This window comes from Tiliqua scincoides, chromosome 2 (assembly GCF_035046505.1).
Source record: "Tiliqua scincoides isolate rTilSci1 chromosome 2, rTilSci1.hap2, whole genome shotgun sequence".
Classification (NCBI taxonomy): domain Eukaryota; kingdom Metazoa; phylum Chordata; class Lepidosauria; order Squamata; family Scincidae; genus Tiliqua; species Tiliqua scincoides.
The window spans coordinates 203,031,099-203,175,277 of record NC_089822.1 but is presented as its reverse complement, the minus strand read 5'-3'; the positions used below and the strand labels follow the sequence as shown (position 1 = coordinate 203,175,277).

General features: G+C 45.4%; 1 protein-coding gene across 1 annotated transcript; it reads left to right on the top strand.

The window, feature by feature from the left end:
* The first annotated feature begins 94,814 nt into the window (after window positions 1-94,814).
* On the top strand, window positions 94,815-96,014 carry LOC136638923 (actin, cytoplasmic-like). The gene has a single exon (XM_066612951.1). The coding sequence runs from the start codon at window positions 94,815-94,817 to the stop codon at window positions 96,012-96,014; it is 1,200 nt and encodes a 399-aa protein (XP_066469048.1).
* Window positions 96,015-144,179: the final 48,165 nt, after the last annotated feature.

The following is a 144,179-nucleotide window of genomic DNA, read 5'->3' as shown; positions in this document are numbered from 1 at the left end:
CTGTACACTTAGATCAATTAACAGGGACTAATGAGATCTCACTGGGGGGGGGGGGCGCTGAGGCATGCATGCATTTAAAAGGCTCAGAAGGCACATGAAGCAAGACTGCAGAAGGATGAAAGTTTAGCTGAGAGATCCCCTTGTGCCTCAGGCCTTTGGGATCTGGTTCCTTTGAGGCCACTTGCTTCTGTGCCTTCCGCACCTGGATTCATGCTCTTGATCAGAAATTTTCAGCTTGTAGCTGTTATACGGCGGGTGCTGCTTTTGCTCCAGGAACAATCCTTCTGAGCCTGCCACAGGCATCAGAGTAGGCTGATGTCCTGAGACAAGGATGACCTTTCTTTCACAGCCCTATATGAATGCCAGAACAAGAGGCAGAGAGCGAGCCTGACACACCACCCCTGGGGTTGCAAGATTCCTTGACAGTTGCACACTAGGGGGTACTGCCAAGTCACTTGGGAGGGGAAAGGGGCTCAGACATTCCTAAGCATCCCCTGCAGGGGCCATCCTTGTCAGGAATAATCACTGAGCTGGCATGGAGAAAGGATGCTGCTGGACTGAAATGGTTGCTGACCTGTGGAAGCATCAGCAGCCAGGATGGCAATCAGGGTGGCAGAGAAGCACTCGGATTCGGTCTCTGAACAGTTCTTGCAACTAACTGTGCTTGAGAGGCACAGAGAATTGGATTTTGTGCTTCATTCACTCAGGGGCAAGGGGGCTGTCTGCAGATAAGGGATCCATGCAGCTTGGTTTGGATGCAAATAGCAGGCCTTAGGGTTTTCAGAGCTCTTTGGGCTGATCCCATGACACTGCTTAAGGAGAATGTGGAAACGGTTGTATTAAATGGACACAGGGCAGAGGCTGATTCCCCACACAGCACAAATCTTGCACGGTCAGCACAGCCACAAGCTTGACCGCCCAGTGTGTCAGTTTGCCATTGTCAATGTTGCTGCTTCTTTGGTGACCAGTTACTCAAGCAGGGGGAGACAAAAGCTCAGAGCATAGCCCAGTCAGTGTGCCATAGTGTGCATTTGGGGATGCAGGCATCTTATAGAGATCGGCCCCCACCATGTGGCCTGACCAGACAGCACTAACCATTCCTGGTGGCAGGCGGCTTGCATCAATGTGGAGGCAAACCATGTGATGGAAGTCCATCCACTTTTATGAGTTGATACACACATTGCCACGCAGAATCTGGTTAGGCCTTCACAAAGAGGCCAGATCAGGCGAAGCAGGTTTGGAAACCAAGTTCAGAACTGCTCTTTATCCGGGTGTGGCTCTCAAGGGAAGAGACTAGCCCAGTGGTTCCAAAACTTTTTTGACTTGTGGCTCCCTTGTCCTGCTGGGCCATTGGCTGTGGCTCCCCATTAGGATTACAATCGTACACAGGTTTTCACAAGGATTCTGCGGCTCCCCTGGCTGGCTGATTTCCATGGCTTCCTGGCTCACACTTTGGGAACCATTGGGCTAGCCCATTCAGATAAAAGGAAAAGAAAGCAGTTCAATGGACAAAAAGGTGGGGCATGGTTACAGGGCAGGGGGAGATGTCATTATGAGCTCCTGCACATTAAAATTTGCATCTAAATCTCTGTTTGCCACTAAAAAGTCTACCTGGTTTCTCTGGGTTTTTCCCCCTGATCTCTGCCTTAGGAGGAACCTGCAAGTTTTGATGAAAAGCCATTTCTGCCCAATGTTGCATAAACACAACAGGGATCAAATGTGTACACCTGTGGGCTGTGCAAAAATGGGTTAAGCACTGGGGACTGGACTGAGTAGCTTCCAGATTTTACTTTTTTCAAAATATGTGGATAAAGCCATCCTTTGATTCCTTTGTCCCAGGTGCTCTTGGTTTGTATCAAAACCATCTCAGACCTTTCAGAAGGCCCAAATCTGCTCAAAACATTAGATTTAGATTCTACAAACTGCAGAGTGTTGGGGTGAACCCAATGTTCCCTCTTTCCCCTTTTTTTTCTGCTTACCAACTTAATTATAATTCCAGTATTTAAAATAAAGGTGAAAATACATGGAGGTGAGACGAGAGAAAGTTCTTCTTGGGTGCATGATGGGGAGTAGCAAGGGAGCAGAGAGAGTGAATGAAACCAGCATGGAGTAACTGAAAGTTGTGAAAAGAGAAGCCACCTGCAGTGAGGATGGCAAAGACGGGATGCTGCTATGAATGGAAGTAAAACCTCTGAATCTGAAGGAGGCTGCAGGAGGCTGAGTAACAGGAAGAACAGACGAGACAAGGATGGGATAGAGTGAAAGACTCATCCTATACGCATAGGAATTATGCAGAACAGCTGAGCAGCTATCAACAACAAATGCAGTCTAGATAACTGGGGGAATAGCAATGGCATGATAATGGAGGCAGGCACACCGAGCAGGGTGGGAAGCCAGAAAGATGAGCCATGGCATAGGGTAGGTGGACAGCAGCAGCCTAGTAGGTACTGTACATGGTTGGGTGGAGTTTGTGGTGGGTTGGAAGAATGAAGAGGAAGAACTGAAAGAAAATAGGTTTATTTTCTCTGTGGTTATGCTGTTAAAATCTTAACAGTATGAATGGGGCAGACCCATTGCTAGTCCCCTAATTACCTGTATACCAAATATATACCACTTATTGTAAGTCACAGATAAGGAATCTGTCCTAAAGTTCTTCAAAAGCCAGCTTCTTTCCTGAATTGGCGGTTCTGCTTCAGACTCACTTAGAAAGAACATCATAGAACAGCCAACCCACTTGAAGTGCTCTGTGTGTGTTGTGTGTGAATGATCACGAATTCAGAACTGTCAAACTTTTGAACAATAAAAGTTCACATTGTGCACGGAAACCTGTCAATATTAGCCTTAATTTTAAAGAATGGCAGCCTCAGATGGAGTAGGTTGGTATTTTAATGTTTAATGCTTTTTAATTAGGTCATGCAGAATGGATATAAATGAGAAGCTCATGTTCATTATTTTCCTGGTTGTTCATCCATAATACCTAGAAATATTTTTGGCAGCACATTGACAAGGGAAAATAGCAATTCTCTCCCACCCCCCAATTCATAATAATATATCCTGTACTGAAGTCCCCTTGAAAACCTTTACAAATTTCATTTCAACACCAAACACTTGAGTGCATATAAAAGACTCACCTCTCTCCTGGCTGTCACCTGACCCTTGTAGAAAGTTATATTAACATACCCACTCTCCAAATGGGAACAGTAAATGGAAGCAGAACTGAATGCCTAGAACAACACTTAGAATTTAGATGTCTAGTCCAAATGTAGAGAATTTGGGCACATTCATAAAGAAGGATCAGGTACACAGGATCCCTATATCTGTTAACACCTGTGTAAAAGTAACAATTTATTTTCTGTTGATTGATTCTAAGAATTTTTACCCCACTTTCCAATTGACAACACTCCCAGGACAGTTTACATGAATTCAAATAAGTCACAGATAATTAAAACAATAAAAGGTGTGCAGGAGGAATTTCTTCATCTTCCTCAGGCCCAAAACACACTTGCAAAAACTCACATCAGCATTTCCCACATACATAGCACTCATCTGGATGCAAAGCCCACATGGATTTCTGCATCTGTGAATGATCAGTGAGTTTTTCTCTATGGCAGTGTTTCTCAAAGTGTGGGCTGGGACCCACTAGGTGGGCAAGCCAATTTCAGGTGGGTCCCCATTCATTTCAATATTTGTTTTTAGTATATTAAACTTGATGCTACCATGGCATGTGCCTGCATTTGGGGAAATGTTACAGATCTGTTCTTTTAACAGACTATTATGTGTATGCCTTTAACAATTATAGTAAATGGGACTTACTCCTGGGTAAGTGTGGATAGGATTGTAGCCTAGGATTCTTAAAAATTTTCCTACTTGATGATGTCACTTCTGGTCATGACATCACTTCTGGTGGGACCCAACTGATTCCCATTCTAAAAAGTGGGTCTGGGTGCTGAAATTTTGAGAACCACTGCTCTATGTAATAAACCAAATACTCTTTTCACTTCTTAATCTGTGAGTTCTGAGTTTTTCATGTTTTGTTTTGAATATATGGTTGGAAAACTCAAGTATTTGATATTCACAAGTTTTGAATCCTCTAAGAAGGAGAGAATGCCCTAGACTGTCCTCATGGGGATTCCTTTTTCATAGAGCTTGTCCTCTCTTTGTTTTTGGCTTTAAAGAGCATCTATCTCAGACACTGTCACTTGTGGTGAGTAGGAGAGAAAGGCACAAAAGCTTGAATTTTAGCTGAATTTTTGATTGACTCATGATGGAGGAAACTGCTCCAGCTACTCTTCTCAGCAGCAAGGGGCTTCCTTGCCATCCAAGGAATGCTTCGTGAAATGAGTTGAGCTCCTTCATTGACATTGGGTGGGAAGAGGCTGTCCAGGTGGCTCTTGCCAAACATTATTAAAGTGTAGAGCTGTTCCACTCATTCTGGAAAAGCTCAAGGACATGGGTGACTGGAAGTACCTTGATGGATACAGGAGCAGAGCCAGGGAACTTCAGAGGAACTACATGGAGCACAATAACCATTCTGAGCGCTCCAAGACAAGCATGTCTTTCTTCAACACCCATCGGTTCCTTTGTGGGGACCATGGAATGGTAGTAGCCTGCATGAATGCACAGGGATGGTACAGCAGAGGAGATGCACCACCACACTGAGGGATGCAGGGGAAGACATGGATAGTAAAGAAGTGGCCTTGAGCCTGGTTCCCATCAGTCCCAAAGAATCTTGATCCCTGAAGCCAGGAAGTTCAAAATTGGATGAGTCATTCAAGCCAAGGGTGATACAGAGATCCTGCTGCTTGAAACATTACAGTAGACATAAATGACTTGCTCTCCATTCCCTGTGGGGCATATTTTGGAAAGCTGCCAAGCTGGCTGGTTATACGGAGCAGGGAGAGCTGGAAGGGGGGGGTAGTCAGATGTCTTTCCCATCTTTGGCACTGACTATGATAAGGATTGGACCAGGGACTGCTGTGCAGGACTGGCAGGTGAGGCAGAAACCACCCCATCGTAGTCATGGAAAAGTACTGCAGCTGCCCTGCCTGCTTGCACCTGAAGAGACTCTCCTTACATGTGAGAAAGCTGGCATAAGGAGAGCTTCCTCAGATGTAAGCAGGCACGGCAGCTGTGGTGCTTTTCCATGGACAATGGCGGGGTGGTTCTTCCTCAAGTGTTGCCCCGTTTCACCTGTCCCTGGATTGGACAAGTACTGTACTATTTAAAACTGGAATTTCTGTTGCAGAAATCAAGCAACGAAGACCTCAGATGAGCAGCACAGAGAGAATGCAGCATCTGAGGAAGCAGCATCTTCTCAAGTTCTCCATGCAGCTGTGGCAAGCAAACTGGGAAATGAACAGCAAGCTCACAAGGATCCTCGGTTGCCTTCAAGACCAAGAGCTCACTGCATGGGAAGCTTGCTTGGGGAGGGTAGCTGCCACCAATGAGTGAGCCTTAGAGACCAGGCTCAAGGCCTTGGCAGAGTGGAGGTCACAGGATATGCTGGGGCTGTGGAAGGCACTCACTCACTTATGAGTTGCTTCATAGAGAGACAAACTGCTCTAACAGGGTATTACATTTCCAGGCCTGAACCAACACAATCTGGGGGGGGGGGAACCAGGAAGTCATGTCATTGGGGGCCCCCTGCTTTGAATCTTGTCACATATCTACCAACCCATTTGCTGGCCTTTGCTCTTGTGTGCATTAGCAATGAGCTGTGGTTACATTGGAATGCCGTTGCCACAAACCAAACCATCTGAGATTCATGTAGCAATGCTTATTAATAAGTAATACGACGGTAAACTGATGGAAAACTAAATCCTTGTTTGTTTCACAAAACCATCTGTTTACTTGAACTATGTATTACTTCAGTCCCTTACCGCTGAAGCAATGGCAGGGAGCATCTCTGATCTTTCCTGCAGCCTCCTCCGGTGCTTTGACCCTCCGAAGAGTTCTTTTCAGCAGACTCCTCCACCATCCCTTGGACTGGCCAAAGTCTCTCTTTGCCCTGCTCTGGAATTTCATGTTTTGCCAGCAGAATGGGTAGTGCAGCTTTCAGCAGGCAAGCCATGCTGGGGTCACTGCAAAGGTCCTGCACTTGGGGAGGGTGAACAAAAGGTATGCAAATTCAGCAGTGCCATCTTCCCACTATGGCACTTGCTGGACTTAAGAAGTGTTCTACCCTCCGAAAGAGCAAATCCTCCAGCTGCACATCAGCACACCCCCACTTCCGTATGTAGATGCTCTGTGCCCCAGGGTTCTGCGGTTTGTTTTTCCAAAAACAACCGTACAAAATCAATACCACTTTGTGAAGTACTTTCATTTTATCCAGCACACTCCCCCCCCCCAATAAAGACAAAGGCAAGGGCATATGGTACAAAAGGCCACTTTATTAACTATTTAAATTACCATAAATTGCAACAGGGCCTAACAACTAAGTCGTGCGGGTTCTACATGGGGGAAACAGAGCTGCCTGTCTATTTCCCCCATAGCAATTTTGGGTGAGCACACCCGACTCTGGGCTGCATCAGTACAAGCCTGCTGCCCCCTTCATTGTCACCCTGTACGGTCAGGGTGGCAGGCTAGCTCAGGCCACCCAAGCAAACCCACGATGCACATTTGCCACCGGGATGAGGTTCATCCAGCCTGCCTCACCCAGCTGGGAATACCAGCATGAGCAAGTGTGGAGTCCACCCGGCCCTTGCCACCCTGCGGTGTACACCAAGATGATGTTACTTACCCAAAACACGCATGACACCTGCCTAAAGTGACCAACAAGATCCATTAACACCCACCTCTGCCTCTAACTCCGCAGTCTGGGGTAGGCGAAAAAACCACTAACCAGTGTGCCAATTAGGCTGATGCCAAAAGATTCCTAACCAGACCAAGCAGGCGATCAGCTAGCCTCAGACTGCCAGAGGGTGGGCAGATGGGAGATCGCTGCCTGGTCTCAACTGGGCGGGCTCCCCCCCGGGCAGCACACATGTGGCCCTGATCCAATTAGCCCCCAGCCAATAGGATGCAGTAGCTGGCCCCTCCTGTGCCTCGTGTGGGGGCAGGGCAAACGCTGGTGGCGTGTTAATTCACGTGCCACTGGAATTAATTGAAAAGTGCTCTCTCTCTCTCTCTCTCTCTCTCTGTTTTCTTATTAATAATACAACTTGTTGAAGGAACAGTAGCATCACAAACTGCCAATGGCAACTGTTGGAAAAGGTATTGCGGAGTGGACTGGACAGGTGCCAGAGATAGAAGTGATGGATGCCTCTAACATCTGGAGGCAAGCAGGTGTTAAAACCCATCTTAAAATTTAGTTTAGGACCACACCTTTCTCCTCTTCCCCCACCATAACTAAGCTTAAGTATACATAACTGAGCAGTTGTATATGTTCTCATGTTTGCCCCTGCTAACATCCAAGATCCTTCTTCCATCATCTCCCATGTGTCAATATCTAGATCAGGAGTGTCCAAACTTTTTGGCAGGAGGGCCACATCATCCCTCTGACAGTGTGTTGGGGGCCAGGGAAAAAAAGAATTTATATTTAAAAAATTGAATAAATTTACATACATGAATATATTAGAGAGGGAACTTATATGAATGAATGAAGGTCTCGCGACTGCTGCTTCACAGATGTGAAACAGAAAGCAGTGGAGGGAGCCCTTGGTCCACTGCTTGCGCGAGAGGTTGAACAGTCGGCCATCGCACTGAGAGCAGTTGTGTCCGGCCAGCACAAACTCCATCAAGTCTCCAGCAGGCTAGAGGCCCATTGGAGACTGGGGGCTTCCCATGGGCTGGATTGGGGGTCCCTGAGGGCCACAAATGGCCTCCAGGTCAGAGTTTGGGCATCCCTGATCTAGATCAAGGGTGTCAAACTCATTTCAGACAGCAGATTGAATGGCACTCACGACACCTGCTGAGGCCCAGAGACAATGCCATTAAGCAGGAAATGACATCATTAAGCAAGTGGTGACCAGAAGTAAGCACTTTTTTCTCACTTAGGAATTTATTAGCTGCAAATGACAGGAGAGAAAATATGCAAATCTTGATCATACTTTCAAGATACAGGAGAGCTGTGTCAGCATTCCTCTGACTTACCTGGGAGCAAAGCCACCTGGGAGCCAGCCCCCAGGCTGGAGGACAACAGCAGCAGGGGGAGGGAGCCTGCCTTAGCCCCTGTGGCTTGCAGGGGAAATGGAGCGGGGGGGGGGGCTGCCACAGGTGGACTCTTACACCTGCTGGGAGAGCAATAGCAAGGTTGGAGGGGACTGGCCCGCAGAATCCTGGGAGCAGGCTTCAGTAAGCCACAGTTGGGCACTCTGTGGCAAACCTGGCCCTTTCCCAAGCCAGATGTTGGAGTCACGGGGGACCAAACCAGTTCCTGACTGGCTCGGTGAGCCTCCAGCAAACAGCCCGGAGCTTGCCATTGCTCCCTTGCCTGCCAGTCTGCGGGGCAGCACTGCTCACAAGCCCAGCTCACTCCAGAGGTGAGAGTGTGGGTGGCAGTCCCTACAACCCAGCTGGCAAGCAGAGCAGGAGAGACAGGCACAGATGAAAAGAAAGAGGGAGGGCTTAGCTGGCCAGCATTATAACCCTCACAGGGAGGAAGGGGCGGAGCCTAAGGGGGCTGGTCCCAAGAATAAAGCCCAGCCTAGCCAGGGATGAGGGCATAACTGGCTAGGCTACTGGTTGGAGCAGATGCTTGCTAGTCCATGAGCCGCAGCAGCCTGGGGCTGTGAGAGTCCCAGATGGTGGGAAGAAGGACCTGGGTGATGCAACCCCCTTCCCCCACAACCATGCTGAGGTCACTTGGGCCAGGTGGACATCACAGAGGCTAGACCCTGAGGTGCCCTGCTGCTGCCTCCTGTGACCCAGTAGGCCCCCTGTGTCCTGGGCCCCACAAGCTGAATGATCATGATTTCATCAGTGCCGCTTCTGTTGAGGCATCAGTTCACAGCTTAGCAGCTGAGAGGTGCTCTACAAAGTCATTCCTCTTGGTCTGCCTCCATACCATTCTGAGTCCTCCTTCTGTATCTCCCTCTCAGTGCCTGAGTAGAAACAGCGCTGCTGAAAGGGCGGTGGTGGGAGAGCCCAGCTGTCCCACGCCACGGGCTGCTCTTTCAGCAGTACTACTTCTGCCAATGCGCCACTTTGCAGCTCAGTAGCTCACAGCAGCTGATGATGATGCTGGGACAGCCCAATAATCATGGGGGGGGGCAGATAAAGAGCTTCCATGGGCCATATACAGTCTGTGGGATGTATGTTTGACAGCCCTGTTCCAGATTGTAAACATCTCAAGGCAGGGACCTGTCTTTTCAGTCTTTGTAAAGCTCCATGTACATTGATAGTGTCATAATAAATAAATGATAATCCCGTAGCAGCAGCAATTCTTAACAAGAAAGCTTACAATTATACTTTAACATACAAAATGAACATGAAATTGCAATCAAGGAAATAAAAAGCAAAACATTGTTTCAAAGCATAATACCTGACCTAGATGGCATATGCTGGCATTTACCGATTACGTAATTACTGGCAGTCTGCAACAAAGCGCAGTCAGGAGTGCAAGTCCTGTTCTGCCCCTTGGCAAAAGATGCAGCAGTGTGCTTAGCTTTCAGTAGTTCCAGCCTGAAGATGCTTCAGAACAACCTTGGCTGTCTCCTTACAAGAAAGTTTGCCTAGGAACTCTCCTGAAGGTACGAGGTGATGCAGGAAGACAGAATGATGATCAGGGAGCTGAGTTTACTGAAGATTTCCTCATATATAGGATCCAAAACAATGGGAAGGAACAGCTCACCTCAAAGCAGAGCAGTTTTCAAAGGTTGACTCTTGTCCACCTCATACAGAACTTCAAGTGAAATGAATACACACATTTCCAATGATATACCTGCGGTGGTTATGGGCATGTCATAGCCCATGTCAGTGGTGGCTTGAAAGGGGATTTTCTAGAGGCTCCCAGTGTCTACACCGGAAGATCACTATAGGAGTGGGGAAAGTACCCAGCAAAGGTATTGGGGGTGGTATTTGGGCATATGTAGCTGTGTGGTTGCTGTGTGGTTCACGGGTATGACGACCGTGATCCACCCTAGGTACTGATAGGCATGGGGGGCTGGGGGCTGTGGAGTGGCTACCGCTCCATGTTTTGCACGCAGAAGTTCCAATCTCTGTCATACAATCAGGTTCGGCCTTAGGAGCTGCAGGGCCCCATTGCAAATATTTTTGGCAAGGCCCAGGTTCACAGTCAAGGTCTGTAGAATCCTAGAGATAAAAAATTTATTATAGATTTTATAGCTCTACAGTAGAAGAGAAAGCAATCAAAATGCGCGCTTAAGAAGTGCATGTGAGTCAACGGACCAAATTGATCTAAGCACATTTTAATATAAAATTGCATGCAAGACCAGATTACCCTAGCGTGGGGGGGGGGGGCCAATTGGGAGCAATTGGTTCAATTGGCTTAAAGCTGGCCCTGCATACAGTGGCGCTCATTGACGAACACTGGTTGCCTGCAGTGAACTGTCTCACAAGCCAACACTCCAGCAATTTGGAGGAAATCCTTACTTAATGACTGACCCCTTAATGGAGGCACTCTGGCCCAGGCAGGGACAAACTTAACAGAAGATGGAGAAAAAAACAAAAACAGAAACCCTCTCAAACAATTTAATTCCACACATTGGCGCAACATAACATTCACAGATCTCCAGACTGCTCTTGTAAGGTTGATAGCCCTGGAAACCTGCCCCTAGCGCTTGTTGCCATTCTGGAAAGTGGGTCTAAAAAACAATAATCCCTATGAGGTGTTGCAGCAAAACTCTTCCCTTTGAGTGTGGGCTGTTGTGGTGCCCTTTCAGTTGAGGGGCTAACAGCACAAGCCTGTGCACATCAGAAGCAAGTCCCTTTGTGTTCAGTGGGGGGTACTCCCAGGAAAATATATACAGTATAGGATTGCACAGGGCCTCTGAGAGGAATTCTATCAAGGGGTACAAGTTTCTTTTTGGCTCATTCCCAAAGAGGGAGGAGGTGAAACAGAGTGGGGGGTGGCAATGGGGGTGGGCAGAATGGGGGTGAAACAGAGTGGGGGGTGGCAATGGGGGTGGGCAGAATGGGGGTAAAACAGGTGGGGGAAAATGGCAACAGCCGGAATAGTCTTTGGAGCCCAGATCTACCAGTCTTTCCAATGCAGAGCCCAGGTCTACCTGCCTGTGCAGTGTCAGCCACTAGATACAGTAATATGGGAAACCAAACACACTCCTAAGTCTCTCTAAAATCTTTCAAATATAGAAAATCATTGCAGAGATTAGTATTTAGGCTCACACTAGGATGGAAAGTGTCCTGCTTGCACTAAAACCCACTTCTGCGGCAGCTGTAGCCCCACAGCTGCGTCCCTGAGCTCCTCTACATTCCTGCATGGGAAGCAAATCCACAAGCCAAAGAGCGACTGTAGCAGGTCAGTTTCTTCCCAGATATGACACTGTTAAGTGGCATATGCATTCCTGGGCCTGGTTTGTATAGCTTGTGGAAGTAGTTGCCACAATGTGCCCATGGTAATGCCTGTAGCATCCCGTGTGGGCAGTGAGTCTGGGAGAAATGGGAAAATATGAGATCCCTGGAAATTTCTGGGCCCCCTCCTTTGGTTCCTGGGTCCCCTTTCTGACCCTGGATCCAGGTACAAATTATCCCCCTTACCCCTCTCTCCTAGGCCCTGGGATTGCAACCCAAATATTTCACAGAGGAGGAATTGTGATAAAGCCTTGTAAGAGGATGGCTGGGCTAGATAAAATTCCTGCCTAACTTCAGGAAGGCATTCTGAATGGATGTTTCCGGAGACTTTTATTTTTTTATGAGTATGGCTGGATTTTTCTATCTTGACTCCTGGAGTTCTTCTTTAGTCACTGCAAATTGATCCCTTGCATTGCTGACCACTCACCTGACAGCTCAGACAGTCTTCAGACAGCGGGTTGGATTCCCTGCCAAAAGGAAGGAGAGCTCCACGCTTGTTGCCTGAAGTGTTGGGATGGTGGAAGGGGCATGAAAGCAAAGTACGCTGAGTGTATGGGGTGTGTGTGAGAGGAATTGAAAATCAAGCAGCAAAACCCTAAATGCAAGAATGTTAAGGGCGCAATCCTAACTAATTTTCCAGTACTGAGATAAGGGCAATGTAACTCCAAGGTAAGGGAACAAATATTGCCTTACCTTGAGGAGACCTCCGTGACCACCCCCCACTTGCAGAATGTAGCACATGCCCCACTGGCACAGGTATGCCAGTGCTGGAAAATTGGTTAGGATTTTCCCCTAAGAAAGTTAAAGTTTCTTGATACCTTGAATAACATTTGATTTTAATAAACTGTTAGTGCGAACGCTGAGCAGTTATCCCAGTGCCATTTGCAGCCATTGGTCCAAACATTGAACATTAGGAGCAGGTTTATTTCTTAAAGGGCAGTTGGGTAGAATGCAGCCTGATACTGTAGTTTCCTTTAAGCCTCTTCAAAAAAGGAGGGGGGTATTTCATAAACACCGAAAAAGCAAGGAAGAAGCCAAGGACGTGTATGAGGGGGCCAAACCCACCTGTGGCCAAGCCCTAAATTGCTGTTCCACACCACTATTAGCCAGCTAATTGTATGATAAAGTATTTGCCAAAAACATTTTCTTCTGATATATGTATTCATTAAACTATTTATATTGTGCCTCTCCCAAGGGGTGATGCTCAGGTTTATGGGAAAGGGGAAAGATGCTGGATACTAGGGGTGGCTAGTCTTCCTTGTCAGGCCAGACCACTACATAGGTTTGTGAACACTCAAGAATTCTCTGACAAAAAAAGACTACAGGTATCAGTGTGCAGGCTCTTTATTAACCAGTCTCTGCAAATGTTCCGCCAAAGAAATCCATATGCCAAATATATTATGTGAATGAAGAGAAATAAGTTCTTCTTCAGACTGGCCCTTATTTTAGGGGGAGGGGAGATTCAAAGTTAAATTTGGCTGGGGCTGGAATGTGGGAGGCATGAACATGTTGGGAAAAGTGGTGCTGGGCTGGTCCCTGTGGGAGGGACAGATCCCTGGGAAGGCAGAGGAAATGATTCATAAACTGCTGGTCCCGACCCACTCTCAGGGACTGCCAGTCATGGCTGTCAAATCATGTTCTGATATCATTTGGCCCCCCTTTTTTTCCTTCTGCTTCTTTTTTCAGGATGTCTACAATAAATGCCAAAGAGAAGCAGAGGCAGGAGAAGATAATGGGCCCTGATGCTGGTTGTCAGTGTGGGCTCTGCTCCTTGGATTTAAATTAAGACGTTACATAGATTTAGCATGTTAGTTCTGCTGTTCAGCAATCTTGTAACATTTATAAAAATGTTACCATCTGTGAGGCACTATACAACACATAACAAAGCTTTTTAAAAAAATAATAATCTACAAATCTAATTTTGCCTGTCTCCTGTGCAACAGGCTTTGTCAATGATACACTTTACTGCTTTGCGTTTTTAGGAACTCTTCTTTCCGTTCTTTCTTCTCCCACAAAACTCTCCTCAGGCGTGCCTTTCGAAGTCTGCAGTGCAAAAATGAGAACGTGCTCATGACAAATGGTATGAATAAATACTGTGTATTGTTTGATCATTGTGACAGTGTTGTAGTAAAGCCACTGACAACATCATCTTCACTCAGCTGCCACGTATTGTTACTGATTTCAATGGCATCAGAGTTGGGTACGCTAACATTCCCAGTCTGAGACATTGGGGCTTATGGTTCCATCTACAACACTGGCCTCATTCATCTATACCAACTGACTACTTGAGGGAGGGGAAAGATCTCACATAATTCGCCCTACCAGTGTGGTTCCAGTATTCTCATGTGTTGGATAGCAGCATGGGCTCTGCCATATCATTGGAGGTATGTGGGAACAAGGCCCACATGGTCAGCCCATTGATGATGGGAACAATGACATTCTCATTGGGTGGCAGATTGAGGAGAGCAGCAAACAGATGTCCACCATCTCTCTCCAGTCCGTTGCCAACAGAGGGGACCCCCTTACCTCATTCCCTCCTCTGCATGGGTGCTTTAAACAAAGCAGGAAATACAGATCAAGCAGCACTGTGGTGCTTCCACCACTCCTCAGGGAGACCATGGCACACAGTTGTAATTACAGTTAAAGAGGCCATTGCTCTAGCTTGGTTGCCTTCCCATCTCCCAAAGCATTTATGTTACATAAAAGGAGGGATGAACACAAGGGTGGGGGAGAGCATATGATGTCCTCCATGGCCCAACATAATTTGGCTTTCAGATGCTTAAAATGAACTCCACCACTCATTGGGCACAGATACCATACCAGCACACCAAAGACATGCCTTCTATTAAGATAGCCACGCAATGCAGGACCTGTCTAGGGCAACCATTGGAACCCAAAGAGGGTGGTGGGCTGGGCCTAGAATAGCATGGCATATCTGCTATATATACCATAATTTTGGACTTCATGCTTACTCATCACAGAGAAATGCTGATGGCTGCTTTCCTGAAGTACATCCCTGCTGATGGGTGTAATTAAATAATGTCTAAGCCTATCCCAGGGGTCAGAATTAGGGAACATCTTCCAAAACGTGTTAGCATATATTGCGTAATAGGGTGGGAATATTGATGGAGATGACCCCGTCCACTTCTAAGCTTTTAAATACTTACATATCTTTAAATGTAATGTCCTGAGCATGCATTTTGCATAAGGGGCTTGGTGCATTATTCATTGCAACAATGACAAGAGGAGGTTAATGAGTTTTGTAGGATAATTATTTTACAGGCTCCTGAGCTTCCCAAAACATGACAACCAATGCTTAGTATGAGGAGTGCTGAAGTGGTACCCTTTTCCCTAGATGCTCACCTTTTTCCCCTGCTGCATCCAGATATTTGTGGATTACTTTCAACCACTCAGTGGGGGGGCAGGAAGGGACTTTCTTCTTCACTATACTATGAAGGGGCAGCTTTATACCCACCCAACATTTCTCACAGATGAAAAAGGTATGCACTTGTTTCATCCCAATTGCCAAAACAAACATTAGTATCTGAAGGTCATCCACATTATTGGTTAAACATATACCAGAAAAACATTCAGAAGAGCAGCTCCCTTGTAGCAGCAAAAGCAATGATAAGTTTTGTGGCATCTTAAAGATGAACACATTTCTTGTAGTATAAGCTGTGGACTACTGTTCACTTCATTCAGTGTGTGTTCAAATCCTCAGTATGCAGGTGCAGGGACTGCAATGGGGATCTGAGAGCCCATGGCATTTGACACAGTCCTTCAGCAAAGGCTCCTGAGAAAACTCAAGAGTCAGGGAATAAGAGGGCAGGTTCTCTTGTGGATTAGGAACTGGCTGAACAACAGGAAACAAACAGCAGGTATAAATAGGAAGTTTTCACAATGGAGAAAAATGAAAAATGGTGTGCCCTAAGGATTGGTCCTGGGACCACCACTCTTCAGCTTGTTCATAAATGACCTGGAGTTGGGGACAAGTAGCAAGGTGGTGAAGTTTGCAGATGACACTACACTCTCCTGAGTGGTGAAGTCCAGAAAGGATTGTGAAGAGCTCCAAAAGGATCTCTCTTAACTGGGGGAATGCCGGCAGCAAAATAGTAAATGCACTTTACTATTTGTAAAGTAAATGGATAGCATTTCAGTGTAAGTAAGTGTAAAGTAATGCACACTGGGGCAAGAAATCAAAACTTCACATATACGCTAATGGGTCCTGAGTTGCCCGTGACAGATCAGGAGATCTTGGGGTGCTGGTGGACAGCTCAACGAAAATGTCAGCCAACTGTGCGGCAACAGCTGTGAAGAAGGCAAATTCCATTCTCAGGATCATTAAAAAAGGGATTGAGAATAACACGGCCAATATTATTATGGCACTGTACAAATCAATGGTAAGGCCACATTTGGAGTATTGTGTTCAATTCTGTTTATCGTATCTCAAAAAGGATATAGCAGAACAGGAACAGGTGCAGAAGACAACAACCAAAGTGATTACTGGGCTGAGACACTTCCTTACAAGGAAAGGTTACAAAGTCTGTGGCTGTTCAATCTAGAAAGAAGGTACCTAAGGGGACGACGACAAGATTGAGGTATGTAAAATTATGCATGGGTGGATAGAATGAGTGAGAAGGAAGTTATTTTCCCTCTCACACAACGCCAGAAACAGGGGACATCCACCAGTCAATTTTGACGGGTGGGATAGTCGGAGCAGACAAAAGGCAATATTTCTTTACACAGTGTGTGATTAATCTGTGGAACTCCTTGCCACAGGATGTTTCTGCCAAATTGCATTCTGGCAATGAGGCACTGCAGAATCTTGCACTTTTAACTCAGAGCAGCTGCCTCACATTTTGAAGAGGCCTGTAACATGCAGCTTAGGGGAGACAAACTCTAAAATCAACATAAAATGCTAATGATTTTCTACCTATGCAGTTCCTTATCTGGTCTTACTGAGGTGATGGAACCATCTCTTTACACTCGCATCCAGTGACCTCTCCTCCTGGGGCTGTTAGAATTAAGAAGCATTGACTTCTGTCTTCTTGCAAGTTTTTTCATTTGGCTGTAATAATGTCAATGGTCCCTCTGACTGGAGGAGTGCTAGCTGCCTGACCTCTCTTGCCCCATCTCCTAGAGATGGGATGAACCAGCCTGGCCAGTCTTAGCTGCTCTGAATCAAATTTGCATTTCCCCCACTCCTGTCTGGCAGCTTCCTGTAAACTTGAACAGAAACACAGCAGTGGGAGGGGTGACAATGCTCCAAACCATGAGGCTCACACAGAATTACACAGAACCAAAAATATATAGAAAAAAATAGGAACACACTCAAAATACAAGTGTTTTATGACAGCTCAGTTGTGGTTGCCTACAAAAATAATTAAATATTCATTTACACTAAGAAGGTTGAGGCCATGTGCCTACCACAGGGTGGAACGCTTCATGGTAACAATGCCTAAAGAGGAAACCAACAGTTCCCAGAAAAAAATCAATGCATTCTGCAAAGCTATACTGTACTTTCTGCTGCTTCCCTCTGCCCTTTGAAATATCCTGAAAGAGGGCTTCTGTCTATCTGCTGGTCTTGCTAGATGATGACTCAGATGGAGGAAGGGGGAGTCTAGAGCTTTCACTGAAAAAGGGAAGGAGCTTCTTAGGGTATTTTAACACATTACCTCTGCAAAGGTGTGTTCTCAAAAACCCACAATTGTAACATGAATACAGGGGCAAAGGGGTATTTGTAGGGGAGAACTGCTCTCCCCTACAAATAGAATCCCCTACAAATATAGAAGGAAAGGTATGCTAACTCTTTTCATGCCTGATGACTCATCTGCTGCAAATCCCCCCCCCCCAATTTTTTTTTTACCCCAGCTGGGCTTTTTTCTGGACTCAGAGCCTGGTTGGAAAGGGAATCAGGCAAAAACAGGGTTGGGAGAAGCATTTCCAAAGGAGCACAGGACTAACACTGATTCTTTCCTGCAAATGTGCTCCAAACCCCTCATATGAGCAGTAAGAGACAACACAGAATTGGAAATCTGATGTTTACCTCACACCCATATATTTTCTTTCTACATCAGACCAAAGTGCTGTCACCTTTCAAAGCCCTGGGAGCAGGTGACCTCAAGGTCCATTTTTGCTCAGATGAGTCTGCTGGAGCTCACAATTAGCATCTCAGTCCCTGGTGGCTCTGAGGGCAACAGAATGAAGCAGCCATTCCTGGAGCCAGGTTACTGGGGGCCCTTGCAAAATCCTAAACTAGACTCCAAGTGGCATCCTTGCCCACTACTGGCCAGCACACTGGGTCCTATCATTGCCACTAATACTGAGGAGTTGGCTTGGCTGACTGGGCCCTCTGATGGGAATTGGCCCTTTGCCAGTGTCTGAGCAACCACTGCTAGAAGGAACTTCCCATAGAAGGCAGTAGTGCAGCTCAATGTTATTCCTCTCACAGCACACTACGGTCTTCTCTATGGCCTTCATCTCTTGTAATGTTGCTTCTGGCTTCTGGGAGGTCCTTCTGGGTTCTGTAGCTCTGTTTTTTAGGGCAACTGTCTGTAGTAATGAATAGTCTGTCCCTCTTCCTCTGCCAGCAGAGGGGCAGACAATTCCTTACTACAGACAGTCGCCCCTGAAAATAGAGCCACAGAACCCAGAAGTGTTTTTTTTTCAGCTATTTTCAACCTCTGTGCTCCAAACTTCCATGGCATACCTGCAGACCTTTTGTGGCACACAAATGTGCTGCCCTAGTGCAACATAGCTTTTCCTAGGTACATCCTTACACTTCAAGAACTGTATTGCTTAAAACACAGACAGAACATCTTCATATAGTTAGTGCAATAAAGAATTACCTCCATTCCTCTGCCTCTTGATGGATACACCACAGCTGTTTGAATCAATCTCAACAGCCCTTGGGAGAATGTGTGGCAGCCACTGTGTTTCCTGAGGGGCAAGTAATTTCAGGTGGCACACAGCACAGTTCAGCTCCAAGTCCATTACAAGGCTAGTTAACTCTGGTATGATGGCAAAATCACTTCTGGAAGAGACAGCAGTCAATTTGAGACAAAAGGAAACATACCTGGAGGAGACAGATGTGATTAGAGAATCTCTTCTTTGGAAAGGCTTCCACCCACTCACCCAAGTAAGGTTAAGCATGTGGTCTCAAAGCCAGTCTCAAAGGTCATTTTGAAAAATGAACCGAACATGAGTTGCCAGAGTGATGTAGCTGCAAAAAAGATTAATATGATGCTTAACAAGGTATGTTCCTATCAGTGAGAACTGCAGCATACTGTCTCCAGTTGACTGGCCTGAGTTTGTAAAGGGCACTGGAAGAATACAAAGGATGCAATAAAAATGATAAGAATGTTGTGAAGGTTTAAGAACAAGTGCTAAGCTTCAGCTCCATCACAGTCTAGAGAAGGCACTTGTATTCAGGTATTGAATCACATACAATTCACCAGTGACATTTGCCACCCTTCCATTGCTTTGGGAATTAAGTATAGGAATGCACCATGTAATGCAGTGGTGTCACTGGGGTGGGTGCGCCCATACCAGATGACACGCATAGGGGGAGTGATGGGGAGGCTGTGAGAAGGGGAGGCTGCTTGACTTCCCACAGCAATGGCTCATACTGAGCCCACTCTTGCCAGTTCTGAGTGCTTTTCCTTGAGCATCATTGCAACCCTGAGATCCTTTCAACTGGATATACCAGGAATCAGACTTGGGACCCTTTGTGCCAATAAGGTTTTCTGTCCCTGAGCTCTGCCCCCTCTCCACCCTCTTTGCCACCCTGGAGCAAAACAGGTTCGTTATTCGTCTTGTTCATTGCGCCTTGAGGAAAGCAAAAGCCTGGATGTCAGTGAAGCATCGCAGCACGTCTGTTCCCATTTTGAACCAAACTTTGATTTCAAGAACAGTTTCTCTTATCAGATGCAGCAGATCTCCTAAATTAGCCCCGCTGCAATGGAGAACTATGGCAGGCAGATGAAACATGGGGAAGCGAGGGCCAGAGATAACAATGTTTGATGCCTTGTTTAAAAAGCACAGCAGCAGGATGCCGCTTGTTAGAATCTGGTTTCCACCTGTGCCATCTGAATGTGAACATCAGGTGGATGCTGGAACTCAGGAGGGGGCACTCTGCCTGAAACATGAGCAGGCTGGAATTAGCAAAAACACTGGGGAGAGGAGGGAGATGCAGAAAGACAACTACAATTCTGCCTGAGAAGCTACATCTGTGTTAACCCAGTAGCTGAGCAAACCCAGCCATGCCAAAGCTACTGCAGTAACGCAGGAGTTGCTTTTCTGTTGACTTGCAGGAACATCAGAAGTTGGAACCATGCAGATGGGGCAAGGTTGGAGAGTCTTCCCAGCCAAGTAATTATTAACAGTATTAACAGTATTTATAATCCTGACTTTCAAGTATTACTGCAGTGACATGGGATGCAACCAGGGGACAGTAATGTAGAAAGAGAGAGAGAGAGAGAGAGAGAGAGAGAGAGAGAGAGAGAGAGAGAGTGTTTCCAGGACAAGTTCTTGCAATTAGGAGTTTGAATTTTTACAAAATAAATCTTGCTATTATATTTCACTGTGTCCAAAATTCCTGAAAAGAGTTCAGGGTGCTGGGATTATATGAAACTGTGATCAAGAATGTTGAACTTCTAGAAGGGAGAGAACCACCTCTATCTTGTGTTCTTGAACTGAAAAGGATAGCATACAGCAAGGTTACACTTTAACTACACTTCAGGTTAATCACACTATGCTTGTTTTTTCTTGTTTAATTAAGAGCCAAGTGAAGGCAATCTTGAGGAGGGAGAGGAGTTAACTATTTGCCCCCACCATGGTCCTGATTCAGATCACTTCAGAAGTTGCTATTTGCCTTAGGAAGGGAGCTCCCATTGGCACCAATGATTACTCTACAGTTTTTTAAAGTATTGATTTCATTCAGTTAACCTGATGCAGGTCAAGCCTTAGAGTAGATCAAGTGTATTAGAAAGAGTATATCATAGAGTATAAGCGATACGTACAGCCCTGAAGGAATCAGTGAAATCTACATGAATGAAACTATGCTGATTGGCATAGTGACAACCCAATCCTATGGGCCATTCATGCTGCCAGAACGACAATGCCAGTGAGCACAACCTGGCCACGACTGCAAGTACCAAGTGGCTGGGTCCAGGAAATGACAGACAGCAGGTGCCCGCTGCAGCCAGTAAGATCACACTGGGGTCAGGAGGGGGTGAAACGGGGCAGGGGTGGGCAAAAAGGGGAGGTGACATGGGAAAGGAGTAGGGTGGATTAGGCCTAGGAAGGGGGCAGATTTGGTGGCAGCTACACCCACCAAATCCTAAACCCTTCCTGGATCCAATCCACCTTCACCAGTCAATCCCGATTTGCATCCAAGCTGACCCGTGGCTCCAGCAGGGGCTTGCTCTGGACTGGGGAAGGGAACAAATGTTCCCTTCCCCCCCCCCCCAGGAGGCCTCAACTTGCCAACCACGTTGCTGCCTCTGCATCATCACATGTGCAGCTAGGTAGGGCTGGGATGTGAGAATGCCTAATGTGGAACATTTGAAGTCTTAAATTGTTTTAAGTAAAAGCCTTTGGAGAGGGAGTCTTCTAATTTATTCACTTACATAAAGATTTTAAAACATTCGCTATAGTGCTCACATGAATGTCATAATCTGCCAACCTCAAATCAGCAAGCCTATCCATGCAGCCTGGGTTAGTTTTGTCCTGCATGAAAAGGAACTACAAGGATACCAAGTTTTCTGATACTAAGTCAGGCCAACGCCACATGGATCATGACTGGCAATCGATTTCTTTTCTAAACCTGCCATCAAACAGTTTCTATTATGTGCACTTCTGGCCCATCCATGAAGACACAGGATTACTTGTGTCAAGTGATGGGTGGGCGAGCAGTGAGCTTGAGGCACCCTTCACCCTGAGCCTGCTGCTACTTCCCTCCAGCCCAATGCAGACAAAGCAGTCTTGGTCTGCTTTCCTATCCATTCACTGAGTGAGGAAGGAAAGAGGTAAAGAGACAGGGAAGAGGGTTACCACTGCTCATGCTTGAAAAAAACTGCACAGAAGGTGGCAATTAGCTTCATATCTATTCACCTTTCTCCTTCCACACACAGTCCTTTTAAAGAAAACTGGAATTCAGAACATACAGGGAGCTCCCAGTATGCCCTGAACACTCTGATTTGTTGAAAAGGAAGGTGGTAAGGAAGGCAACCTTAAGTAAGTGTGGGAAGCTGGACTGTCATTTTCTGCCTGGGGTTTGGAGAAGGCATACAGTAGTGGGCCAGGACAGCATCAGAGGGCCAATCGCATTGGGCCATCTGATCATGAGAATGGTGCATCTCAACTCCTCCACCTGCCTGTTCTCCAAGTGTTGAAAATCAGGCAACACTGAAAGATGTCAGCAGATGAGTCCTTACAAAGCCTATGACAGGGACAGACTAGGAAGGTTTAGTATGAGAAACTTACAAACAAACCCAAACATTAAATGATTCTGGCATACAGTGGATACGGAGACAGGAGGGGGGCAGAAGGGACCCAAGTGGTCCGCTGCTACCTTCTAAATCTCCTGCTTCCCTTGTTCTTCCAACATGACAGGCAAGAGACAAGTATGTGGGCTAAAACTCAAAAAGCTGCAACGGTTCGCATAGTCGGTTTACACAGCAGGTCTTGGGAGATTTTTGTTAAGATCACTTCAGGGATCATAAAGAAAAGGAAATACTGTACTTTACTGTATTGATGAGAACACCTCACTTTGATTTGGGGGATGGGTGAAAGAAAGATAGATCCCACATTCTTGCTGACTAGCCGAAAAAGGAATTCTGTGAAGAAGGATAGCCTGAGATCAGCAATCTGCACACCAAAGAAAGCTTTACTGGAAAGGGAGAGGGGAAACCTTACAACTTATCCGGCAGATTTACTAGCTAAAAGTAGGCACTCCAGAGCGGCAAAATAACCAGTATCAATGTTGTCAGCAGGATCTTCAGCTAGTTAAAATAACTTGGGAGAAGAACAAACCTCCCGCGTTGCCACTAAGGCTAAAATTGATAAGAGCTCCAGCAGCCGAGATTCTGCTAGACGGCAGCCATCTTTTGCATACATCCAGTGATGTACTTTTCTCCACTTCCAATGGCAACATCATCTCTGTCTCCCAAGGACTGTGTCCTGATTGGCTCTTTGCTCTTCATTGGGGATGTCCTTTTGTTACAAAAAGTGTGACTGCCCTGCTTACTATGCCTCTGTGGGAAAAGAGGGGAACGGTTGCCCTGCTTCAGGTGAATTACCTGGTGAAATCTCATAAAATACATCTAACGCAAATCATACAGAAGGAACAAATGTTTTTCTCCCCATCATACATTCTGACTCCCCACTGATTCAGTTCCATGCACTGAGCCAGCCTGTTGATGCTGCAATACTTTGCTGATGTCTCGAGTATGTTGCAGGTGCTCTACCGACAAGTCATGTGCAGAGCTTGTCATATCTTTCAGGAAGCCCATCCTGCAACTTATCCAGGACTCAACCACCAGGGAACTGGGAGCACCAGGCTCCTGTTTAAGCTCCCAGCCTGAATTTCAGTAACTGCTTAACTTGGATGTAATTAATCTTCGGTGTTTCATAGTTGAAAACAGTGCCTGTTGTTGATCAGCCTCCTAGGACTGTTAGGGAACTGAGAGCAATAAACAGAATCAACCAGGGGAAAAGGAAGCCTAAAACAATCAATTCTGAAAACTTCCCATTTCTGGAGCTCTCCCATGTCTTTCCTCTTTTCCCCTCCCTCTCTTCACAACCAGCCCTGGCTAAATAAGTCCCTCTGAACTGGTTAGTGTGCTGCAGTTACAGCTGTGGCAGGCACCCAGGAGCCCGCAGAAGGTAGGAGCTGCAATGCATCAATTATTGAGGCAGTGAGCCAGGCTCTCTGACAGCAAAGCCATCTATAATACATGAAGGCAGTGAAGGGGGAGAGGGAGAGATGGGGGGTCCTGACTTCATGTGCAGTGGGCACTCGGCAGAGAACTTAGGCAGCTTGCCTCGCGGGGTTTGGCTGCTTAGAAAAGAGGTGAAAACGAAGGGAGCAGGAGAAAAGGATAGGCACAAAACATCCTTGCATGAAAGAGACTGCAAGGGACATTTGCTTTAATGCAACAGATAGGGGAGGGAGATAGGATGTAAGCAGAGGCAAAGCACAGCTGATTTTGTTGGCTCAGCACAAGAGGCTTCTTTGATTGCCGTTCAAGTCTGTGATTTATTTAGAGAAAAAAGCTCCAGTCAATCCTTTGTTCAATATTTAGTAACTTTCCTGTCTAGGTAAGAGTAGCCGCAGACTTCAAGGTAAAGGTCAGACAAGGAGCTGTCCACATTCCAAGCAGGCCTGAAGCAGCCCAAGAGTGTCACCTTGCCCCCTTCCTCAACAAACAATTATAAAAAGAACTTTGACCCAATTTTCCCCAGATGAATTAGAAGGTGAAGGGGGGCAAAGCCTCCTTCCTCTTTGTGGGTCCTGTTACAAAAGAACAGGAAAAGTGGAGCATGGTGGGAGTGCTTCCAGCATGCTCCATCCTTTCTGTTTATTTGAAACAGGACCCATGTGGAGGAAGGAGGCAGCATGGGAAGGGAAGGGGGCATTGCCTCTCCCCCTGCATCTCGTGGTCCACATGCCTGTTTGGACAAGGGAAGTAAAGAGGCTGCCACAACAGGGTCCCCCTTGCCTTACCCAGGGGAAGGGGACAAAAGGGGACAGAAGAGCTACCAGTGGCTGCCTTGTTGCACGCAGGATGCAAATCCCCCTGCATCTCTTGGTGCAACAGGTAGCTCAGGAGTGGGCTGTAAATTTGCCTCACTTGTCCATATTTATTTAATTATTTAGCTATGTGAACCACTTTGTGAACTAATTTTTGTTGAAAGATTGTATATAAATATTCTTAATAACATTATTACATTTTTATCAAAGAAGTGGCAACAAGTTGCTGTATCTTGTTGTCTTGTGTACTCCCAAAGACATCTGGTGGGCCACTGCGCGATACAGGAAGTTGTGTTAGATGGGCCCTTGGCCTAATCCAGCAGGGCTCTTCTTGCGTTCTTAATAATAATATTTAGGTGTTCAGTGAAAATAGTTTAAATTTGTATAAATGTTTCGCATGTAAACATTCATAATTCAAGTTATCTTGCAAATCTTCTCATTTATATTCTCCTAATATGAATTCCCCCCTCTTCCAAAATTGCAAACTGTGAATACTGTTATAATTAGATTTTTTAAAGGCGTACAATTATCAAATTTTCAAACTGAACAACGTTAGCTAATTTATGTATCAAATTCCTGCTCTGCTTAGATTCCTAGGTCCCAAGATTGGTCTCCCCTCTGGAGACATGTGAAATCTATTGAAATTCACAATATGTTGTGGAATATCCAGGGATGGGAATTTGAGTCCATGGCAGCAAAAGCAGCAAAAATGCACTTTTTTCAGTGACTTGCTGAGTTTCGCACATGGAAGACTCTGAAAAACAATCATTAGGGACCCCCTGACTCTGCACTCTACTCCATGCATGCAGATTCGAGTTTGCCTATGTCCGGGTGTGCTTGCTTACTGTTTTTGCAGCATATAAAACCTAGTGGGGTCAGCATTTAGACTGGGCAAGCAACAGGGAGGTTCCAGCCACAAGGCAGAGAAGGGTTAATCATCTGAGCAGGAGGGGAGAGGTGGGAGAAAGCTCTTTTGCCCATCTCCCATAGGAAGGAACCAGTGATCATTGGGCAAACGATGGGTGTTCTGATACTTCCTTTGACTGAGGAAGAGCAGGAGGAGGAGCCTAAGGGGGTTCTTGCCTTAAGATTGGCAGCAGAAGCCCAGGGAGGGGAAGGGGGGAGGCAGTTCATAATGATCACACTTTCCACTGCATGGCTGGTGGGGAGGAAGAAGCATCACTGAGTGTCCGGCTGCATTGGGATTACTGGGTAGAGCTGCCAAGGATCAGGTCATCCTGGTAAACCTCACAGGTGCTGCACGTGACCCTCCTCTCTCTTGCAGCTTCTGTGCCTGCTCTCACACAGTCCCTCCTACCCTCTCCCACCCTGTTTACAGATGGGCAGGGACAGCAGGGATTGTTCAAAGAGAACTCCGACACACACACACACACACACACACACACACACACACACGTACGTTTACACACATTCCCCTCAGCAGCAGCCCCATTTTTTCCATGGCTGACTTTTTAAAGAGGGCGGGGCAATTCGAGTCCTTTAGAGCAGTGTTTCTCAAACTGTGGGTCGGGACTCACTAGGTGGGTCGTGAGCCAATTTCAGATGGGTTCCCATTCATTTCAATATTTTATTTTTAAGACTTGATGTTACCATGGTATGTGACTGCATTTGGGGAACTGTTACAGACCTGTACTTTTAACAAGCTACTTGCTTTTAACAATGATAGTCAATGGAACTTACTCCTGAGTAAGTGTGGGTAGGACTGCAGCCTAGAATTGCTACAAATGCTCCTGCTTGATGATGTCACTTCCAGTCATGACATCACATCCAGTGGGTCCTGACAGATTCTCATTCTAAAAAGTGGGCCCTGGTGCTACTCGTGTGAGAACCACTGGAATAAGATCTGTTTTTGGACAGATGGTGTCATATTTAAACTTGGTTGGAAAACAGCTGAGTTTATGTTTGGAGAGCAATTAATCTGGAATATATTATGTGCCAATGACTATGCTCTGATAGCTCACCCCTTGCTGATATTTAGAGAACTCTTGTTCAGAACTGTAGAGCATATTGGTCTATCTCTGCATTTACATAAGACAGAGGTTCTTATCCAGCTGAATCCAAGCCCTAGTTACATTTTTTCTCAAAATGCCTTCACTGATCATTCATTTGTGCATGCTGAAAAGTTGGTCTTTTGCCTTGGCACAGTCTTCTTCAAGAATGCTACTAATAAGGATCAAATTGGTTGTAGAATTTCCAAAGCATCTGCTGTTTTTGGAACACCATGAACCCAAGATCTCTAAAGTAGGTAAAAATCTGACTGCAAGATAATTTCCCATTATCAAAGGCTACCATTTGCCATTATTATTATCAAGCTGTGAATTACAAGTACCTTTGGCCAATTCACATTGACCCCCTTGGGATCTTGGCATCAACAAAACGAAACAACACATACCCCAGATACTTGGATTGAAATCATCAGACGTGGGTCCCCAAATACAATTTTTCGGTGTGTGAAAACATAGCAAGGGAAAATAAATTTTGAGCTGTAAAATGACAGCAGGAAAAAGTGTTAAGCATCTCTCCCCCAACTCTTCTACTCACACAGCATGCCCCAGAGTGTGTTGGGATTAAAAAAACAAAACAGAGGAAAGAATCACTAAAATTTTCAATGTGTGATTTGAACCGACAACATAGGAGATCCATGTTTTAATAGAATTTGCACCAGGATGGAAAGATGGAAGAAAAGGAGTTAAAGAAGCCATTATTCAAAATCTTTGTCATCTCTCTCTCTCTCTCTCTCTCTCTCTCTCTCTCTCTCTCTCAGATAGGACAAAGATTTTGAATAATGGTTTCTTTAACTCCTTTCCTTCCAGAGAGAGAGAGAGAGAGAGAGAGAGAGAGAGAGAGAGAGAGTCCCCAGCAAACAAAGTAGTGTGCATTTTGTTTCAGAGGTCCATCTTTTCAACTCCTTTTATTTCCCCAGTCTTAAAACAGGGATTGCATGGCTGCACCACTGGTTTGTTGATAAGTCCAAATATTTATAAAATCTTAAGTAAAACTATTGGCATTAAAAATGCTGAAATTGAGGCCAATACCTGACATGAAAAGATAAAACATGTCTTGGAATCAAAGTCTTTTCCTTCCTCCTAAAAGGCACACATCTGTATTCATGTGAACAATGTGTTCAGATATTCGCTACTGAAGAACAAAGAGAGCCAAAGGTACACCCTTTTTATGAAAAAAGAACTCTCAGAAGTTTGGAATAGAATGGCATTAGTTGAAGATATCTACAAGAGGTTTCAGTGTGTCTCAAATACCTGTAGAATTAACAGCTGAAATGTATGTAATGAATATAGCTGCATACAAGTATATCGTTCTTGTGAGCTGAACCTGTGGTGGCCTACACTACTTAACTACTACACTACTTAACCCTTTCAAGAATTACAAAGCTATCTTCCCCCAGCTGGCTGAACCAAGGGCAGATTAGATGGCCGTTGGGACAATCACACAGCCACTTTCCTCCTCCATCAACCCAAGTGAGTTTTCAACTTACAGGGAAAAGATTGGCTTAAAAAAGATTGGCTTTAATGAATGCTGCTCATCCCCCAAGAAACTGGGGGGGGGGTGTTTTGCCCCTTCCTCCTTACCTGAGGCAAGGAGGGAAAATGCAGCCACATCATTGGTGGGTGAAGCAAAAGGGGGTGAAGACATAACAGGCTTTAGTTTATTATGAGTATGCTTTTGACTACCAAATGACCCTTCCACCCACTCAGAAGAACAGTCTGGATTAGCTGGTAGCCTTTGAGGGCCCAAGTAGGAACATTTGCTACTTACCTGAATGGTTTGTGGTTGAGGGTGTGTGTGTGTGTGTGTGTGTTTTACTACTGCTCCTTGTTTGAGAGGATGTGAGGTTGCTTTAGCCAGTTTGGTCACAGGTATGGTGTGAGAAAAGGTTTAAAATTAAAGTTGAGTTGACTGGGAAACTTTTGGCCAGGATTGCAAAGTCAACCTCAAAGCCGGCTCAGTTAGAGAGAGGGCAGTTCAATCCACAGTTTCCCTTAATCCCCTTTCTAGGGATTGACACTGATAAGCATAGATTGTCTCTGACCCTCTACTTGGAATCAGAGTGGGAATGCTTGAACAGGGGACTACAGAGGGCAGCCTGCACTAGAAGGGATGGAGTATCAGAAGTGCCAGGAGCTGCTACAAAATATATGTATTAATTGAATAACTTGTGGTGGCCCATTTATAATCCAAATCACTTGTCTCATGTATGAGGGCAATAAACACTTAACTTAATAAACATGCAGGCACCTGCATGTTTGCCTGAAGTATGTCAGAAGGATAAAAATGTGGATTGGCGTTCAAGCCAGATGTGTGTGGCAGCAGTGGTGGGTGGGGAGTGAAGCAGAGCTGGTTCTGCAGCAGGAAGACCTGCCCCTGCTCCTAGAGGGAAGTGCATCAGTATGCAGCCCGAAGTTAGCCCAGACTGAATCTAGAACTGAAGCAGGGCTTCTGTTCCTATATGCGCATATTGTTCAGTTCTCTGGCCACACACCTCTCTGTATTGGTTTTCACCTGGAATACTAGAATTAACCTGAAAGATTCAGAAGGCTCTCTGCAGTGTGATGCATGGTAGGAATATTTTTTTTTTTTTTGGCACATGATCATGTGCGTGGGGGGGGGGGAGAGGGATAAAGAAAGAAGCAGGCAGAAGCAGCTCCATCCTAGCATGTTTTTCCCTCGGTAACTTTCCCTCAATGTGCTGCTAATCAGTCCCTGCAGTCCAGGCCTACAGAAGGGTGCAGAAAGGATGTGCATCTGTGTATGCCCACTTCCTGAAGATGAACTCTGAACAAGCTACCGTATCTTTAAATAACAGACCCAAATGGCCAGCCTGCATAGATTCTACTTTCCCAGAGCATTACACCTGGGGCTTGTCCAACCAGATGAGCCTTTTGCATGGCGAGTTTCAGGATGTTGCCACTGCTAGCACATCAGACAACTGCAGAACAGTCTTTTCATATATTCCTCATGTATTGCATGTATCTTCTCAGTGTACATGTATTCACTGCTTCAGCCATACTTATTCATACATGCCACAAGCAGAACTTGAAACAGAATCCACCCCCCCCCCAATGTTTCTGTATGCAACTCTGGCCTGGAAGGGAATGTTTTTGCACATCTAAAGAAAAAAGCTAGGTGCAAAAAGCTGCTTTAGGAGTTATGGGTGTTAGAAGTTGTGTGGCATTGCCTGTGGAATGGTTGTCACCATGAGTCGCAAAACTTCCACCTATGTGAGAAACACCAGTGCCATTGCTTTATTTGCCCATCAGTAGTCGCAGATGGAAGCACAGTGGGCTATTTTTACCAGGCTCAGCTATAAAAGCTTTTAAGCTCTCGCTTGCCTGAGAGGAATACAAGTGGGGTTTTTTCCCCCACTTGTACTTGTTAGTTTTGTGGACATTGAAGTGTCTGTTTACAGTATAGCAGGTGTTGGGAGCAAGCAGAGAGCTTATTCTCCTCCCTGAGGGTTATGGCTGAGAGGGCAACCTCAGGCAGCAGAAACTTTAGTGGCAGGTACCAGCTCTTTGAATCCCTTTGGCACTCCTTTTTTTTTTTTTTTAAACATTGAGCAGCCCCATTCTGCAGATCCATTTCTTCATGTGAACACCCATGTTAAGTGGAGGGGGCTCTTAGGGAGCAATGAGTTGGGAACTGCTTAGTCTTTAGCCCTTAGTGAGAACACATTAACTTTCCTGTAGCTGTAGCAACATACCTCAAGGGGGAAAAAATTCAGTCTCATTTAATTTGTTAGCCTTCAGTAGCATCTCCAGAAGAGAGCAGGGAATCTGTGTCAGAAACACTTAAGACAAAGAAAGATAGAGGAGACCCTCTCCTCCAGAACATTTAAAAATAAACTGGACAAACATCTTTAGAGTTGTTTTTGATGTAATTAAGAGCATTTTCGCACATGGGTGTAAGGGTGCGTTTGAGTCTCTTTTGTACTTGTGTGAAGTTGTTAATGTAGAATAGAGAGTGGAAAGAGCTGCTTTTTTAATGGCATGTGTACATTCTCGTCAATGTAAATTTAAGCACATACATAGGAAAAAATGCAAAAGATGCTTTTTCTGTGAAAACCTCAATGACCTATTCAAAAGAAGATGGTACTCTGGGGGATTGAAACAGGCCTCAAACTGGACTATTATTTGAAGGGCACTTTCAGACATGCTCCTTGCAAAACCAGTGAGTCATTGCTTTCCCACCTGAAACTGCAACATTCATTTCACATAGGAGTAGATATGCAGCATTTTGGGGACACAATGGATGGAACCTCTCCCCTTCACTCTTTTTGTCTCTCTTGTCTGTTGAATCTGGACATGCACCTCTAAAAAAAGATGGAACAGTTGCATTAACAAGCATCTGTATCTGTGGTTACTGCAGTGCTGGTGTCAGGCAAATGCCAGGAGTCTACAGTCTCCCCAGAGGCCCTGTCTATCTGCCCCATGGCAGCCCTGGGACAGGTGTCTCTCGATTTAAGAAGTAGACCTTTTGGCTATTGCAGGTGCTGTGGCAATCTGGTGGGGTTCTCGAGGACAAGCTAGAAGGAGAGACTGCATTCTTGCTCCTCCCCTTAGCATCCCAGCCAGCTGCTAACAGTCCTCATGCCCTCAGTGAAAGGATGGAGCAAAACTACTCCCATTAGCACAACCAGTTTGGAGGAAGGACAATTAATCTCTATGCCTACACCAGTGATGTGCAAAGGTCATTTGGCACCCGGGGCCCATAAATTTTTGGCACCCTCCCCATGACAAAATTATTTTCAGTAATAAGTCATGATATGAAACGAATAACCAGAGAAGAAGTGCAGACAGTGAACATTTTCTTTTGTTGGATTTACATATAATAGATTTCACATCTGTACTGAACATTAGAGAGCATAACCCAAAACAAAACAGGGAAGGAATGCCTATCAAGATAATATGCAGTGGGCTTGTGGTCTATCATAAATACAAAAGCAGTTTTGTTGTAATATAAAAGAAAGGCAAAACATACATATATTTATGAAGAATACATTAGGTTTTCTGAAATGCTTGCAACAAGCTATTTATTCCCAGAGATAATCCCAATGTAATCCACTCTTTGTTACAGTGTACACCTTTTGTTACAGGATTCCCAGTGCAATCCACTATTTGTTACATAAGGCAGTTGTATTAGCCTTTTCTGGGGGTTTTCAGCAATAACATTTGATAGAATAGAGATATTTGAATGCAGTTTATTTCATTGCATTCTGCATGAAATTATGCTTCAAATGACATGTAAAATGATGGTATTATTAAAAAAATAACCAAGTTTTAAAAATTAGTAGGCAGCCTCTGTCACCCCCCTGCAGCTTGGCATGCAGGGCCCACTGCCTCCCAGCCCCCCATTTGTACACCGCTGACCTGCACAGGGAGTTTACAGCAGATAATTGAACCCAGATTGTTTGACAAAGGGTCCAGCTGTGTGGCCCAGACTTCCCCCTCTTAACTGTGCATCAAGTCCATGGGGCTGGATTCTATTGCCAAGGTTCTCCTAAACCATCCTAAGTGATTTAGCCTCTTGACACAAATTGGTTGGATTCAGCATTAGCAATGACCTGCTGTGTAGCGCCTCTGACCTCCCTTTGCTGCTTTCAAGCCTTGTAACCTGGATTCAGTCAGCACCAGGGCTTCACCTTCTCATTTTTCCTTTGAGTTATCGAGCTCATTACCAGTGAGGCAGCGTATAGGATGTAAACAGGTAATGTTTATTGATCAAAGTAATTGCCCAGGAGGGACAGCAAAGTGGTCATTCACAAATATTACAGGAAGAGAAAGGGCAAAGGAATGGAGACAGAAACATTTATGGCCCATAATTATATCTGGTGAATTCAGAAGAGGATTCTGGCCTCACCATTGCACAAGATCTCACAGGAATGCAGTTGCAGGAAGGTCCTGGCAGTTGTTCCCTCTCAGAGTGAACAAGGCGCATTAGTTGGGCTGAAAGTATATCTGTTGAAACTACTTTTGCTTCAGCTCCAAGCCATTCACAACAATTTTGTCAGCCCAGATGAGGACCTGGCAGAAGAGGGCAACAGAGAGCTATCTGTGCAAGGGTTTAAGCATGCACACACACACCCAGCTAGGTTTGCCGTGGCTGCCTCTAGTGGTGCATCCTGCATGTCTTTTGCTCTCCTGTGGAAAATGCCTTACAAAGGCCTCAGTCCTATACCCCAAACCCAGCGCTGATGCAGCCATGCCAAAAAGGTTTGCACTGCATTCTATCATGGGGAGGCAACCTCAGGGAACTGGGATGTTTGCAAGCTGCAAATATTATTTTACTTACCTCCACATAAGCCCTGGGGTCATCTATGGGTCTCCTTGAACATAAGCCACCTGTTTTGCTGCAGGGAGAGAGGGGCAGAGAGAGATTTAAAATCCGACATGCGCCATTGCTGGCAGATACACCTTCTCCAGCATCCTCCCCACCCTTGGTTCCTCCTGGCCCAGTTTCATCTCCAATCCTCCCACTCTGTCCCCCTTCCCACCCACAGCCTACCTCCACCACCAATTTGCCATGGTTGCTGGGAGCAGCAGTGGGCCATCCTCTTTTACCCTGGCGCCATTTTACAAAACCCAGATGTTCTACTCCCTATGTTGCATTAAGGACTGGGGCTCCTGGGAATTGTAAAATGGCACTGTGGGAGAAAGTGGATGATCTGCTGCCACAGTTTCTCCTCACCATCACACAGATGGGCAAGAATTGTCCTCCTCTGCCTCAGCTGTACATGAAGGTAATGACATGGAGGAAGATAAGTGTTAATTTGCTGCTTGGTCCCCATACATCATGGGGTGGGGATTGCTGGAATGCACACCACTTTCGAAAACATGGGGAAAGCATACAACTGGGGGCCCTCACAGGGCTTTTGCCCCAAAAGCTGGAGCCGACAGAGAATGTGTGACATTGACCCTGCACACATTCCTATCGAGGCCCAGAAGGTCAAGATGGGCTGAGGTCCAGTTTTAGCAGAAGCAGATGACAAGAAAGGGGCCAAAGGTGGAAGATATGGTCAAAAATGGGCTAATAGTGGTAAGGTATGGGATTACAGTAGGAGGCAAGAAACGTGGTCAAAAATGGGGCAAGACAAGGTAAGCATGTTAATCGGTCTAGCTGTGTTTGTCTGTAGCAGCAAAACAACAAACAGTCCTGTGACTGAGGGTACAATCCTAACCCCTTATGCCAGTGCTTTCCAGCACTGACATGAGAGCAGTGCAGCTCTGAGGTAAGGGAACAAGCATTCCCTTACTTTGAGGAGGCCTCCATGAGTGACACCCAACTGCAGGATGCAGCACACATCCCATTGGCACCACTATGCCAGTGCTGGGAAGCACTGACATAAGGGGTTAGGATTGTGCCCTTAGAGTCTACGTCCTAGAGACTAATCAACTTTCAGCACCAGCTTTCATGAATTTATGCTGAAACAAATGTGGCAAGGTACCACAGGACTCTTTCTTTTCAAACTGACAAGTTGCACAGACTAAGAGCCAAAGCTTGGAGCCACAATGACAGGGACCCAGCCAGCCACCTACTGGTTCTTCAAGCCACCTGATCTGACTGGGCTGGACAGCAGCAGTTCTAGATCTGGCTCTGTGGGTGGCCTTTCAGCAAAGCAGAGACCAGGCTGAACCTTCTTTCACCCTGACAGCTGTATTGGTGGCGGGGATAAGGCCCCTGAGCCCTGCTGCCAGAGCCCCTCATTGGAGACCCCCCCCCAATGCCTTCCAAGCATTGGTATATTTAAGGTATATTTAAGCAACATGGGGAAAACGTTTCGAGCCCAGTGCCGTGCAGAGTCAGGCATGCCTGAGCCCTTTCATTTCAATGGTGCACTCAGTGAGACTAAATAGGATGAGTGCATATGCCTGGATGGATAGTGAAGCATATGCCTGGATTTCCTGGAAAAGCAGGTGCCTCACCACTTCAGGCCTGCTGAGAGGGAACAGGGCACTTCACTTAGTGACAGTTTTCCCCCTTAAGACAACAACTTAATGATGCCAAAGAACCCCATTACGGCCTCCTGAGGGAGTGACTGAAAGCTTCAGAACACGTCCTGTGTTCTCTGAAAGCCAGTCAGCAGCTTACCTACTACCAGAGAGATTCAAAATCACAGCCGTTGCCGGGGGAAGAGGAGGTTGGAGAAATGTACAGCAAGGCAAATAAGCCAACCATGAGAAGGAAGTTGCTGCTGTATTTTCTGCATTAGAAGTGTATGTGAACCAGACTCTTGCTTCTGATTTTCCGCAGAGGCAAATTCAGTTGGCGCTTATTGGCTACATCCAAACAGCAGCACCTGGCAAAAGTTCTCTAATAACTCAGTTTCTTATTGGTAGCAGTTCACTGGAAAAGCCCAGTAAGTCATAATTAACTTGATGCTGAAAAAGTAAGCACTGCACTGGCCTGAAGATTCTAGTTTCTCTAGACCAGTGGTTCTCACTCCTTTAGCATTGGGACCCACTTTTTAGAATGAGAATCTGTCAGGACCCACCAGAAGTGATGTCATGACCGAAAGTGACATCATCAAGCAGGAAAATTTTTAACAATTCTAAAAAAAAATGGTTGGCAACCTTCAGTCTTGAAAGACTATGGTATAAGCCTACAGCACCCAGTAGTCCCAGGCAGGCTCCCATCCAAGTACTAACCAGGCCTGACCCTGCTTAGCTTCTGAGATCAGACGAGATCGGGCATGTGCAAGGTAACACTAGGCTGCAATCCTACCCATGCTTACCCAGGAGTAAGTCCCATTGACTATCATTGTTAAAAGCATCTTCTTAGTAGCAGATCTGTGACATTTTCCCAAATGCAATCACTTACCAGGGTAGCACCAAGTCTAATATATTAAAAATAAAATACTGAAATGAATGGGGACCCACCTGAAATTGACTCGCAACCCACAGTTTGAGAAACACTGCTCTAGACCAGTTAGGATTATAATTTTAAGGAGTTAATACAGATCCAGCCATCCACACAATTGCAAAAGTGAAATTGTCCATTCTCCCTCCCCCCCCCCCCCAGTTCACTTACACAGTCTTCTTGTCCTGAGGCCTCAAGCACTTGGGCCTTAAAGAGACAGTGTACAACAATGCTTCTCTTTAAATTGACCACATGACAGTGTTGTTGGTATAGCCACCAAACTGAAACTATGTTGTGGATTCTCCAGCTAAACTATAGTGAGAAAAGGTGCAGCTGTCTGCAGGTTCAGCTTCTTGCCTTGTGTCCTTGTTATGGATCAATCTTTTATCATAAGAACATAAGAACAGCCCCACTGGATCAGGCCATAGGCCCATCTAGTCCAGCTTCCTGTATCTCACAGCGGCCCACCAAATGCCCCAGGGAGCACACCAGATAACAAGAGACCTCATCCTGGTGCCCTCCCTTGCATCTGGCATTCTGACATAACCCATTTCTAAAATCAGGAGGTTGCGCATACACATCATGGCTTGTACCCCATAATGGATTTTTCCTCCAGAAACTTGTCCAATCCCCTTTTAAAGGCGTCTAGGCTAGATGCCATCACCACATCCTGTGGCAAGGAGTTCCACAGACCAACCACACGCTGAGTAAAGAAATATTTTCTTTTGTCTGTCCTAACCCGCCCAACACTCAATTTTAGTGGATGTCCCCTGGTTCTGGTGTTATGTGAGAGTGTAAAGAGCATCTCCCTATCCACTCTGTCCATCCCCTGCATAATTTTGTATGTCTCAATCATGTCCCCCCTCAGGCGTCTCTTTTCTAGGCTGAAGAGGCCCAAACGCCGTAGCCTTTCCTCATAAGGAAGGTGCCCCAGCCCCGTAATCATCTTAGTCGCTCTCTTTTGCACCTTTTCCATTTCCACTATGTCTTTTTTGAGATGTGGAGACCAGAACTGGACACAATACTCCAGGTGTGGCCTTACCATTGATTTGTACAACGGCATTATAATACTAGCCGTTTTGTTCTCAATACCCTTCCTAATGATCCCAAGCATAGAATTGGCCTTTTCACTGCCGCCGCACATTGGGTCGACACTTTCATCGACCTGTCTACCACCACCCCAAGATCTTTCCTGATCTGTCACAGACAGCTCAGAACCCATCAGCCTATATCTAAAGTTTAGATATCATTTATCATTCATTCTTTTTAATTGATGTCCATGTCATGCTGTCATCCCAAACTTATTTAGTCACCAAGGGCACAATCCTAACCAGGTCTACTCAGAAGTAAGTCCTATTGTGTTCAATGGAACTTACTCCCAGGAAAGTGAGGTTAGGATTGCAGCCCAAGTCACACATCTGCACACTAAAATAGGGTCCTCCAGACCCCATTCTTCCTTCCTGATAGCATAGTTAATTAGCTGACCCCCCCCAGAGCAGCATATAGCAGCAATTCTAAACCTCCTTAAATATAGAAAGATCTTGAACAACAAGCTGTGACTCTTCCTGTAGGCAATCATCCATCGTGTGCATCTGCAACTGGTTAGGGCAGCAATTTTCAACCAGTGTGCTATGGTTTTCTGTGAATGGGGTGTACTATAAATGGTCTGCAGCAAGTATGCTGCAGGAATTTCAGGAGGGTCATTTATTTGAAGGGTTTGGGGGGATCTGAGCTCCCCACCAGCAGCATGGTGTGCCTTGTCAATTGTAAAAAAAAAATCTGATGGTGCCCCTTGACCATTTTAGCACCTTGCTATGAGATGAAAAAGGTTGAAAATAGCTGGGCTAGAGTCTTCATGCTGCTCAGAACCTGTAGATGCAAGGCAACTACAACTTACCCTTCAGGTAGCTACATTGCACCTGGAAATCTTTTACTTTTCCTCTTTGCTCCCCCCCTTTCCCCTCTCTTTGTCTCTAGTGGCTAGCAGCTGGGATCCCAGTAGAGCTGTGAATTAATTCCTTTAAAACCACCTCCATTAGTAACATCCTAGAAAAGCATTTCCTCTCCTTTTTTACCCAAGAATGGCCCTAGTTCTGCCTTGCAGTCCTGCTGGACCCCCACCTCCAGGGTAGCTCACCTGTTCAACCTGCACTCCTTCTCCAACCCACACCCCCTTCCTGCCTCAGGTGCTCCTTATATCCCTGAGGGCCCTATTGCCTTCAAGTGGCTGCAGCTGTGCAGCACTCTCTGCTGGATGCCCAGGCCTTACCCTTAAAAGGGCCACTGCTGATACCACATCTACCTCCTCGCCAGATCTTCTGTGATTCCAATACACCCTTCAGGTACAGTCCAAACACAACTGATAACACCAAATCAGAAGGAAACTGTTCAATTTTAAATATTGGTTGAAAACTCCTGACTTACATGAATGGTTACCTTCCACTCTCCATGCATTTCACCCCCAGCTAGTTAGGAGTACAGTACTTGGAATGAACAAATAGGAGTCACTTGAAGAACTTGGATGCTCTCTGCTTGACTTCAGTATCACTACTCCAGAGGGCCAGAGCGTGGTATTACACCTGCCAGCTCAGGAGGTGCAGGCCTCTGGCCTAGCTGCTTAGCTTGAGCAAATGATTTGGGCACAGCCTGAGCTTTCTGTCTGCCTGAGTCTCTATAGGAATACTCCTATATACTAGGTATATACTAGTATATGCTATACTATGGAGACTCCTCCATAGTCCTCCATGCAAGTGGATATTTGGGGCCATCATTCCCCATTATGCTTCCCTTTGTGTGAACGGCTTTGCTGGGGAGGCAGCAAAGGTTGCTGAAAGGAGAGTACCCAGTGCTCCAAGAGAAACCCAATACTTGGGTCTTTTGCCAAATCTCACCCATTCCTTTGCTTGATGATTAAAGGTGTGTCTTCAGCAGCTGTACTTGCTTAGCTATAGAAAAGGAAGTCTGAGGGAGAGAGAAAGGAAGCAGGTATGGTAGTCAAGTCCCTGTAGAGTTGTTTTACCTCTTCTCCAGTAAATAAGTCAATGCCTGCATGCACTGAATGATGGGATTTCAAAGGAGACATGCACTTGGCTCTTTCTTTAATTGCATGGAGACAGAAAAGCAGTTTTGCTTTTAGATGAAGCTGTCTTGTTAAATGCCCGTTTTTCTGGTAAAATCGGAACAAGCACACGATGTGAGACTGGTACAAAAAAGTAAAACAAATCTCGAGGAACCTGACAAGAGCTTTCTGCTTGAAGGAAATGCTATTTGTTCACACACACCCCAGTAAATACATGAGGCAGGGTATGGATTAAAACCGGGCCACATTTGTTTGTTTGTTTGTTTGAAACATTTATACCCCACCTTTCCCTTTGCTGAGGCAAATGCCCACAGTGGCTTTTATTGCAATGAATGCCAATCTGTAATCTCTGCACCAGGTCCTATCTTCATGCACTCCCCCCCTCCCTTAGTGCTGAAATCTGAGCCCCCAAAATGGAAAGCCTTGGAGGTCAACTTCGCAAACCAAGGCCAAGGGATTACCTACCAATTGGAATCCCTGACAGACACCTCTTGAGATTGGTTCCAGCTCCCCCTGTGACTGCGGGTGCTCACCAAATCCCCACTTACTCTCTGTCCTGCACTATACCTGCCAGCAGTTATCAACCTGGCTAATTACACCACACCCTTAGAACAGTCTGGGGTAGGTGAAAAAACTCATCAACAGTCAATGGGGGACAGGCAACAAATTCCTAACTGTTGCAGTCAACAGCAAGTTAGCCTCAAACTTACTCAGTGGATGGGGGTCAACAATGGGTTCAAAGAACTAAAGGGAGCAAGCTGGTTGCCTGCTGACCAGAGCTCAGCCCTATCCTGGTATGCCCTGTCCTGCCTCATGTGAGGAAGGGAAGGGCAAAGATGCCCCACAATAGCAGACCTCCCCAGCCCCGCACCCTGTGGCAAAGGTCCGTGATGGCACCCCCTGTGGGATGCCACTGTCCCCTATGCAAGAATCCACCCTCCCCCACTTACCTGGAGTGCACAGAGCCTTGCGTGACTCCAGGACGCATTGGGGAAGCCTCCAGAAGCTTCCCCGACGTTTTAAATTGTGCTTCCCGCAAACCGGAAGCACTTTTTCCACCAAATCAGGAGCCTCAGTGAGGCTTCCGCGCAGTCCCAAAGGCGCACAAGGCTCCACACCCAGGGCATTTACCCATTTAACGGCAGGCCTGCCACTGATGCCCCACCTTCATAATGGTGGCAGAAGGGCAATATTTTAATGATGGCGGAACAAGACGATCTGGGCATTTGGAAAAGGAGGTTATTGAAACTGTTCCGTTTCTGCTTTTTGAAAGGATTCTTGGACCTGGAATATGACTTGTCTGAAAGTGTGCTTAAAGTTCAAGCAGCATGCAGATTTATTTAAATTTGTGATTAATCAGCACAATGTTTTAGAAAGTTTGTTTTTGTTCGAAAACAAAATCTTGCCCTGAGCCCAGATGGTAACTGAAGACTAGTCACACACAGAGTCAACGCAACAACATCAACAACTAAAAATTTCCATTAGAAGAAAGCAAACTATCTCCTGAATTTTCCACATACAGCAGTGCGCCACTTAACAATGGGGATATGTTCTCTGATCCCTGTTGTTATGCAATTAGGTCATTAAGTGAACATTCAGCCCAATCTAGTGCCTTTGTTGTGTAAACAGACGCTCCCTGCCAGACACTAGCTGGCTGCACAGGCTACTGGAAATAGATTGCCTCTTCTTTGCGTTAAGAGCCCCTTCGTTGTGTAAACAGACACTCTGCTGCAGACAATCGGAGTCCCGACTGCCTCCTTAAGAACCTCTTCCTTGTGCTTTGTTGTGTTCTGTCCTTAAGCAGAAAGTTGTTAAGTGGCACCTGCCTGTAGTCTGTATGCAGCTGGCAACATTTCTTTGTAATGTCAATCATGTTGACTCCACAAGTTCACTCTGCAGCAGCCCAAGGACCACACAATCAGCCCCTTTGGTTTTTCCAAGACCTTGATTAGTAATCCAGAAGAATGGGCCCCCACTCCTCTTGGAAACCTGATTCTGTTGCCATGGTAATGGCCATGATGTAGTGAGCAGATACATTTCGTTTCAAGCAGGGAACAAGAGCATCTGAATCCTTGGGAAACAAAAGTCCATCTTCATGCAATGATATTACTTAAGCCAGTGTTTCTCAAACTGTGGATCGGGACCCACTAGGTGGGTCACGAGCCAATTTCAGGCATGTTCAGTATATGCGCACTGTTCTTTACACTATAATCATTACATAAACAATGCAGTATTTCTCAATCTGTGTGTTGGGACCCACTAGGTGGGCTGTGAGTAAATTTCAGGTGGGTCCCCATTCATTCCAATATTTTATTTTTAATATATTAGACTTGATGCTACCACGGGATGTGACTGCATTTGGGGAAATGTTACAGACTTACAAGCTACTATGTATATTCTTTTAACAATGATAGTTAATGGGACTTACTCCTGGGTAAGTGTGGGTAGAATTGCAGCCTAGGATTGTTAAAAATGTTCCTGCTTGATGACGTCACTTCTGGTCATGACATCACTTCCTGTGGGTCCTGATAGATTCTCATTCTAAAAAGTGGGTCCCAGTGCTAAATGTGTGAGAACCACTGATTTAAGCCTTTTCTGCCCAACACTGCATAAATACAACAGGGATCAAATGTGTACACCTGTGGGCTGGCAAAAATGTGTTAAAGCTCAAAGCAAGAAAGAAAGAGAAAGGAAGCATTAAATTACGAGAAAAGATTCCCCAGGGACAAATGCTGCTGCATAGGTGACACAGGCTCAACAAATTTACCTCTTAAAACTTTTGAAATGGAATAAGAAAGTTCAGGCAGTTGTATGGCTTGAATTGTCTGGCGTTTTGCAGTGTTGTTTCACATTTTGAAACAGTGCAACTGCCAAAACTGATTTTACTTATAGGTATGATGGATTCTGGGAGGAATCATACAACAGGCAGTCCATGTATCATAACTCACCAAAGCTGCAATTCTATGCACATTTACCTGGGAGTAGTAGGTCCCGCTGAACTCAATGCAGCAGAGAAGATGCAGTGAGGCTTGTGCTAGAGTGACTTGCAAACATCAAGTTTTAGAGGGTCTTCCACTCTTGCACAAAAACTGTTAACTGTAAACTTCATTTTGTACTCTGGTCCCCAAAATGCCACCAGCTGTGACTGATCCCTGCACTATAAATGTTTCACAAGCTACCACTTGACAGTCACAAGAAAGTGCAAGCAATCAAGACATTCATACACAAAGGGAGAAAAAGGGACCCTCCCACAAAATCTCTGAGCTTTTGGTCTCCCTCATACTTAGTCTGCTAGTTCCAATCATTGGAGGCATTCAGTGCTGATCATGGAGCCTGTGCTCTCTTGGCTTGGAAGATCCACAACAATTTGGATTTTACCAATGTCCCAACTTATGCTGCTACACAACAGACACTTCAACCGAGGTAGCTGAGAAGTTCTCTGAGATGGTGTTAAGAATACCTGGCGTAATTTTCCTAGGCTACTTCAGTATTAGCACCATGAATTGGTTCTCTGGATCTAGCTCTAGGGCCTCCATCTGTTTATATTTTAAAAATGTATACTCCCCTCTGAGAAGAGACTGAAGGTGGCTAACAACAGTGCAACTATACAATACTTTAAAAACAATAAAAAGCAATATAATAAGCAAAAATGACAGTTTAAAGGAGACACCCATGACAATCATGGGCCTGTCCCATAGGCCAACTGGTCTGAAGCTTGAAGTAAATATTGAACTCCATGTTTTGTCCTAGCCAGAAAAACAGATGAACCAAATGTCTTCATTTGACTGGTGGATATAGAGAAAACAGCTGTGATGAGAAGACCTCTATCTTTTGAAAGTTTGGTTTTCCACACTATGGTACTTGAGCTAGGAGATGAAACATTTGGTATGATGGACACAATAAGATTCCAGAACTTCTTTAGATGTATGCTCTTTCCTTGACAGTAACTCTATCATTGAGGGTGCAATCCTAACCCCTTATGTCAGTGCTTTCCAGCACTGACATAAAGGCAATGCAGCTCTGAGGTAAGGGAACAAACATTCCCTTACTTTGAGGAGGCCTCCGTGAGTGACACCTAACTGCAGGATGCAGCACATGTCCCATTGGCACTGCTATGCCAGTACTGGAAAACACTGACATAAGGGGTTAGGATTGTGCCCTGAGATTGCAACATTAAAAAACATGCTAACTTTAACCACTGATGTGGTGGAACTCCCCCCCATCTCAAGTCTGAAACTGGTGTATTTATCATTCTCCCAGTTTCCCCTTGGTCTTTCCATATGTACGTAGAAACCCACCTGTCACAAAATCACTGGTGTCACTAGGAGGGTGCGGGGGGTGCAGGCCGCACCGGGTGACGCACGAGTGACCATGAATTGGTCACCCCCCCTCCCTGGGGGGAGGATGTGCTAACTTCACGGCGTTAGGAGCTACTGCATCATGCCATACACCGTTAGATGCAGAATGGCCAGAGGAGTGCAGTCCAAGAAACAGAATTGAAATTGCTCCTTTCTTCAAAAGTTATGGCCAAAAAGCTGGAAGGAAAAATTGCATGGAGCCCTATGGAAAGTGAAAGTGAGCCGTATCGCGCGTTTACTTGCGAGTAGGCATACTTACCATAGTCCGTCGGAAAGGGCAGGCTGAGAGGAATCCAACGACACCAGAATGGTCCCTATCCAATGAATGCAGCCCCCAAAAAACACCCGAGAAGCTCCCCCCTCCCAGCTGCGAGTCTGAGCCCACAATGAAGCCACGTGGTCATGTTTACTCGCAAGTAGGTGGACTTCCCTTAGTTGAGGCAGGCTGAGAGGCTCCAATGAATGCAGCCCCCAAAAACACGGAGAAGGAGGTCTCCCCTCCCAGCTGCGAGTCTATGGAGCTCTATGGAAAGTGAAGCAGCCTCATGTTGTGTTTACTCACGAGAAGACAGACATGCCTTGGCTGGTGGTCAGCCAGGCAAAGGGGAATGTGAGGACACTGGAATGGTCCCGATCCATGGAGCTGGAGCGCAACAAATGCTCCAGAAGGCAGCCCCCCCCCCCCCAAGAAGGACAAAAAAGAGGCTTCAACTGGTAAGGGGAAGTTTTCTATTTTGCACTTGTAAAGCCAGGTGGGTCTTTCTCTTGATATGCCTGAAATAGCAGAACTTTAAACTGAGCACTGGGGAGGGCTGGAAATCTCAATGATTCTTTTTGGGGGGTTGTTATTGCAGGCAGACTACAGAGTAAGCCCCATTGACCACTATGGGACTTACTTCAGAGTAGACATGCATAGGATTGGGCTCACAGGCTGCAATCCTACCCACGCTTTCCTGAGATTAAGCCTCATTGACCACTATTGAACTTACTTCAGAGTAGATTCAGTTGGTGGAACAGGACTGGCTCCCCCTTATGTAGTTATTTTATTTTAATTTAATTATTTATAATTATTTATTTTAATTTGCTTGATGATGTCACTTCTGGCCATGACATCACTTCCAATGGGTCCTGGACAGATTGTCATTCTAAAAAGTGGGTCCCGGTGCTAAAAGTTTGAGAACTGCTGCAATAAGGTGTTAGTAAGTTGACACGGGGTGTGTGTGTGTGTGACTTTACAAGTTTTCAAAATCACTAAAATCAGAGTTTGGAGGACTAATATCATTATGTTATATATCAATCAATGTGTCATTTCATGCAGAATGCAATGAAACAAACCACATTGAAAATATCTGTGTTATAACAAAAGGTACAGCCAAAAAACCAGTGGGGGCGGGGCAATGGTACATCACCACGCACACCTGGGGCGTTGCCCTGCCCACTACATGGGATGACATGCAGGCCTCCTGCATCGGGTGACTCGAATCCTAGTGATGCCACTGCACAGAATCACTATATTTTTATGTGTGTTTTATTCCTTTTTGTGGAGGGTTTGTTGGCTGTCCTGTACTTACACCTTTCCAGGCCTCTTTGCACTGCTGCAGCCTCCTACACAGCTGCGCAAGCCTCTGAGTGATGACTTCTGGCCTCTTCAGAGCCTCATCAGGTGGCTTCCATGCGTCTTGTTGCCACTGGGCTCATGTAACTGCTGCTTGCAGGTCCCATGTTGGCTGGTCTGCTGGCACAGGCCTCACATCTTCCCATACCGTTTTTAGATTTTTATATTCGTGGAATAGCAACTATACCAGTCCTATGATCTAAGAAGTGGGCCATATTAACCAAGAGCCTTGCTGTTTAATAGCAGTGTGGATTATGGAAGACTCGGGGCAGGAGCATCAGCAACACAATGTACCAGTGCTTCAACATTTGCACTGTCTACTTCTAGCATTTTGGGCACAATTTAATGAAGTTGCTAGAAGCCACACTGAGCCCATGCAATAGGGTGAGGACTAAATATACCGTAATAAACTTTAGAGTGCTAGTCTTCATCTATAAGCCATAAGTGGTTTGTGGCTTACACAGCTTAGAGGCCACCATTTCCTGGCCCCTAAGATCAAAGGCGAGCATCCTCGTCTAATAATTGGAAGGGCACCAACAAGGAGACCACTTAAAGCCAAGTTCTCTGAAGCTTCTTCACAGTAAATGGAATCTTCTTCCTTGGAAAATCACATTAGCTGGAGCCTGAATATTTTTGGAGACATTGCAAATCTTTTTTGATTGCTTTAATATTTGGTGGGGGCACCTAAACAAGTGTAAAGTTCACATGAGTTTGCTCAGTTTCAATCGTTTTGTTTTGAAATGTGGAGATCTAGCAACAATAGTATTTTGTGAATGAGTTGTGTGTGTTTTTTTTTCATAACTGCTGTGACATTCGTCCTGCACTGAGCCTTGTGGTAGCTCATTCATTAGCAAGACATTGTGATCCGAATTCCATAAATAGGATCAATTCCCCCTTGCGACAGTCAAATGCCTATCGTAACTTAGACAAATTTTGGTATTAATCTAAACCTGACTTGATTTTAAAAAACCAATAGATTTACGCAAAGCCTGGCACGATATATTATATAAATGCCAAGAGTAGATATCAACAAGGTACAATGAGGCAGCGGCTGGATTTCATAAAAAGCAAGAGTGGGGAATAGTTAGCTTAGCTATAACCCTTTGTGCTTTTTCCTCTCAGTGATGTTATAAAGACTGCAGGATGAGATCATAAACGCTAACTGTACCCTTGACAATTTCAGTGAAAGCATTCTGAATGACACGTTTTCAAGGGAGAACCTCCAGGCCATGAGAAAAGTTGACTATTCTGCTGCTGATGTATGAGCCAGGAGTCTACTGTAAGCTCTGCAGGAAAGCAAGAATTCACACATCTTGGGGGAGTGCAACTGGGCTTCGGCTGACATGGCACACAGGGGGTTTGCCAAGGTGGCGTACAGGAACACTGTGTTCCTTTTGTAAAGAAACCAGGAGCACTGCTTATGTGTAAGTAATTGAGAGCCCAATCCTGTAGTCAGGATATGCCAGTGTATCTCCATCTATGCCAGTACAATGATGGCTCCACCGACACAGAAGTCCACCTGCTGGCAGATGTGCTCGGGATGTTGGCGCAACACCAGTGCAACTCAGATACCAGTTTAACTCCTCCGATGGAGAAATGGTAACATAGGATGGACATGGGCAGGGCAAGGAAAAGTCAATATATGTCATATCTCAGGAGCTCCTCAGACACACCCGCAACATTGGAAAAATCCTACGCCAACAACCGAGCCGGTGTAGAAAGGAGCAAATAAAGGAATAATAAATAAGGGAGTAAATGTGCAGTAACAGGGAGAGGAAAAACACCAGAAAATGGCATCTTTTGCCACCACTCCTGCCCTGTCCCCTTTCCTGTGATGGAGCATAGGGTATAAACGACATCTGGCAGTCTACGAAGCTCACGAACCATAATATATAAGCCCCTGCCAGGGAGACTGCAGCTCAGATGATTCATCCTGATGGTACCACTTTCCCTCACAAACACAGAGTATGCATCTCAGTCCAGAGAACAGGTGTGACTGACATAGTTGTCAAGTCTTTGTTACTCGTTCTATGTTTCACCTTGATCTATGCAGGCAGCTCTTCCACAGGCAAAGACACTACGCAAACTCATAAGAACATAAGAAGAGCCCTGCTGGATCAGGCCAAAGGCCTATCTAGTCCAGCTTCCTGTATCTCACAGCGACCCACCAAATGCCCCAGGGAGCACACCAGCTAACAAGAGACCTCATCCTGGTGCCCTCCCTTGCATATGGCATTCTGACATAGTCCATTTCTAAAATCAGGAGGTTGTACGTGCACATCATGGCTTGCAACCCGTAATGGATTTTTCCTCCAGAAATTTGTCCAACCCCCTTTTAAAGGCATCCAGGCCAGATGCCATCACCACATCCTGTGGCAAGGAGTCCACAGACCAACCACATGCTGAGTAAAGAGAACTCCAAAGTTCAGACTTCCAGAACTTTAACTGCTCCTGTTTTTCTAATCCTGTGAGAGCCAGTTAAACATCCAAGGAAGCCAAAGATGATGTCATGCTATGCAGAGTGTTGATAATTCCTGTTTCCTCAAGTTTTGGGGGTATAATCAATAGCACAATTTACTAGCACACTATTCTTTTACAAAGATAAGTCACCACTCTCCCCAGAAAGTTCAGAAAACTTGTCACAAGGAACTATAGCCATATCAAGAAACTCTGGCAGCCCTTTGAGGAAGCAGATTTTGCCTCCAGATGCTCCTGCCACAGCGAACCCATTCTTGTCTAGGGTACCATGGCAGTTCTTGCCTTCTTGCAGCTGCAGATGAATACCACAAATTTTCTGCAGTTGTATATCATCATCACCACCATCATCATCATTAATTTTCACACAGTCATGTTGTTTTTTACTGGATTTTGTATATAACCACCTATTGAGCCCTTCCCAAAGACCTAGGATAGGCAGCTATTTTCTGTTTTCATGTTGTTGCGTTACAAATATCATCTTAGTATGTACACTGTCCACGACCCACTCCCCCCTGCTACCAATTTTTTTTCCTTCTTAGAAGGCCTTCTGAGGATCTCCAGGAGGCCGAACAAACCTCTCCAGCCCTCAGAAGGCCTAAAAAACTCACTTCTCTAAAAACCAGGAGTGATGGTTTTAGGCTCAGGGGGCAGCATTTTATGGTCCTGTCCCTGGGCAGCACAGGGGTTGGGATTGCAATTGAGCCAAATAAAGAAATTGATGCCTGTCCAGGTGATCTGCTGGTTTGAAAAGAGACAGTTGCTGTCCCCCTGCTAAAAATAAGAGGGACACTACTTTAAAATGTGCCTCTTTGCCCTGTTAGCAAAGGACCACCAAAGGATCTTTCTTCCTTACCTTTTCCACTGCTTTCTTGCAATCAGTGTTTGGAAAGCACAGATATGGGGGTGGAGTTGGAGGCACCTCCCACAAAGAAATTCTAATTTTAAGAAAAGCCTGATCCAGGCGGCACATGTGTGTGCCTCTCATTCAGGACCAGGACCAGGAAGGAAGCCATTCATTTGGCAATCAACCCCTGAGGCCAACTCTGTAACCACACATTTTCTGTGTGGTAGTCATTATTCCAAGGTCACCCTTTGCCCAGAGCAAGTGCAGGTTTTGTGATCCAACTGTGTAGCATAAAATTGTAGGTGAAGTATACTCTAGGACAAAGCAAGAACATGCTTTATCTTTTATGTTTGAATACTGGAAAGATATTGTCATTTCTGAGCCTCATGAGATCCAGGAATTCAGCTTTTTGTTCCTGGAGCCTTTAATAATTCTATAAATCTCTCTACATTATAACTGGCCTTTTCTTCCTGCTTTCTTCTGCCTTTTCTTTCTATTCCTCTCTTTACTTTTTTTTGTTTAAACCCCCCCCCCCCCATATTTTCTTCTAACCTTTTTCCCTCCCTGGAGGAAATGCTAGAGCAATTCATTTGGAGAAGCAAAAAAGGATGTGGCAGACCATTACTGGGTAGGAAAGAATTTTATTATCATGTGTTATAGAATGAGGAATAATAATATTGGAGACATACTGGAGTTTTTTTTCATTTAGAGATAAAAAGAGGACCCATGATACATGGCTAAAAAAGTATGAATGGAGTGGTGAGACTAGATAGAGAAAATTTGTCTTATTCTAGTGCAGGGGTGTCCAAAGTTTTTGGCAGGAGGGCCATATCATCTCTTTGACACTGTATTGGGGGCTGGGGGGAATAATTAATTTACATTCAAATTTACATTCAAATTTAAAATTTGAATAAATTTACATAAGTTTACATAAATTAATATACTAGAGGTGGAACTTATATGAATGAAGGTCTTGCAATAGTTTAAGGCCTATAAAAGGTCTTGCACAAAGCAAGGCTGGCCTTTTCTTTGCTGCCGCTACTGCATCACAGACGTGAAACAGCAAGTGGTGGGGGGAGCCCTCATCCCACAGCTCCCGTGATAGGTCAAACAGTCGCCCTCACGCTGAGAGCAGTTGTGTTGGGCCAGTGCGGGCTCCAGCAAGTTTCCAGAGGGGCAGAGGCTCATTGGAGGCTGGAGTCTCCCTGAGGGCTGCATTGGGAGTCCCTGAGGGCTGCAAGTTGCCCCAGGGCCAGGGTTTGGGCACCTCTGTTCTAGCGCATAGCATTGGGTCATTCAGTCAAACTGAATGTCAGCGAGTTTAGAATGAAGCATTTCAGTACTGCTTCATACAATTCATAATTAAGTTTCTGCTTCCTTTCTCCTGCTGTTGTTATGTGGTTATGGCCACTATCAGTTAGGTTAACAAGAGGACAGGGCAAAACCATCGGGAATAAGGGCCCAATCCTATCCAACTTCCCAGCCCTGGTGCAGCCATGCCAATGGGGTTTGCACTGCATCCTATGGTGGGAGGGTAATTTTGGAGGCCTCTGCAAGGTAAGGGTACATTTGTTCTCTTACCTGGGGGCTGCATTGCAGCTGCACCAGAGCTGGAAAGTTGGATAGTATTGGGCCCTAAGTCCATTAATCATCATTTATAGTGCCTTCAGAGGCTCTATAGCTCTCCACACCATATGCTGGAGACAAATCTCAGAAGAGGACACACACAGTCATGCCCTGTTTGGAGGCTTCCTGGAGGCTTCTGACAGGTCACTGTTGAAGCCAAGATGCTGGACCAGAAAAACCTTGGTCTGATTCAGCAGGTGATTCTTATGTTTTTGAGCACAAGAAAAATATGATTGTAAGGCAGCCTTATCTATCCTTGAGGTGCCTGTCATTGATTGTAATTGCTCATTTACTGAGACTCTAGGGAGGAAGGGTAGCAGTACTACACTAACTGTAGTGCAGAATTTTGGGGGGCTCCTGCCACCCATTGCCAGTTAAATCCATTATCTTTTCTGCCAAGGCTTTGCTGTCCAGTTTTTCCTCACTGTTCATGGTTTTGGCTATTGTTCAGTTCTTGGGTTCGCTTGTGTAGCTGGGGTGCTTGGGCAGGGCAGCTTGTCATTCATTGCCTTTTCATTGCTTTGGTCTTAAATGCCAAGCCACCTTGAGTGCCTCCTTCTCAGGAGGGGAAAGGTGAGATGATTATTTGAAAACAGACACACCTTTACTTACTGGTCTCTTGTCCTCATGAGCCACCTCTTTTCTGATGCTTGCCTTCTCTTTCCCCATTTGTCTTTGCAGATAATTAGGCACTCAACCAGAGATAACTACAAATATTCTTGTGCTGCTGAGAGATCACAGAGCCACAGAATGAGCATAAACAAATTGCATAGAAAACAGCACTGGCTGAATTCCCATTTCTTTCCATTCTGTCTTCTTCTAATGTGTGTGTGGCAACCTGTAGTACCATTGCTCTTACACAAATAACCATGTTAAGCCAGTATCTAGCCTGAAATGTCCAAGCTAACAGAATGTGCTATAGATTCTTGTGTGCTATTTTCTGAAATTAGGCAAAGGGGAACACAGTGGAGCTGCTACCTCTTGCCTTCTCCCCAGGGCATCCTGTTGAATTCTGTTTGTGCTTCTGCTCAGGAGTCTGACTCACATCCCTCCAGGGTTCTCAGCATGGAGACTGAGAATGATGACGACTCTCTTTCACAGGGTGGCTGGAGAGCAGAATCCCAACCAGGTAAGAAGCACACAGAAAGGAAGTCAAATATGGTCACACCGTCAGCATTACATGTACTACTTCTGCAGCATTGCATGCTGCTACTTCTGCAGGAAAAACTGAGTTCCCACCACATTCAAAAGAAAGCTCCTGCAAGAGCTTGATGAATGGAGTTCATCAGTTTCAACTGGCCTACTTCTGTTAGACAATTACTAAATCCCCCATGGTTGAAACAATTCACAGGCATACAATGGTCACAGTTGGTGACACCGATCCACTCCCATAAGGGAGTCTGTTCATCTTCCTGGATTATATTTCTGTACAAGATAAATCCTTGCCCTCCGAGAAAGAGAGTGCAGTCTGGAGCAAGGTAGCTCTTTAGAGCCAGATAAATCTTCCCTTTTCACATCTCTTCTCTATCACAATGACACTTATTTCCCACATTAAAATGTGCCTTTGTGTAACCAGATTCTACCTGCTGCCTTCCCTCCACTACACCACATCCCTCCTGATTTGTAAGCACTTATTCCTTCTATGGAGCTTGCTGGCACCTTAGTGGCATTATTTACACAGAGAATTAACATTTGTGCTTGTAGACACAGTGTGCTGCTCTTTGCTCGTCGATCACAATGGAGCATGCATCTCTGAAAGTCTTTCCTCCCTTGAGTTTCTAGAGGAATTCCTTGCCAGTAACTCAGTCTGGTCCTGATGCTGTCACTTCTTAAAAGCCCTGTGTCTAATATTCAGACATGTATGTTTGTGCACACGCACACACCTGAGAGGACTCCTTCCCTGTAGTAAGTGAAGTTATTCTCACAGTACTTCTATTGAGGGTGTCGGAGCTCTGCAAGCTTCACAACTTGACATCTGTAGTTAACCACATTAGTCTATGTCCCAGACCACAAATGCATTCCCCAAGATACCAAAATTGAAATATTATAAAAGCAATTAGTAGTAGCCGTGTCATCAACCTTGTCTAAAAGTCATACAGTATTTATAAGACCAGTCCATTCCATTCCTCTTTCAGTTTTTTCTATCCACTTTTGGGATTCTGAAAAAAGTATGCAGTTCTTTCTCAGATGGGGTACTATCTCAGGGAGGGGCTACTATTCAATACTGCCTAAAAGCCATGACTAGTCTGCAAGCTCTATAGCAGCAGTAGGGCTGCTATAGTTACTCAGAAGTGGGGTAAAGGAAACTCTGCACATTCTCAAAGGCATTGTTTTTCCTGTTATCGTTTATGACATCCCAGGGTTGAAGATAATGTTTATATAGGTACAGTAGTTACTACATTTATATATCACCTTTCTGCCAATGCACTTGTGTCTAAATTTAAGATTTTGCTTTAGTATCCTACAATACTAAAAGAATACAGGTCCAACTTTGTTATACACTGATTTTTTATACACAGATTTGACTCAACACAAACAGCCACTGCAAATGTGAAGGAATGTACTGATCCCTGGAGAAGGGGAAAAATGCATCGCTTTAAAATCACAATTTTAAAAACTGCTTTTCTTACTGTTGTAGAGAGATAGTTATGCAAGCAATTATTCCATTCTTCAGCTAAGCCAGGTAAAGGCAGGGGGTCCTTTGCATTTCTAATTGCTGGCTGCCGCTCTATAACAGTAAGAAAAGCTGTTTTTAAACCATATTGTAAAGGGACACACTGTTTTATTTTTTTAATTGCTTTTATTTTTTTTAATTACTTTTATTTAACACATTTTATGGTATCAGCAGGGAGTCCCAGAATCAAACCCTGTGGATGTCGAGGCAAGACCTTAGTCTATTAGGAGCAATAGAAGGGCGAGTAACCTGAAGTGGGTCTTTAACTCTTTTTTCCCCATTTTTTTAAATCCACAGATTTTTTTTATCCACTAGGGGTTCCGGAATGGAATCCCAGTGGATAATGAGGGATGATCTGTACTATAAAAGGCAAAACAATAAAACAACAGAATAGTCTCAAGTCATTCATGGTGATGTCTGGGCTTCTCCTCTTCTGCCTTCCACTCAGGGCACACACATCTTTCAGTAACAACAAAGAAAGGAAGGGCTGCTCTTGGGTCTCTAGGAGCAAACAGCATGAATTCTCTGGCCTGGCTGAGTTCTCAGCTGCCTGGACACCCTGTGCATATCCCGTAGGCATGAATGGGAAGCCAAAGTTCTCATCAGCAACTGGGTGGGTGAGATGGGTGGTGTGCTCTGGAGAGCAGAGTTGAGGAATATGTTCCCTAGACAGAAGTGGGAGTTGGCCAAATGAAAGCCACTGGGGAGTTTTTGCTTTGAGGAATCATGGTGGTAACGTCTTCAAAGATCTTCACTTCAATTACAAAGGCTACTTAGATCAATTACATGAAAAGCGAGATTTTGATGCTTTTAATCACAAGTCTTCTGACAGCAGGCTTCTGAAATATCCTAAAATTACCAAATTGACAGTTAATTGACTCCAGACAAGGGAAAAAGTGGCTGAAAGGAAGTTTGAAGTTTTACCTTTTTCCTAGCATTATCTAGTTATCTTAAGTACCACCTGAAGTAACTGGCAAAGATGTCATCACTTCTGGATTGGGAGGCCAGATACAACACTACAAGCAGCGGTAAGAGGCTTGAGGCGAGTGGGTGGGCATTTTCAAGGCCATGAAAACCACATGCTGGAGCTCTGCCTGCCAAGTCAAGCCTCCTACCATTGTTTGTAACATCACATTGCAGTCTCATTGCCAGGAAGTGGGTATCCCCTGGAAGCTGTGCACAACACCTCAAGTACCACCAGTGGTACCACTGGCTACTGGCTGAACCACTGGCTGCAAAAAGCTTTCTTAGCATGCTGTGTCCAACACTTCTTCCAGGGCCACAGACACAGGAGCATTACTGGGACATCCTTGTCTGTTTTTCCTCATTCACCCCAGTCCCTTTGTCAATGCCTGCTATCAAGTCATCTCATCCTCAGTTTTAAAAAGCATACCCATATTCCCAAGGTCCCTAGGTGACATCCACAGTGCTGTTAAGGAGCTCAAGTTCCTGAGCACATTTCACATTTGTTCCCCTCTGCCTCTTTATCTTTGCCTGAGTATATCTTCTTTCCACCTCCTGGTAGCCCTTAGAGCTTCTTTCCCACTTCCACCTTCTCTTTGCCCCAATGATCAGCTGAACCTGCCATCCTGTTCTCCTGAATCTGGTTTAATTTACATGACTGTGCAGTATGCAAAATCTCTGTGTTAGAATAAGTTCCTCTGCCATGACGTGGGCTCTGTAAACAAATCCAGAGTGTAAACCAGAGAACACAGCCCTCTGTGCAAAGTGCATCTGGCTCCCAATTTAATAAGTAAACTTGCAGTTGCCACTAGGGGTCGTCCTAAGTCCTAATATGGCCTTTCTGAAGCTACGTTCTTTACTTGGAAATGATTGGCCAAATACTGTGTTGTAATATCCAGTAGTTCCCCTCATTCCCACTTCCCAGAGAGATGGTAAACCTATAACTGGGTGGTACCATCTCAACCTGCAGTTGGGGGCTTCATGTGTCTGAATGTTCCTCTAAACAAAAATTCCCTGTATATAGGAAATGTCACATTAGAAAGAAAGGTTCTTGTCTAGCCTTTTTCATAAGAAGCTATCTTCCTATACGAAGGGATTTTGTTCAGAAAAATATCTGATCCCATGAGACTCCATTTTCAGTCTGATGCCAGTTTGTCACCTCAGTAAAAACTGGGTCCATCTGCAAACAGATTCCTTCATATCCCTCAAACTTCCCTGCTCAGATAGGCTGCCCTGAGACTGTCAGCAGTGTTCACCCCAAGGCAAACTATCTTCTCAGAGTCAACCAAGTCTCTTCTTTAGGACGTTCCATGCCCAGCAGCTACTGAGTGCTCTATAGCCCTTCTCCAGTACTTCTCCTGACTGGTAATGAGCTGCCATCCTTTGGGAGCTACAAAATCCAGAGGGCAAGCTGGTGAAGTCATCAAGCAAAACCTCTCTCTGCGTCTTCATGTGAAATGTCTCCTTGCTCATAAACACTTTGAGAGGAGAAGTTGAAAGTGAGACAAATCACAAAGTGGAGCAATCATAACCCCAGCCTGAAGCATGTTGTTTCTGAACCAGATTGGCTGCTATTGGAAGCTTAGGGGGCTCCTCTGAGCCCCAAAGGATGGGGCTGAAAAGGAAGAAGCCTCAACAAGCTGGCTTTTTCAGAAGCAGAGATGTGTTTTGGAACATGTTTTCTTTTTCCCTGCAAGCATGAGCGTCCTTTGCCAACTATGAACAGAACAATGTGATTTCAGAGTGGGTTAAGCTGTCAAGGACTATTAGGGTTGCCATAGCAACCAGTACCCAACCCTCGCACCGCACATTCATTAAGTTCTGAATCAGAAATAGGAGGCGATTGCCTGTATGGTTTCCTAGTGATGATTTCAAAATAATTGGGGGAAGGGGGGGATGCGCAAATTTTGCCACCCAGGTGCAGAGCTGTCCTCTTTGTAGATCCTATGCTCCTGTGAGAAGAGGCCACCCAAGTGTCAAAGAGTCTACCTTGGGGAGTGGCAGGGGGACAAAGCCAAGTGAAAATGGTTTCAGACAACATGCAAACATGTAAACATCTAGGAGGAGGAGGAGGTAGGTTGAGACATCATGGCAACAAGCTAGAGGCCACTCCAAACAAATAGATCCAGCTCAGCCTCATATTTCTCCAAGGCCCACTTGGCCAGGTTCTTCCATTAGGATGATGCCCCTGCTGAATCAAAAGACAAAAGCAGGTATGGGTCAAGCAGAACATAGAGAATGGATCGCACGGATTCAGCACAGTATTGAGAATGAGCTTTCCCATTTCAGCAGAAACAAATGAACATTTGGCTACTTTTGCTACCTTCACTGCAGAATTTGTCATAAGCTTTATTTTGTATTATTCATAAATGAATTTTTTTTTCCCTTCCAACTGTGCATGTATTCCACAAAAGAATTGGAAAGCAGTCCTCCTTTGAGGTATAAGAGACATTAATAGGCCTTAGAACTGCACTCCAGAAAGAAAAATCCTAGAACTTCAGCTAAGTCTTCTTCATTAACATTTGGTTTATGCACTGTCTAAAATAAGTTTTTATTTTTTCCCAGTAGTCTGTGCTATCTCAACATACTTACCAACTTTTTTCCTGCAAAAATACAAACACTTCAGTAGTTAGGCCATTTATTCCTAAAATCCCCAAACCAAAACCCTTTGTTGTAGGGAAATTATCAAGAACACTTCGTTCTAAAGCAACACAACACTCAACAATAAAGAACAAATTATTCTCTATTGGCACATATGAATCTTTATTCTGTCCTTCCCATTTTGAATAGATAAGAGTAGTCACTTTTTTGGTCAATCTTGCACCAACCTTTGAAAAGTAATATTCCCATTAAATCCATAGTCATAGTCAAGTCAATCCCATCCAACTCTGTGCGGTGATGCAGCTGCACTAGTGCAGATTATGTTGCATCTTGTGGAGGAGCTTTAGCTGCTTGAGGTCTCCTTGGGTCAAGGGGATATTTGTCTCCTTGCCCTGGGGCAAACCCCAGCAGCTGCTATGTGATAACATGGACCTGTGTCAGCTCACTTGCTAGTGCAAGTCTGAATTATCCTGGAAGGCGGATCAGGCCTCTGTAGGGGTCTGGGATTCAGCATGCACAACTGCCACCAATCTTACCCCTCCCAGACCTGATTCACCCTCCTCCCCATCCCTGTCACCACCTCATTCTGCCCACCCTCGCCCCATTCAAACGCTTCTCTGCTTCCCTCCAATCTTCTGCACCAGCTTACCTCCTCTTGTGGTTCTCTGTAGATCTGCCAGTGCATGCAGGAAGGCTCTCACCTTCCCACTAGTAATCCAGCATCACACACTGCCAGAGTGCACTTTATGACTACTTTACAGCAGTGGTAGAATGCATGTTCCACTGGCGTATCAACCTATAGGATTTTTTTTTTCCAGTTTCTTTGTTTCAGTTAAGAAATTCTATCCAGTCTCAAACATTGTGTCCAGTCTCAAACATACAGTCGGTTGGACTGTAACATACTCAGTACCATACAGGTTTTTTTTTGGGGGGGGGGAGGAGTTTGTGTTCACTCAACACTTTTCTTTAGATGAACCCTGCTTTCCTTTGTCCAAAGGCAGGGCAAGGATCCTGAAGGATCCCATTCCTTTAGAAATTCCCACTGTGTGGCAGAGGACCTCTGGACAGCTTTTCATGAAATCACCCAAGAGTCCCAACTGAATTGTCTCAGCCACAACCCTGGCCTCAAGCAACAGCCAGGCCTCTGACAAAAAGGAGGAAGAGCCAGCCAGGTGAGGAGATCCAGCACCTGACAATGAGCCTGGCAGCCAGGACTACTGAGACCTGAGACCTCTGAACCAAGACCCTGCCCCCCCCAGACAATGGTCCCAAGTCAGATCCCTCAAAGACTTCACTTGATAGTGCCTCATGTACCTCATCATGCTTGCTGATGCAGACAACAAACCAGGCAAGAGCCGATCCACAGAAGGTACGATGCTTGGTTTCAGGGTCAAGAGCTGCCTCTATTAGATTCTCCACATCAGTAAGGGGGGAAAGCAGGGGAGGTTGAGGGCTGGAAGAGGAAGAAGGGATCAGTCTCAGCAGAGTTCCTGTAAGAACAAGTAGTCAGCTCTCTGTGATCTGTCCAGGGTCCTGAATGAATGATAGCCAAACACCCTGTGCCCCCCAGTTATGGTTTTGTATTATAGTCTACCCACTACTCTCCACTGCTCTTGTCCTCCAGGAACATGATCATGGATGCACTGTGTCTAATTGGTCCCTGCTCTCTCCATCAGCCCCAGATCACTTTCTGAGCCTGTTTCTTCCCTGCCCATGGGCTCTGCTTCTCCAAAACTGGACAGTCTGGGAGCTAAATGATCATTTGCTGGTGTCTTCTGCCTTGTTTCACACACAGTTATATGAAGTTTCTCCTTCTTGCCACTTCCTCTGTTAATGTCTGGCCATTGCAGCTCATTGTTGTCCAGAGTTCTGATCTAAAACCTGCAACAAATCTTTATCCAGGTGCACATAGAGTTGGTCCAATAAGGCTGATCAACTCAGGACTGCAGACAGTAATTTCCCTTTCTCTCATAATCCCAATCAATTATGCTAAGGGTGGCTTCTTCGGTGGCAGGCTTCTCCTCATGCTTTGCCTTCTTAAATCTTGGGTTTCTGGATTACTGTCATGGTAGGGACTTCATTCATTCCCTAAGGCTTTCACAGTGTGCCCATGAGAGAGTCTATATAGGTTCGTTGCTCACCCGTGGCTGATCTGGGTCCCTCCAAGCCTCTTGCATCCAGTGCAGGTTGAACTCTTTCTTCCTCCCAGAGTTCCTTGTCTCAACAATTTTCATATCTCTGAGACCATCACTCCCATTTTTCATTCTCATCACTGCTCACAGGCTTCTGAATAGACAAATCTCTTGGTTCACCATTACTGAGTGAAGTTCCTTACAGTTCACACTTGTCAGCTACTCAGCCACTTTGTGGGACTACTCAGCTAGTTCTGGTTGGAATCACTGTAACTGGATTTCAAGGTCAGAACTGACCCATTTCAGCTGCTGATTAAACAAGATGCTCACCTCTTCAGGACCAGACTTCCCTTCAAAGTGGCTTTCAGGCCCTCATTATACTGCTACTGAGAAGGCTCATTCGAAACTGGGACTGCTGCTGCAAGGTTTCCGTTTGGTGCTGAACTTGCAGTTTGAACGCTTCCACTTCTGAGAGGAGCATTGCGGCTCCTGCCTCCATTCTGGCTCAATCACACCAACTCCCATCATTTACCAAAGAAATAAATAGTCCCATTTCACACGCCTGTGTTCAATGCTCCCCATGTCCCCTTGCTGTGAGAAATCTGCCGGTTGCAATACAGAACTTAGTTTCCTTTGGATGAGGGTACTCATCCAAAGTAGTACTGAACTTTGCCGTGCTGCCTGCAAGTATGGAACCATAGCCCACTGAAAGCAATTAATTGTGTGTTTATTTATGTATAGCATTACCTTTATGATACATAAATTGTAGATACATAAATTGTAGATGTTTCAAAATACAAAAATTGAAAGCGAGCAGGCTTCTAAGGCAGCAAACCCTCAAATCCAGCAAGCTTGCTCGAAAGTGATATTAAGATTCTCATATCCCCACAGGCTCCTTCTCCTGTTTCCTTCTGTGGTAGATTCTCCCCTCTCTCTGTTTCTGTGTCCAAATTCAAATTGGCCATGGCTCTCTCTCTCTCTCTCACTCACTCACTCACACACACACACACATACACACACACACAGAGAGAGAGAGAGAGAGAGAGAGAGATGCTCTGGCAGATTACTGAACTCAGACCTCACTGCTGCAGGTAAATCACCTAAGCATTAGCTCCCACTGAGGGAAAAAAAACAGTGGACTATCCCTGGCAATTCAGTGGCATAGCTAAGGGGGTGCAAGGGGTAGTAGTTGCACCAGGCATCAAGTTTTAGGGGGACAACAAGCTGAGCTTGACACCAGTGACCAAAATTGTGAAAATCTTGGTAAGTATGAGTAATACCATCATGTTATATATCATTGGAAAGGTAATTTAATGCAGAATGCAATGAAATAAACTACATTGGAATATCTTTATCCTATCAAAAGTTATGACCAATTAACCATAAAATGAAAATACAACTGCCTTATGGAACAAAAAGTGAATTTTCTTAACTCAAAACTGACCTATGAAACTGATTGTTTCAATGACATGTTATTATGTTATTGACATGTTGCAATGATATGTTATCATGATACAGCATAAAACCAATAAGGTGTTAATATGAGTCAGTCATTTCCATGCATCATAATACAGTTATCCCTGCTAACTGGGTAAAAAGGCACTTTTTCAAGTGGTGCTCCTCTTATATTTAGCAGGGGGAGAATAAATGTCCCTCTTTACCCCAGCATAGTGTATCTAACCAATCAGGGGCACACTTTTTATTTATTTACTTTGATTTGTCTGCGGGGGGGGGGGGGGGGCTACAAATCTTCTTTGATCCCAGGTAGCAGATAGATACCTTAGCTATGCCACTGACTGAGGAGAGGCAGCAGAGCAAGTGGGTGGTGAGCTGCTGGGGGAAGGAGGTGGGTTCCTCCCAATTTTCACTTCTTTCAAAGCCTGGGCATGATGTCACTTCCTGTAGTGACATCATTTCCAGGGCAACATTTTGAGTTTGGCACCAGGCTACATGATCATTAGCTACGCCGCTGCCTGGCATGCTTAACAAAGTAAGGCCACCCAGCAAGCACCACACTACGGAAGTCTCCCTATATCAACTTCTATTGTAGATGAGCAGCATCAGCTCTGATTTCTCCTCCTGTTCTGCTGTGGGCCATTCAGAACAGCAGAACTACCCAGAAGCAGTAGCGTGTGGAGATGAAACACTCTCACCTCTGGGATTCTGCTGAAAGGACATTAAGAATCCTCCCCAATAGGGAGCTTTCCCATAATTGAAGATGTCAAATATTAGCCAAGCAGGAATGGTTAAATATTTCTGACTAAATCTCCAGATCTGTAACTGGTACAAAGCATCTTGACTCCTCTGAAACCAGTGGGACTATGCCTGACTTGCTCAAGCTGAGAGCCTGGGCTGGGATAACAAAGTGTGAAACCTGCAATCACTGCTACATACAGCTCATGAGGCTGCTGACTGCCCTTTCCTCAAGGCTGGTCATCATCATCACCACCACCATCTGCTGAAATTACACAGATAGGTCCCTTTTGTTGCACAGTTTTGTTAACTGAGCTTTTGCCTGGCCAACTTTGCAGTGATAAAATAGCAAACCATTCCAGTTCATTTGTGCCAGGTTTCTAGGGGAGCTCATAGCAAAATGATTGTCCACCATTCATGAGCTGCTCTTATTTAATTGATGTAACAGTTACTGGAGAGGAAAGATTTGGTGCTTCAATGTAATTAAACAACACTTGCAAATTCTAGTACTTCTTTAAATATGTCTTCAGGGCTCTCTAGCAGACAAGAAAGGCATTGTGCATTGCCCTTGTGGTAAGATGCACAAGTTGTACCTGTATCAGGTACCCATGCATCATGCAATGGGGTCAATGTACAAATTCTCCTTGTGGGTGTAACACTGGAAACTTGTAAAGCAGCCATGAGTCTCTCAGCCTGTATATCATTTGAAGCTACCCTGAGCTTTAATATTTTTAACAAGCTTTTACTGAACTGACATCGTAACCATTCAATTCCAATATGATCCTTATCATTACTTCATTTGACTGGTAACATATGTATCAGTAGACAATAGAACAGCTGAGAATCTGGCTTTCTTTCTGAGTGTTCACTTTGATCATTGAATGTTATTATATATTTGTTTATTTTATATTCCACTTTTTCATTTGTGCCAGATTGTGAAGAAAATTTACAACTGAAACGTAAAGCTTTAAAGTCCCACTCTAGATTCTCAACTTATTTTCTCCTTGAGTTGACACTACATCATCTGCAGTTCAGTGACTGGGGACACTTATGGTCTTTCAAGACATTAAAAAAAGAATAATGTTCCAGCAACCCTAGGCACTTTCTGGCTGTTGCAAAAGGTGACACACCAGAGTGCTGGCTGGCAGTGGAAGCAGCGAGCAGCCAGCTCTGTGCGGCATCAGGTTCTGGATGTCCCCTGCCCCTTCTGCAGCCGAGTGACTGGAGGCAATTATGGCTCCTTGGCACTGTCCTAAATGCTTCGTCCTCAGAGCAGCTCTGGGTCAAACCACACATGAGATGGCAGATCTGTGACTGGATCTCCCAATGTTTTTTTTTAAACTTACAAGCAGCTTGGTGGGGGGGGGGGGATAGAATTGGCTGGAAGAAGTGTTGACAGGGATAACCTTTTCTGCTCTGATCAAAACCATTGTGTGTGTCTCTCCTGAAAGGGCTATGACCCTCACCAGGTGGGCTTCTGCAGCCCTCTTAATGTACTGTCTCATGTTTGTCTGGCAAGAGCTTCTCCCGCTGCAAATGGCCAGGGCAAAACTGCTCCATATGCCTTTAGCCTTGAAGCATCAGGCACCCAGTTGCTGCATGAAAAGCAAGGGAACAGCTTAATTAGCCAATGTAAGTGATGGCCTTCTTAGCGCAATCAAAGGCAAGTCATTAGCTTGAGCTTCAGATCACTCTGCACCCAGCTACAGCCAAGCTCATTAAGTGATCACAGAGCAGCAAAGGCTATCATTTGTTCTGCAGGAAACAAGCGTGGTCGGGCCAAGGGGCAAAGACATTGAATGAAGAAGCACACCAACAAACGTATACAGTAAACTCACTAGGTGGTCCTAGGCAAACTGCTCCCTCAAAGCCCCAGCTGCAATATAGGGACAATGACACTTGCCTTGAGAAGTTGTTGTAAAGACTACCTTGAGATAATACATGTGAAATGCTTTGCACGTTCAGGAAATGCTATACAGATCTTAAATATAATTCACTGATGAACTGAGTGCCCTTTATCCTGGTGCCTGAGGAGAAAGTAATTTGTGTTATCAAGCAAGTAGATGATATATACTCCAGAGCTGGGCAAGATAAATAACTCTTTATTAACTGCTAATATACACTGTGGTCCTCCCTAGTCTATGTCGCCTTCACCTCTGACCTCTGAAGCAAGACCTCCTCTTCTCATCATATCCTAAAGGCTTTTGTCATATAGTGGGGAGAGCTGACAGTCACGATTCATGGAATGATTACGACACCACAAACTTCTATTGGTCCTAGAACTTTCTTCCACTCAGCCACATGATACTACTATGGTTACGTTTGCCTGATTTCCTTGGCATAAATGTTGTTTCTATTAAATATGTACTTATTCTGCCTGGGTTATTCTCATCCATGCTTGTCTGCAACCCATCAAGTCTTGCCACTTAGTAGCATTCTACCACAAGTGCTATCATCCTAAGTCTAAAGGTGTCAGGACAAGGAGGCTGGAAAGACATGCATTAAATTTGAAAGGTCTGTTTCAGGTTACTCCTGTTTGATTCTTTTTAGGTAATCCTCTGCAATCTGGATTTAATAGCTGGAGCAGCAGAAGCCAAGTGGAGAGAGGCAGGCAGCTCAGTTAACCCCAAGGGGCTAGAAGAAGAATCTCCTGAGGGAGGGGTGCTGCAATGTCCCTGTCCTAGGAGGAGGACACAGAGAGACCCCCTTGTCAGAATCCCCACCACAGACACCCACAACTGTGGACCCTGTAGGGTGATTAATCCAGTGGGCTAACCAGGCATTCAGGTTCCCACATGTGGCAAGGGGAATTTTGGATAAATGAGCCTCTGACCAGGGTCCATGAGAGAGGGGTAAAGGGGGTAATTTGTACCCAGGCCCAGAGTCAAAAAAAGGGCCCAGAAGCCAAAGAAGAGGGCCCAGAAATTTCCTGGGCACTTACATTTTCTTATCTCACCTGGACTCTGCCCGTGCAGGATGCTGGGGGTGGCTACTGCTGCAAGCCATATGTGCTGGGCTGAGGAATGCACACATGACACTTCTTCACAGCTTGTCAAATCTAGGAGGAAACTGGACTGCTGCAGTAGGTCTTTGATTTGTGAATCTGCTTAGCATGAAGGCATTTATAAGACATCAGGGACACAGCTGCAGGACTACAGCTGCTGCAAAAGTCAGTTTTGATGCACATAGGACACTTTCCATTCTAGTGTGAGCCTAAATGCAATGATGCTCATTTTCTACCATGATCTTCTATATTTAAAAGATTTTAGAAAGCCTTAGGTGTGTGTTTGTTTTTCTGCTTTACTGTGTCTAGCTGCCAACGCCATGTGGGCAGGTAGGGATTTACATTGGGAAACCCAGTAGATGTGGGCTTCAAAGACTGTTCTGGCAGTTGCCATCCTCCCTCCCCCCACTCTGTTTCACCCACTTCCCCTTTGGGAAGGGACCCAAAAGAAACTTGTAACCCCCAGATCAAATTTATCTCATTGGCCCTGTCTCTGACTGAAGGCCACAGGGTCAAGGCAACCCCAGGAAGGGTCAGGGCAGAGTTATAGCATTTGTTGAAGAACTCTGATGGATTGGGGATGATGTAACCTTTCAGTTTTGTTATCTCCCTCTGGGAAGGCCTTTTCATTTTGACAACAAGCCTATTAAAAGTGGTACATGGCCTCTTGAACAGATTGCTGTGATATTCCAATGACTCCATGATGTGCACTTGCCCCCTTGAGTTGAGGGGAGGGATGATGGACACACCTGGTATGCTAGAACAGAAGAAGAAGATGATGACGACGACAACAACAACAAGGTATTTATATACTGCCTTTCTGGTCATCGGATTACTCCTCTGACTTTATTCAAGGTGGTTTACATAGGCAGGTGTTTCTAAATCCCTCAAGGGGATTTTTACAATCATAGAGGTTCTCTCTTTCAAGAACCAACAACATTTCAGAATGGATTGGTCTCACTGGTTTGGTCTCACTTCTGGCCTCCAGTTCTCCCACGAAGTCTGACAAGCAGCTCCATCCCTCACATGGAGGGCAGCCAAGACGTTCTTGCTCACACCAAGAGCAGGTGGAATCACTCAGCTGGTGCTTCAAGGTCTCACCATTCTGAGCAGTTCAGGGAGCTGCCGGTGTCCTTGAACTGGCGACCTTCTGATGTTATCTTCGGGCTAACGGAGGCTCTACCCTCTAGACCAGACCTCCTGCCCAGATGAGGAGCTGCTTCTTTTTGAACTAGACTCTGTGTTGCAGAGGACTGTACCTCATGGTTGATATCTGTGGTATGATTTATACAAGACATGGGGCACGGTGAACCTGTTTACCTGTGTAAATGTTCCCCCATCACATTTTCGATGCACTTGGATGCACTTTCGATGCTCAGTGGCAGACCACATAATTCATATGTAGATGATCTCAGGTTCAGTCCTTTGGAGATACCAAGGGTCTCTGGTAGCAGGGCTGGGAAAATGTATCTGCCTTTGGGAAGCTACAGCCTTCATAGTACACAGTGCTGGGTAAGAAAAACCAATGGACTGACTAGTTATTATGAAAAAATATGCACAGCCCACCATGGATTTGGCCTGATGAATATTGGGTCCTTCCCAAGGATGTAGAATATTCACAGATATTTCCGTAATATGTGTGCTATTCTGAGTAAGGCTGCCTTCTGTAGTTGGTGTGTAATGATTTCACTTATACCTAGGATGTTCAGATGTTTTTCAAAGTCTTTTGGTATTGCACCAAGAGCACTGACAACAATAGAACTGGCATAATTCTAGCCTTTGTCTGTCATTCCTGCTATTATTAAAAATACTGATATACAAATGGAACCTCAGTATCTGCAGGAGTATCCTCTGTGGGCTTCAAAATGGTCTAAAAGTCTGAAGAAACATGACTCTGGTCCCCTTCGGAGGTTTCAGGTGGAGCCAAGTCTGGTTCAATGCGGGTCCAGGGGACTTGCCTGGAACCAGATCTGCAAATGTAATATCTGCTGATAAAGACATTCCATCTGTACTGCTTTTCAACAAAAGAGTTCACAAAATGCTTTACAGAGAAAGTCAAATAAACAAATTATCCCCTGGCCCAAAAGGACTCACAATCTGAAAAGAAGCAGACAAACAACCAGCAAACAGCCACTAGAAAAGATACTGCTCTGAGGGGAAAAGAGGGACAGTTACTCTCCTCCTGCTAAATATAAGAAGAGCACCATGTCAAAAGCCTATATTCCACATGCACTGGCCCAGATGCACGAGGTGTTAGCATGTCAGTGGTCCAAGTGACTCTGCCACCCTTACTAGTGGACATAGGACCAGGGATTGCTGGGTGCTAATGCCAAGTTTGCATGGGCTGGCACGCATAGTAAGTGCATTCAAACATGGCAGAGAGTGTATTGAACACTGTCCCTGTGGCCTGTGGAACATATAACTCAAACCTTGGGGCTCTGGGCCCCGGGTATCTCTAATTTCAGGACCTCAGGTAGGATTCAGGACCTTGATTTCATTCAGTACAAAGCAGTGGCTTCTATCCTGGTTGTGTCCAGTGATTTGCAAGAAAATAGCAGCTCTGTGTAATTTGTCATGTGAATGCTGGATATGAGAAATATGTTTGGCTTCATTTAGAATGATTCAACACCCCAGAGCCTTAAGACTGTGAGGCACCCACACCAAAGCAAGGCTTTGATGAGGCCCTTCCTACTCCCTTTTGCCTTTTATCCCATCAGCACCAGTCAGCCTTCGAGCTATTTGCTGACTTTCCCCACCAGGAAGGAGCCATGAAGTTCTGTTAAGTATCTTTCACAGCTATACATCAAAATTAACTCTGAAAAAAATTAACCAATCTTCCCGAGACATTCCACCCTGCAGGCTGAAGGGAATGTAGTTAGGAGCGACCCAGACTTTATGCATAGTTCTCTAGGGACAACCCAAAGAACTGGAGTTCATCAGCACTGCAAATGGCAAATGTGAAGCCAGCAAACTGCTGCCTTTACAGTAATGAAAAAAGACTCTCAAATATCCTGGACGGTGTCTGTGTATATTTAGCACATATATCTTCTCGCTGCTTTAATTTTGAACCGGCCTTATTCATAATACCCAAGAGAAGTCAACATTTTATCCTATTGTTCATGGCATTAAGTACCTTTTTCTTTCTTATATTTGGACACAGTTGGGGTATCAACTCTTATGCCCCTAAGATCCTGATCCTATCCAGGTGTCCCCCACCGCCAATGCAGCCAAAAGATGCACGCTCTGCCTGGGGGAGGGGCTGATTGAAGGCTTTGGAAGGGAAAGGAGAATTATTTTCCCTTATCCCTCACTTACCTCTTGCTCTGCAATGAGTCTTTTTGGACTTGTGCCAGCTCTTTAGCTGGTGCTAGTCCAAGGAGAAGAAATGGACAGGGAGGCTGTCCAGCGGACAGTTGCCACCAGATTAACCCCTCCCACAGCCTACCTACCCCCATTCATCCCCCCTCCCCACCCAGCTTCACCTCCTGCCTCCGCCTTACTGTCTCCAGTGGGTGCAGCAGGGTGACAGCCCAATCCTGAGCTCCCATGGTGCTCGGCTGCAGCAGCACCGAAAATGGCTGCCACCACATCCTACACTCCCAAGGCAGCTGTGGGCAGCACCTTGGGAGAAGGGAACTTTCGTCCCCTTTCCCCGGGTAAAGGGAGTAGTCCCACAATGGGGCCACTCAATTCACCGCTGACCAAAAGGTCGGTGGTGAAGTAAGAACCTTCGTGTCAAGCACTGAGCCTGAAGTGAAGGCTCTGGATCCACCTCCCTCCCTCCCCACACTCTCTTCCATCACACCTCCCTCTCCCTCTCCCCACTCTCCACCTGCATCCCCCCTCCCTGGAAAGCCTCCTCCCCACCTCCCCCCACACCTCCACTTACCGCAGCTTGGCAGTTTGTGAGACTTCTGAGCAGTGGAGCTTGGGTACATGTCCGGTGCTCACCTGGCGGTAAGCCTTGCAAACGTGCCTTACGGCCTTACGTGCCTTACAGCATGTTTGCAACAGTGCGCGCCAGCAGTGAGCCAGTGCACCAAGCCCAGGATTGGGCACTTATACTGTACCAAGTCAGACCATTGGTTCAACTAATTCAGAACCGTCAACATATACAGGCGCTAGCCCTCTACATTTCCAATCAGGAATCTTTCTCTGCTCTACCTGGAGATGCCAGGGATTGAACCTGGGACCTTCTGCATGCAGAGCAGGTGCTCTACCACAGCCTCCTCTGAGAGTTCAATCTTATCTCTGCCAAAAACTTACCAGGTGGCCTTGGGCAAGCCACTTCGTCTCTGCTCCATCTGCAGGATCCATGGGGGGGAGGGGGCACAAAGGTCAAATTTTACGCAGGTCCAAGGTCAAAAAGTGGGCCCAAGATCCAAAGCAGGAGCCCCCCAAATTTCCTGGTGTCAGGCCTTTGGCATCCCAGGCCCTGAATTGTTGTAAGCCAGGATGTGGCAGGAGGGGCCTTGATGTCTAGGCCTAGTGTGAAATGTAAATTAAAGGAACAGCAGCACTGTATCTGCATGCTGATTAGCAATCAGCTGCACCTGTTACAGGTGGGAGTCACGTGACTTGGGGAGAGATGTAGGCAGAGTCATGTAGGCTGTGGTGGAGTGATGCAATGCACCACTGGACAGCCAATCAGAGTGGGTCACAAGACTGTCTTGTGACTATGAGGTCGCCCTACTCTGATCGGCTAGCCCCGGTATATATGGGGCAAGCACAGACACCAAGGTGTGGGTTGTCGTGGTGTTGTTTCTGTGTGCCGTGCTGCTGGTTTGTGTACTGATTTGGACTGCCTTCTCGTGATTGTGACCTGCTGTATCCCTGACTTCTGGACCGTATGACTGACTACTCTCCTGTCTGCTCCTTCTGCCAATACAAGCTTCTGCAACAAACAAGCCTGTGTCTGCTTCTTTGGCTCTGTTTGGGATTGCCTGCTTCTTGTGTTGTCTTCCTATGCTCCCACGCCACTTTGCTATCGGGAAAGCAAGGGCTATCCTCCCCTGCTGACCTGACACCTGGGATCTAACATTTGAGCCCATGAGAGTGAGGTGCAGGGGGGGGGGTATATCATACCTGTGCCCAGGGTTAATAAAGGGGGCCCAGGGGCCAAAGAAGACCAGCCAGACATTTCCTGGGCTCTCAGAAAATGTTTGCATATATTGTGTGAAGACTAGTATTCACCTTTTGAGTAAGCCTACATAGTTTTATACGTATATTGCAATTCATAGAAATTATGATCCAATGATATTATGGAATTATGAACCAATGGAGATTGGACGGGGCCCAAAAGAAATGTCATACCCCCAGTAAAATTCCTCTCAGAGGCCCTGCCCAACTGCAAATATTAATATATACTTATCTTACAAGGTTTTTATAAGGACTACCTCAAGATAATACATACGAAGCTCTTTGCACATTCAGAAAGTGCTATACAAATGCTAAGCACTATGACTGCGTATTCTTTTAAAGACAAATATATGGGTAATTGATCAGCCAATCACAAAGTCAGTGCATGTTCAAGAAATTATCAAGCCATTCATCCATGAATATTTCCTATTACAATTTCAGATCCATTAATGATTTCTCTGCATTTCTGACACAAGAATTGCTGGTCGCCAGTGTCAATCAGGATGCAGGCCTGTGAATAAATGTGATTTCTGCATTTTGTCCCTACACTTTTGGTCACATCCCACTCCTTTTTGAGCCATCAGTTAAGTGCATTCATTTCATTTTACATATTGTTTCCAACTGGAATTTATATCGCTTATTATGTGAAAAATATTACACATTCAGAGTAATTGTATGTCATGTATTTTTAAATTAAAACGTATTGATTGCACTTGCAAACAGCATATCCTTTGTCTTTGCTTCGATTACTTTTTATTTTTTTCATTCTCCAAGCTGTTGTCTTGCATTTTTTAAAGCTTTAAATGTCTTGCTAGCAGCAGAACATTTTTAGAACTTTTAAACTATACACTTTTAAAACAGTGTTACTGATCATTCTTACATGGTTATTTTCTGTTCTCTTCCATTGAAACATCCATCAAACTTAAGTTATTTTCTAGCTCCTGCAGGGTCTTCACTTCTCTTCTTAGTATTTGAAGAAGTGAACTTTCACATTGAAGATGATGGAACATTACTTTTTGTCATTGTAATCCATCCTCAACTGTGTGTGTCTCCATCATCTCTAGAAAGCTTTTCCTTGCCTTCATTTTTCATCCATGCACAATGTCCATTGTGTTGTGTCTCTGTTTATTGCAAACAGCATCATGTATGTGTTCTTTACAAATATTTTTGTGACCCAGTTTTTCAACAGCAACATTGAGTACACTGTTAAGTTCTATATTATTTGTGTTATTAACTTCCTGGGCTGCTAACCTATACATGGTTACTTGGCAGTTAGTCCTATTTTATTAAATGGGGCTTACTTCCAGGATTATCCCAAGACGTCCTGGCACATGAGGCTGCTCTACTTAGCCAATGATGTGCTAGCTTCTGCTCCTCCCATTCTCCAATGTTTTAGCTCAGGGGTGCCCAAACCCCGGCTCTGGGGCCACATGCAGCCCTCAAGGTCTCTCAATGCAGCCCTCAGGGAGCCCCCAGTCTCCAATGAGCCTCTGGCCCTCCGGAGATTTGTTGGAGCCCGCACTGGCCCAACACAACTGATCTCAGCGTGAGGGTGACTGTTTGACCTCTTGCGTGAGCTGTGGGATGAGGGCTTCCTTCATTGCTTGCTGTTTCACGTCTGTGAAAGGAAAGGCCTTTCACAGCAGCAAAGGAAAGGCCAGCCTTGCTTTGTGCAAGGCCTTTTATAGGCCTTGAGCTATTACAAGACCTTCATTCATTCATATAAGTTCATCTTTAATATATTCATTTCTGTAAACTTATGTAAATTTATTCAAATTTTAAATGTAAATTAATTCATTTTTCCCCCGGCCCCCGACACAGTGTCAGAGAGATGATGTGGCCCTCCTGCCAAAAACTTTGGACACCCCTGTTTTAGCTCAGCACCCCCCTTGCCTTTACGCTTCCTCTCTGTCCCCCTATTCTTTTTCCAATACAGAGAGCAGTGGAGGCAAGTAGGAGGACAGAAATGGGTGCCACCCACCCATCTGCTGCTTGAGATGACCCTTCTGTTGGCGTCATGGGTGGGTCGGCCCTGCTTACTTCTGAGTAAATATGCTGTCCGGGCCCCAGCTGGACACCCATCTTGTCAGAGGCATCCCAGGGGGCAGCAATTCCCCTCCTGATTAGCGGCCCCTCTGATGTCTGCAGAGCCCCTACAGTACGGCCCACAGCCCAGAGAGGTTGAGCATGGTTGAGCATGGCAAAACAACCATGGCTGGGACTGAGGCTTTGGAAGACAGAAGCAATGTGGGCAGAGTGCAAGGAGGAATAGAGGCACCGAGGGAGCCAGAGCAAGAAGGGGGACAGGAGCCTGTCACAGACCTTATATTAGGAAGGGGGTGGGTCTTCAGGGAGCCATAAACCCCTTATAAGGCAGGAGCAGGCTCGGGATGAAGGTTAGTGGTGGTAAGGAGGCTGGCTAGTGAGGAAGCTGACTGGCCTGTGAACCTACCAGGAGCCACAAGCAAGGAGAAGGATAAAGGTGAAGCAACCCCCTTCCTGCATAGCCTATCTGAGGCCTATTGCTCTGGAGCCACCCTATTTGCCTTACAGCTGTGACCCCTTGTGGATCCCATTGATTCTAACATTCCTGAGGTGGCCAGCAGCTCAGGGCCAGGCATATACATTGGATCATACTGTTGGTTTTTATGTAATTATTTTTCATACTGTTGGTTTTTATGTAATTGTTTTCTAATTTATTTCCTGCTCAACCTGATCTATATTAAAAATTCATATCCCTGTTTTGCTTTTAATCTCATTTCAAATGAGTGCTGTAATACTCTGCCCTGCCACTTGGGGCAGTACGTCACAATGACACGTGATGTCACTTCCAGGTACTCCCCAGAGGAGGGGATGCTCACTGTGGCAGCTTTGTGCACCCCAATCCTTCTCCTGTGGAGGCTGGAAGCCTCCACAGGAGAAGGAACAGGGCACACAAAGCCACCAGTGCCTCCTCCATGATTATTTTGGAGCCTGAGGGCAGTCATGCACCCCCACTTGGTTGTAGTGCCCAGGGCAGGTGCCCCTCAGGTTCCTTCCTAGTTACAGCTTTGTCTCCAATTATTAGATTATGTTACCTCACTCCTCACCTTTCTTTCATGCCTCATTTTCTATGATGCTTACTTTTTCCATTCTGTATGAAGTGGGGTTGATGCCATTTTTCCTTTACTCTGTAAAAATATTTCCTTTATTGAATATAAATGTCTTGAGACAACAAAATATTTTTTCTTCACTTTTGCTTATCAAGTATCCCCTTGCATCCAAATAACTCGAAAATATGTGACCAAGAGCTCAGTCCTGTGCATGGCTACATGTCCTGGAATGGGGTTGATCAGGAGGCAAGAGGGAAGCACTAGAAGTACAACTGTAAAGCCAGAAGCTTTGCAGGTGCTTGCTCAGAATTTAATGCTATCCACTTAATCTTACTTATTGATTGCTGTGATCTATGTGGCAGAACCAGCAGCCTTCTCCTTGGCGAATATCTTCTCTGTTCAGATTTCTTCATTGTCTCTTACAAATGCTTTATGTGATTATTGTCCATCCATCCATCTCCCCCTCTCCACCACATCCAGGTCTAAACCCTCTCATGTCCCCAGCTATGGTTGTTTTGGTAGAGGAGGGTTAGATCTCCAAGTGACTCTTCCATGGCCACAGGTGGAAACTAGAATTGTTAGGGGACAAAGGAAGGTACACAGGTGCAGTGACCTGAGTGTGCATCTGCTATCTATTGTGAGCTAGAAGAGAATTCCTAGAAAACAGATGCATGGTTTTTTCTTTCTTTTTAAATGCATGCTGAAGGAGCTCATAATTACCAAGTCAATTCCAAATGGAGCTGAGAGGATTTCACCCATCTCTATTCCTTTGTTAATTGAACTGTTCTTTTAAACTGCTTTGTTCCACAGTACTTATATCAACATCAGTTTTTCTTTACAAATTGCATATTTTATTGGCTGTGTGCCATTAGTATTTCATGGAGGTTTCATCTTTGTTTCCCGTGTTTAGAAATAACTGCTAGAGCATTAACATAAGAACATAAGAACAGCCCCACTGGATCAGGCCATAGGCCCATCTAGTCCAGCTTCCTGTATCTCACAGTGGCCCACCAAATGCCCCAGGGAGCACACCAGATAACAAGAGACCTCATCCTGGTGCTCTCCCCTACATCTGGCATTCTGACTTAACCCATTCCTAAAATCAGGAGGTTGCGCATACACATCATGGCTTGTACCCCATAATGGATTTTTCCTCCAGAAACTCGTCCAATCCCCTTTTAAAGGCGTCTAGGCTAGACGCCAGTACCACATCCTGTGGCAAGGAGTTCCACAGACCGACCACGCGCTGAGTAAAGAAATATTTTCTTTTGTCTGTCCTAACCCGCCCAACACTCAATTTTAGTGGATGTCCCCTGGTTCTGGTATTATGTGAGAGTGTAAAGAGCATCTCCCTATCCACTCTGTCCATCCCCTGCATAATTTTGTATGTCTCAATCATGTCCCCCCTCAAGCGTCTCTTTTCTAGGCTGAAGAGGCCCAAACGCCGTAGCCTTTCCTCATAAGGAAGGTGCCCCAGCCCCATAATCATCTTAGTCGCTCTCTTTTGCACCTTTTCCATTTCCACTATGTCTTTTTTGAGATGCGGCGACCAGAACTGGACACAATACTCCAGGTGTGGCCTTACCATCGATTTGTACATTGTTTTTGTACAATGTACAAAATTGTAGCATTGTTTTTGTTTTGTAATAAGTGGGTGCGATGAATTACCTTTCTTTAAAGATACACTTGCTTGAATAGATTTTTGCTCACACTGTTCTGCCATAATTTTGCCTTCTGTGTATCTTTACGTACTTCCTTTCATATTGGATTGTAACCCCATTGGACACAGTAGGGCTTATTTCTCAGTAAACTTGCATAGGATTTGCAGTTGGATTCAAAGTGCAGCTTGGACATGACCAAAGAACAGTAGAACCTTGGGCTTCCTCCTTTTTGTGTGGCAAATCCTCATGCCATAGCAGAAATTGCTTTTCAAACTTTGAGGAAACATTGGAAAGCAGTTTGTGATATGACATGAGAACCTACCACTCAGAAGGAAGATGTCCAAGAGTCTAGTGGGCATGCCTAGTTCCCAGGGCATACTTAAGCAGCTCTTTGGATCCAAGCCAATATGCCAGTGCTACCCACTTCATTTCTCCTTCTGTGAACGTCCAGAAATGTGGACATGAACCCTCCTGATTTTTCTCCTGAAGTCAATTTTCCTCCCCTTAAAATAAATAGCAAACTTTTTTTTTTAAAAAAAGAAATATTCACAAAGGCCATCTTGACTCACTATTTCAGTGACTGACTTTGAAGAGAAAGCACACTCCATCCGTTCACTTTCTGTTCTGCTCTCTGTGTTCCCTACAATTGTACCCACAATCTTCTTATTCCTTTGCAAGGTGAATCACTTTGAGCGTGCCTTTGTTCAGAACGCAGTAGAGATATATTCTTAACAGTATAGTAGTAAACATGGGTAGGATAGAACAGTGTGCAAGAGTTGTCACAGGCAAATTCTTTCTTCTGCCATCCATGGGGAGTCTTGACTCACTGGAAACTGAACCCTGAGACTTTCTGAAGCCAGTCTGCTTCTTCCACTAGCTGTTCTCATTCTGCCAGGAACCTTGCTAACATGTTTATGTGTTTTAGGTAGACTGCAATATAGTTCTGCGTTACTGCTCTAGTTAATTACCTCCAGAGGTATGACCTGTCTCTCAGATGGCTTCCATTACCTTTTGAAGGAAGATTTATTATGTTTGGTCACAGGCCCAGGATGGAAAGTACTCTGTGGAGAGAAGGGGGTTGCTGAGGCAAGAGAGCAGATGCCTGAACTTACACTGAAACCAAGTGAATGTATTAAGTCAGTGTTTCTCAGACTGTGGGTTGGGACCCACTTGGTGGGTCGCGAGCCAATTTCAGGTGGGTCCCCATTCATTTCAATTTTTTATTTTTAATATATCAGACTTGATGCTCCCATGGTCTGTAACTGCATTAGGGGTAACGTAACAGACCTGTACTTTTAACAGGCTACTCTGTATATGCTTTTAACGAAGATAGTAAACAGGACCTGCTCCTGGGTAAGTGTGAGCAGGATTGTTAAAAATTTTAATGATGTCACTTCCGGTCATGACACCACTTCCAGTGAGTCCCGACAGATTCTCTTTCTAAAAAGTGGGTCCTGGTGCTACAAGTTTGAGAACCACTGTATTAAGTTATTCTTTAGGTCTAGGGAACCTAGGAATTTGGGGGGGGGGGGAGAAGAGCGCTCAGACCAGTGACAGGTGTGCAACGTTGGCTCCTGCGATTGGTTGACAATACAAAGTCTTTGGATTAGTTAGGCCTGGAGTAAATATCAGGAACCTGGCATTAGTCAACAGAGCAGTATCTTCTGCCTGCTACATTTCAGGCTTCCTGAACTGAAGAAAAAAAAAACCCATCCTGAGCCTGCATTTCGATATGGCCGCTCATGGATCCAGCCTGGCTCTCTGACATTAGCTTAACCTAGCTGACAGGAAGCAGAGATAAGGAAGTGTGAGATCTCAAATACTACAGCACTACGTGAAGGACAGGGTGAGCCCTGGGACTTTGCTAGCTGTTGAATATAGACAGTTTGAATTTTAGAGGTGGCAAAGTAGGCTTAACAATCCAAATGCCTCTGGAACTGGTTGCCTGGCTTTTCAGGTATACCCACCTGGTTGTGGAAAGCAGGCAAGGCCCAATCAGAACAGTGGCTGCTCACTGCAAACAAATTGTTTGGCATGAGGAGTCCATTAGGACTGGGAAACCAAACTTATCGCTATGGTGCACATGATCTGCTAGCAGAACCAGCATCTATTATGCATGTCTGTTGTGGTGCCATTGATCAGCTTGTAAGTGCAATATCAAACCACAGAGGTGATGCAAGGAAAAAGCATTTTACATTGCATTGGCTTAGGCTAGAATAAAGGCCTTTGCCCTTTCAAAGGAAACTAGCACAGGCATATTCGTAACATTTACAAAATGTTCCCAAGGAGCATGTGAAGCCCCTATTAGAGATCAGTCATGATATTTATGTGGCATGATGAGATATAAGGTGGCATTCCCTTTTGCACCTCACTGTGTTAGAGAAGGTGGTTCTGCCTTTATTATGCACAACACATTCTCCAGTTGTTCTGGCTTTGCCGCATCTTATGATTCTCTCTCTATCTAGAGCTGAGTTGAAAATATTCAATTTTTCATGAACATTCCCATCAATGCAGAAAGAACTTGCCTTTTAAAAAAAACTTTTCAGTGCTTATGGAAGTGTTTGCTTTTTATTTCCATCACTGTAAATAGCTTTCACTTGTCCCCAGTGATCTCACCATGTGGCGAAATCTGATTGGCTATGAAATCCTGTAATATCAGATTGGGTGTGTGATCCCAGATTGGGTAAGATCATACATGTCACTCATCAAGGAAACACTGACCCTCATTGATCTCATCTCATACCAAAATCTAATCAGCTACGCACTATTGTGACATCATTACAGTACAGTACCTGCAATCTCCTTCAGTTCCCATTACTGAGGAGAAATGAAAGAGATTTTCCAGTTCATTCATGCCCAGTTTGTACCTTCCCACCTTTTCTGTCTGGCTACTGAACAGAATGCTGAATTTAACTGACCTGTGGTCTGGGATCACAATAACTAACCCAGAAAGGAGAAAAATGGAGGGGAAATGGCACTCAAACAGCAGCAGTTTAGAAAAGCGACACTGAAAATAATCAGAAAAAGGTGAGTATTTGCACAGTCTAAACATTTGTCAGGAAAAGTTTGTGCCTCACCCAAATTCTCATTAATTTAAACACCCAAACTGAAACTGGGGAATATTTAGTATAGCCCAGGGGTGTCCAAAAAAAGAATTAATTTACATTTCAAATTTGAATATATTTACATAAATGTACATAAATGAATATATTCGAGATGGAACTTCTATGAATGAATGAAGGTCTGGCAATAGCTCAAGGCCTATAAAAGGCCTTGCACAAAGCAAGGTTGGCCTTTCCTTCGCTGCTGCTTCACAGATGTGAAACAGCAAGCAGCGGAGGGAGCCCTCAGCCCGCAGCTCAAGCAAGAGGTTGAACAGTCACCCTTAAGCTGAGAGCAGTCACGTCAGGTCAGCATGGGCTCCAGCAAGTGTTCAGAGGGCCAGAGGCTCATTGGAGTCTCCCCGCGGGCCAGATTGGGAGTCCCTGAGGACCGCAAATAGCCCCCAGATTGGGGTTTGGGCACCCCTGGTGTAGCCCATGATGATCCCTTACCTAATGCATTTCATTTACATTTTCACAATAATCCACACAATAACCCTGTAAAATGGATCACTATTATTATCCTCATATTGTAGATGAGGAAGCGGAGGAGGGGTGACTGAAGAGACAGTGATCTGCCTAAGGCGACCTGGTGAGTTCCTGGTTGATGTAAAATCTGAACTGGGGATTTACCTGATTTGGAACTCAGTCCATTAGCCACAGTGCTATAGCCACTCCCAGTAATGTTCTGTAGCCAGCTCATGCCTTTGCACTGGGGTGTCTGCAACACACTTCACTCACATCCCTAGAAGGTGCTACCCACATGACTCTTGCATTAATTCAGCAAATACTGTGGTTCCACACTCTACCTGAACCATCTTCTGGGCTAATTAGTCTTGGGCCTTTGATCCCTTCCCAGCTGGACAGAGATGCTGGCAGGGGCATATGTGATCTCTTTTTATGTTCGTTCGCAGAGCATTAATTTGTGGAGTTTCTAATTATTTCAAGATGGATCAAGCATTTGCGATGAAGTGCATTATCAGCTGCTCTGCTCTTGAATTCCTTTTCTCTGCCCCCTGTAAATTTTGCTTGCAAAATATGACAGATTTCATTATAATACACATTTATTTTGCCCTAATTACACTGGCAAAGACATGAAGCAGGCAACCTAGATTTAAAGTAATAGGTCGTTTATTATACGAAGTTCCATTTGTTGGCTATCATATCTGCTGTCACATCTCTCCATGTTCAAGACTGACATGAGGGGATTCCTTGTCAGTGTGGGACTTAGGCGGCACAGTTGTTACTAGGAAGCAATGTATGGTGAAGGTGTGAACAATAAGATTGGAGCAGCAGTAGCTGGAAGAAAGTACAGGTGAGAACATAATAATATATCTATATATTTTCCCCCCAAATTTCAGGTATGTTCATGCAGTCCTGCGAACACACATCCATGGCCTACACTCACTGATATCCCACGTGTCTGCACAATAGATGGGGAGAATTACAGGTGGTGTATGCACAGAACAGGACCTATGCTGGAAACTGTTTCTGAGGTCAGTGCTTCTGATCCCCCCCCCCCTTTGGGCCAAGGATCCTGCAGGTCTTCTCATGCCTGGCCTGAAGTGTACAAAGTCATACTTTGCAGCTGCTTCTGAGATGTTCAGACCTTTGGATTTGGAATGCAATTTCAGGATTTCCTATGGCAGTTATTCCCATGTAGCACTATCATAGAGTAATCCAAATTATTTTTTTCTAAGTCTGCAAGATAATATTCATACGTGGGGATGAGGTTCTGTTTAGTCAAGTTTTATTCCTACAATTATGCTTGGGAAGGATAGAGTGGATAGAGAGACACTCTTTTCCCTCTCACAGAGCACCAGAACCAGGGGACATCCACTAAAATTGAGTATTGGGAGAGTTAGGTCAGACAAAAGAAAATATTTCTTTACTCAGTGTGTAGTTAATCTTTGGAACTCTTTACCACAGGATGTTTTGATAGCATCGGGCCTAGATGCATTTAAAAAGGGATTGGACAAATTTCTGGAGGAAAAATCCATCATGGGTTACAAGCCACGATGTGTATGTGCAACCTCCTGATTTTAGAAATGGGTTATGTCAGACTGCCAGATGCAAGGAAGGGTACCAGGATGCAGGTCTCTTGTTGTCTTGTGTGCTCCCTGTGGCGTTTGGTGGGCTACTGTGAGATGTAGGAAGCTGGACTAGATGGGCCTGTGGCCTGACCCAGTGGGGCTGTTCTGATGTTCTAATGATATTACTTCTATCCAAATGAAAGTCTATACAGTGCATAGGCACTCTTTTGTATATGTTGTGTATTGTTGCATATGACGCATGCGCACATGTATTACCTAATGGTACATAGATCAGAAACTGAGAGCCAATAGTAGCTTTCCATCATATACCCCTGTGATGAAGAAGACACGTGCATTCTTTATGCATTACAGCTGTGGTTCTCAAACTTAGCACTGGGACCCACTTTTTAAAATGAGAATCTGTCAGGACCCACCAGAAGTAATGTCAAGACTGGAAGTGACATCATCAGGGCATGGACTGAGTTTTGGGGGCTACTTCTGTGTGCATCTTCCCTTGACTGTAGACTTTCCCATTGTAGCCCTGGTCTCCACTCCAGCTGGCGCCACTCTCCCCCTGCCTTGTTTTACCCTTCCTCACCCCTGCTCTGGTCCCCTTGTCACCACCCCCCGCTCTGTTTCACCTCTCCCCTCCCTGTCAGCTCTCATAACAACCCCGCGAGGTGGAAAGGGAGAGAGAGGAGCTAGCTGTGGTACTGCTGAGAAGGGTCTGAGCCCAGGTGCTCCAGTGCTGTCCTCTTCCATGGCTGAGGGGGAGCAAGAGACTCCCTCCTCAATTCTCACAACAACCCTGTGAGGTGGAGAGGGAGAGGGAGAAGCTGGCCGTGGCACAGCTGAGGAGGGAATCTGAGCCCAGCTGCCCTGGTGCTGCCCCCCTCTATGGCTGAGGGGGTGCAAGAGACCCCCCCCAGCTCTCACAACAATGCTGTGAGGTGGAGAGGCCTGAGGAGGGGTCTGAGCCCAGGCACCCCTCAAGTGCCATCCCCCTGCACAGCTGGGGGGCAGAGAGGTGCTGACCTGACAGGAAGACCTGGACTCCTCAGCAGAAGCTGGGCACACCTGGGCACAAAGACACTTCTGGGCTGGCCTCCCCCACCCTGTGTGGCTCCCTCACCCCCTGGGAACCCTAAGCAGCTCCACAGCCTGCCCAAGACCCCCTCGGAGCCCCTCCCCCCTGGAAGGGGGAGCAAAAGAACCTGGGAACCGGTGCCTGGGGGCCAGTGCCCACTTGCCACCCTAGGACAGCAAAGTGAGGACCGGTCAGGCTGTGGGTGCAGTGCAGGGTGCATCTATGAAGTGCCTGTGTCGTCAGTGGGGAGGCCATGCACCCAGTCCATCAAGACAAAGACCAAGGCGCCTCCAAGCTCTTGGAAGCCTGGGGCTGAGGGAAGAGGCTGCCCCTGACGTCACTGGAGAGGAGCCTCTTCCAGGTGCCACCACTGAAGTGAGGCTGCTGGCAGTCAGAGCCTCCTGTGTGGGCAGCACCATGAAGTCCCCTTCCTCCTTCCTCTGCTGCTGATGGTGCTGGGTTTTTCATTCTGTGTTTAGGCTGCAGAGTTTCTGTTTCATGCTCAAATCCCGGAAGCACCTCAGATGCCCCTTGCAAGGGGAGTGGAGCTCTTCATCTTTTACATCAGTGGCACCGGGACCCACCTGGACCCACTTTTTAGAATGAGAATCTGTCAGGACCCACTGGAAGTGACGTCATCAAGCAGGAACATTTGTAACAATTCTAGGCTGCAATCCTACCCACACTGACCCAGGAGTAAGTCCCATTGACTATCATTTTTTTAAAAGCATATATATAGTAGCCTTTTAAAAGTACAGATCTGCAACATTTTCCCAAATGCAGTCACATACCATGGTAGCATCAATTCTAATATATTAAGAATAAAATATTGAAATAAATGGGGACCTGGAATTGGCTCACAACCCACCTAGTGGGTCCCAACACACAGTTTGAGAAACACTGCAAAGAACAGAGCACATGCCTTTTCCTATAAGGAAATGATATCATAGAAGAAATATCACATGTGGAACAACCTGATGTTCACTCATATTACCTGTTTCAAGTTACCTGTTACCTGTAGATTTATCTCTGCAACAAGGAAAGAAAATGTATTGGAATAAGCATGTGCTCAATGCGTAAAAAGCCATACAAATAGGGTTTACTCAGAGCAAAAAAAGAAGGGAAACCACATGCCTCATCATTCACACTTTATAGTGCACAGTTTTTTTCCAATACTGAGATTATTCTTCAAGTTTAAAAAAAGTTGCTTGTCACTTTCTGACTGGAGATTATAGTATAGAGTTCTAGGTGGCCTTTGTAATTTTGCTGAAACCCCCAAAAGGAAGAATTGCTTTCACCCTGTATGTGATAAACATCATGCTCTGGCCATATTAATCTGAAACATCTCAACTCAACTCTTAGAGATCAGGGGTCAATCACATCAGGCACTTGCCAGGGCCCAGATCAATCTGGGGACCCACCTAGCCCTGCATCCTCAGTGTTGGTGGCTGTTGTAGCACCCCATATATTATGTAAGGGTAGGTGAGGGTTGCTATGGAGGATAGGAGTAAAACCACTTAGATAAGAGGCAGAATTTTTTGATGTAACAGCAGCACATATTCAGAGAATTTTTTTTATACACTGAAAATATTTGATAAAAAATACTAGTTCATTTGTCTTCAAGTGCATATAAAAATGTTTTTTTTTTCTCCTTTAAGATGTGCCTTTAGGTACTGGAGCTTGATGAGTCTGGTTTTCTGTCATGAAAAGCTCCACAGCCACTCTAGAAATCCACAGACTCAGTAGAACACAACACATATCCCTGGAGGTGTTTATTGTCACCTGGTTGGCTGTTCCGAACCTTTTTTGTTTGTCCATGCATAGTGAAGTTGTAATTTGAATCAGATCTAGGAAAACACCCACCTATCTTAGTTAGCCCATAACCTCCCTTGAGAACAGTAGGTGTTAAGACAGAACTTCACCCATGCATGAAGGCTATACTGGAGGGCACAAAAAGGTGCTTCCTGGCAAGTTTGACTAACAGACAATGAAAATTGACATATGAGAAGACATATGAGAAGTGACAGGTAGCACAAGGATAGGATGTGATGGGCCTTCAACATGACAGCCAGCTATTTGTGTACAACGTGCCCATGGGGTTGACATGGTCAAAGCAATGAGCCAAGGTGGTGGCTTTTGCTGCAGTCTTTTAAAAGGGGAATTTAGGGCTGCTTTTGCAGCTTTTCTTTCGCTCTGACGAAATCACAGAAGCCTCAGATTCATCAACATTAATGTGAACACCTTTTGGAAATACACAAGTAGAAAAGGACAAATTGTCAGCCTATGAACTTCTAATGGCCTCCCTGAATGTATGCCCCTTTCTACCATTCACTGTCCATATAAACCACTCCTGGGGTCAATTCATTTCAAGCTCATTTTTATTAGTCCCCTGTCCTCATGGGACAGGGTAGATACAAATGGAAGGAAAATGCCTTGCTCTGGTACTTTGTCAAGTTCAGGGGGGGGGGAGTGAAACTGGCAAGGTCTTTTTATTATCAGAAGAAAGATCTTTCTGCAGCAGAAAGGAACACAAGCACACAGTTTTACGAAAAAAATGTCATAAGGAAAAATCCATGAAGTGGCATGGGCAGCATTATAGAGCAAGGAGATGACTTTTCTAGGATTCAAGCATTTGTTTCTCTGTCAAACTAGATGAGCTTCCTTGCAACTATGATATCACTAACTTGGTAGCACCTGTTACCCTGCCTGATCTTGTCTGATCCTAGAAGCTAAGCAGGGTCAAGCCTGGTTAGTACTTGGATGGGAGACCGCTCAGGAATACCGGGTGCTGTAGGCTTATACCATAGTCTTTCGAGACTGAAGGTTGCCAGCCAAAGGTCTTCTTTGTCCAGCTCTGGGTTCAGCCAGCCAATTCAGCCTATACTCCAACCCAATAGTTCTTGTGATGAGGTTTGTCAAGTAAGGCGAAACATAAATACAGTAATATGCTATGGTTTCATAGACCACCTGATGTTTGGTTTTTGGGTGCTCACTAGTTTGAACACTACTTGAGGGTTTAAGAAGATGGGCCAACACATTATGAACTAATTGCAGTCTCTGGATAGTTGTCAAAGGCAGCCCCGCATACATCACATTACAGGAATCCCAGACTTAATGTCACCTCTGCAATTCAGGTAAGGATGCAGCTGTTGCACCAAAGTTGCAAAGGCACTCCTGGCCACTACCACCACTTGAGCATTCAGGAGTAGGGATGAAACCAGGAGTGCCTCCAAGGGGTGAATCTGCTCCTGTGGGGGGGGGGGGGTCTACTCCATTCAGAAGACTACATTACTTATCCAATAGTTGCATTACAGAACTCAAAGGGACCTCTAATTTGTCTAGATTTAATTTCCAGTTAAGAAAAGGTGACAATTTATGCAGTACGGCAGGCAGTACATCAACAGAATCCTAATCCTATATCGCCCACTCCGTACTAAGCAGAGGTATTAGGATTCAACACTGCCAGACAGGATATCTAAGTAGAGAGGTAGATTCACAATAGACTATCCTGACCATACCTCCTCACCCCTGCAGCCTTAGCTATTGCATTACCCAGAAATCTGGTGGACAAAGCTGGGTGAGATCTACCTCACCCACATCATCCAACCAAGTCTCCATTATGCATGCCAAGTCAGCCCTCCAGGTGAGGATGGTCTTATTTTTTACTGATAGCATTCAACATCTGCAGCTTCAAGCCAGCAGGGTGGCTACTAGAGATACTGTGTTAGAAGAGTGGGAGAAGAGCCAGAATGAGGGACAATCACATCTTGAATTGTCTTTCCTTCTCCTGGAATGGCCTGTCTGATTCTCACCTCCATGGCCTTTCACCTGTTCCCCAAGAAAGCACGTATAGAATTACAGTTCAAATTACGTACACACTGTGGGAAGACAAACTTTCTCAGTCTCTCCTTTATATACTACCTACTAGTTTCACTTAATGACTCTTGAGTTTGAGCATTCTGACGAAGAGGAATCATTTTACTCTTTTCATTTTCCCACACCATTTGACAGTTTTTAGTCATCAGACTTCCTTCCATTTTCTTTTCTTTTTTATTAACTTAAAAAGTCCCCATTTTGGTAATGCCATCTGAGTGTGTTGAAGAATCCAACTCTCAGAAGCCCACTCCCCAGTCGCCACCCCCACTCCCTTGGCATTCTCTTTATGTCTGATCGGTTGAATACATTTGCATCCTGCCTCTTCATGGGATTCCAAGGTGGTTTACAGTCATAAAAACACTTCAAATGTAAAGCATTCAAGGCACAACAAAGCATTCAAACTACATGTGAAAGCAGCAAAAGACAAAAACAGCAGCAGAGAAAACAGCGCAGTGTTAAAATGACAGGCGGCCCAATCCCAACAAAAGTCCCTTGCTGCAATATAGCAGCACCAGTGCAGCCTCAGCCAGATCCAGCATGGGAATTGCAGCTGCTGGAGTTCTCCTTGGGATAAGGGGACATTTATTTCCTTACCCCAGGTGAAGCCCCAACAGCTGCAATGGGACCAGTGATATTTCTGGCACAAACCCAAGCTGCCCCCATGTCGGGGGTCCTAGCCTGGGAAGGGAGATAGGATGTGACAGTAGCCACAGCTGCCATTCCCACCCTGGGCCTGATCTGCCCTCCTTCCCACCCTCATTCCACATACCCCCAGCCAGCCAGTTCCAGTTCCTACCTGTTCCAGTGAGCACAGGCACTGGCCTTACTGCCAGTGTAGCAATCCTTCATACTGCTGCACCGTGTCTTACAGCATCTTTGCAACGGTGCACATGTCTGTCCCACTGGGGTAGCCGGCTTAGGATTGGGCCATAAAAATGGTAATACCAGAAGACATTTAAATAGGATTAAAAGACCTGGACAAATAAAACTGTTTTTATTTGGCATCTAAAATTCTTTGAGGGTGAGCACCACATCTGTGGAAGATATTCCAAATATAGGTTGCCACCACTAAGAGAGCCCTGCTCCCCTCTTTGCCTAATCTGAGTAGGCAGGAATACATGCACAAAGGAGTCTTCCCAAGTGACCTTGGGACATAGGCAGGTTCATAAGGAAGTTGGTGGTTCTTGAGATAAGGGTATTACAAAGGGCTAACTCTTGATGAGTTCAATTCTTGATGAGTTCATCATCAACTCATGATGATGAGTTCAATTCTTGAACAATTGAAACTTGTTCTTCAGTGGACCCTCCCCCCCCATATAAGACAGCTAGTTTCTCACACTAATTGAGTTTTCAGGATGCAACCCTCGACTATCTTCCTAAAGGGGTGCCAGCAGAAGGGCTGGGTCCTGTGTCATTCCACTGGATCCACTGCTGTGTGAACCAAATGGCTGGAAAGCAGGGTGTAAATTAAAGTAAAAATAAAAATCTCCCCCTCCCAATAGCAATAAAAATCCCACTCTGGTCTTACAATCCACTTACAAGGAGCAACTCTTTTATGCATCAGATTGTAAATGTTTTACTCGATGAAAGTGCTGTTGTTACAGAGGTTGAATTTTTAAACTACTAAATATTCCATAAACCATAATGGACCTCAACAACAGATCGCTGCATCACTACCCAGAGGAACGCAGACATGGAAGGACATGAAGCCTGGTGCAATTTGGAGAACAGAATTCAAATGACACTGGGAGTTATCTCCTTTGAACCTTTAAAATTTGGTCAGTCCAACATTGCAGACCAAGGCAGACCAAGGCAAGGAATATGCAGTTCTGCACACATCACCTCATTGCTGACTCTGCACCTCGCTTGGCAGCCTGCTGACAGCAATTAGTTCTTTTGGCTCTGTGGGGGGTCATCTTCTCCTTCTCCTACAGATAAGATCCAGGAAGCTTCATCAGAATGCAATATAGGTATGGATTTGATGGGATACATCAACGTATAGGAACCAGATAGTAGGATCTCTTTGGATGTCTTTCAAAATTGATGTGGCTTTTGCATTCCAACCCAAGAATTTTCATGGGCCAGTATTCTTCCATGAGGGAAAATCAATAATTCACACTTGGCAAGACCTCAAGTGACTCACAGCTGGGAATCAGCACTGGAAGCCACTTCTCCACATTCCATTTTGGTGTACACATAATTTAGTCAAGGGAGTTCTCTGAGTACATTCTGGAGAGGACAACAGAATGGGGAGGCAGGTAGTGTCTTAGGCAAGCCACCTGCCATTTAGGACTTCATAGGCTAACCTGGCAAATACCCTGGAGCACTGGTACAAAAGCCTCCCAATCACTCATCTCCATTCAGGGAGATGTTCTGCACTACACTGTCTGAAGTCTCCCAAAAATCAATCAGGCCCATGTATTTTATAGCCTCAAGGTTATAAGCATTCATGGATGTTAGCTGCCAGATTTGACTCTGAAGGGGGAGGCACATTTATCTTTTAACATTTGAGACACCATCAGGTGAAATTTCTCCTCCCATCAACTTGAAGCTTCAGATGCAATAATCCATTTGAGAGTGTCTCAGATCTGCAGCCTCAGAAACCAGGGAAAGCCAAACCCAATTAGTACTGCTCTTCATCATCTTTTGTCCTCATAGAGTAAGAAACCAGTTCAGGTATCAGGCGGTTGCACTGCTTGAGGAATCTCTAGCAGCATTTTTGTGGTACTTTAGTCCAACCAAACGTTCACATGGCTAAATTGCAAAAGCTGTGACATCACTAACGCTGGTACAGTGGTGTTTCAGCATATCCAGAGAGAACTTCAAATCTCACCACCATAGAGGTCATGATGAGGGCACTGAAAAAGTCACTTGTAGTACATTCCCAAGGGATACACTGTCTGGGCAAAAATACACCAGAGAAGAGGAGAGGAGGCTTCCCAGTATCTAGGATGAGCCAGGAGGTGAAGAGGTCAGGATCTTCCCTTGATGGCAGTCTTGCTTAGAAAAGAACACCACTACAGCAATCTCATGCAACACTTTATTTAAAGGTGACAAACGTGCCTCATTAAGCTGCATTATGATCCTGGTATAAGGAATTTAAACCCATTTCTGACCAACCCACAGGTGTACACATTTGATCCCTGTTGCATATATGCAACGTTGGGCAGAAAAAGCTTAACAGGCATCCAAGACCATTGCTGGACCAGGCTGTGCCCTCTGAGTCACTGTCTGTGGTTGTATATGTATGCATGAGAGCCAGGATGTGTTTTAGGAGTTAGACCGAGAAGATTTAGGTTCAAATTCCAGCTCAGCGATGAAGCTTCCTGGGTCAATCAATCACTTACTTCTCAGCCTCACCTACTGCACAAGGTTGTTGTGAGGACAAAAAGAGAGGAGGAACTATGTAAACCACCCTGAGCTCCTTGGAGGAAGGGCGGTATAAAAATGTGAAAAAATAAACAGATAAATGCAATTCTGCTAGGTCACACTCTCACAACAGGATTCAAATTTCAGCCATATCATGTGATAGGTGACCATCTGCATACCTCAAGCAATTCCTAGCATATAGCTTCAGTAAAATATCTTCCTGTAGAAATTATCTGTGAACGTGATCTAAGCATGGATCGGTTCACAAGGGTAAACGCTTCAGCAGGATAATTATGGATAAAAGCACCTTCCCCAGCAATTCTTTACATTTGCATTTGTACATTTTCTGAACTGTTTTTTCCTCACCTTATCAGAAAGCAGCTGCCTGGGAATAAATCTAAGAATATATTCACAGAGCAAATCCTTTGGGCTGGAGCTCTTAAGAAGGTGAGCAGTTGTGACTTGGATACTTGAACTGACCCAGTTTCACCTAAAGAAAAATCCCCCACAGAGCAAAGAGAGAAATGCTGAATCAGACTCTTGTCAAATTGACCCTATTAAAAGGTGCCAATTCAGCAACAGAAACATGCAACCAGTCCCCTGGAGACAAGCATTTTCAAACACACACACACACACACACACACACACACACACACACACACACACACACACACACACACACACAGAGGGTTAAAAAAAAATTCAAAAGAGGCACTGTTTTTAGATTTCATTCAAGTTCTACTTGGAACAAGCAATTGTGGGTCCAGGCCATCCGGCCATCCAACAGAAGGAGACAAGTGCAGTGATGCAGTTACATTTGGGGACATCAGTTTTAGAAATGAAGAACAGAATCTGTGAGTGACCCTCTAAAGAACACTTGAGACTTCTATGTTTCTTTGCATTTAAGGGAAATTCTGTTCTCAGGCACATTCTGAACCTAAGGACCACCTACCCACTTGAGAGCAACCCTGCGTTTTGCCCTGTGCATCTTACACAGATAAGTTTGAAACCTGAATGCCCTCAGAGTTCCCTCCTCCCACATATGCCTCCTCCTTTGGATTTGGTCACATTTGCCCATGGCTTTCGCTTTAGATATAGGATTCCTGGACATGAAAGTTGGATTCCTTCACCTTCCTCATGAGTAGCCATTAACAGTCTTGCCCTACAGGTATTCCTCTAAGCTTCAGTTTGTGTACTTTTGGGAGGAATACAATTACTCTGCTATTCAAGCTGGTGCCAAACCTAAAACCACAATGTAGGATTTGTCTTTACTGGGACATTTTGCAAAACCTCCAATGGCACAATGCTAACCCCTGAGTTAGGTGGGCACAAGTCACTTGCGCCAACTCGGGGGTGTTGCAGACATGTCATAAGGCACGTTTGTGTTGATTTAAGAGTCAGGGAGGCCAGCGCAAGGAGTTGTGTTAACCTCCCCAAGCCGGATCCAGGCCCAACACAGTAAGATTGCATTGGCCGAGCTCAGCCGATGCAGGGGTCTGGAGGGCATGGGGATGTCAGGGAGGAGGCGTTCTGGGGCAAGGGAGGGCGGGTGGCGGGCATTCCCGGGTTGGGTGAAGGGGAGCAGGAGGCAGGGCCAAGACCTGGCAGTTATGCTGGATCCTAGGCCCATTCCCTGGGCAGTGTGGAGTGGCTCCAGGCTGCTCCACACTGTTCGAGTAGACCTAGGGCTGCTATGGCTCTCCCTGGGGTAAGGGGAGAAGTTTCCCCCTGCCTCAGGCTGCACCACAGTCAGTCCCAAACTTGTGCTGGATGCAGCGCAGGACTGCTGGCCTGCCTGCTCCAGCACAAGTTAGGATCGGGCTGTCAACGTCAATGATAGCTCCATAGTGCATTAAAACAGCCTACCATTGACCCATAATGGGTGACTTGGGAGTCAGTCACCATGCTTCTGGGAAGAGAGTGGAACGAATCACAGAAACTTTGCTGGCAGACCACGTATCATACAATGTACAGCTCTTGATAATATCCAGTAGAGGGCACTAACCACACTGGCAGTTTTGATTAGTGGGCCTAGTAGGCTCTGACCTTGGAGACCTAGGCTTGTGGCAGTGACCTCAGCTGCTGCAGTTGCCAGTGTGCTTCCCACCAGGTCTGCTTCCATGTGAGTAGTTTCAGCCACCCAGGGTAGCTCTGCCAAGACATCTCAGACTTGGACTCTGATTCCAGACAAGAATGGACACTGATTGCCGCCAGCAGGCTAGTGGACTAGATACATCAGAACCCTCTGAGGCACATTGAGGCCTCAGAGTGGAATTGTCATTGTCTTTAGTGTTGTTCAAACATCAAGCAAATTGTGCTCAAGGCTTTACACCTGGTTCCCTGACTCTAAATGACACAGAGGAAACAGTAGTATTCAGCTGACCTGGTTTGCATTGTATTAGCCCAAATTTCACCCAACTTGTTGCTTTGTCTCTTGGCCAGTCTGGTACCTCCAAATTAGCTATTTATATAGAAGAACAAAGTGTGGCTTCAGCAGCTGAAGAGGACACTCAATTTTCCCACCATCACTGGAGCCCTTTGGGGAGAAACAGGTGTGGATCTACCTGCTTACATTTTTTTTTTCTTGCTTTCAGCTCATCAACACAGCTCATCCACAGAAAAGTAAGCGTTCAGAAAGAGATGCACCAAATTCGGAACCTGCTGTACTACTAAGAAAGGAAAACTGGTTACATTTGGATGGATATTAGTCAATGTCCTGAAAGGTGGAGGAGCTGAAAGGAGCTCTGTCCTTTGTTTCAGTGGAAAAGTCTGGTTCATGTAAACATTTCCTATAAGAGTGTACACAGTGTCAAAAAAAACCACCATGTACATATGTGTAAACCGTCATATGTAAAAATTACACATATGTATTGCCATTTATAAAGCTTTGGAAGTCCAATATATAGTCATGATTTCCCATACCCCAGGTAATAGGTCTTTTTATTTTCTTGTTCAGTGGACAAGGAAAATTCCAGGAAAGGCTTGACTTCCACTTGAGTCCATATAAGGGCTGGCCCATCCATGAGGCCAACTGAAGCTGTTGTCTCAGTTAGCAGATTGGTGAGGAGCACCCACCTCTGTATCTGCCTACTTGTCTCCATTGCTCCTCCTTCTCCTTCTCCTCCCTGAATTGGAAAAGGACGAGAGGGACAGAGAAGAAGAGGAAATGCGGAGGGGAGGAAAGTGCTGAACTGAAACATTGGAGAGGAGCAGAGGCTGGCACATCATTGGTTAAGGGGGGTAGCATTTGGCAGGCCACCTCAGGCGTCCAAAAGTTTTGGGCTGGCCTTGGTTCACATAGACTAGGCCACACAACCAAACTGACATGTTGATCCATGCAGAGTATGGCATAGTCACAAAGTGACTATTTATTTATGGTATAGTCACAAAGAGGGCTGCCCAGTTAGATATGATTTGGCTTCCATGTGATTGTGGCAATGGAACGTCAAGTGAATGAGGAGGAGCTGTTTGCCCATCACACAACAGGCCAGTAATAATCTGAACTGGGAGTTTTAACATGGGAGAACATTCAGAAATGGTGCCCTCCAGACTGGTATAGTCTGCTCTACCACCTCAGAAGCCTACCTTCAGCCCCATTGGTTGATTATGCCTCAACCACCAGTTTGATGCTAACAAGCTGGACCTGCACATAATCACCACACACCCAACTCATGTGAGCTGTTTTGCTGTGCAAACAAACTGCACAGTTTTTAAAAACACCACATGTGAGTCTTGGATTACCTCAGAGAAAGGTGTGCTCCATGATGAGTGTATGAACACTTCCGTGTGCTTCCTATGAGCAGACTTTTTTTCCTATGAATTCACTTTATTCTCATTTGCCTTAGACAAGTGTGACTGAACTGTGACTTCCTGGCTCGAGGCGGGTGATGGAGAGGAGAAAAGAGAAAACTTCAGAGCCACATGCATGAACAGAAATGACATTTTAAGCTTACACATGTCGGGAGTGCTAGCACACTCAGCCAACCAGAAAACAAGAGACAAACGCCTTGACATATCACTGCTGAGAACACATTTCACACACAAGCAGGCAAGGTCTTCAAGATTCAGCAAATTGCTATTCCTTGCCTAAATGAGAACAGGGGACATGCCAGGAAAAAATGTCACTGGGCATCAGAGGCACTAGGGGCAGAGATACACCAAGGAAGGGGTGTGTGGAACCTATTTTTAAAGTCTTGGTTCTGTATATCAGCAGCACAAGCAGTACACTGTTAAGCCTAGGCCCTCCGTTGATTAAGATGCTGAACATTTCTTAGTACTGGAACGGTGAGATTTGCCATCTCTTATTTTAAAGGAAGCCCTAATTTCAGAATCTCATAGCTCCACAGCAGGATGGAACTGAAACGGATACACACATAATACTTTTAATGGGCCAGCATAATCTGGCAGCCTTTCCCTAGGGAGAATGAATGCACATAGAAAATGCTGTGCCCACATGGGGGGAAAAAATCATGTAAATATTGTGGGGAAGCTCAGTGAACAAGGGCCTACAGAATCCTAGCAAGCTGCTCATGGAATTTTACAGAAACATCAAAATTGGATTCTCTCCCCCCCCCCCCCCACTGTAAAAATTGCCATGGTATTCCGCTTCTCTCGAGAGGGAAAGTTGTGTTGAAATCACCTTGTTGTTTCTGTAACCCAGCTAATGTTATGTCAGGTTTCAAAATTCATTCTGGGACGCCTCCATTGGGTCACAGTCAGGGTCACAAGTCTGCTGCACACATGCCAAAGCAGCAAACTCAGTTTGCCACTGAATGAGTTTTTGACAGAGCGAGCCACGGTTATAATTATATTTTAAGGTATACATGTAAGACATCTGAAGTGTAGATTTTTAGAAAATGTTATGTGTGAGGAGACCCACAGAATTATAATGCTGGACAGTCACCTGGCTGCAGTGGCGTCGCTAGGGGGTGCAGGTGGTGCGGACCGCACCAGGTGACGCGCACGGGGGGTGACGCGCACTGGGGGGGTGACATGCTAAAATTGTGGCGGTTAGGAGTAATACCATCATGTTATATACCATTGGATGCAGAATTTCTAGCAGAATGCAATGCTAAAAACCAGAGTGAAATATCTCCTTTCTATCAAAAGTTATGGCCAAAAAACCGGAGAACAAAAAATGCATGGAGGCCTATGGAAAGTGAAAGTGAGCCATATCGCACATTTACTTGCACATAGGCGAACATGCCTTAGTCCATCGGAAAGGGCAGGTTGAGAGGAATCCAACGGCACCAGAATGGTCCTGATCCAATGAATGCAGCCCCCAAAAATACCTCAGAAGGAAGTGCCTCCAAGCAGACAAATGTATTGAACCCTATGAAAGCGAAACGAAGCCTCACGGTCGCGTTTACGCGCAAGTAAGCAACCATGCCTTGGCTGGTGTGGAAGATCAGGTGAAGGAGAGTGCAAGGCTACCAGAATGGTCCTGATCCTATGCACCGGGAGCTAAACAAGTGCTCCAGAAGGCAGCCTCCCCTCCCCCACTAAAAAGGATCAAAACAGAGGCTTCAGCTGATAAGGTGAACTAGTGATGCCACTGTCTGGCTGAACTCCATGCCCAAAATGCAGGCCCACTCATTGCCCACCTCTCCTGTCACACACATTAACCTACGTAATCCAGACCACAGTGTGCCATAAGCAGAGAGCGGGTGCACTGCAGATACAGGGCCAACACTATTTAAATGATTTTGTAAGGTTCACTGTATTTAACACCCGATGCCGTAGATCCTTTAAGAAACAGAAAGCAGTGTATGATAACCACTGGGTCTCACTGAGGATGTTTCTATACCATGAAATGACTTTTAAAGTCAGTTATTATTCCATTATCCTGACTTTGCAATATCTCAGCTTCGTGATGATGCAACGTCCTCCACTGAAGCTATAGTGGATGTTTGGAGCATCAAAAGATGGGAGGACTGAAAGCCATTGTATGATTGGTATCATTTGCTACCATAACATGTAGCAATTGTGTCCCTGATCCCTTTCATTATTACCCAGCAATGAGAAAATGCCTGACTGGGGGCCTGCAGATGACACCTTACATTGGATGCTCCCATCTATGATAATTGCTCCTTGGGCTTACGTCTGGATTCCCTGTGACTACAAATTACCATACTGCAAACCTAGCACAGTGAGTTCAGCTTCTTGGCACAGAAAGCACCCTTCTTGCCCCCAGCTCTGCAAGCATTGTGAATGGGCTGCCTGCTTTGCTATAGGCCTCCCAGGCTCCCCCTCAGGTACGGGAATTAGCTGCACTAATGACAAAGCTGGTTGAATGCAGGGAACAGCACTGCTTCTCTGTCCATCAGAGGGAATTAAGGCAGATGCAAGCAAATTAGCCATGCAGATACGTTTAAGCCACTGTGGCCAAAGGAGAAAGAACTTGTTTAGCTAGAGAGAGCCAATAGTGCTGCCATTAATCAGAGGCTCCTGTCATTCAGAACCCTACCTGTATCTTAAGGACCTGAGCAAGGAGACTACAGTATACTCTTGGGACGATCATGCAATACTATCCTGAGAGAATATTCTGTCCTAGGCTATCCCAGATCAAAGACCCAAGACTGTTCCTCCCAATACAGCCACACCATGGGTTGAAAAACCAAATGAACACCTGAAATTGCACCATGGCTACATACATACATTGTTCCCGTTTCCAAAATCTTCCCATGATCACTACTGCCAGAGGCCCAGCTTCCCAAAGAAGATCTGACCTGGCAGTAAAAACCACTGGATGCAGGGTGTAGAGACATATCCTGAATCTTGACATTTCACTAGAGATTCCAACTCCAAACCACATGTGTTTCTCTACAGAGTTCATACCCTAATGGAACAATATGACTCACTTCTTCAGGGCTATAAATAGAAAATTGTTGTTAGCCCAGACCCTTGAGATTCAGCCCCACGTAATACTCAGTCCCCCACTAGGCTCATCAACAAGAATTGTGCCTGCCTCACAACACTCAGTTATGTCACACAGAATGAATTGGTGGCAGCTGCACACATCTAATCTTAACTTGTCTCAGCCCAGTCCCGCCCTCAGAGGCCCCTTAGACTTACACCAGGCAAAGAGCTAGCCTAGGTCTGAGGAGACCCACTAAGAATCAGGCAGCCTAAAGAGATTTATTTGCTTACCTCTCCCAGGCTGCCAGGTCCTGCCAGTAACTGCAGCAGTGGCAGAGCAGTAGCATAGCTAAGAAGGGGCAGCAGGTACATTGCCGCAGATGCCATGCTTGAAGGGGCGCCAACCTGCACCCCCAATGTGATGACAGATCTGGAGGCAGAGCTCTTTTTACCTGGTTCTGGCAGTGTGATTTAACCATCATCTCTGCATAGCTCTGCCCCCCAGAAACGAAGCAGCCAGGAAGGGTCATTCTGGCAACTGCTCTGTTTGGGTCCAATGGGCAGGGTCATTGGTTCTTTGACCTACCTGTGGTGCATGCCTGCACTCTCTCTCTCACTCCCATTTTTGCCCCCTTCTCCAGCTGCAGCTCGGCATTCCTGCTGCTCTTGCTACGGTTTGTGCATGCCTCGCCATGCCTAATATCATGCTCTTCGGTGGCAGCTTGCACCAAGATCTGTCCCAGCACATGGCTGATTGGTTGGGGCTGGATCTGGGGAAAGTGGTGATGAAGAAGTTCAGCAACCAGGAAACCAGGTAAGGAAGGGACAGAGAAGGAAGAAAACAGACAGGCTGCTGCTGAGGTGCCCTGCTGCAGCTCCATTCTTGCCTTACTCATGAAGAAAGCTCAGAATGGCACACAACCCGGAAGTAATTGACAGTGACATCATCATGTCACCACAGTTACTTCCAGGGCAGGCACTTCTGGGGAACTGATGTGGCAAGTCACGCCCTGGGTGCCAAAGGGGTCAGCTATGCTACTTCAGCAGAGTGGTCCTCTTTTGCTTAGGGCGCAATCCTAACCCCTTATGCCACTGCTTTCCAGCACTGGCATAGCAGTGCCACTGGGACGTGTGCTGCATCCTGCAGTTGGGTGTGACTCACAGAGGCCTCCTCAAAGTAAGGGAATGTTTGTTCCCTTACCTCAGAGCTGCATTGCCCTTATGTCAGTGCTGGAAAGCATTGACATAAGGGGTTAGGATTGTGCCCTTAGTTTCACAAGTGATCAGAACAGGGTTGCTCTGCTTTGCCTACTTCTCCTCCTTGCCCTCCCAGGAAGATGGCCAGGCAGACAAGGAGGAGAAGGAGTCACAGTTGCTCTCCCCTCCCGCAGCCCTGTTTGAAACAAACAGGATGAGTGGAGCATGTCCATTCTATTTGTTTCATGCAAGGTCAGTCTAAGTAAGAGGGAGGAGGCAGTGCCAGAGCTGCAGGTAAGAAGGAGGCATGAGGGGACTCCCGATCACCTGGACAAGCTCCTCAGTCAATTTGTGTCATTTTCTTCACTTATACAGAAAGGCAAAAAATTGCCCTGTTCTGTCCCTCAGGCTTTAGAAAGATGAGAAGGGAATATCATCCAATATTACAGAATGTCCAGACAGTGTTGTGATCATGGAGACCATGAAAGTAATTCAGGTCTGTCTTTTCCCTCCACTGTTATGATGTCATTCTGCTCTAGCTATGTCACAGGAAATCACCATGGCAACATGGTACCTATTTTATACACTGCCATGAAAATTCCTTCTTTCAACTGGAGGCTCCTGGACTAGAGTCTGGTTTTTGTTTTTTTCATAGTGTGAGGGCTAGGTTTAATAGTCTCTTAAAGGTCTTGTTGCAATGAATTACCATAAGAAGCCCCCAAGTCCTGGTCCTGCAGGCCACAGACCTGGTTCAAGGAGCTCTCCCAAAGCCTCCAAATCAACTGTAGGGGAGAAATACAAGGACTATGCTGCCATTGTAATAGACACAGGCACTGGCTACACCAAGAGTGGCCTTGCTGGAGATGAGAAGCCAAGATCTGTTGTGCCAAGTATAGTGGGGGTGCCCAGGTATAGGACAAAGGAAAGTCCTTTGTACTACATTGGAAAGAACATTCCACAACGGCGTTCAGAGGTGAGCAAACATGTGGTGATGACCCATGGCGTGGTGACAGATTGGGATGCCCTGGAGATGCTGTGGCATCATGTCTTCTACACAGAGCTCAGCGTGTGCCCCGAAGAGCTGGCGGTGCTGGTCACAGATGCCCCCATGTCCCCAACCACTAACCGGGAGAAAATGGCTGAACTGCTCTTTGAGAACTTTGAAGTACCAGCCATGTTTGTGGCCCCCCAGTCCCTTCTGTCAGTGTATTCCTATGGACGCACAGGTGGGCTGGTGATTGGCTCTGGCTATGGGACTTCCTACACCGCTCCTGTTCATAATGGATACATCTTAGCTGATGCCACTTATCGACTGGACGTAGCAGGCAAAGCGCTGACAGATTACCTTGCCAAGCTGATGGGAGAAAGTGGGAATCCTTTTCAAAGGGAGGAAATGGAGGTCGTGTGTCAGATCAAGGAAAGGTGCTGTTATATCCCTGAGGATTATGAGTCGGAACTGAATGCTGATGAAAAGAAATACCTCATGGATTACACCCTTCCTGACAGGCAAGTCATCTCCATTGGCAGTGAACGCTTTCGCTGCCCAGAGATTCTCTTCAACCCCACCATGCTGGGCTTCCCAGAGGTGGGGCTTCACGTCCAAGCCATGAACAGTATCAAAAAATGCAAACCAGTACAACAAGCAGAGCTGCTTTCTAATGTGCTGCTAGCTGGCGGGACTACCATGCTCCGTGGTTTCTCTGAAAGAATTAAGAAGGAGCTGCACAGGATGGAGCCAGCAAGCAAAGTGGGCATCTTGGCTTCCCCCAACCGCATCTCCTCAGCCTGGTTGGGGGGCTCCATTGTCGCCTCACTCAACTCTTTCCAGAATGTATGGATCAGTCGGCACGCCTATGATGAGAAGGGACCTTTCGTTGTCCACCGACACTGCTTCTGAACTAGGTGGCCAGCCAGGCTGATGGAGTATGTTGGGGAGAGTAAAGGGCATCATGGAGGAATCTCCTGTATAGCATGCTATTTTTGAGTGTACCAGTTCTGAATCAGTTCCATCATCACCTCTGGGGAAGAGCAAGGAGGATCGCTAGGAATTTGACAAAAATCCATTTACATGTAGAAAACATCTAACAGGGTCACAGGTATTTTTAAAATGTGATGATTACAGTTAAGTTTTATCTTTTTAACTGTAGAAAAAGGGTGACGTATTCACATGCACAACACAAAGATGGCTACATGTACAGTGCATACGCACATACGTGTACACTCACCACTCATGACTTTCTCATAGACAGTTCCTGTTGTGTAGAGTGAACACTCCATCACCACCCCAACTGACAATTCTCAGTACATTTTCACCCTAAAGTTTAGTTTTTCACTCATGTTATCAGATTGTTTCTCTTCCCCATCTTTCCCTCACCGTCTGTGGCACACTAGAACAGTTCAGTACATAAGGCTGATGCCACTCTGCCCCTGTACAGCAACAACACAGGTACTGGGAGCAGAGCTGCTGGGTGGGACTTTGGATAAGGGGGGGTGAGAACAAGCCATTATAGTGTGCACATGCTGAGCTCCTGCTAATGGAGCCAACGCTCTCATTATAGGAACAGAAATCTGACAGTGCACTCCTATGCATGTTTACTCAGTAGTAAGTGCCATTGTGTTCCCAGAAATTGTGGGCACAATCCTAAAAAGGACATGGGCCGTCTCTGGAGGAGGGAGACTAGTGTGAGCCCCAAAGGACATGGGCTGGCCCGTGACAGTTGCGAAAGGGCCATAAAGCACTTTTGTGTCATCTCCGGAGGAGGGAGGCTGGCATGAGCCCCACTTGGCCAGCCTAAATGGTAAGCCTGTGCTGACCAAGCTCAGCCAGCACAGGGGTCTAGGGGGGCACGGGGAGGGTGAGAGGCAGGCATTTTGGGGTGGGGGAGGGAGGACGACAGGTGGCCTGTGGGTGGGTGATGGGGAAGTGAGGACGAGGCCAGGATCCAGCACTTATGCTGGATCCTACCCCTGTTCCCAGGCAGCCCGGGGCAGCTCCACACTGCTTAGATCTGCACCACCTCTTTAGGTGGAGCAGATCTGAGTAGCCCCACTGGGGCTGCTGCTGCTTTACCCAGTGTAAGGGGAAGCGATTCCCCTTGCCTCAGGCTGAGCCACTTTTGGCCCTAACCCTGCCTTGGATGCAGGGCAAGTTTGCTGGCCTGCCTGTTCCAGGGCAGGTTAGGATTGGACTGCCCATATAGGATTCCAGCCTGAGTAATATAAATGAGCTAGCCTAAATCTGTGCTATGGCCAAAACACATAAATGCAGATCTATCAAATGTGTATAGTACTTCTCACTTGTACAAGTATATTTGCCCTCTATAGGCAGACCAACAAGTATGGGAGAGATATTGCATGGCTCATATGTAGCTTCATAACCAGGTGCGGGGGTGGGGGTGGGGGATAGACTCTCTACCCTATGTAACTCTCTTTCTGCATGTGTAGCCCTCTCCTTTATACTTGCACTCTCTAAGCAACATTAAAGCTAAGACGCATTTATAGCTCTTTCATAACCAGAAACTCTAGTGCTATAGACCTGCTGTTTGGCTAAGAACATCCATTTAGGGCTGGGGGTAACAAACTCTCTTGTCTCCTGTCCCTTGGGGATAGTGTGCCAGGAACTCCAGAGATGGTCTGTCTCCCCAAAGAACTGGAAACTAATTCTGTTTCTTTTGCCCTGTCTCCATGACAATCTGTGTAATTACTGCTGGTGGACTATTTGTTGCCATGGCAAATTTAAATGCACACTGATCCTCCTGTGTTGTGCTATGAGTCATTGACTGAGCTGCCACCAGGTTGGGTCTGAGCATTCTATCTCTCTGTTCAGCTCCCTGGGAAAGAGGCTGATCAGCTGTGGCTGATCACATGGAATTGCCTTGCTCGAAAGTAACACTGAGCGTCTAGGGACATCTCAGTATACCTCATCCCTGATTTTATGGGACCCTTCTAGAATCAGGTTTCAGTCTACAAGGGAGCTGTCACCCTCTCCTCCCAACATCTCCACCATGAGCTGGTTTTCCTGGCAGTTCAAAAGGACCTATATGGACTCATCCACTCCAGCATGCGGAGGTTTCAGTAAAGAACACTTGACCCCTTTTCCCTTTGGTGTTAGAAGAGAATGGCAGTCCCAAAATGGATAGTTCAACGCAGGCCACAAAGGTGCTGGAAAAGGAATGCTGCCAGGAACACTCTCTCATGGTGGTTAGATTGCTTCCATAAAACTCTCATTGCCCCATGAGTTTGAGAACTCACAGTTCTGAAACCAAAGCACAAAGCACCCTTTCAAAAATCCTACAATGCACGCACACACTCACACATTCTTAGACTTTCAATATCATACTGCCCATAAGGCATCCCTGCATCCTTTTCCAGACACAGGTAAGAGGAACAGGGGAGGAGGCACAAAAGGGAAAATTGGGACAGGACAGGTGGTCGCTGACCCAAGAGGAGGAGTCCACTGAATGCTTGGAACCAGTAGGATCTGAGCCCACATACCCAGGTGTGTATAAATTGGGTTTGCAGCCAATTCACAGTAAGGATTAAGGAGCATCACATACACCAAGCCATATAGTCTTTGGAGGTGCAAAGTTGACCATGCCTAAAAATGATGCTCCCGCCCCCTTATACCATCAAGCCTCCAGATTAGTGTGGTACACTCCCCACACTCTGTAAGTGCCTCTGAATTTTCACCAGCCCAACTCATATTTCTTCCCTCACATGGCCCCTGTGGTAACCAATATCCCTAAACCCAAACCCTTCCATACAGTATAAAGTAAGTAAAACACAGTTGTTTTCCCCCCTGATGAGGATGCTCAGCAGGGGAGTATCTCCACTCCCCCAGTGTCCCTCAAGACCTCCACACCACACCCAAAGCTTTGTGTCTTATTTATTGGGAGCTGAAGCATCAATTCCCCCGCAGGAAAGGCATGGGCACGGGAGCATCACATACAATCTAGTTGATGCCACCAAGTAGGCCAAGCAATTCCTACTGTATGCTTCCTGCTGGAAGTCCATGTTCTTGGTGCACCTCTCTCACCACTCCCAGGCTGCTCTTCATGATGGACAAAAGGATCCTCTTGAAAGTGGCCAAGAGTTAAAGCAGTCCTCGATCTGAAATGGCCATGGCTCTTCCTTCAGTAGTATCATTGGGGTCATGCAGCCTTGTTAAGTCTAGTGTGATTGCAGCTACTTGTATTCCTTGCCTAGGAAAATTTTTTTTTAACAATCCTGAGGTAACATTTTAATACCAAGATAATTTGAATGATGTGTTTAATAACAATATTTGATACAAACCAGTAACATCTCTAAGAAAATGTATTTATTAATCTCCAATAATTTGCTCAGGGCCCAGTGACATAGCTAGCGGCAAAGCTTGGGGGGGGGGGTGTGACACCACAAATGCCCCAACATCGCAGAAGTTCAGAATAACCCTCTCATGCTATATACCGTTGGATACGGAATTTCCAGCAGAATGCAATGCAAAAAACCGGATTGAAATATCTCCTTTCCCTCAAAGGTTATGACCAAAAAAACTGAAACAAAAAAATGCATGGAACCCTATGGAAAATGAAACTGAACCATATCGCATGTTTACTCACAAGTAGGCGAACTTGCCATAGTTTGTCGGAGAGGGCAGGCTGAGAGGAATCCAATGACACCAGAATGGTTCCTATCAAATGAAAGCAGTCGCCAAAAAACACCCAAGAAGGAAGTTCCTCCCTCGAAGCAGATGAATGTATTGAGCCGTATGGAAAGCGAAAGTAAGCCACACAGTCGCATTTACTTGTGAGTAAGCAAACGTGCCTTGGCTCCTGGTCAAGTCAGGCAAAGGGGAATGCAAGGCTAGCTGCATGGTCCCAATCTGATGAAAGTGGAGCTCAATAAATGCTCCAGAAGGCAGCCCCCCCCCCCAAAGAATAAAACAGAGGCTTCAGCTGGTAAGGTCCATTTCATTTGTTTTTAGACTTGTAAAGCCAGGTGGGTCCTGATAGTGCTATGCTTGAAATATAAGAATTTACACTGAACTGGGCACTGGGGAGGGCTGAAAATCTCACTGATTTTTTGTGGGGTGGGTGTTCTTGCAGGCAGGCTACAGAGAAAATTCACTTGGTGGAACAGGGCTGGCTTCCCCTTATTTAATTATTTGTTTTTCTTTAATTTAATTATTTATTTTATTGTGCTTGATGATGTCACTTCCAGCCATAACATCACTTCCAGTGGGCCCTGGACAGATTATCATTCTAAAAAGTGGGCCCCATTGTTAAAAGTTTGAGAACCACTGCATTAACTCAAAACAGGTCAATCAGACATTCTTTGGGGGGAGGGGGGGAGATCCTAGTGACCAAAATTCTGGAAATCATTGCTTTTAGGAATAAGACCATCATGTTATATTTCATCCATTGCTTGTGGAGAAATATTCATTGCATTTATTTCCTGGGCCATTATTATTATTCATTTCAAATCCTGAGCTGCTTAGAGGAAGGGTGGTATAAAAATGTGAATGAATTATTTAATAATTAATTAATTAATTAATTAATTAATTAATTAATTAATTAATTAATAATCATTTAATTATTTAATAATTAATTAATTGTGTCATATGGGGTGACAAAAGTTTATGGGCCCCGGATGTCAAATGACCTAGCTATGCCACTGTCAGCACCCAATCCTATCCAATATTCCAGCTCCAGTGCAACTGTGCCAATGGGATGTGCGCTGCATCCTATGGTGGGGAGGCAGTAACAGAGGCCTCCTGGAGGTAAGCCTCCTCCTTGAGGCTGCACTGGTGCTGGAAAGTTGGCTAGGATTGGGCTTCAGTCTGTTTGCATGCTTTATGAAGGAGGGTGAGAACCAGGACAGGACCATGCCTAACTCTGTTCCTGGACAACGTGGGCAGATCTTCATTTCTAGAAAAATTTCCCCCAGCCCCATGAAACTCAGGCATGCCTGCTTTGCTGATTGCTTTTGGAAGCCTGCAATAATTGTCCTTTCAGTGAGGGTAGGAACTGTTGCCTTCATTCTGATTTAGCTTTGTAAAATCATCACATTGCCCAATTTGGTTTTGAATCATTATCAGGAGACCTACTTGCAGGGAGAACAATACTCCCTATCCCCATTCTGATTTGTCTTTGTGATGTCATCACATAGTCAACATTGATTGACCGTGTAATAATAGAACATTGTCAACCTAGTTATGTGATCTCCATTTAGTGGAGGTCATTCTGGGAAGGATCTCCTTTTTAAAACATGGTCCCAAAACAAAAGGAACAGACATACTATGAACAGACAGTAAACATGAAAAAGGGGTGGTTTGGAGGGGTGGTTTCATGTTACTTCACCCCGTAGATCCACCCTTTTGACCTGAAACATTCAGAAGTGAAAATTCAGCACAGTAATAAAAGGAACACTGTACCAAGAAGTGAAACATCAAGTTACACCTTTGCTTCTAAAGAGGGTCTAAGAATACATACATACGTCAATCACAGAACATCACCACATTTCCCATTGCCCAGAATTGATACTCTCCGTGACATAAACCAGGACACAGAGTCTTTGAAAAATATGAAGGGTGAATAACAGGAGATAGATAACAGATGAGGAATATTATAAGGGACCACAAGAGAGGGATAGGAAGCTGTTGCAGGGTACAGAATGCCCTCCAGAACACTAGAACATTTTGAATTTGCTCTCTGCCTTATAGTTCATTGAGAGCCAGTTACCTTGCTTGTCACAACTAATTTACTCCACTCCTCTCTCTTCCAACTGCTAGTGAACAGATCTGAACAAATGTTAGGGAATACTGAGAAGAGTGATGGCTGGCAGTAACAAGCAGAAGGAGAAAAGAGAGATGGAGAATAGAGGTGGCTGGCAATAAACAGCAGAAGGAGAAAGCTTCTCTTCTGCTTCTCTTCTCTGCCATTATGGCTTCACGTCTCTCCCATTTTCTTTGCATGTCAGGATCAAGCCTTCAAAGTTCTCAGCCAAGCAAAACCAGGCAGCTCTTCATGCAATAGGTGGAACAAATAGTCTGCTTCTTATTTAGTTTAGTCTCTGGCACTGAGAATCAGCACAAGTTGGGCAATGTGAGATTGCGGTTGCTGCTTATGGTTATGTCGTGTTGGGCACCTCAAAAGCAAAATAGCCACAGGAGGCAATTGGACAGCATGAAGAGCAGAATCCAGGTCTGAGTTCAGTGGACACCAGTAGTGGCATGAGTGATACCCTTCTGTAATCACATTAACTCTATAAATTAGTAGACATCTTGTAAATATTGAGCTGCGTCTCCCTCCTGCTGATTAATTGGGAATTATACTTGAGGCTTCCACATAGTGCAAAGATTAACAACTTTGTATCTTGCTGTTTTCAGGCTGTATGATTAAACTCTTGATTAGAAGCTGAGTCTACAGCGCACTGCTAATTCCCCTGTGCTTACCCAGCAGTTAATTACAGACATAGGTGGTCAGCAGTTAGTCTGATCACAGCTCTTGCCTCTGTAAAGAACAGCCCCTCCCAGCACTGGCTGAAATGCACCCATCTAGTTAGCCAGAGCACTCTGGCACCGACTTTTCTGGGTCATATATTGTCAGGACCACACCAGGGCTTGAGCCCAGCTTGGTGAGTTAACAAAGACCGTGTGTGCTTAGGTTTCAAATCATCTTTGAAGGATACAAGATGTACGCACCATTCCCCTACAGTTGGCCAGTATTATTAAACCTCCGGACTGGACAAGACAAGCAGAAATATCAGCAACCTGGTCTTCTGCCTTTTCATAGCAATCTGAGCATCATCTTGTGCCTGCTACCCTTGATTTCAGAAACATATAAAACTACCTTATATAAAATCAGACCGTTGGTTCATCTCACTCAGTACTGTCAACACTGAGTGGCAGTAGCTCTTCACCATTTCAGACAAGGATCTTTCCCAACCCTACCTGGAGATGTCAGGAACTGAACCTAGGCCCTTATACCTGCAACGTCTGCCCTCCAGTTCCAGCTTCTCCAGTGTGCAGCCCCAGACTCAAGCTCCAATCACAACTACTGACAAGAGATCCAGAGCTGGAGAATATGTCCTCCAGGTCTAGATACAGGAATGAGCACCCTCTACCTGGCCCTGATGCACATCTCCACCCAAGGGAGATTGCTCTGGTCCAAGAGAATGCAGAAAAGCAGTTTATATTCCATGTCCTAAACAGCTCTCACCAGAAGCAAGAAAGTGCTGATGTTCCCTCCCTTATAGACTAGCAAAATGAGTCTGTAACTTGCACATCTGATCAACGAAGACTAGAATTCTATTTCAGCATTTTCAGAAATGGAGGTAATTTTTGTTTGGGAAAAATATATTGAAGGTACTGCTAGGCTCATTTAATCTTTAAAGCTGCTTCATACACTCTGCTTTTCTTACGTTTAGATAATGGTGTGAGAAAATTCATGTAACCACATTGTATGACTGCTGCCAGAGTACACCCAGAGTATGAAAAACACATGTGCTATGCTTCATACATTACCATAGTTATCTGTTTTCCTACACAGACATTGTTTCTGTGTGCAAAAAAAAAGGGGGGGGGGGTCTTGGATGTGTCTTACTGCAAATCAGAGATCCTACAAATCCCCCGACACATGCTGCAAGAACTGAGGATAGCATGCTGGAGCAGCAATCACGTGTGATTATGCCCTTGGGCAATTTCAGGAGCCAGGTAAGTGGGTATTTATTTCCCATAGGTTTCTATATCTTTCTCAGACTGACATCTGCACTGCTCCCTAAAATAGCTTTATCGTTTTCATCTTGTAATCAATGTGTACTGCAATAAAGAAGACAACCTCCTAATAGAACAGAGTTTCTATTGCTGGCTTCTGTTCAAGATCTTGACACTGTTCCACATTTTCCAAATCACCCAGTGCAAACCCATCATTTTACAAAGATGGGTGATTGTGTTATGGCCACAACTAGTGGTCTAGATACAGACTTGGCAAATGACACTCTCAGGTTCGTGGTCCTGGATAGTGATCCCAACAATGACCTGGAAGACATGGGATTCAGAGAGAGTGTGTGTCCCCAGGGGAGCTGAAGTTCTAGCTGGAGATAAGCAGATGGTCTATTCCAGTGGCAAAGTATCCCTTGTTAGACAGAAAACTAGAGAGCAGTCATTTCAGAAACATTTCTCATTCCTTTCCACGTCAGATTTAATGGCAGCTTACAGCCCAATTCTAACCAAATTTCCAACCACGATGCAGCCTCCACCATCAGAAATTGTGGCTGCTGGAGGTCTCCTCAAGGTAAGGAGACCTTCATTCCTTACTCAGATCCACACCAGCTCAATAGAGGCCCTGCCCCCTCACAAGCCTGCCCTTTTGCCCACCCACTCCCTGCCCAGAAACATCTCTTCCCCTTCCTATTCCACCCTCTCCCGTTTCGTCCGTCACCCAGCAGAGAGCCTACCTACTCTGGTGGGCATTGGCCTCGTACTGGCAGCAGGAAGCCAGCACAAGCCTTTCTGCCTGTGGGACAGGCCTCTACCCTAGTGGCAAGTTTGCAAAAGTGTGTGTGTTTGTCCTGCCAGTGGAGGCCACCATAGGATTGTTCTGCTCATCTGTTCAACATTTTTGTCATCACTCTTTTTTCTCTTTTTCCTTTTTTTTTTTTAAAGAGACCTTTTAATATCTCTTTGTCCTGATGGACACAATGTTGCTGACCCTGAATTTGGAGAGGTTTTTGTTCTTGCTTCTACCTCTCACTTGCACCTCTGAATTTGGTTATGAGAACCCATATTAGCCTTGCACAGTGAAGAATCTGCTGATGTGACAGTGGTAGGCTGTAATAGGGGAGCTGTAGCAATGCATCTTGGTGCTGATTCTGCCAAATTCATATAAATGTAGGGTACCTATCGACAGCACTATTCAGTAATGAAGAAAATGCTTGAAATCATTCCAACATCCAGAAACCCCATGGAAGGATTTTCTCCAACAGTTTTCTCTAGACACTAGAGAATACAGACATCTCAGTGAGACTTCAGGTGAAAGCCATGTGGTCTGAATTATCATCAGGCAAAACATCCACAAAAAACAAACAAAAAAAAAAAACAGGGTTCCAAACTGGACTTTCAGCACTAAGTGGGTCCCACAGAAATTCTTTTGGAGAGCAATCCAACACTCTCCCCATTAATCTGCTTAGTACATGCTTGTCTGCTTCCTAGCAAACTGTGATGACTAGATCAGTTTCTCCCTTCCTATGCCATCTGCAATGGCTGCTGTCAGTCTAGATAAACCAGGCTGTCAATAACCCCACAGGGAAGGTGCTAGAGAATTTGGAATGGGGAGAATCTCATCAGTCCTGCAAAATGAGTTCATTCAACAGGGGCAAGTGTGGTCAATTCAAATGGGAAAATAATTACAGAGTAAAAATAGTAGCCCAGCACTTAAATGTACCCATGCATTGCTGGGAAAGAAGCTCCTGTTGGAACGTTATTACAGAAGGGATGTCTACGATATTACCAACCTGCAATCATTTTCCTCTCCTCTCACCTTGTCCTCCAGGATCTTAGGAACTATATTAATGACTGAGGAGTACTGGGACCAAACTACATGGATGATACATATCACAGTCTTTATTTTAACATGAAAAGTGACCACAGGAGGCCTTGACTACTTATAGTGGAGGAATGATAGGGGAGGGGTTGCCCATCACTCCAGATATTGGTGGAAAAACTGCTTGGAAGAGGAATTCTGAGCAGAAAAAATAGACAGAAGGAAAAGTGTAACGCAACCCTTACTTGCCATCATTCTTCCAATCACTACCTCCTATGTCTTCTTAAAAAATACACACACATTAGGAGACTCTTACATGCGTCTCCAGTGTAACGTTAAGGAGCTTGGCCCCTTCAGAGAATTCTCAACTCTCAAAATTCTTGTTCTCAACGTTCCTTCAAAGTCCTGGCAATTAGCTAGACATGATTTAAGTTGTTACTGTTGATTAGTGGTTTTCAAACTGTCTTTTAGGGAACCCTGGGGTTTCTTGGAAGCGTATCAAAGGTTCCTCAATCAGAAGATGAATAATGAAGAACAAGAAAAGAAGCTTCCACTTTTCCGTCATAACATTCAACTGCGGTGGAATTTGGGGTGTGTTCCAGGTTACAGGTGCTAGCATGATGCTGAAGGCACTGAAGCCATTTTGGCAGTAAGATTGTGCAGTTAGACTTCCTAAGATAGACCAAGTCCTTGTAATCTTTATCAATGAGCTAAACTATGTAATATTTTATTTCTCTACACCAGTGATTTGCAGACTTTCCACCTTTAGGGAACATTTTTCAAACTGATATATCCTCTATGAACCCCCAGGACATTGCAGGTAAGTCTGGGACATGTTCTAGAGTGTTATTCACACATGCCAGGCTTATTGGACCTTGTCATTTTCCTGCATGAAATTAAAAAGAATAGAATTCTTCTATTTTTCTTCTAAAAGAAAAGAAGAATTCATGGAAAGTGGAGGAAGTGGCTCATTCTTCCTCTGCAACCTGTCCAAATAGAACAATTACACAGGCCAACACACATTTTGCTTCCTTAAATGTGACACCAATTCCTGGGTATATTTGGGGTGCCAATTCCAAAACTGGAAAAAATTGAGGGTCAGAAAAGCTTTCCCCAAACTTTATGGTGGTTTGATATGAATTTGGGGTGCTGATTCAAAAAATGGCATCCGTTTTGCCCTATCATGTCTAGTTTTGGAGACACGGCATAGCCTCTTTAGTGAATGGTTCAAGCAGCTTCCTCATGAGGAAGCCTACACCATGGCTTCCTCATGAGAAAGCTGCTTGAACCCTTCACTAATGAGGCTACACTATATCTCCAAAACGAGACGTGATAGGGCAAAACGGATGCCATTTTTTGAATCAGCACCCCAAATTCATATCAAACCACCATAAAGTTTGGGAAAAGCTTTTCTGACCCTCAATTTTTTAGGCCTGTGTTATTAGAGCTAAGATATGGGTGGCTGTTGGGAGGAGGGAAGCCAAAGGAACAGAGAGGCAAAACCTGCCAAAGCCAGAAAGACCCTCACTTGTGCAAATTCCCAGCTCAAACAGGAAGATTTATCTACCTGCCTAGGAGGGCCCTATGATCAGTTGATGTGGACAGCTGCTGACAGCTCATCCCTCAAAGCAACTGCTAACAGGCAAGAGCTTCCAGCTCTAGCCATAGTGGTTCTCTGTCTTTTCAATGATATTATGGCAAAAGCTGATAACACAAAACTTGAAAACTTGTACTTGACTTGCTTAAGTACTCTGTCATGTACATTTAAAAACGTGCAGAGGGTACTGTCATCCTTGTTCACTAGAGTGCTATAGAATAAAAAAAAGATGAATATCTTGTACTATTCGGAAACATAGGTTAGCTTGGTAGCTGCATTTTTGTCATGCTGCTCAGCTCTCTCTCTCTCTCTCTCTCTCTCTCTCTCTCTCTCTCTCTCTGGAAAAGATGTCTGCATCCTGACACCATCCTCGGCCTCCAGCAGACTCATAACCTGCTAGGACAGATTATTTTAATGAGTTGGAACTTCTGCTTGCATGCATCCCCCCAGGACTGGATTAAGACCGTTAAAGGCACTATGCACTGAAAACATTGTGGTGCCCCCCCATCTAATTCAAAATAAAAGCAATACCATGAACTAAAACAAATCACATAACATACACTATTTTTGTGAGTATATAGACAGAGGGAGGCAGGCAGGCAGAGTCCAGCAGCGGATTTACCCATTCAGTGGGACTGATCCCCAGGCTCCATTTGGCCACAGAAGTTGGCCTGCCCCAGGTTTTGTGCAATGCTATTGCCAACCTGCCTCATGACATTTCTCAGCCTTCAGCCACACTCTGCAGGCAAGTCTGGCCAAGGGTGATGATGGAGACTCCCATACCTGCACAGGATATCCTCTCTGTCAGCTCGTAGTCTCCAACAATTTTGCTGTCAACAGGGGCAAGAGAGGTTCTCTGAGCCTTGCCCTGGATAGGCAGGAACACCTGAGTGACACACAAAATTGGGGAGATCAGTAGCAGTACAGAAGGGTCTGGGGACCAGAAGCCCAGGAAGGCAGCCAGAGAGAGAAATCAGAAGTGGTGGGGTCCACACAGCTCAAAAGGGTAACCTGCAGCCTGTGATGTGGACAGGGCTGGGCTGGAAGTATGTTAGTAGGATATGTCCGTCCCCCCCCCCCATTTAGGTGGAGATAAGCAATAAGAAAAGAATATAAACATGGAAAAGAGTGTGTAGGGGAGTCTAACAAAGTTTTATTTTTCCAGTGATGACAACTTCAATGCCTTTTAGCAAATATTTAGCAAATATCTTATTTTCCAAATAATCTCATTTTGGTGTGTGTGTGCCAGGGCCCAAAGCACATTTGCTGGTGCCGTAAACATATGCTTCATCTGCCTATTCGCTAATCAGGCCCTGCATCCCCTGCTACCCTGTCCCAAGTGGAGGGGATTTCGGTGGCTATCAACCCAGCCGCAGAATGATTAAGCCGTATTATTCAAAAGGCTGACTAAGCTGAAGTCTAGGGGCCCCGCAAGAACTAGGGACCCATCTTTTTTTCCTGAGGCACTGTTTTTTATAATAAAAAAAAATTTAATTGTGAATAGAATTCATCAGGAGACCCTCAAAATGGATATAGGGCTATCTACTGTGGTCTACTACCTACCATATCAGGGTCAGGCTGTCAGCTGTAGTGGAGTGAAAATTGAAGTGCTGGAGGGGGTCCGAAATACCTGAAAGCCTAGGGGCCAAACCATGGGTTAATAGGGCCCTATATCAACCTGCAGCATATGGGCTATGAATGGTAGCAACAAACAAACAGGGCATGATTTGGAAGGCTTGCAACAAAACTGTTTATTCCTCCCTCCCCCCAACTTTTAACAAAGATGTTATCAGGACTGCATGAGGCTGGAAAAGAGCTGTAGTCCATTCACTCACAGAGGCGGTGCTTTGCTCCGTCCCCAGCAGGACTTGGTTCTCCTAGGCGATGAAATACATTTAGCAAGGCAAATTAGGATGGATCAAGAAAACAAACTGTGTCACAAGCAGCCCAAACCTATGAGACAAGGGCAAATTGCTGACTGCCAGGTTGACCAGAGCTGTTACAGAAATGGCTGGAATTAATGTGTTTTCATGTAAGTTCTTACAGAGAAAGTGCCATCAGTTGAAGAAAATTAATATTGGCTATGTGCCTCAAGAATGCTTCAGGCCCTCTCCCCCAGCTGTTTTCTCCTAGGCATTGAGGGAGCAGCTGATGATCAAAATGCAGTACTCCTCATCCCAGCTTCCACGTGTATTTTGAGGCAGATGCATAAAATCCCCTTAAGAATGTTTTTCTAGCCATCCAAACATTCCTGCAATACATTTTTGTCCCTCACTTATTCGGAGTGCTCCACAGGACAGGCCTAAGACCTCCTGACCCCAGAGGCAGCAGATTATTGCTGCCAACCCTTACCCACTGTTGTGCCAGCATCTGCTCCTCCCACTCTCCAATGCTCTAGCTCAGCACTCCCCTTCCCTCCACATGTCCTCTTCCTTTTCCAATTCAGGAAGGAGAAAGACGTGTGGTGGCAAGTAGACAGAGATGGGCGACCCTATCAATCTGCTGCCTGAGGCAACTGCTCAGTTGGCCTCAAGGAAGAGCAAGCCCTGGTGGTCCACATGGTCATGTCTCCCCCTTTCATCCTCACAACACTGAGAGTTAGCTTAGGGCACAATCCTATCCTGCGCTGGAACAGGCAGGCCAAGAGGATTGTGGCCATAAGCGGCTTAGCCAGAGGCAAGGGGGAACTTTCCCCCTTACCCCTGGGTAAGGGCTGCTGGCCCAAATGTGTCTCCTCAGATATGGGCCACCTCTGGAAGTGGTGCAAGTCTAAGGAGAGCAGAACAGCTTGAAGTCACTCTGTTCTCCCCGGGAACGGGGGTTGGGATCTGGCATAACTGCCAGATCCCAGCCCCACCTCCCTCTCCCCACCCACCCACCCATGGGGCCACCCTCCCCCCGCCCAGGAACACCTCCCTCCCTCCTCCTCTCCGCCTCCCCCCTGCCTGCCTTTCATCCTTGCGTTGGCTCATCTGAGCCAACACAAGGCGCTGGGAGGAGGCTGGTACGGAGGCTTCTGTCAGCCTCCGCAGGCCGGCACTTCTTGGAGGGCCAGCCTGGCTTCCTCCAGAGGAGGCACAAATGTCCCTTATGACACGTTTGCAACCCTCCCAGGCCAGCCCAAGGGACTTGAGCTGGCCTAACTACCAGTTAGGATTGCACCCTTACAGTGAGAGAGAACGGCAACATCTGAAGTTAGCTTCAAAGCTAAATGAGGATGTGAACCCAGCTCACCAAACCAAGCTCAGTTCACCTACTCCCCATCCCAATTGGACCTCTCATAGCACCTTGTGGTGCTCCTTCTGCCTCTCCCCTCCCAACAGATAGGTGCAGGGACATTGGCTGAAGCGACACTGGTTGTTCCTCTCTCTTGCCCATTCTAAAGCTAAATTTGGATCTCAGTCAGTAAAAAAACAAGCGCTTATCCTATTCTCTGATTTCTGAGTCTACCAATTTTTAAATTAGCTCTCAGCATGGACTACAGAAGACTTTCAATGAAAATAGAAATTCTTCTCCAGGATTTCCCTTGAGTTGGTAACTTCTGCACTCCTGCATGTATTTTAAAGCCTAATTGAGCACTTTGTGTGAGCATAAGCAGCTTAGCCGTGGAATGACTGGCATTGAACTCAGCAAATTAAGATTGGAAAGATAGAGACACAATTTATACCCATCATGATGGCTTCAAATAAAGCATTTGGAGATTGATAAAAGTTGGCATGAAGACAAAAAGGTGCTGTTGTACTTGACAGGCTAACATCACAACCCTGCTCAACTCTCACTTCCCCTTCACACATTCCCTGAATGTGCCTGAAAAGAGCTAGTGAAATCTTATCCACCACCCCCCACCTTAAACATGCTGTCATAAGAAAGATTGCTATTAATTTCCACTGTGCTGGTGAAAAGAGAAGCAATGCCAATGTGGAATTTTTGCTGGAAGCTGGTGATGTGTATTGTAAACATTTCCTCTATGTTGGTAGCACAGCATCAGTGCAACAAGAAAATCTAAGCAGAGTTGGTGCATGGCAGGGGGAAAAGGGGGCTTACTTACATCCTATGTTCACTCAGGGCATCATCCTGACCCAATAAAGACACATCATAACACCAGCAAAAAGGTCATGTGTATAAAAATGCTTTCACTGGACTCAGTGGAGAGCCTCACCTGCTATTATTCCCACCCCCCAGTATAAAAGACTGTGAATATATTATGCAGGCATAACTGTAACAAAGCAGCCTACCTGTGTTGTACATTGATATAACTTGTCACAGGTAACACTGCACTTACTGAAATGTGGCAGATTGAGAGTATATTGTTCATGCAATAACTAAGGGCACAATCCAAAGCAGGTCTACTCAGAAGTAAGTCCTATTGTGTTCAATGGAACTTACTTCCAGGAAAGTGAGGTTAGGATTGCAGTCTAAGTAATCTCTAATATACTGTAGAATTTCTATCATCTTCCTGCTATAGCAAACGGAGCTAACTCAAAAGAATCATGCGGCAGGTGGGGGTGTCGCAGGTTTAATGCTCTCTCTAGTAGAAGACATACCTTGTAGATAGTTAGCATGCCAAAAGGAAGATTCGAATTTCACCTTCTCCTCCACAACAAGTCTGTTCTCTGTGCACAAGGCTCTCTGATACAGGGAACAATCAAACAATCAACCAGTTGTGTTCTGAAGTGGTACAGTCACAGGAGGACTGTACCAGGTGATTCTTTGGAATATATGGAACTGTCTTAACACAGCATCTTTCTGGAATTTTGGTTCATATAATACAGTTCAATTGTTGTGGAAAATTGTAAGTAGCTGTGTCATTAGAAAAATATCTGAAGGCACAACAAAGAAATGCTCTTCTTAAGATCAACTAAAATCTCACAAAAGTAATCAACATGTTTTTGAGCTCTTGAGAATGAGAAATTTGGGCTATGATATGTAGTTTGCAGCAGCCCCATGATGGAGTGCAGAAAGTTTTATGCCAACTTTGACCAGCTGGGCAAGGTGAAAGATAGATTTCAGCTTGCACTGAGGGTTATAGGGCAAAGAAACAAAAATTGTTTGCTCCTGATTTTTTCTGCAAACATAAAAGCTAGCAGATATGCTCTAGCTTAATTGGGACATACAGTTCCCTTGCAATATGGAGAGCAGAAATAAAGTGAAATATGGTAGTCTTTTTAACTAGCAAATACTGAGACCTATTTTAAGTAGTGCAGTAGCAAACTATCAACAGAGGTGAAATTAGTGGTTCTGTTTAGTGGTTTAAATTACTTAGTGGTTGGTGGGCAAGTATACCCCAAGAAATTGTCTCATGTTATGGTAGTAGTAGTTCATCTCCTTCCAGTCTTAAGAACCCTCTTCAGGCCTGCTAAATTCAGTATGCTTTTAAAAAAACAAAACCCACTAAAACAATAAGTTTCAGTCCATTAGGAAAAAAATCAAAAGTCAAAATAAGGTGATAATGCCTTTAACTAAATAATCAACTAAAATACAGCATAATCAGCAAGCTTGATTGTTAAAAACAATTTTACATAATCTTGTACAATATTCCAATTATACAATTAACATCATACCCAGACCCTTATTAAATGGATTAGAAGCTGGTTAATTAATAGATCTTGAAAAGAACTTGTAAATGAGGACATGTGTGTGTGTGTTTCTACCAGAGTCACTGGGGATCTGCACTCACCCCAGAACTAATTGGTATGTTTAACAGGAATCTGATAGAAAATTTAAAGCCACACACATAATATTTGTAGGAGACAAAAACTGATGGATGGTTAAAAAAAAAACACCACTGTGGTCAATGATGCAAAGCCCTCTAAGTATTCTGATAAAATGGATGCTTTATAGTAATCACCCTTACACTGTCCAGTAAAAACCAGTGTGACACTCCATCTTGGATTTTTTAAAAGAGAAAATGAAAGGCATTTAAAATAGAAAGCTCCCACGAGGGATGATTGCATTCTGAATATCCCGTGACATGGACAGCTGCCTTCGAATGCAATGAGATGGGTGACAAGTCACCATGACACTGAGGTCTCTAACATTAGTACCCCTTGAGACAGCCACATGGGACAACAAGGATATGTGGCAAGTAGGAGATGAAGGACAGACAAGTGCTAATTACGAATTAACTGGGTACAAATTGAGACCTGCACAAACTCAGGGATAATGTTTGAAAGAGGGGTTGGGGGAAAGGAGCACTGCCTGCTACATTATTTATTATTATTATATTATTATTATTATTCCAAACTACATTAGTATTAGTATATTTATAGACTGCTTTTCAACAAGAGTGGTTCACATGGCTGTACATAGAAAGCCTCACAGCTTCTCTAGCTGCTCACCAGCATTCACTGGGATCACCTTTAGGCTGGCTTTTCCATGCTGGTGGGCTTGGAGCACTCTTTACTATGACTGTCCCATAGTAGCTTGTTCGTATCCAGGTCTTTCTTAGTTCTTCTGCTTCGTATAACTGACTGAGGGCCTGATCCTATCCAACTTTCCAGCACTGGTGCAACCACAATGCAGGGAACATATGTTCCCATACCTGCTTCAGGAGGCCTCATTCAACCCAATCCTATCCAACTTTCCAGCTCCGGTGTAGCCACAATGCAGCCCCATGGTATGAGAACAAATGTTCCCATACCTTAAGAAGGTCCCGGTGACTGCCCCTCCACCACAGGATGCAGCACCAGCACTGGAAAATTGGATAGGATTGGTCCCTGACACACCATTTGACTTGCAGCAGAGACTCATCTCTTTGGGCTCACAACGCATCTCTTCAGCTCATAACTTTTGCTCTCCCATCAGTGAAACCCAGGGTGACCAGACATCCTCCTTTTCCAGGACATGTCCTCTTTTTTCATCTCATGTCCTGAAAAAGAACTTAAATGCCCTCCTTTTCCCAGTGAGGCAGTGCATAGCCTCCTTGTAATTAATAAATTAAATGTAATATAGTTTTAAATTTAATAATATGTAATATAATGTTTAAATTAATCACAGAAAATCAATATACAAGTGTTTTTAGCTTTTCTTTTGTCATGTCCTGTATTTTTCTTGGATGTCCTACATTTTGGGGTACCTTGTCTTCTTTTGCCGTTATGACATCTGGTCACCCTGGTGAAACCATCACTCTTTTCCAAAGTTAAGATGGGGGAGGATGAGAGAGCCCATTAATACACTTTGGATCTACTGTACACAAACCACACTGGAGGTTACATGATGTCCAGTTACACACGGACATTTCATGATGTCACTTTCTTTACTCTGCCAACTTGCCTTGCTCTGGCTCAGACTAGACCACATCCAAGCTGTACTCTTCGCCTACATGGAGATAAACAAAAGCAAGGTGAAATGGAGGTGCTTTTGTGATCCTCTGGAATTTGTCAAGTAATCTGAACATTTCCTTTGATGACAAGAATCAGATGCACTGTTTACAAAACAGGAAGGCTTGAACCTGCACTGAATACAACCAGGTACCAAACAGTAAGAGGAGCCTAGTGGTGCCAGCATGGGCCACAAGCTATAGCAAAAGGATTATTCTACATAGCATTAGGCACAAGAACCTCAATTTAGTAGAATAATATGCAGTGGTCCCGGTAGAGGAAACATGTCTCAATGGGTAACACAGGCAAATAAGTGGTCCTTGCATGTTGGAACAAGGCAGCTGTTAAGTTAGATTAATCACCTTCATGGTGGAGCAACCCCTGGGAAAGGCTTGCTATAATAATACATCCCTCTGACTGCCCCATTTGCACTCAGTTCATTATATTCTTCCTTGAGCTGCCAAAATAATCTGCCCCTCTGAGCAACTTCAACACAAAGTAATCAAAGATAATCAGTTCCAAAGCAGGCAGTAAATAGTTATGGGAAGATCCTGTAAAATTAGATGAATGAGCAATGAAACATTTGATGTATGTACCTTAGATGTGCATTGCTCAAAATGCACTGACACTGGCTGGTCTCCCCAAACCAATTCTAAGAAAGGTCTTCCATTCATCTCTATTAGCATCCGTTGGGCTTGCATTCGGATAGAGTATTTTGAGAGCTGGATTATCAATGGGCTGGTTCCTCTTAGGGGAAAAAGCCCCAGACAGCAGTCCCAAAGGCAAGCCACATATAGATCCCGGCTTGGAACATCTGCAATTCCCTACTACAAATCGTAGCCCTGCTAGTGCAGGAAGTAAGGTATCAGGTCCTGACCCATAGAGGCTCCTGGTTTAAGCCCCAAAGTGAAGGACCCTTTTTCCCTTGCTACCCTTTATTATGTCTGAACTCTCTCATCCAAGACATCCATGCGGTGCCATCTCCCACACTTCCTTCCCTCCTCAAAACACACCTTCCCCATCAAGTCTTTAGTTTCAGCCCATAATCCTCACCCTCAACCATAAACAACCTTAAGAACATGTCACTGCATTTGCTCACATTTGCTACCACCCCCACCACCTCATCCATTCTTCCCACCACCTGCTGCTTGTTAACCTTGCCTCTCCTTTCCTTTACCTCTCCCCCACTCAACAAAGTAAAAAAAAATTAGGTTGTAACTTGTAAGTATCTTTGGCAGTGGATCTGTCCCTTTTACTCATCAGTAAAGCACCAGAACTTTGATGACACTGTACTGATGAAGATGATGATGCTATGTCTCTCATATCACAAAATTAGCCAGTTTCCAAGAAGAACCTGTAGGTAGCTATGAAGCTGATGGAAATATTGGCAGTTACAGAAGAAAATGTATAATTAAAAATGATGCAAACTCATGGATTTTTGACTACTGGTGATCACTCTCTGAATATTAGTACAGATAGTGCTGTTTTAGTCCTACACCACATGGCTTTTGCCCCTTTCTACAAAGCCTTTAGATGGAATTACTCAAAATGGAGAATGCATGTGTAACCCTGCTGGCTGTTGGCACATCCAGTCCCCACCCACCCACCCACCAGATTCAACAAGATCCTTTCCCATTTGTGCAAATTTAGTAGACAGCCCCTAGGAATGATGTTCTGGATGGAACTGGAATGGAAGGAAGCACCACTCCCTTCCCAATTAGCCCTCCTTCCTATTTCAAGGACCAGCTGGGAAGAGAGGAGAGGTGAGGTGAGAGTAGTGGCAGCACTGCCTGCCAGAACCTTCCTTTGAGCAAGCTAAGTCTGAGAATAGGAAGCTCCAGGCATCATCTCCCAGTTCCTCAGAAGGACTGCTCTCTGAGTGCTTGGCAGGAAGGAAGCCCGCCCCCTTTAAAGAGAGTGTTAGGACCTGGGTGGGGAAACTTGAGTCCTTATCATTTTCACTCTCCTACCTTCTTTAGGCCTGCTCAGGGTCAGCCGTAGATTTCTTGGCACCCGAGGTGGCACGCCAAATGCTGTTCTCACATTAACCAGTGATGTGTCAATATCTGCTCCTGCCACTTCCTTAATTGAAAACGAAAGAGGGAAAGGAAGAAATGTGGAGGAGAGGAGTGTCTCATCTCCCTTTTTAAATCTAGGAAGGGGAGGAGGAGCAACAGCAACAGTGGAAGTGAGTGGATGGGTGGAGGTGGGCACCCAGAGCCAACCTGCGGACTGCAGTGACCACCTCTGTTGGCCTCCTAGATGGGCTGGCTCTGAGTCTGCTGCCCACTCTATATTCCTTTTATTCCCCCTTTGGAATACCTGTTGTGGGAAAAAGCCAGCACCACCACCCTGTTATTAAAATGACATAGGCCTACCCCTACTCCATATCCAACCAAAGATCTCCACCACTTATCTCTCTGGTGAGACCCCAAAGCACCACATGCAATATCAACCCACACAGTGGGGTGTACCACCCCGCACAATTGTGCATTATCCTAAAGAAGACACTGCCCCTCTGTTGGTTGACTTCCTGCTCCACAGAGTCTACCCTGGGGCTCAGACACTTGATTCCACAACATTGTGGCGCTGCCAAAGCAGCAGCCCATTTCTCCTTCCAGGGATGCCTTGAAAAAGAAGACACATGATGGGATTTCATGGTGTACTTCCCTGCCCCCACAAGTGGCAAGGCACTACTAATGAAGCTGGAGTGAAGAGCTCGCAATAAATGATGTCCAGCTACTCATGTTGTTTTGCTAAATATCACTGGCCTTGCAGCAACATCCTCCATACTGTCTATTCCTGCCTTTGCCAAACAAAGGCAATCTCCTGCCAGCTCCTGTTTTTAAGCCCACTTGCCGTGATGGAACTTCATATTCAGAAAAGAATGAGAGTGGAATCAAAGTAATCTAAGTCTAAAAGTGGGTGCTTCATTCTAGTGGGGAAACATACAATGACTTAGACTTTCACAGTGGAGAGAGAGAAAGAGAGAGATTAAAATGTATTGCCAGACCTTTCCTCAGCATCTTCAATAGGGAAGTGGAGAGAGAGAGAGATGGCTGGTTGCCAAGGTGATGTTTTCCCTTTAAAAATGTAAAAGAGAGGCACTCACATACTATTTAAAAAAAAACTCACACATTGCCCCTGAGAAGCCTCACCGATATAAAGAAAACCAAAGTATTTAGGTGATGTAAACATCTAAGCATAGATGTGGAATGGGGAACTTGTGTACGACACGCAGGGTTCAAGTGTTGCACCACCATACCCCACTCCCTGGGCATGTGTGATGATGTGTGTTTTTCTAAACACATTCCAAGCATCAGAGCATTTGAACACTTCTGCTCACTTCAGTAAACATTGTGTCACACCTGGAGTGATAGCTCCTGCATGGCCATCTTTGTAGTTCTGTTTCATAATCCTGTACCAAGACTTCTGACAAACCACTGTTTTATCCTGAGGGCCTGGCCGCATCTACCAGGCAGACAGCTAAGAGACATCAAGAGACAGTAGTAAAAACATTCTTTTTTTTTAGGTTGCTGTTGCTGAAACCTGAAACAATTACACTTTCCTACCCAAAAAGAGAATTCAAGGGTGTGTGAACCATGGTCCCTTACAAGCCATCCATCACCCCAGGAGTAAGCAGGCAGGCCCTCTTTCCGCCCTCTCTCAGCCCATTCTGCAGCATGGTTTCCAACATAGTCGGTAGCTGGTGATGCTACTGTTGGAGGAGGAGGAACATTACAGGACCTTCAGATCAAACCTTCACCTGGACTAAGCTCTATCACCAGAGCACTTAAGGCCAAGCTCGGTTTTGTTTGTTTTTTAAATAGGCATTATGTTTATGATATCATGTTTTAGTTCATTTGACCTCTTTTATTACCCAAAGTCATTAATTTAATGTATATTTTTGATGGCTCGCCCCTTGAGGACAGGGTGATTAACACATGGGAAAATTTTGCAGGCTGCTCTGAGCCATGGAATAGAGTGGGATATAAATAAATGCAACATGCATAAGGTCACAGGCTAATTAAATTTGTACATATACAATGCAACTAGAAAATACTTGCCTAGACTAGTAGTCCATTTAATGTTTAAAGATGTTGTGTCCCCTTTGCAAGTGCCCCCTTTGCCACATACCTGTGCTGATGTTGATGTACTGACCAGCATGTGGGGTAAGAGCTTCTAAAATCATGTCAGCTACATGAAGCAGGGCTAAAGGAAAGGACTGTTCAGCTGTACGGCAGGCAGGCTGTATCACTTGTAGGTAAAGTATTGGAATTGGATAAAGCATCTGGAACTGTGAACTTCATCCACTAATGATATCACTCTGTTATTTAGCACGATCCATTATCATGGAAAGCGAGATAAATCAAGACCTCTGATCTTTCTCAGGGGCAGCTAATTCTCTTGCCATTCACTTCTCTAATGTATTTCCTGAAAATATGAACAAATCAGAGATTGAATGGTGCTTAGGGATTGTTGTATCACGATAAAAGATTGCATAAGAAGGTCCTTATGAGTAAAAACTGACCTTATTATCTTCTGTTGACCCAGCCATCAGCACACTCACTAGACTGAAAGCCCGGCAGGCAGTTGGTCTGTATCCAGAAATAACTAGAACCGCTTATGGTGATGAGTCACCCATGGAATTCTGTGACAGGTTAGTGTGGTATTCAACATCTAACATCAGTCTTTGGCAGTCAATATCTGTTCAAAAACTTGGTGCAATGGCTTTGCAACTAAGGGCGCAATCCAAGGTCACCCTTGGGCCAGCACAAGTCCTTTACACCAGCCCAGGAGGGTCGCAGACGTGCCGCAAAGCACATTTGCACCTCCTCTAGAGTTGGCTGGGCTGGCGCAGGGATGTGTGCTGGCCTGCCAAGGCTGAATCCAGCATCCGCACCAGCTCTGACAGGGAGCCTTGCATCGGTCAAGCTCAGCCTATGCAAGGCTCTGGGGTGGGCAGGGAGGAGGCGGGGTGGAGAAGGGGAGGAGGTGGGAAGGAGGCATTCCGGGGCAGGGGGAGGGCAGGTGGGAAGCAGGAGGTGGGGCTGGGACCAGGCAGATATGCTGGATCCTAGCTCCTGTTCCCAAACAGTGTGGAGCAGCTGCAAGCCACACCTCTCTCCTCAGATTTATGCCACCTTCAGAGGTGACGCAAGTCTGAGGAGACCCATTGGGGCTGCAGTAGGTTACCTGGGGGTAAGGGGAAGAGTTTCCCCTTACCTCTGGCTGAGCCGGTTTGGGCCCCTATCTTGCACTGGATGCTTCCCACCTCCTGGCCTGCCTGTTCCAATGCAAGATGAGATTGTGCTGTAAATATATTAGCAGCTACAAACAGATGAGGACTGCACTTTCTCCAGATTCAGAGTGGATTTGGTCTGGGCAGTGGCAATTTTGCTGGTGCAGGTCTGAGCAGACTCATCTGTGCCCTGGAGGCTTACCCCTGGGTAAGGGAACAAATGTTCCTGTAGCCAGAGGAGACCTCCAGGACTACCCCTCGCTTTAGATACAGCACAGGTCGTTTAGGCTTGGCTGCATTGGCAGGAAGGTGGAAGCATAGGATTAGACTGTTGGATAGGAATGCTTCAAAAGTTAAAATGTTTGAAAAGAGGTGAAGTTGTCTCCCCCTGTATCCTTCTCCAAGCAAAAATAAGAAGGCTTACCAGGGAGGAGGAAGTAACAGGCTGTGTGAATGGCTCACTACTTGTCATGAGCAAGCACCCTTCTCATAGAAAACTTCCTTCTTCTGCTCTCTAGAAGAGACCTCTCTGCATACAATGAGGTTGCTTTAGTCCAATCCTCACTAGGACTAGGGTGCTTTTTACAACAGTGGAACCCAGTTTATAACACTGTTGGGCTTGCTGCAGGAAAGTTTCAGAAGAGTGAGAAAGAAAAATGGACATTTGTCCTTTTTTCCATCCTGAAACCTTCCCCGTGCAAACCCCAAACAGGGGTGTAAGAAACTTGTTCCAGGCTGCAGGAGCCTTGAAAAGGAGCACTCCTGTTAAGAGGCTGGGGATGTACTGCAATATACTGTTAAAGATCCCCACTTGTTTACATCCTATTTCCAAACTTGCCAGTAACTGTGAAGATGAGCATATGAAGGACGTCATGTTCATGAACCCAGCTCATTCAGGACTGAATGGGGAAAAGGCAGCACAGGAAGTGGAGTGGGCCATGCAACTTGGAACAAGGTGTGGGTTGAGGCAGCTTCACTGAACTGTCAGGGTATGATGAAAGCTCCCACCCCCCACACACACTTTCCTCAAGGATTTCCCTTTGTTGTTTCCCTTCTGTTAAAAAATGATTGGCATCCATGTTTACTATTGTGAGGGGTGCCCCTAAAAGGGGGGGGGGTCTCTGGGTGTCACCCAGCAGGGTGCCGAGGGTTGGCTGGATGGTCTCTTGGGACCCCTGGGTGGGGTGTCCACCTCCCTGGGGTTCCTTGCAGGGGAAGCCTCAGACCAAGCCAGGGGGAGGGGATTCACAACACCCTTGTCCTCCTCCCTGGATGCAGGACCTGAGGCCCTTGGTCTTCAGGAAGGGGTTCCTGCCTTCCCTCTACAGAACTACCTGTCATCACAGGCTCCCTGCTTTTATCCTTCCCAGCCACACCCTCAGCTCCTCCCCTTCCTTCCTCTCTAGGCTTAAAGGGGCCCTGACCCTGGCCTGCTTCCCTCCTCTTTGGTGGTTAATGGTGACCCAGCCCTGCTCACTGCTCAGGTCAGGTGAGCCCTGGGGGGGACAGTCTCTCTCACTCAGCTGCCCTATGTCTTACCTGGTCAGCTGGAGAGGAGGTGGTGGCTCTATGGCCAGGCAGTTCTACCCCTGGCCTGCAGCCAGGTAAGGCAGCGGTCAGACAAGGGCTCGACCCCTGACAACTAACATTTACCGAAAGTCCAGTTTCTCTGCAGTGGCTCCTGCAAGTGTACCAAGCTAATATTCACACACACAAATACCCCTATATGTTCAAGTGTTTGCATTAAACTTCAGCTGATATGCATAAGCTATTTCACCCCACCCCTGCATCTCATAGCTTAGCACATAGTACACATGTATAAGCAGGGGCGCTGGAGGATTCAGAGAGCAATATTATCTCTACATAAAAACATATGTGAGAACACTCTTGGAACAACTTGACTGGTTCTGCTGTCTGCAATTCAAAAATAACATCGGGGAAAAATGTTTTATGCAACTGATATAAATCTAGAGGATATGCCTCAAAGTGAGAGACTTTAAAGCATTCTAATACATCCATTCATTTTAAAAATGTAAGAGTTTATTTTTAAAAAAAAATCACTGGATTTTATACATATCGTATAACAGATACATGTAAAGCACATTAGACAGAGATTCAGAAGGAATCCTATTTGAAAAAGTGAATAAAAAGTAAAGGGCTTAAGAGCTGGCAGAACCCAAGTTTACCCCTCCCCAAAGCTATCAAACAAACCTTCATGCTTTGGATATGTGAATCCCAACCCACCACCATTGTCATGAAGTTAGCATCCTCAAGAGGAAAACTGAAGGACCTGGAATTTTAGATGGCTGGGTTCCAAGGAAGTGGTCAGGATGGAGCACCTCACCAAGGGACAATATGAAAGCATAGCTCAGAGGGACAATGGACAGAAATTTCAGGCCAGAGAGAAAAATAGTCTGGCCAGTTTTCTTTTTGCTATCTGGTCAGCTGCAATGGGCAAGACAGTTTCCTTCTAGTCATTTGTTTTAGTTGAATGTATACCTGAACTGAACAGATAGCTTTTGTGCCAAACTCCAGAACAACAAAAAACCACTACACTGCGACAATATATCAAAAATTTCTTGATTTCACCCAAACCCACTGAAATTCTACTAGATTCTTGTCCACACACTGGGCTTTGACCTCTGAGGGCACCCTCCCAGGCCTCTTCCAGGTCCTAGAATTTTTTTTATTGCAGGATTTAGCAACCCAAGAGAGAAGAAGCCAGTAAATATTCCATGGACCTGAACGATGTAAATGGACTTCAATCAAGGTGAGGCCTGCCATGCTAGGAAGCAAAGTGGGGAAGCAGGTACATTGATTCCAGAATTACTGTGACTTTCTACAAAGGTGCAGGGGCTCAAGAAGCAAAGCTACAGCCCAACTCATGAAGGCCCTTTACTTGAGTCTTCATGTCAGGCTAATGATCCTGAAGACAATGCTTTGAGACCACTAGGGAGAGCAGGCACCATCCATCATGTGATGGGAGTCATGTTTGCATTCAAAAGGAATATCCAGTACACAAGTTAGAGACTCCAAGACAAAATGACTGGGAAAATATCTCTGATAGGAATTATGCAGCAGGTGTTACTAGAAGATTATAATAACCTCTTCTGGAATAGATATTGGAATGGAAAACAAAGGTTTTGAGCATGTCATCACTTCAGTTTTGGTGATTTGATAAAATGAAAATTAATATATTGGGTTGCATTTTTCTGACTAATCATTTCTCTCTCTCCCTCTCTCTCTCTCTCTCTTCTGGAAAACTGATGAATTGAACATAAAAAAAGAACAAGCTGTGGCAGTTATTAGTTATTTAATAAAGTCTCCTGAACAGGGAGCATCAACTCTAACAAGGTTACAGAGTACAGAAAGTGTGCCATACATAGGAAAATAGAATGCAATCTCAAGCAAATGAAAGGCATGGGGAGCTTTTGCAATAGAAAGTGCGTCTATTTACTCCTAGCAATTTCAGCTCAAAGATTTAGGCCCCATGTCCATTTATTTTGTGCATTCACTGTCCGTAGCATTCCTGCTGCATGCTGTTGACACTCTGTTTGCATTTTTTCAGTGCATTACTCAGCAGAAAGGGAAAATAGCATTTTTACCAACCGGAATCTTGGAAGAGCTCAGATTGTATCACCTGAACCAACTGCATTTCAATGAATTTTTTTAAGACAATTAAAAAAAAAAAAGTACAAACCCAGGCCTGATCCAAGAAATTTTGCTAACCTGGTCAAATTAGAGCATTGCCATAACCCCTTCCCCATCCCACTGTGTTTTTTTTATATACGCAGCATAGCATAGCTGTAGTACAATCAGTTATCAAGGAGTTGAACCAGGATGCTGTTTTCTCAGTTTCATTTGCAAGATCTGACACTTTTCCTTACAATTATGTCTATGCTTTAAACAGCATATGAAGTTCATAGAAACATAGAATGTTAGAGTCTGAAGGGATCTGAGTGGTCATCTAACCCAACTCCCTGTTCAGTACAGACAATTGCTACAGCATTCCTGTCAGGCAGTCATCCAACCTCTGTCTGAAGGCCTCCAACAAGAGAGAGGCACTACTGCACAAAGCAGGCTGCTCCAGTACCAGACAGGAAATTCTTCACGTACAGCCTATATCTACTTCAAATCTACTTTAGGCTATTTCTTCCCTGTAGTTCTGATGTATTGGTTCTAGTCCCATTCTCAGGAACAGTAGCATTCCCAAAGGGGGGCAAATGCAGGTTCCACAATGCGCTGCGTAAGCGACCCATCTCCCTTACCTTTGGAACCGTTCCAGTTGGTGAGAGCAAAGTGGAGGAGACACTTCCTTCTGGTCACATATAGGAGCTCAAGTGAGGCCCTCCAGTGCTGGTTGGCACCCTCAGTGAGTCAAGTCCGGAGGTGCTGAACCCACGATTAAGGAGAGCCCAGTGTATTTGTGTTCCCACATAATAAATTGGACTTCTTTTCTTCTAAATTTATCATTTTTCTGCCTCCCTTCCAAGATATTCAGGTACACCCTCTCTATCCATGGATTCTGAACCCAGAGATTTGACTCACCACGGGTTCCAAACCCACAGTGGAAGGCCTCACCTGATCTCCCAGATGCGACTGGAGGTGCTCTCCGGTCACATCTAGGAGGCTTTCTGAGGCCTCTCTGGGCCTCAGAAAGCCCCCTCGAAGCAATGGCATTGCTAGGGGGTGTGGGGGGTGCGGACTGCACCGGGTGACGCGCATGGGGGGTGATGCACACTGAAGGGGTGACACGCTAAAATTGCAGTGGTTAGGAGTAATACCATCATGTTATATACCATTGGATGTGGAATTTCCAGAGGAATGCAATGCAAAACACCAGAGTGAAATATCTCCTTTCTATCAAAAGTTATGGCCAAAAAACCGGAGAACAAAAAATGCATGGAGCCCTATGGAAAGTGAAACTGAGCCGTATTGCACGTTTACTTGTGAGTAGGTGAACGTGCCTTAATCCTTCAGAAAGGGCAGGCTGATAGGAATCCAATGACACCAGAATGGTCCTGATCCAATGAATGCAGCCCCCAAAAACACCTGAGAAGGAAGTCCCTCCCTCCAAGCAGATGAATGTATTGAGCTCTTTGGAAAGCGAAACTAAGCCTCATGGTCACGTTTACTCGCAATTAATAATAATAATAATAATAATAATAATAATAATAATAATAATAATAATATACCGCCTTTCTTGGTCCTCAGATTTCTCCTCGGACTTTATTCAAGGCGGTTTACATAGGCAGGCTAATTAAATCCCCATAGGGATTTTTACAATTTGAAAGAAGGTTCTATCTTTCAAGAAACCACAACATTCAGATGTTTCTTTCTGATCTGGTTGCAACATTCTGGCCTCCATCCTCCCACGCTCAGAGCAGATGGAACAACTCGGCTCAGCTTGTCAGCTCTTCAAGTTCGCACAGTGCAGGTGGCCTCGAACTGGCGACCTGCGGATGTTATCTTCAGGCAAATGGAGGCTCTACCCTCTAGACCAGACCTCCTGCCCCTCCTGAGTAAGCAAACATGCCTTGGCTGGTGGTCAGGCCAGGCAAAGGGGAATGTGCATCCATCAGAATGGTCCTGATCTGATGGAACTGGAGCTCAACAAATGCTCCAGAAGGAAGCCTCCCCCACCCCCTACTAAAAAGGATCAAAACAGGCTTCAGTTGATAAGGTGAACTTTTTTGATTCTTGCAAAGCCAGGTGGATCCTGACAATGATCTGGTTTAAACAGAAGTTCTTAAATTGAACTGGCCACTGCATAGGGCTGAAAATCTTACTGGTTTTGGAGGGGGGTGTTATTGCAAGCTGGCTACGGAGGAAATTCACTTGGTGGAACAGAGCTGGCTTCTGCTTATTTAATTATTTGTTTTACTTTAATTATTTATACTTATTTATTTTAATTTGCCTGATGATGTCACTTCCACTTCTGGTTGGTCTTGGACAGATTGTCAATCTAAAAAGTGGGTCCCAGTGCTAAAAGTTTGAGAACTGCTGAATAAGGAGTTAGTAAGTTGACATCCTGGGGGGGGGGGTGACATCCCTAGTGACTAAAATCACAGTTTGGAGGAATAATACCATCATGTTACAATCAATGCATAATTTCTTGCAGAATGTGTTCTATCTTTGTTCTATCAAAAGGTACAGCCAAAAAACCAGTGGGGGTGGGGCGATAGTACATCACCACACCCACCACCTGGGGTGTTGCCCCACCCACTGCATGGGGCTGATGCGCTGGCATCCCGCACCAGGTGACGTAAACCCTATTGACGCCACCGCCTCGAAGTATTGGAAAGGCACTTTTGGTTTTTATGAAAACTGAAAGTGCTTTTCTGACACTACCAGGGGCCTCAGAAGCTCAGGGCGCAACTAGAGAACACCTCTGGTCATGTCCGGAGGTCCTATTGGGCCCAACCCATGGATTTGCTTATCCATGGGTTTCAGTATCCATGGGAGGTCTGGGAACAGACACCCACCCACCCCCATGGATACCGAAGTCCAACTGCATAATCATATAAATTTTACAGCCCAATCCTACATCTCCCTGTGCAATGATGCAGCAATGCAGCCCCACCAATGGACCATGCACTGTATCCCACAGGGGATTATCAAGGTAATCCTGAGCCAGTCCACTGGCTCTATTCAGACTTGCACCAGCAATTTTATTGGCACAAGTTTGTGTGGACCCAGGGAAGGGGATAGGATAGTGATGGCGCCACTGCCATTGATATCACCACTTCTCAGCGTTGATCTGCCTCCTTCCTACCCCCACCTCCACCCTGTTCCTCCCCTCCCCACCTCTCTTCCACCCCCTGCACTGAATTAAAGGTACCAGTTGTCATCATCTGGTTCCTAGTGCACAGACTTAGTTGACTGGTTGTGTCTGTTCGCCACTCACCTCATGTGGTAGTGACCAGGCTGCACTGAATGTCATGTCACATTTTGCAACAGCAGTAAAGGGCCTTACAGCTCTGGAACATTCCTTCTAGCAGCATAAGGTCCTAATAGGATTGGGCCATTACTTTTTTTTTATTTTGTAGTTTTTCATCTCCCAAAAACAATCTGTGTGGACCCTAACATGTTAATTCCACATCATCCTTTAGGATTATCTCTTTAAATTAGCAAAAGAGAAATATTCACAGAGGTGGGTGGTATTTGTAGGGAGATATTACTCTCCAATTTCTTTTATGTCTTTGCTGTCATCAGCTAATAGCGTTTGAAGCCTCTCCATCACAATTAATAGAAGTCATGCTTTTTTATCATGGGGCATTCAACTTTTTCATAGAGCATTTCATTAATTTCATTTACCTTCCAAGCTAATCAATGCCATAGCGACATCATTTACATCAGCTCTCTTTTCCAGTAAGGCAGACTCACTTTCTAACATAATTCCCCCAAATGAGGAAAGTCAGAAATTAAACAGTATAAATTGGGGCAAATTCCTTGTCAAACTCACTTTTGATGATCTATATAGCTTTTTAAATAGCATAATTAAAGAAATCTGTCTGCTTGCAACATATGGAGCTAGATTTCAGATATAGCCAGCAGATAAAATGCTCCATGAAGTGACGCAGAATGCAAAAGTACTTCCCCCCCCCCCTCCAATCTGGTTGTCTTCCTCCTTCCATGATTAGGGAGCTCTAATAAACTAGATCTTGCCTTTGAAGGTAAATATAAATCATTGCAGTAGGTCTAAATCTGAGTCTCTACATGCTTGATTCACATATTATTAGTTACAAGCATACAGCCATGCTCTGCTACAACTGATTAATGTGACTTTTCAGGAAAAGTATCTGCAAAAGATTTGCTACAGCAATTTGCATGACCTTTCCTAACTATAAATGGAATTATTTATAGCTAGGTAGATATATTTCTATGTGCATTTAATGATGGGATAGAGGCTTTGGGAACGGTTTTAGCAGGAGCCGTTAGGGAGGCCTATAGTACTGCTTATGATGAGCTATGAAAAAGTAACATGGAACATAAGAAAAGTCCTGCTGGATTAGGCCAAAGTCCCGACACTTTCAGCATTCTGTTTCCAATAGTAGCCCAATAGATGCCTCTGGGAAGCCCCCATGCAGGACAGAAAGACATGCTTCTCTGTTGTCACTGCTCCCCTGCACCTGGTATTTAGAAACAAATTGCCACTGAACCTCAGGCTAGCACATAGTGTCATGATTGGAAGGCATTAATAGACGTCCTGCAGGACATTGGCCAATTGCCTTTTAAAACCATCCAAGCTAGTGACCATCACCACATTTTGTGGCAACAAATTCCATAGGTTAATTATGCACTACGAGAAGAAGTAGCTCCTTTAGTTTGTCCTAAATCTCCCACAAGTAGGTTTCATTAGATGACTCCAGGTTCACTCAACATCATGCATAGTTTTATGTTTTATGCAGCAGGATTGTTCTGCTACTACCTCTTGCAATTCTGCTGCTGAGATTGTTCACAGCAGTGGTGCTAGACAAAGGTGAGTTGATGGGGCCCTGATCCTCTCCCCACACTCTCTCAGCATTCAGATAGCCAATTGAAGCCACTTGGCAGATGGTGGACTGGCCAATGGTGGCAGGAAGATGCAGGGTAACTCTCATCAGTTTGCCTCCCCCCAACTCACCACACAAGATGGACCCTTCATTCAGCCATTGAAGAGGGTGGCCTTGGCTGGCCGTTGGTTAAATATTGGAACTCTAGCAAGTGCTTTTAGTTTGTGCTGCTTTTTTTGCAATCAAATATTAAGCTCATCCCAAATGCCTTTGACCCACACTGTGAAAATTCCACTCCCGCTACTGAAATGTGAAATAGCTATTCCTGTTTTGGAAATAGGAAGGATGAGATTTCAGCATTGGTCAGGTGGAGAGCAAAACAGGAAATTATTCTGTTGCCATGGGCAGCATAATCCTAACTTGTGCTGGAACTTGTATCCAGCACAAGTCTTGGGCTGACTGAGGCTTGGCCCAAAGCAAGGGGAAAAAATTCCCCTTACCCCAGGTAGACCACAGCAGCCTCAATGGGGCTACTTGGATCTGCACCACCAAAAGAGGAGGCACAAATCTGAGCAGCCCAGGGCTGATCCAGGCTGCCCAAGAATGGGGCTAGAATCCAGCATAAGTGCTGGATCCTGGCCCTGTTACCAAAAAGGCTGTTTTATTTAGGGGAATTAGTATATTAGCCTTTTGGAAACTCTTAGGATCGCAGGCTGGATAACAAGACAGCGTAAAGCAAAGAGATCCCTTGTTTAGCTTAAAGAGGAGACTAGGAGAAAGGTAACTTTCAATCAAAGGATTATATTTTATTGCAAAAACACACAAAGGTAAACATAATACACATGGAGAATTGATAAGTATAGATTTCTAGTACTTGTGTCTAGTGAACCTAGCTTGTGGTGGCTGCATGTGCTATGTATTTGGGTGCATCCGAAAAGAAATCAGAAATGGATAGGTTGTAGGGAAGTATTTTAGGGGTTCCTTAATCTGCTAAACCCAGTTTGCTAACTAAAGATGGGGGAGAAGGGAGGAATAGATAGGGAAGAAGGGAAAGAGTTTTAAACACAAGATATATTTACCTGTCCAGGGAGCAGTTGGGGGAAAAGTCCTAGGAAGGGCCACTCCCGTGGGAGGGAAGCCAGAGAGCGAGCATGTGCTCGGAGCCTTCTCTTAAGGGGTTGTGTCTGACCTAGAATGACCCGGATGTGTCGTAGTGCTGGTCTAGATGCGCATGCTCAGTACACAGGATGGTACACGTGGAGTATGTAAAGAAAAGGTGGAAGGGTCCAGAAATCAGCTATCAGCAAAGCCTGACTCTGGGGGAGGGGGGTGTAGCTTGCTTCCTGTTGCTACTGGATTTTGGAGTCTGGAGGTAGCTTAATGGCTGTGATTTAGTTAACAATAGGTGATAGACTTTGCTGCCAAAGTCCTCCTTTAAGGTGTTTGCATATTCAGTGATTGACTTAAACAAAAACAAAAAAACATTTCCAGTGTCTCTAGAGAAACAACATGAGAAATGAGTGAGCTTATGATTTGACTCCTTTTGTGGCCTGTAAGAGAAGTTTTAGGCCTGCATTTTAGTCCAAAATACATAACCAGATATAAAAACACAACTTGGAAGGGAAAAGGGGATTTTCACGTAACAGCCCCGCCTCCTGCTCCCCGCCTGCCCGCCCACAGGCCCACCTGCTGCCCGCCCTCCCCCACCTCAAAATGCCACCTCCCTGCCCTCCCCACGCCACCCCAGAGTCCCACACTGGCCAAGCTCAGCTAGTGCAAACTTACCAGTCTTGGTCGGTGTGGAGGCTGGATCTGGCCTCTGTGGGCCTGCACGCGTCCCTGCGCCAACCCAGACACGGAGGTGCAAACATGTTTTACAGCATGTTTGCGACTCTCCCAGGCTGGCGCAAGGGACTTGCTTAGACCAGGTGTGGGGTTTGGATTGTGCCCTTAGAGTCAGAAAATGGCTACAAATAATCAACCAAACTAAAACTAAAACTATTTAGTGTTCCCATTCCATAACTTTGCTAATCAAAAGACAGGCAGTTGATATGAGTTATTTGCCCAATACCACTCCCCCCAAAACAACAGCCATTTGTAAGATTTTGCATCCCCCCCACCCCACACACACTTTCCTTTGCTGTCTTTAAACCACTTTTTGGATTGAATGCTTTAAATATGCCATCTGAAGCTTAAATCCCTTTGACACAGAGAGGCAATAGGAGCTCTGCTGCTGTCTAACAGATGCGGCTCCAAGTGTAAGAACAAACAGAAATAAACCTTTCCTTTGACAGCTTGACTTCAACAGCTCATCTCAAAGAAGCACTAACATGGCAGTGGGATACAGCAGTTAAATAGTTGGCCCCTCTTCACAGTTGGGAAGCAGCAAGCTCTATCTCAGCACCTGCCCATTCACCTGCCCTAGCCATGAAGCTGAATGAAGGAACCATTCAGCGATCAGCTAAACTCCTGTGTGATAGGGAGTGCCATAGGGAGTGACCTAGGCAAGTGACATGGGAGGGCTTACCAGGCTTTCCTTCATTCTGGGAAAAGACTGAACACAACATGCAGAACCACCAATAGGATTTCCTGCTTGTTCCCATCTCTGCTTCCTGAATCCAAAAACCAAAAAGAAAAAAATCTTTCTCCCTGAAATCCATTTTTTCCAGTTTGTTTCTGCAGTTAAAGGGCTCCAGCAGGGTAGGGTGCAACTGTGCTCCTGAGCTTGCTACTACAGCCTTCCAAGCAGCAACTGTGTTGGTTAGAATATCCACTTAAAATTCAGAAAAGGAGAGTACAAGAGGCCTAGGCACAGATGACTGGAATTATGACTGGATCCTATCCTCGGTATCCGGCTGAAAAATCCCCTTTCCCCAAGGAGGCCTCCAGCGGCCTCTATGGGGCCGCTGGATGCCACAGTAGCCCTTCTGACGCTGCTGTGCCTGGCAGCCCCAGTGCAGTTAGGATTGGGATGTAAGAAACATGACAAGTGGTGTGGAAAGGCCTAGATCCCTGCCTTTGGAATGTGACACCATCAGAATAGGGGGAGAGAAAGAGAGGCAGGTGGAAGCAGTGGCAGCTGGGCGTGGGAATCATAATTAAAAAAAAAAAAAAAAGAGTTTGGAGCTTTTACCTGCAATTAACTAGACTGGGGTGTCCAAACTTTTTGGCAGGAGGGCCGCATCATCTCTCTGACACTGTCGGGGAGCCAGGGGGGAAAAAATAATTTACATTTCAAATTTGAATAAATTTACATAAATTTACGTAATGTATTAGAAATGGAACTTGAATGAATGAAGATCTTGCAACAGCTCAGGGCCTATAAAAGGCCTTGCACAAAGCAAGGCCAGCCTTTCCTTCGCTGCTGCTGCTGCATCAAAGGCATGAAACAGCAAGCAGTGGAGGGAGCCCTCGTCCCACAGCTCACACGAGAGGTCAAACAGTTGCCCTCATGCTGAAAGCAGTTGCATCCAGCCAGCGCAGGCTCCAACAAATCTCCGGAGGGCCAGAGGCTCATTGGAGACTGGGGGCTCCCTGCGGGCTGGATTGGAAATCCCCGAGGGCCACCAGTGGTCCCCGGGCCGGGGTTTGGGCACACCTGAACAAGAATGAAGCAGCCTAAGGATTGCAGCAGTCCATGCTCTTGTTTGGGGGATGCTGATGAAGGATCTGCAATTTTACTGTTTCTTTTATAGGAGTCTGCTTACTTCCAACAGGTCCTGCTTGCATATTTATAAATAAGCAACATTACGAAGACACCAGTAGTCTCCAGTGTTGAATTCTCCAAGGAAATCAACCATGCAGTGCTGCACCTGGTTTTCTTGCCACTTAAAGAAATGACACTCTGGTCACTGGGCAGTGGTCAGTCAGGAAGAGGGGAGGTTTGCAGGTGAGTGGGGGAGAGATTGGACAACCTTCAACGTCCAGCTACACAGCTGCACATCAGAAATGGTGTCAGCTAGTAGGGGGCTGGCTCTAACTGACATACAAGCCAGAAAGCCGAACTCACCTCCTCCCAGCAGCAGCTTTTAAACAGCTCAGTACCCACCTGCCTTCAATAATACACAGTGCTGGATTAGCTGGTCACATCCAGAGCAAGCTGAATTTTTTTCCTCCTAACCCACACTGCTAGTGGGTGGAGAGTATTTGTGTCTGTTCTACACTGCTTTATTGGGCAGTGATTCAGGAAAGGGAAATAGGTTCCCTTACGTCACAGCTGACAGGGACGTCATGGCTCAAGAGCATACTTCAAGTAAGGGTGCAATCCTAACCCAGTGCTTTCCAGCACTAAGGGCAATGAAGCTCCAAGGTAAGGAAACAAACATTCTCTTACTTTGAGGAAGCCTCTGTGAGTGACACCCAACTGCAGGATGCAGCACATGTCCCATTGGCACCGCTATGCCAGTGCTGGAAAGCACTGGCATAAGGGTTTAGGATTGCGCCCTAAGTCTGGTAAGGACTCTGAAGCATCAAGGAAGGGGTGTTCCTAAGACCAGCCCCATAGGGAAGCATTGTTTATTACAGATCCAGTTTAACTAGTTAATGATATTGTGACCCTTGTCATCCTAAGACTTGTGTCTGTTCTCTTTACTTGTCCTACAGTATGCGTTTTACTCACCTATTAAGTATTATTTAATATAAAATATATATTAAGAAATTCTCATTTATTTGTGAATAACTAGCACAATTCTTTGAGGTAGACTTTACTTGAATGCTTATTTGCTTATCTGGCAATTTTCACAAAGCTCTTTTATTTGGAAATTGTACTTTTTGTGGCCAAAATAATTAATAGGTTTTTCTTAAGCACAACACATCCGACTTCATACATTTCAAAAACAGCACATTGCTGAATGCATCTAAAATGGGTATAGGAGCCAGGAACCTTTCATAAATAAACTTGTTTTTCATTAACATTTAAATGGTCACATTTAAGTCATATTAGGCAAGTTGTCTAAATGCTAAATGTTCATATTAAAACAGAGTCAGCTGTAATAGCTAAAGGCAACCTTTTAAATGTGTGGAAAAACCAAGGGCTAATCACCAATCTCATGACCTAAATCTTCCATCTGTAAAACAGATAAATTACAGTGGCTTCCCCAGCCTTCAGAATGCCTTTTAAAGGTGTATAAATGTCACTTCTGGTTTCCACAAGAAACCAGAAGTAGTGGGGTTTTTTGCCCCAAACAGGCATTCTGAGACTCACAGAGGGCGCAAGTGGACCCATGCAGCCTCTGCAGGCCTCAGAACATCCTCTGGACATGGCAGAGCACAGCTGTGATCACCTTCAAAGGTTTTAAGGAGCCCACACTCTGCTGATTCAATTATCCACAGATTTCAGCATCTGCAGGGGTTCCAGAAACTGAACCCGTGGATACAGAGGGCTAATCTAGTGCAATCCTATGAAGTACAATTGAATTCAATTGAACTTCCTCCCAGGCAAGTGTGACATGATTGCTGTTTTAAACTGCTTTCTGTACATTGGATTTTTTTTAATGTAAAAAAAAAACTTTAGAGGGAGGCAGATTACAAATAAACTTTCAGATCCAGAAAATCCTGGTATGTGTTGGGGAGGTTAAGGAGCAAGCAAGTTGTCAAGGGATCTGACCTTTGCAAACTTCACAGCAGCAAGGAAACCAGCAGGTGGTTGGCTAGAAAGGGTGCTGCGTGTATTTTTCCTCCAGTTTGACGCACTGCCTACTCCTCCTAACCTGGCTTGCAGAGCTGATACAAAAACACAGATCATATTTTTCTCTTGCAGTTCCCCCACCATGGCGGCCCTTTGCACATGAAGCAAAAATTCAAAATGACTTTTGCTCTCTTGTTCTCTTTTTAATTTAATGTAATGGTACATTCAGATGTAGAGGGTAGCAGGAGAAAAACAGCACCCAAAGCACATCTCACATTTATTTCAAATTTTTTTAGAAAAAGAGAAAGCAATGTATATTGCATAGGAGACATCTTTGAAAAACCTGACCCCGAGAAGGAGGTTCATTCATGCCTCCATCGGTTTGAAACCAGTGTACCTCATGGGCCAGGTAGGGGGAGAATTCTTCAGGATGCAAGCCAAGATGGAGACCTTGATTGATCGTCATCTACAAAGAGCTAGAAAAACTGTTAATACTGGATGAGTAGCTCTTTTCTGCTGTGCAGCCTGAGGAGCTGCGAGACTTCATCTTTGTGGTGATTCTAAAAATAACCAATTTGCCCTCTTTAAAAAAAATGATTTAAAAAATAAGATGCCTTACTCACAGAAAGTGCTTTCAAATGGGACTTATACAAAGCCTGTTTGCCTTGCCCTCAGGCTGAAGGTCAAAGAGCTTTGGAGCTATTGTTCTGGGATGGTACCAGTGAATTGTATCTGCAACATTAGCAATGGTAAACATTTTATGGATGTGAAATGTGTCCTTCCTTCTGCAAATCAAAATCTTTTAGACAAACTCAGGTCTTTATTCTTTGCCATCGGGTGCTTGACATATTAGAGGTTACATTTTCAAGAACACTTTGCCTGAAGTTCTGTAGGGTAGCAATGTTTTTACTTTAAAATGAGCACAGAAACTCCTATGTAAATCATATGACTCCAGAAGTAGAAGGGAATCAAAGGAAGATATACCATAGGATTGGGAATTAACTCCACATTGCTGTTTCTATATTTACAGCCCATGTGGTCTCCATTACTTATACCTTAGATGGTAATGAGACAGATTCCAAAAGTCTAGCAGTCTTGCGCATCTTATCCAATCCTATGCATACCTACTTGGAAGCAAATACCACTGAAATTAATGAGGCAAGGGCCCCAATCCTATCCAACTTTCCAGTGCTGATGTATCCACATTGATGGGGCATGTGCTGCATCCCTAGGTGGGGGGGGGGCATTCATGAGGCCTCCTCAATATATGATAACATTTGTTCTCTTCTCTTGAGGCTGCATTGCACTTGCATTGGCACTGGAACATTGGATAGGATGGGGCCCTATGAGTGCAATCCAATAGTCCCATTATGCCAGCTGGAAAGTCTTTGAATCACAACAAAGTCCCCTGTACTGGTAAATCAGGTATGTGTGCCAGCATAAGGGGACTCTACACCTTTGCTCAGAACCCCACCTCAGATTCCAGACCTCAGACACATCTGCTGGTGCAAGAAGGGTGGTGACTGTATTCATCTGCCCTGAGAGACAGGGAATGACTTAAGTTCCCCACCCAGGTCTGATTTTAATCAGTGCTGGAGAAGAACTGTTGAAATCATTATGTTTTGTCCTCATATTGAAGCAAGCATAATGAGCCCACCTGAATTAGTATTCTGAGCTGTGCTCAAATAATCTTCAGATTCATCACTAAATGAAACCATATTTTTTCTTCCACTTTGAGCACTGTGTACTTCTTTATGACTTACTTTCTATGTTCTAAAATTATCTCCTATTTTCTTTTTATAGTTATCTCACTAATCTTTTAAATCAATAAAGGCAATTGATTTTTAAAAGTGAAGAAACTGGATGCATATTAGCTGGCTGTAAAAGACACCAAACATTTTGATGAATGACTCCCTCCCCCTTCATGCTGTTTTTATCATTGGTTGTAACTCACAGTTGTCCCTCCTGGTCCCATCCTGCACTCATCTGAGTAGGAAACCCCACCCCAGCAATGTGAGACACCATTTCAGTGAAACCTAAGGAAATGGCAGTTACGATAAACTCTTTGTGACTTTCACTTCCATGATGTTCTACACTACACAAGGAGTGAGACTTCTGGTTGCATGCAACTGTGAGAGCACATGGTATGGGACGAGCAGGAACAATGCAATGTCTTTGGAATCATAGTCACAAGCAGCAGGGACTCATACTCCCTTCCTGTTGGTGAGACCTCTTTTTCAGGGAAGGTGTGCACCATGTCAGTTTATCAGTGCAAGGCATGCAGTTCTGCAACTCACAGGACAAGTAAGAATGTGTTTACTGCCCAGAACACCACTGGTAGAGATGGATTCTGTTGTGACTAGTAACACAGACCCAGTGTCACCATTTATATTTTAATTTGAGCAGAGTAGAACATATATTATGCAGACAAGTGTATCCCTTTGATAGACATCCATTTCTGGTATACCTAAGCAGGCCACAGCCACCCTGCAAATCCCTGGGTGCTACTGAAGTAGAATGATTAAGAAAATGCCCTTTCAAGAGAATGGCAAAATGTGATTTCAAAACCTGCAAGCCCTGATTTAAGAGCAAAGTAATGGTACAATTTAATAATTGGCTCACAAGCAATTCCAGGTACAATTTCATCTCTGGCCATAAATTGTGAAACTTAATGTGTAGCCCCAGGTGATCCATGTGCCTTAATTTCTGCCACCTTGATCTCCTATTTTGTAATACAGAACGAACGCTGGTGTGCCTCATGGACTTCCTTTAATCATTCACTAAGGTCCTATTTCTAATGTCTCTTTTCCTTGTAATGCTAACTTTCCATTTACAAAGCTGCTATTCAGTCCTAGTCCTATAAAACACACAGCATAGTGAGTCTAGGTATGAGCGGATGTCAGTGCAGTGACTCATCAGGGCCATGCACAATAATATGAAATGTGTACATCTGTACTCACAGGGTTGGGAATGAAACCAAGAAAATTGTGGAGAGGAAATCACCTGCGCACAAATTGGGACAATGCCATGTTTAGAGAGACCTGTCTGACTGTCATTTTTGTAGTGTGAATGGAAGATAACTGGGGTTTGCATCAAGGCCTCTCATTATTCTAAATGAATGATCCCAATGAAGGTTCCTTTACATATGCAGCAAACCCCATGATTTTATACCTATGCTAATGTGTTTAGCTGTCCATGGTGCTGATTATGCTACTGTTGGTGTGAGCAAGGCTATCAAGCCAAACTGTCACTTCTGTTGGTTTCTAATTCACTCCTTGATTGTGTAAAATAAAATAAAATACAGAAGGACATAACTGTTATTCTAGGTTAATTGTGTTTGATACAAATCCTATACAGCAGTGTTTCTCAAACTGTGGGTTGGGACCCACCTGCAAGCCAATTTCAGGTGTTTCCACATTCATTTCAATATTTTATTTTTAATAATAATAATAATAAAACTATATTTTTATCCCGCCCTTCTCCCTAACAGGACCCAAGTCTAATATATTAGACTTGATGTTACCAAGGTTTGCGACTGCATTTGGGCAAATGTTACAGACCTATACTTTTAACAAGCTACTATGTATATTCTTTTAACAATGATAGTCAATGGGACTTACTCCTGGGTAAGTGTGGGTAGGATTGCAGCCTAGAATTGTTAAAAATTTTCCTGCTTGATGATGTCATTTCCAATCATGACATCACTTCTGGTGGGTCCTGATAGATTCTTAAAAGTAGGTCCCAGTGCTAAATGTGTGAGAACCACTGCTATACAGCATATATTGGGTATACAACATGCTACGCATATCCAGGGCCAACTGGAGCAATTACTCCCAACTCGGCTCCATGCCTAACAGGGCCATGCACTAGACTAGGGATATGTACTCTAGTCTTGTCAAATACAAACAACACCAAATTGCAATATATACCTTAGTTTCATTTGGTCCATTAACTCACATGCACTTTTTAAGCACACGTTCTGATTACTTTCCATGAAGATGCAAAGTTTATAAAAAATTTTAGTTATATTTCTAAGATTCTACAGACCTTGGCTGTGAACCTGGGGCCCAGAAAGAAAAAAAAATTCCAGTTAGGCCCAGCTTGGGTGCATGCCACATTTATTGCTGGTTACAACAAGGAGAAAAGATGCAGCTTTAGACACCCGGCCTGTCACCTGCCTGACTTGTAAGCAAAGTTTATTCACCAGCAAGATTCTTTTTTCCTCTTATTGATACAAAACTGACATCTTTGGTGTTTTATTGCAGTTTTAGTGGGTAAAAGTCTATCCTCCATATCAGTACCATATCAGGTACCATTCATTACCATATCAGGTAACAGTCATGGGTGTTCAACAGTCTATCCTCCATACCTACTTTACCCAGGCTTTGCGCACTGGAGAGGGCACTTTGTTCCGGAACCACCATTCAGAGTACAATAGCATAGTCTTCCGAGACTGAAGGATGCCAACAAGGTATTGCTGAAGGGCTCAATCATGATGAAAGGAGAACTAAACTAGTTGCTATTGCAGTAGCCTTGGATTAAAGTACATAAAACAAGCGCATGCTAGGACTCTGGAGAGAAGCGGTAGCATTTTGTGTGGTTTTGGGTGCAACGCATGGAAAGATGAAATACTGAATGATAATGAGCCACGTTTTGTGGCAGCTCTTATTTCTCCTGGGACAAATCAGATTGGCTGCCTACGTCTTCCTGCCTTCCCTACACCCTAAACCAGATGTCCCGCCGCCCGGGCCCCCACTTCTCACAGGGGGTTTATTTGGTTCAGAACCTGGGAAGGGTAGGCTGGGCAGGGCAGGGCATCGGCACATATATTTTCCAAATCGGTGGGCTTGGCTTAAAGTTTCCGGGTGACGTCAGCCGGCAGTGGCCCCACCCTTTCTGGGAGGGCCCTTGCCGGGCTCATCCTTCGTAACTTTCCCACTTGGAACTCAACTGAGATGCTCAACTTGCGAGGGGCCGCGGAGCACCGAGCGCTCTGGGCTCCATCCTCCCTCGACGGGCTCCCAGGGCGGACTCGGACGCAGCCACTCCCCTTGCAGCCCTGCGGTTCCCCGAGCCCCGGGAAGAGCCCGGAGGTCTGCTGAGGCGCCCCGACCACCACCCGCACCCAGCCCGCGAAGACGCCGGTGAAAGGCACTCTGCGCGAAGAAGGCTCGACGGGCGAGCCCGCCAAGGCTGCCACCCTCTGATCCCATCCCGCGGCCGGAGCCGATCTGCAGGTGAGTCCCGCCGCGCCACGGGGAGCACATGCTTGCTGCAGTGTAGGGGGGGGGGGCGCTGCCGGAGCCTCGGTCGACGCCGGGGAGAGCTGGCTGGGGGTCGGCGCTGCCTGGAGCTTGCTACGCAGCCAGAGGTGATGCTGCGGCTGCTGGAGGGGGGGCGCGTGGCTGCTTTGGGGGGAGGGGTCTGTCCCGCGGAGTTTTTGGAACAAGTGGCTTTCCTGCTACCTGTGATTTTGCGGGGGGGGGGGGGCGGTGAGTGTCCCACGCTCATCGCAGTTCATTGCCACACGTGTGTGTCGTCCCCCCATCGATCCCTCACTTTGGGAAAGTGACTCGGAGCGGAGGCATTGCACCGCCCGCCCTCCCCACGCAATGCCAGCCTGCTAGGTACAGGCACTGGGGCTGCAGTCCTATCCACACATACCTTGGAGTAAACCTCATTGAACACAATGGGACTTACTTCTGAGTAGACATGCCTAAGATTGGGCTTTAAGCGAGCTCGTGGAGATCGGTGCGCAAGAGAAAGTGGGGAGGCCGCTCTTGGAGCCCGGGACGGGGACGCCTCCCCCTTCGAAGCTGCCTGAGCCCGGCTCCCCATGCCTGGGGGTGGAGTCGCTGCCCCCCCCACCAGCAAAAGAGGCGACGGGCGCGGACACGCGTGAAAGTTGGTCCTCGACGGGGCCCCCGCTGCAAAAGAAGAGCCCGGGCTGGGTGCCGGGCGCGCGCACAAGCTCGCCCGCAGCCACCGAGGAGCGGGCTGTCCAGCTGTCCAGGCGGCAGCGCGGTCCGTGCTGGGTCAGGGTCCTGCACCCCGGATGGTTGGGCTGGGGGCCGGGCGCGGAAGCGAGCGTGTTGCTCCCTGCAGGACGGGAAGATCGGTCGCTTGCACCACCCCAGAGCCTGCGGGGCTTTTTTTGCGGGGGGGCGGGGCGGACGGTTTTCCTATCACGGGGCAGAGAAAGTGGGAGACGCGGTGCGCTTTAAGGGTCGAGGGGGGCGGCTGCTCCTCTGGGAATGCGGCAGATGCCTACTGGGGGGGCGGCGCTGGGATCGGGAGACCCCCCCGCTGCCCTCCTTCAGGACCCCTTTGCAGACCTTCTCTCCAATGGTCTCCCCAGCCAGCCAGGCGCGCACCTCCAGCTGGTGCCAGCAAGGCCCCCCCCCCACACTCTGACTCTGTTGGGGGGGAGGGGGCTGGCCACTCCGGATCGGACCCTCCGTGGAATTTCTGGGCCAGAGCTGGTGGCGTTCGCTGGAATCCGTGCGCCTCCTTCCCTCTTCCCATTGCACCCCCCCCCCCCCGCTCCTGCTGCTGCTATTTTGATTTCCCCTCCCCGGCCCTTCCACTCGCCCCCCCCCAGCAGCGCACATTTCCATGACAACTGCGAATGTCACAACTCCGAGATTCTCTCTTAATTGCGGGTTTGGGGCCAAGAGGGGAGGGGGCGGACTGGGGGGCGGTGCTTCATGAATCGGTTCAGATCCAGGCAAAAGACTCCCTTCCCTTCAGCGAGGGGTCGCCAAAGGGCTTCAGGGAGGTGGAAGTTTTGCCAGGCTGGTGCTCCTGCCCTGGCCATGTATGTGGGAGCCTCCACCGGCCTTTCCTGGCCTGGGTCCCGGCGGGCAGCAGCCCCCCCTGCAAAGAAGTGCACAGTGCCACTGTGAAGGTGGCCCTTCTAAGCTTGCCTACTTAGAAGTAAGTCCCATGATAATCAAGAGGGCTTACTCCCAGCAAAGTGTGGATAAGATTGCAGCCTGAGTGAGGAGTGTCTACAGGGCTACTCCAACACAGGGTGGGGGGGGGGGGTTATCCACAAGCAGGCATTGGGGCAAAGAAGTCCAGAGCACCCGTGCGCGCTTGGTGGTGGTTGCTGGGCAAGCAAGACCGTCCATCTCAAGTAGCCGGCTGGTTCCTTTCAGCCTCCTAAGATCAGTGGCACAGGCCTGAATCCTGGGTATTTCATGCCCAAGGTCGCTTGCTTGGCTGGGGCTTGAGAAACAGGGATCTGAATACAATTTAAATGCTTTAAAAAAATGTAAAAGCAACCCACAATATTTAGAGGAAAAATTGCCTTGGCAGATGGCACTGTATGGAACCATCTCTGCGAAAATGTCACCGTTCCACCACAAGAAATGGGATTCTTTTGCTTAGCCCAGAGAAAGTGTGACTAGTTAAAATGCCCTCCAAAGGACTCCTGGGCTGAACTAGCCTACTGATTTTATCTAGGGATCAGTTAAAAGCAAGGTAATCAGTTGAGTATAGTGCAGAAGGCTTTAACTGATCCCAGGGCTGATTGCGTCTGTGAGCTTTGACAGTCCCTGTTGACAAAATTGCTCCCTTTTTCCACCCATGGATTTGCTGCTGTGGAGGACCACATCGGGTCCATTGATGGAGAGCAGCAGCAGCACTGAGTCAGGCAACACAGTCTCTTTGAGGTTAAGACACATGCAGAAGAAGGTGGATAGGAAAGAAGGTACCTGTTGTTATCTCCCTGAAAGAGGAAACCAGGCCATGTGAAATCAGAAACCCACCACATGCATCAGGATATGATGCTTACTACCACCTTTGGGCTGAGTGAGGAATGATGGGCAGAGAGGTCTTTGTATATCCAAGAAGCAGCCCATTTTTCTCTCATGCTCCCCTGATTTCCCAGGAACTCTAGATATTATAAGTGGAGGTAGGACACGATTTGGGCATCAGTTGGAAGAGGGCACACAGAAGATCCCAGGTTTGGTTCCTGGCATCTTGAGGTAAGAGTGGGAAAGACAACAGCCCCCCCCCCTCAAATCCTGGATTGCTGTTGCCCGTCAGTGCTGACCTAGTTGAACCAAGGCTCTGACTTGGCATCAGGCAACTTTCTATGTCCACCTGGTTCTCAGCAGCTACGAGCGACAAATGCTGCTTTCATTATCATTACAGCCATGAACCAATTATAGATTTTTTTTAGTTGGTTGATCGGCTGCCTTTTAATAACCCAATTAATCAGTTAAATGTAAATAAGTTTGCATATTATCAAAACATCCTAATCGGTGTGTTTTTGAGATACTGAATTAAATGTAAGATGATTTCCAATTCAATAAGCAAATCGTAATCCTCAGTCTTAAAGGGGAGTCCATCTGTAATAGTTTCTTTTCTGATTCCTTACTGCTGTAGCACACTGGAACCAAAATATTCTTTTAAAAACACAGACAAGTTTGCTCTTAATTTGCAACCCCACTGATTAAACCCTCACTGATTACAACTAGCTCCTCAAAGGTTCAGTAGATTGATCTACCTATTAGTCTGATTAAAGCACATGGCCCTCGTGCTTATGCTTCAGTTTCCCCAGAACGACACCTGAGCCCTTGGTAATCCCGGTGGAGTACAGCAATTCGTGCTAGATTGTCACCAATTGCGTACAGAAAAATTTTGGATTTGTTGCATCTCTAGTGACCAGGCACCAAGAGTTTCTTCACTCCAACTCAGTATTCTGTAGTTTAAGCTGTGGTGTGTTGTGCCCAGTATTTAAGACTTAAAGTAAACACTTTGTTAAGAAATAAAGGGCACAATCCTAACCCCTTATGTCAGTGCTTTCCAGCACTGGCATAGCGGTGCCAATGGGACGTGTGCTGCCTCCTGCAGTTGGGTGTCGCTTATGGAGGCCTCCTCAGAGTAAGGGAATGTTTGTTCTCTTATCTCGGAGCTGCATTGCCCTTATGTCAGTGCTGGAAAGCACTGAGATAAGGGGTTAGGATTGCACCCTAAATGGACTATCTATTAAGGAATGAGAAAACCCAAAATAGTTGCACAGAAAGAACATGATGCACTTGCATGAACGTAACACACACAGTCCATCTGATACATGTAGGTGTTTAATCAGAAGGGAGTCCCTTTGTGTTCAGTGGTGTTTGCTCTCCAGTAAGCATGCAGAAAATTGTCACCTCAAGCTACTCATTTTGTAATACTATCAACTCACATGTGTTCCATGATACATGAGAATACTCTGCTGCAGTAAAAATTATCCCAGAAGAACCTGTCACCAAGGAAGAGGATCATCACTCTCCCTATGAACCCTTTTATGATCCCAGGGCATGGCCCAAGGGCACAAGATGCAGCTATTTCAATAAAGCTAAACTGGGTCTAAGTTTGGTCAGTGCTGGGAACTTCCTGCAGCCTTCAGTTCCATGACAGAAGGCAGACAGGATGTAAATGAAATAAAATAGTGAGGTTCATATTGGCAGCCCCTTCCATGAGGCTGTGATTTATTTAATTGCCTGGAAAGATAGAAGTCTCCTGAAACCAAGGCTTCCTATGGGTCTCTAACGCATGCTTCCTTTCCCCTACCACTTCAATAAATTAAGAGTTGGTATATGCAAATAGACTTGAGAGGTGCCGAGGCCACAAGGCTGTGGCAGATGGAATCTACAATCATAGATACAGTGTTAGGCTGTGGCACCTTACAGAAGTGTATGGCAAGCCCCTTGAGACGGCAAGTGCAATCACATCACACTTGCGCGCGTGATCTTGCTGTCTCATAAATAATGCTTGGAATGAGCTATACTTTGCCTGTTTATCTGTATTTTTTTCTTGGACCCCTTCAGATAACATCTTTGACTGACAGAACTAGAATTCCTCAAACCTTATTCCCAGCCTGTTCACCCCCACTGTGCCTGAAGGAATAGAGACAGAGAAATGTCTGTGGGAAATGATAATGCCATTATATACAATCCACCTGCATTTTCCAGAAAAGGGCTGTGACTCAGGAATCTTACCTTCATGGTGGGGAAAAAAAATGACATGAGAATTGCTCCTTGGCAAAACTGAACACTGTGTCTGTTTTTTTGTTCCTAATGATTGATCCATGTGTTTCTAGTGCTAGCCATTTGAATATGAATGTTAGGGTGAATATACAACTTTAAACAAGTTTCTTTGGACATCTGAATCATCTGAGCTGACCGCTGTATGCACCACTGGAGTCTAATGTGCCAGATGAATCTAAAATTGTGAGTTCATCTTTTCCCTTGATCTAATGTCCAATTCCACC

Bases quoted from the DNA above. Each gene is read 5' to 3' on its own strand.
- LOC136638923 (XM_066612951.1), top strand. From the start codon at position 94,815: ATGAATTACCATAAGAAGCCCCCAAGTCCTGGTCCTGCAGGCCACAGA.